The 114,760-nt window shown below is 43.0% G+C and overlaps 5 protein-coding genes across 9 annotated transcripts; 2 read left to right on the forward strand and 3 right to left on the reverse strand.

Annotated features, from left to right (window-relative positions):
* Positions 1-15,505: 15,505 nt before the first annotated feature.
* On the reverse strand, positions 15,506-24,767 carry LOC103278142 (gastrula zinc finger protein XlCGF57.1). Its single transcript, XM_008105944.3, has 3 exons — positions 24,590-24,767; positions 18,977-19,103; positions 15,506-17,100 (listed from the first exon to the last, which is right to left on the reverse strand). Exons 1-3 carry the CDS (start codon positions 24,686-24,688, stop codon positions 15,599-15,601), a joined length of 1,728 nt encoding a protein of 575 aa, XP_008104151.2. The 5' UTR covers positions 24,689-24,767; the 3' UTR covers positions 15,506-15,598.
* A 2,585-nt stretch (positions 24,768-27,352) lies between these two features.
* On the forward strand, positions 27,353-38,853 carry LOC103278150 (zinc finger protein 501). Of its 3 annotated transcripts, none has more exons than XM_016991882.2 (6): positions 27,353-27,480; positions 30,800-31,427; positions 32,707-32,827; positions 33,645-33,724; positions 33,877-34,003; positions 37,356-38,853. In XM_016991882.2, exons 2-6 carry the CDS (start codon positions 30,981-30,983, stop codon positions 38,708-38,710), a joined length of 2,130 nt encoding a protein of 709 aa, XP_016847371.2. In that variant the 5' UTR covers positions 27,353-27,480; positions 30,800-30,980; the 3' UTR covers positions 38,711-38,853. The 3 variants fall into 3 exon arrangements, with proteins under 3 accessions (XP_016847371.2, XP_062829058.1, XP_062829059.1); XM_062972988.1 differs by having other exon boundaries at positions 27,391-27,484; XM_062972989.1 differs by lacking the exons at positions 27,353-27,480; positions 30,800-31,427; positions 32,707-32,827 and having other exon boundaries at positions 33,668-33,750.
* Positions 38,854-43,090: 4,237 nt separating this feature from the next.
* LOC107982516 (uncharacterized) lies at positions 43,091-65,101 on the forward strand. Of its 2 annotated transcripts, XM_016991911.2 has the most exons (8): positions 43,093-43,411; positions 48,627-48,713; positions 53,818-53,898; positions 57,328-57,405; positions 59,881-59,955; positions 60,234-60,314; positions 61,969-62,050; positions 63,168-65,101. In XM_016991911.2, the coding sequence occupies exons 1-8, from the start codon at positions 43,330-43,332 to the stop codon at positions 63,241-63,243; spliced, it is 642 nt and encodes a 213-aa protein (XP_016847400.1). In that variant the 5' UTR covers positions 43,093-43,329; the 3' UTR covers positions 63,244-65,101. The 2 variants fall into 2 exon arrangements, with proteins under 2 accessions (XP_016847401.1, XP_016847400.1); XM_016991912.2 differs by lacking the exon at positions 57,328-57,405 and having other exon boundaries at positions 43,091-43,411.
* Positions 65,102-66,958: 1,857 nt separating this feature from the next.
* Positions 66,959-97,714, reverse strand: LOC100558400 (zinc finger protein 646). Its single transcript, XM_062974309.1, has 6 exons — positions 96,954-97,714; positions 93,214-93,337; positions 89,538-90,601; positions 79,276-80,073; positions 77,298-77,424; positions 66,959-74,738 (listed from the first exon to the last, which is right to left on the reverse strand). Exons 1-6 carry the CDS (start codon positions 97,707-97,709, stop codon positions 73,687-73,689), a joined length of 3,921 nt encoding a protein of 1,306 aa, XP_062830379.1. The 5' UTR covers positions 97,710-97,714; the 3' UTR covers positions 66,959-73,686.
* Positions 97,715-97,757: 43 nt separating this feature from the next.
* LOC134296900 (zinc finger protein 271-like) lies at positions 97,758-114,088 on the reverse strand. 2 transcript variants are annotated; one of them, XM_062973014.1, is made up of 3 exons: positions 113,947-114,088; positions 107,024-108,709; positions 97,758-97,890 (listed from the first exon to the last, which is right to left on the reverse strand). In XM_062973014.1, the coding sequence occupies exons 2-3, from the start codon at positions 108,540-108,542 to the stop codon at positions 97,856-97,858; spliced, it is 1,554 nt and encodes a 517-aa protein (XP_062829084.1). In that variant the 5' UTR covers positions 108,543-108,709; positions 113,947-114,088; the 3' UTR covers positions 97,758-97,855. The 2 variants fall into 2 exon arrangements, with proteins under 2 accessions (XP_062829084.1, XP_062829083.1); XM_062973013.1 differs by lacking the exon at positions 97,758-97,890 and having other exon boundaries at positions 102,680-108,709.
* Between the last annotated feature and the right edge of the window lie 672 nt (positions 114,089-114,760).

Genomic DNA, 114,760 nt, shown 5'->3' on the forward strand with positions numbered 1-114,760 from the left:
GGTTTTAGCCTGCCACTTTTGGGCTCTCGCTTGCTGAGGTTTCCTGCAAGTATCCCTGTAGATCTTAGAAAACTATTTCTCAATTTAAAGAGTTGGCATGCTGGCTGATTACCTGAACAGGGGATGGGCTGGAGATGTCACTACTTCGGTCCTTTCATTGTTGGCTGCTACTTCTTGGTGGATGTCAGGTGGTGCAATGCCGGCTAAACAGTGTAATTTCTCCAGCGGTGTAGGGCGTAGACATCCTGTGGTATTGCAGCATGTCTCATTAAGAGCAACGTCAACTGTTTTAACGTGGTGAGATGTGTTCCACACTGGGCATGTGTATTCAGCAGCAGAGTAACCAAGCGCAAGGGCAGGTGTCTTCACTGTGTCTGGTTGTGATCCCAGGTTGTGCCAGTCAACTTTCGAATGATGTTATTTCTAACAACCACTATATGCTTGACCCAAGATTATGGATGCTTAGCATAAGAGGTTTTGATAGTCTTTTGGATTCATGTTCATATTTTGATTCTTATTTTATGGATTTACTCTTATGTTGGATTTTGGAATTCCTGTTCTTAGTCCCTGAAACAGCTTTGAACTGTTGAGATTATTACCTTTGGATTGTTTTCCTATTACCAGTTTGGTCTGGCTTATTGCTTGTATGACTCCTTTTCCTTATTATCTCTTGGATTTTACCGTTCCAATTTCTTATAGTGATTTTCCCCTTTTATATGTGTTTTTATCAATAAACCTTTACTATTTGGATTCTTGGTTGGTGCTGAAGACAAGGTGAACTCCTGTTGGGGTGCAACACTGATAATGAAACTGAAAATAGATGTGATATAATAAGTAAGCCAGCGTGTTGTGCTGGTTTCTCAATCACTTCTTTGTCTCAGTTTACCTCCTCCTCCAACGATCTGGCAATCTGCTCAGTCGCACGGAAATAAATCCAGACTACCCAACTGTCAGCTGAAACCAGTGACTTTTACTTTTATTGCGGTTCTATACAATATTTACATAGTTTTGCCGGAGCTTAGCATTTGTGCATCCGACTCCTTCATAACATCACATGGGAAGCACTGTCACCTCCCACATTCCACAGTATGACATACGTTCTGTTGCGTGCTGGAAATCTTTCACTGTTTCCTTCTAGCCATAAATCTCTATGCAATTAACTCTTTCACTACTGGATTATATGCTGCATTACAGACACATACTGTCAGCTTTAAACTATAAGTACAAATTTCAAACTACACAAAAACAAATACATTCACAGTTTCAGCATTAGTCTGTGACTATGGAAACCAGGACACAACATCAAGAAGGATCTAATACAGGCATGGGCAAACTTTGGCCCTCCCGTGTTTTGGACTTTAACTCCCACAATCCCTAACAGGCTTAGGAATTTTGGGAGTTGAAGCCCTAAACACCTGGGTGACTGAAATTTGCTCATGCCTGATCCAGTAGTTCACCAAGGGTGCATCTACCTTATAGTATTAATGCAGTATGACACCACTTTAGCTGCCATGGCTCAGTGCTATGGAATCCTGGGAGTTATAGTTTGGTGTGGTTGTTCTATCACGCGCTGGGCCTGCAACTATTGTCTTTGTATAGGACGTATACTTTATGCCCAGCGGGAAGCCAGGGCCCCTCAAAGAGAGGTTCTTGAGGATTTTCCTGAAAAGGATAGTCCTTTGAGTCTTTAATGAGATAACAAAGTCTTTATTATTGAACAAATAATAAATCATCAAGGAGTCAAATAACACTTCAAGGTTTCCTTAATAAACTGTTGGCTCTTTCAGTCGTGTTCCCAGGGGACAGGCAGTTGGCTTTGGATAACTGTGCTTTCTCTATAAGAAGGAAATCCTCTTATAACCTCTCCCAGGCTGTCTATTATATGGGCCTAGCTGATGTGGGACCCACTACCGATTCCAAATGTCTGGGTATCGAGTGGACCTACCAACCAAGGCTTGCAGATGTTTCAGCTGGGGTTCCGTGGATCGATAATGCTGTTCCCTCTCGGAGGTTTCTTTGGAAACTTTAGGGCTGTTTCCCTCAGGAGCTGTGAGGCTGAGGGGCTGTGAGCTCTTAGCCGGAACCTTTGGGACCTTTGCCCTGGAATTTCTGTTTCTGATTCCTCGGATGTTCTATATCCTCGGATGTTCTTGAGATGTGAAGCTTTTCTACGGGACGAGCTGGTCTACGTCCTATAGCTTAGCTCCCTTAAGTGAGACTGACTTAAAAATGGCTCCTTCCCTCACAGAGCCCTGAACAAGGGGCGGAACCAAACTTAATGATGATGGACAGGCGGCCTGCCTTATGACTGCAAACATTAGCAGAAAGAAAATAAAGTTGGAGCTTCTGGTACAGCCATACCAGCACAGTGGTTCTTTGGCAGTTTTTTTGGAGGTTCTTGTAACACTACAACTCCCAAGATTCCACAGCATCGAGCCATGGCAGTTGAATCCTGGGAGTTTAGTTTGGCACGGCAAAATCACACTTTGGCAGGTCTTTGGAGGTTCTTGTAACACTACAAGAACCTCCAAAGCAGTTGAAGTTGTGTCAAAGAGCAGTACTTCTGCAGGTTTTTGGGAAAGGGGCTGAAGCCAGAGGCAGAGATGTAACCTTTCACTATTGATATATTCCTTTTTCTTTATGTTCCAGGCAAAGATGGGTGCCTTCATAAGCATAAAAGAACCCACAAAGGAGAGAAACGGTATAAATGTATGGACTGTGGAAAGACCTTCACTGAGAATTCAAGCCTTAAAGTGCACAGAAGAATCCACACAGGAGAGAAACCATATCAATGCTTGGAGTGTGGAAAGAGCTTCAATGAGAGAGGACACCTCACTGTGCATACACGAATCCACACGGGAGAGAAACCATTTAAATGTGTGGAGTGTGGAAAGGGCTGTGCTACGAAATGGAAACTTAATGTGCACAAAAGAACCCACACGGGAGAAAAACCGTATGAATGCGTTGAGTGTGGACAGACCTTCACGGTGAGTGCAAGCCTTAAAGTGCACAGAAGAATCCACACGGGAGAGAAACCGTGTACATGTGTGGAGTGTGGAAAGAACTTCAGTACGAAATGGAAACTTAATGTGCACAGAAGAAACCACATGGGTCAAAAACAGTATAAGTGTTTGGAGTGTGGAAAGAGCTTCCGTGAGAAAGATTACCTTATTAAGCACAACAGAACTCACACAGGAGAGAAACCATACAAATGTGTGGAGTGTGGAATCTGCTTCAGCAGGAGAGGAAACCTTAATGTGCATGCAAGAATCCACACGGGAGAGAAACTATATAAATGTGTGGAATGTGGAAAGAGCTTCCTTGGGAGGGGGAGACTTACTATGCATGAAAGGATCCACATGAAAGAGAAACCACATAAATGCCTGGAGTGTGGAAAGAGCTTCAGTGCGAGAGGGGAACTTACTAGGCATAATAGAACCCACACAGGAGAGAAACCGTACAAATGTCTGGAGTGTGGAAGGTGCTTCAGTGTGAGAGAAAGCCTTAATGTGCATACAAGGACCCACACGGGAGAGAAACCATACAAATGTGCGGAATGTGGAAAGAGCTTCCGTGTGAGGGGGAACCTTAATAAGCATACAAAAATCCACACAGGAGAGAAACCACATAAATGCCTGGAGTGTGGAAAGAGCTTCAGTGTGAGAGGGAAACTGACTGTGCATGAAAGGACCCACATGAAAAAGAAACCATACAAATGCCTGGAGTGTGGAAAGGGCTTTTCCCGGAAATCGGGCCTTGGCTCCCACCAAAAAATCCACATGGGGAAGCAAACCTAAATACTTAGTTTTGGAATAAAGAAAATACCCTCTGTATGCAGAAATGTTAGTTAAAAACTCAACCCTGAATCCCTGAGTAGAGTTATTCATTGAGCAATGTGAGTCCTTAACTCTGATAAAAACAGAATTATTTCCCTTTGAAGAGATGGGTGAACGGCATGAGACTTGTCCCTCTTGGAACATCTTGTGAATGTATTATGTCTTATTTATTTAAGCTGTTTTTTGACTTGTTATTTGTACCTTCGGCATTGAATTTTTACTTTGCTGTAAGACACCCTGAGTCCCTTCAGGGAGATAAGGCGGGCTATAAATAAAGCATCATCATTGTCATTATTATTATTTTATTATGACACAGCAAACAAGATAGATATGCTGGATTCCGTATCACAAAATCACAAGTCGAACACTCACCAAGTGTCTAGGACTGTGTGATGTATTTTCAGATGATGCGTGCAGATCCCAGCAGGGTGGCCTTTTGCAGCTGGCAGATCGTAATTTTGTCAATGTCTATTGTTTCCAAATGCCGGCTGAGATCTTTTGGCACGGCACCCAGTGTGCCCATCACCACTGGGACCACCTACACTGGTTTCTGCCAGAGTCTTTGAAGTTCAGTCTTGAGGTCCTGATAGCTGCTGAGTTTTTCCTGTTGTTTTTCGTCAATGCGACTGTCACCTGGGATGGCAACATCAATGATCCAAACCTTTTTCTTTTCCTCAACTGTGATGTCTGGTGTGTTGTGTCCCAGAACTTTGTCAGTCTGGATTCAGAAGTCCCACAGTATCTTTGCGTGTTCATTTTCCAATATTTTTGCAGGTTTGTGATCCCACCAGTTCTTTGCTGCTGTCAGGTGGTACTTGAGGCATACGTTCGAATGAATCATTTGGGCCACATAGTTGTGCCTCTGTTTGTAGTCTGTCTGTGCGATTTTCTTACAGCGGCTGAGGATATGAACAATGGTTTCGCCGGTTTCCTTGCAGAGTCTGCATTTTGGGTTGTTATTATTATTATTATTATTATTATTATTATTATTATTATTAAGGTAAAGGTTTTCCGCTGACATTAAGTCTAGTCGTGATCGACTCTGGGGGTTGGTGCTCATCTCCATTTGTAAGCTGAAGAACCAGTGTTGTCCGTAAACACCTCCAAGGTCATATGGCCACTGGCATGACTGCATGGAGTTTCATTACCTTCCCACCGGAGCAGTACCTATTGATCTACTCATGTTTGCATGTTTTTGAACTGCTAAATTGGCAGAAGCTGGGGCTAACAGAGGGCGCTCATTCCGCTCCCTGGATTCGAACCTGCGACCTTTTGTTCCACAAGTTCAGCAGCTCAGCGCTTTTCCACACTTCGCCACTGGCGGCCCCAACATGACCTAAGAGACACATTAATAATTTGTTGTATTTGAAATCTAATTGCACCTCCTCCTTGGTTGACCAGCCAAGAGGAGTAAGGATCAAGCTTAGAAATCTTTATTATTTGATTATTTTGAATCCCACCTTTCTCCCCATGGAGGGACTCGAGCGCCTGACACAAAGCAAACTAAAAATAGAGCCAATACGTTAAAAAATGAATAAAAATTTTATATCGTGTATCATGAAATACAAGAAATACAAGAACTAAAATACAATTAAAACTACTACTGATTTGCCTTTGTGTTTATGTTCTGTTATTACATAGGTAGATAGATAGATAGATAGATAGATAGATAGATAGATAGATAGATAGGCAGCTGTATAAAATCTACACTGAACTGGACTCAGATAACTCAGTTTATAGCAGATATTGTGGATTCTCTGTCTTGATATTCTGGGTTATGTGGCTGTGTGGAAGGGCCCTGAGAGGTCTAGAAGCACCAACAGGGACATACACCCCTTGTCAGTATTAAGACGGAAATCATCCACTTAGGGGACCATGTGATAAATATGAGTGTCTGAGCTGAAAAGCTAAAGCAATAGGTTCCATATATAAGAAAAAGACTCGTATTGCAAATGGAGAACTGCAGTGCATGATAACATGGAGACTTTTGGCAATCGAAGCTAGGAATAGTCTATCTTTGAAATTAACTTTTGCAACCTGATGAACTGGGAGAGAGCAAGAATGTCTCCCTACTGGTACAAACAGGGTGTCAGGATCACCATATCAGCCTGGAACTGGCTGCTTCGGTTCATGGGGGTGAGGGGAAGAGAGGCTGGATACAGGGAAGGTAGTGTAGATAAGACATCTTTTTTGTGATGGAAATAGAAATTGCAGTTAACACATTGTGGGCACAGTGTTAGGTCACTAGGGGACAGATGAGAGTTGTGCTGTTAGATTACAGGTGTTTGAGCGGGAAATCTTTAGAACTATTATTTAGTGATTGTGGAAAGATGGAATAAATCATTTGCCTCCAGCGTGGTGTTGTTGTGAGCTTGATTTCAACTCCAACAACTTCTTACACAGTGTCGAACCTCAGGTTAACTTCACCTTGGTAAATACACCAGGCTGCACACAGGATATAGTCTTTTATTAGAAGATAGAAAAAAAGTAGTTCTTAAAAGCCAAAGTAAACTTCCAAAAGATTGATGCAAAAACAAAGCTATATAGAATAATCCAAGAAAACACAAGGCATTAAACAAGTTTCCATGAATGCTTGACAAAGTCCCATAACTTGAATACACAAGGCTGCAAGGTAGTCCAGGAAAGCAAGAGCTAAGCTTCTATACTCCAAAACAAGACGTTGCTTTTGACAAATGTTTATCTCTCAGCAAACCCTTTAATATTCCCTGCATAGCATGAACGCATTTCTTTGCCCTCTGACCTCTTTTTTGTTTGCTATTCTAACACTTCCGCGGACCTGGAATTCCAAACGGCCAGCCCGATCCAGAGATGTTGTTTGGTCAAGGCCAGACAGCTCGTTAACAGCAGCCTCTGTCTGCCTGTTATCTAGCTGGCAGCTATCCTCCTTTTGCGCCTGGCTAGCTTCAGTATCAACAACCCCATTCCCTGCTGTGGGAATGTCTCCCTGCTCCTCGTCTCTCAGAGCAGGGACACTCTGAACCTGAATCCCATAATTCCCATCAGTCATCTTGAACCTGAATCCCATAATTCCCATCAGAGTCATTGTCACGACCCAGGCTACAGAGCACCAATAACCATACGCAGAGGCCAGATTCTATCTAATATCTTTATTAAGGAAATATATAAAGTTAGTAAAAGCAGATGTAAAAGTTAGTCCAGAAGCAGACCTTTCAGGAAAGGTCAAATTTAGTCTAAAGAAACAATGTCCAATATGAAATATTAAGGTCCAAAGTTGTAATCCAATAACCGAAACACTCACTTTGCCAGGCAAGGTGAGGGGAGATGACAAGGTCCTTTAGTCCATGAACTTGAGCAAGGCTAGGAAATAACTTGATACTTGAAACAAGGCTTGAACGTGGAACAAGGTAACGAGGAACAAGAACAAGGTCCGTGGAATAACTTGGTAAAATCCGTGAAACAAGGCAAGGTTTAGTCCTGGGAAACAAGGCAAGGTCCGTAGGTAAACAAAGGCTGGGAAACAGGAGCGAAGGCTGGAAACAAGGCAAGGCTTGAGCAGGAACGAGGCTTGAATCGGAGCGCGCTGTCCAAACACAACTCGCTCCGGAGGCTGACGAATTGACTCCGCGAAGTTACTACGCGGGTAAAACACCTATATAGAGTCTAACTTTCCCGCCGAAGCAGTTCTCTGGGAACCAGAAACGAAAGCTAAACTCTGAGACCAGATGTTTGACTCCTTAAAGATTCTCACGAAAAGCAGACTTAATTGGGTACATTCTTAGCTGCTATCCTCGCACTCCTGCGCGAAGCTGCTTCCAAACCCCTCTGTTGTTTACAAAACTCATGGCGAGAGAACACGGGAGATGTAGGCTCAGGGTTTGTTTGACATACTTCTGGGACACAACTTTCTTGCAGGTGCAAGGTTCCCAGATCTGCCTGGGAAAGATCTGGCTGAGAAGATTCCAGTTCTGACTGGGAAGGTAAAAAACCCAAGTTTTCTTCTTCATCAGGCATTACAATGTCATGAGCAGGACTACAAGGCCCATGAGTCATCACACTATCCCCCTCCTCAAGGCCCCTCCCAAACTGGGACTCTCTCCCCGAGGCGCGAGGTCGTGGTTTGGCGGGATAGGTCTGATGAAAGCGACGGGTTAGATCAGGAGCATGGACTGTGGAGGCGTCTTCCCAAGAGCGTTCCTCAGGGCCAAAACCCACCCAGTCAATGAGATATTGCAGGCGGCGGCGGTGAAAGCGAGAATCCAAAATGTCTTGAACCTCGAACTCGTCCTCCCCATCCACCAAAATAGGGACAGGGGCCGGCCGGTCTACATCTGGCCGCACACCATCCGCCGGAAGGAGCAGGGAGCGGTGAAACACTGGGTGAATGCGCATTGAACGCGGAAGTTGGAGTTTGAAAGTCACGGGGTTTAATTGCGCCACCACTGGATAGGGGCCAATGAAACGGGCATCTAACTTCCGGCAAGGGCGATGGGAGGGCAAAAAGCGAGTGGATAGAAAAACCCGATCTCCTACCTTGATTTCGGGGCCCGGCTGGCGATGTTTGTCCGCGTGACGTTTATAGTCCTCCTTGGCTTGTTCCAGTTGCTGGAGCAAAAGTTGTTGCACCGCTGTGAGTTCCTGCAGCCAATCTTCTGCTGCGGGAACTTCTGAAGTTTCAATGACAGGGGGAAAGAAACGTGGATGGAAGCCGTAGTTTGCAAAGAACGGCGTTTCTTTTGTAGAAGCCTGGACTCCATTGTTGTAGGCAAATTCCGACAGTGGTAACAGAGAAGCCCAATTGTCCTGTTGGTAGTTTACATAACAGCGAAGGTACTGTTCCAAAGTGGCGTTGGTGCGCTCCGTTTGCCCATCCGTTTGGGGATGATGAGCTGAAGATAAACGAGAGTCTATGCCCAATAGTTTTTGTAGTGCCTTCCAGAAACGAGAGGTGAATTGGGATCCACGGTCTGTGACCAAACTCTTGGGCAATCCATGTAGTCTGAAAACATGTTGGAGGAATAAATCTGCAGTCTCTTGGGCCGTGGGAAGACCTTCACAGGGAATGAAATGGGCTAACTTGGTGAAAAGGTCCACCACCACTAGGATCGTGGTGAATCCACATGAAGGTGGTAAGTCAGTGATAAAATCCGCAGAAATTATTTCCCATGGGCGAGATGGGTTAGGAAGGGGGTGTAGAAGCCCTGAGGGCTTCTCCCTTCTTATCTTGGAGCGCTGGCATACTGGGCAGGTGTTAACATATTTTTCCACATCCTTGCGGATCTTGGGCCACCAGAAATCTCTTAGGATCAAATGCATGGTTTTAAATAGTCCGAAATGCCCTGCTGGTTTGCAGTCATGACACAGACGAAGTGCTTTTTCCCTGCCCGGTCCGGGTGGGATATAAACATGATTTCTATAGCAAAGCAGTCCATCTTTAAGCGAAAAGGGAAAATGCAGACCTTGACGAAGTTGGTCCTGCGCCCAGGCATCTGCTTGCTGACTAGCCCTGATTTCTTGAGCACAGATGGGCCCTGGAGTAGAGGGAGTTGAATCAATGGGAGTGGATTTGGTGTTCCCCACTGTGAGCGTGGCAAAGTTCTCGGGTTGTAGTAGTTGGGATTCAAAGGTCTCCTTGCGTCCTGCAGCGTATTCCGGTTTACGTGACAGGGCGTCTGCTTGCTTGGTTTGGGCTGGGGTCACATAATGAATCTGGAAGTTGAAACGTTCAAAGAATAAAGCCCAACGTTGCTGCCTTTGATTTAGCTTGCGGGCAGTTCTTAGATGTTCTAGATTCCGATGATCAGTGTGGACTTCAATGGGAAATTTGGCCCCTTCTAGCCAATGTCTCCAAGTTTCAAAAGCTGCCTTTATGGCTAATAGTTCTTTTTCCCAAATGGTATAGTTCCTCTCTGGTGCGGTTAGTTGACGAGAATAATAGGCACAAGGATGAAGGTGATCTCCCACCGGTTGTAGGAGCACAGCCCCAATTGCCACATCAGAGGCGTCCGCTTGCACCACAAAAAGGGTTTCAGGATCTGGATGCTGAAGGATTGGCTGGGATGTGAATAATTTCTTTAGTTGCTGGAACCCTTTCTCTGCTTGATCAGTCCAGCGGAAGGGCTGTTTTCCACGGATGCAGCTAGTGATTGGGTCAGACCAACGGGCAAAATCTGGAATGAACTTGCGGTAATAGTTCGCGAACCCCAAGAATCGCTGCACCTCCTTCTTGTTAGTTGGCGCCCACCATTCCAATACTGCTGAAACCTTGGCTGGATCCATGGAGAGCCCTAGAGGCGAGATACGGTATCCAAGGAAATCTACCTCTTGTAGATCAAAAGCGCATTTTTCCAGCTTGGCATAAAGTCCATGATCCCGCAATCGTTGTAACACCATTTTGACGTGGTTCTCATGTTCTGATTGTGATCTAGAAAACACCAAAAAATCGTCCAGGTAGATTATCAAGAACCTATCTAGATAGTCCTGGAAAATGTCATTGACAAAATGCTGGAACGTTGCGGGAGCTCCGCATAATCCATAATTCATAACTCGGGACTCGAATAATCCGAATTTGGTCTGGAAGGCGGTCTTCCACTCGTCCCCTTCTCTGATGCGAACTAAGTTGTAAGCTCCCCGAAGATCCAGCTTGGTGTAAACCTTGGCTCCTCGAAGTCGGTCTAGTAGATCCGAGATTAAGGGCAGGGGATAGCTGTTCCGCTTGGTGATATTATTCAATGCTCTGTAGTCCACCACCAGGCGTAATTCCCCTGACTTCTTCTTCACAAACATCACTGGGGAGGCGGCTGGGGATTGAGAGGGTCTGATGAATCCCTTGCGAAGGTTTGTCTCTATGAATTCCCTGAGAGCTTCTTGCTCTGGTTCAGTCAGGGAGTAGAGATGCCCTCGCGGGATCGGGGCCCCCTCCACCAAGTCAATGGCACAGTCATAAGGTCTATGTGGGGGTAACTTTTCGGCTTCTTTTTCATTGAATACATCCCAATACTCGGAGTACTTCTTTGGCAAGGTGATAATGGGCTCGGTGTCTGTGGCATGGCAGACCTTGGCTACGAGGCAATGGTTTTGGCAGTACTTTGAAGCAAACTGCAGTTCTCTGTTGGACCAGGAGATGCTTGGGTCGTGAAGCGTCAGCCATGGAATCCCCAAAATCACAGGGAAATGGGGAACCTCAGTAACAAAGAAGGAAATCTCTTCCATATGTTCCCTTATCCACATCCTGGTGGGTTCCGACCACTGGCTTACGGGGCCCGTCTTGAGAGGGCGGCCATCGATGGCTTGCACCACACGGGCATTCTTGAAGTCATGATATTGTAATCCCAGAGAGTCGGCATACTCTCTATCAATGAAATTGTTGGTAGCTCCTGAGTCTATCATGGCGTGGATCATGACGGGTCCCTTTTTTGCTGACCATAAGGTGACCACTAGAAGGAACAGGACCCCGGTTGGCGGCTCTTGAACGGGTTTCTTGACCGGGTTGGCGAGCCTCTCTACGCCCGGTCGTTGGCTTCCCCCGCCGGCTGTGTGCCAGCCGCCTCAGACGCCTTCGTCTCCGTGGAGGACGCCGCCGCAAGACGGGCGGCGGGCTTCCCTTTGGCTGGGCACTCTCTGGCGAAGTGGCCCCCATTCCCGCAATACCAGCAGAGATTTAGGCGTTGGCGGCGGGCCTTCTCGGCGGCATCTAATCTGGGACGCACATTGCCCAACTGCATCGGCACCTCCTCGCTCCCTCTGGGGTATGGGGATGGTGGTGGGGGTCTCCACACTGGACGCGGCTGAACGCTGGCGGGAGCGGGGGGTTTTGCCCCAGCTCTACCGCTCTGGCCTCGTACCCACTGTTTCCTGTTGGCAATCATGACTTCAGCCCGTAAACATTGATCGATGAGTGCTTCCAGCGTTTGGGGAGGATCCACCTTGGAGATTTCCTCCAGCATTTCAATGTTGAGACCCTCCCGAAATTGTCCTCTGAGGGCAACATCGTTCCAGCCGGTGTTGTGGGCCAGCACTCGGAACTCGGCTATGTACTGAGACATGGGTCTGTCTCCTTGGAAGAGGCGGCGGAGTTTGTGCCCGGCGGCCTCCAAATTGTCCTCGATTCCCCAGGTCGCCTTAAGGTGGTCCAAGAAGTGTTGCGCTGACCTTAGATGTGGGGAGGCTTGGTCGAACAGAGCCGTCGCCCAGTTAGCCGCTGGCCCGTCTAGGAGACTGTAAATCCACGCCACCTTGATGTCTTCCTGGGGAAACTCGGCATCACGGGCCTCTAGATAAGCTTGGCATTGGCGACGGAAAACATGAACCTTAGAAGCTTCTCCAGTAAACTTGGTTGGCAACGCCATGGCCGGAAGACGGATTCCGCGTTCCTTCAAACCCTTTATTTCCCCATCCTGTGCATTGAGCTTATCACGGATTCGGTCCACCTCATCCTTGTCGATGGTGTAGGTAATCGGCTGGCCGCTCGGCCCAGGTACGGTTCCGGTAGACATTCTGGCCGAGGTTAATTGGTGCTTAGGGTGGCGGAGTCAAACTGTCACGACCCAGGCTACAGAGCACCAATAACCATACGCAGAGGCCAGATTCTATCTAATATCTTTATTAAGGAAATATATAAAGTTAGTAAAAGCAGATGTAAAAGTTAGTCCAGAAGCAGACCTTTCAGGAAAGGTCAAATTTAGTCTAAAGAAACAATGTCCAATATGAAATATTAAGGTCCAAAGTTGTAATCCAATAACCGAAACACTCACTTTGCCAGGCAAGGTGAGGGGAGATGACAAGGTCCTTTAGTCCATGAACTTGAGCAAGGCTAGGAAATAACTTGATACTTGAAACAAGGCTTGAACGTGGAACAAGGTAACGAGGAACAAGAACAAGGTCCGTGGAATAACTTGGTAAAATCCGTGAAACAAGGCAAGGTTTAGTCCTGGGAAACAAGGCAAGGTCCGTAGGTAAACAAAGGCTGGGAAACAGGAGCGAAGGCTGGAAACAAGGCAAGGCTTGAGCAGGAACGAGGCTTGAATCGGAGCGCGCTGTCCAAACACAACTCGCTCCGGAGGCTGACGAATTGACTCCGCGAAGTTACTACGCGGGTAAAACACCTATATAGAGTCTAACTTTCCCGCCGAAGCAGTTCTCTGGGAACCAGAAACGAAAGCTAAACTCTGAGACCAGATGTTTGACTCCTTAAAGATTCTCACGAAAAGCAGACTTAATTGGGTACATTCTTAGCTGCTATCCTCGCACTCCTGCGCGAAGCTGCTTCCAAACCCCTCTGTTGTTTACAAAACTCATGGCGAGAGAACACGGGAGATGTAGGCTCAGGGTTTGTTTGACATACTTCTGGGACACAACTTTCTTGCAGGTGCAAGGTTCCCAGATCTGCCTGGGAAAGATCTGGCTGAGAAGATTCCAGTTCTGACTGGGAAGGTAAAAAACCCAAGTTTTCTTCTTCATCAGGCATTACAATGTCATGAGCAGGACTACAAGGCCCATGAGTCATCACAGTCATCTTGAACCTGAATCCCATAATTCCCATCAGAGTCATCTTGCACCTGAATCCCATCACCTTGAACATCAAGAACCTGAATCTCACAATCCCCATCAGAGTCACTCGGTGACTCCAGCTGAGTCACAACACACAGGGAATAACAGTACCTGGGAGATTATCTCTTCAAAATGATGAATTCAATTGGAAATAACAAAGGATACCCCCTGACTTGTACAATAGGGTGTATTGGGTACCAAGACCTGGGAAGAACCGTCTGTTACCATTACAGACCAAGAACCGAACAGACTGCGGAAAACAACTGACGTAAAACATGGATTGCGATAAATCTGAAAATGATATAAAAGGGGGGTGGCTTTCCAGATATTGGTGTGTGCCAGAGACAGTGCTACATCTGCCACCCATCATGACTTTGAAAGAACTGATCATCCTTTTGGGAAAAGTATATTGTGAGTATGAAAGGATGCTTGAGAGAATGAATGTGCTACTAGGTAACAAGTCAATGTAGGATTTCTAAATCTATCTAAACAAGTGGAAATCTGTGTGTGTGTATGTGGCGGAGGTGCCCACTTACACAGACAGCCTCCCATCTCCAAAACAGCTACAACCCACAATGCTGAGGAGTCACCAAAAGCAATCCCTCCAATGAAATTGCAGGTTATAGCGAGCACCATGAACATGTCACCTAAACCCTGCCAACGTCCTCCCCAAACACTACGGCTCACCACCCAAGGAATGCTTTCATTTGGGAACAACTGGATCCTAGATTTTACATGTTTCCTCCACCACAGGCAGGCATCCAGAAGGTGATTTTCAGCCAAGGAAGATTTTATTATCTGCAGATAAGATGCTAGCTAGCAATACATTCACAAAGTAGATAGCATCCAGAATACAGTTTAAAAGCTCTTTTTATACACAAGCTGGCATAGGCTGCAGCCAAGCAGTGGGCTGACCAGTCAAAGCTGGCATAGGCTGCAGCCAAGCCAAGCAATTCTGACCAGTCAAAGAGAGGGGCTTGGCTCACTGGCCAGCGTGGGCTGGGACAAGGGATAATTAAGTGTCGATAAATGGGGTTCCTTTTACTGAACAGGAAAAATAACAAAGTGATTGAGGGCATCTCTGGCCCTACCAGGAAGGCTATTGTCTTTATGGGATGGACATGATCTGGCCCATTGTGAGGGCTGATCTGGCAGTCCCAGATCCCAGAGAAACAAAACATCATGTTCTGACATTATCATGCAAAATGACAGAGGTTGGGGTTTGGTTGTAAACATTCAGATTCCTTCCAATGCGAGCGGTCCCGTTCATCAAAGGCGCAGGGTGGTGAAATTGGTTCTTCCCCAAGGGGCAGGGAGAGGTGATTTCCCCCACCTGAATTGTGTTGCAATGTTCAGGTAAAGTCCCAAAATATAGGTGAAACTGGGAACTTAATGAGAAAGTTCCTAGTTTAGTTTCTTTTCCCCAGGCTATACAGCTGTGTGGGATGCAAGACATCTTTGGGTTCAGGAACACGGTTTCCCCCAAAGGGAAGGAATGGGGATCTCAGGAGCATAAAACATTAGGTTATTTATTTATTTGTTTATTTATTTACAGCATTTATATTCCGCCCTTCTCACCCCGAAGGGGACTCAGGGCGGATCACATTACACATATAGGCAAACATTCAATGCCTTTTAACATAGAACAAAGACAAGACAAACATAGGCTCCGAGCGGGCCTCGAACTCATGACCTCCTGGTCAGAGTGATTCATTGCAGCTGGTTGCAGCTGGCTTGCTCTCCAGCCTGCGCCACAGCCCGAGCCCAACATATAGGCAAAATAGGAACACATAGGAAAAAACATGGAGTGTTTAGGGCAAATTATATACATGAGAGACATAGTTTTCCAAAGTACTTTTAACAAGCCAGGCTTCCCAGTAAGTCATGGCCAGGGGTAATCTACCCCTGGTTGTCATGGCACATCATATAAACCTTTAGAGGAAGATGATGGCAAGGCATCTAAGGAGTGCTCTTTGCCTTTCATTGGGTTATGCTCCGGCAGGCGCCAGAGAGAGAGAAAAAGAGGAAAAAAAGAGACTTCAGTGAGCGGTGACCTGGCCCAGGTAAAGTAGACATCCCAAGGACCCGGGGCTGGTTTTCCCATGCAACATAATTGGCTGACCAGATAAGAGGAGCAGGGATCAAGCTTAGAAATCTTTATTATTTGATTACAGACATGTATGCACACTATTAAAAGCCAACATAGACTGTACAGATATAGGATCATTTTCACCTCATTGACTTATGCGATGTAAAGGAAGGTCTGTGCTATTCCCACATGTCCTGTCACTTTCCAAGTATTTAAGCCGCTTCCCCTCTGCATGGACTCTCATATGAGAAGTCAGTCCAGTGCCTCGGCGGAAGCTCTTCCCACACTCCACACACGGAAAGGGCTTCTCTCCGGTGTGGATCCCCATGTGGGAACTAAGGTTTGTGTTCCGGCTGAAGCTCTTCCCACACTCCAAGCATTTAAAGGGTTTCTCCCCAGTGTGTATCCTCATGTGGGAATCGAGATGCGAGCCGCGGCCGAAACACTTGCCACAGTCCAAGCATCTGAACGGCTTCTGGCCCGTGTGGATTCTCTGATGGCAACTGAAGGCGCTTCGATCGCTGAAGCGCTTTCCACACTCCGGGCAATGATACGGCTTCTCCCCAGTGTGGATCCTCAGGTGGGAAGCCAGGTCTGTGTTCTGTCGGAAGCTCTTCCCACACTCCAAGCACTGAAATGGCTTCTCTCCAGTGTGGATCCTCATATGGCGAGAGAGCTGGGCGCTCTGCCTGAAGCATTGGCAACACTCCAAGCATTTGTAGGGCTTCTCTCCCGTGTGGCGTCTCATATGGGAAGCCAGGGTTGTGCTCCGGCTGAAGCCCTTCCCGCACTCGGAGCATCTGTAGGGTTTCTCGCCGGAATGGCTCCTCATATGTGAAGCCAGTGGCGCACTCTGAGTGAAGCTCTTCCCACATTGCAAGCACTTGTACGGTTTCTCCCCGGTGTGGGTTCTCCTATGAGAAGCGAGGTCGGTGCTCCACCTGAAGTCCTTTCCGCACTCCAAACATTTGAAGGGCTTCTCCCCGGTGTGGATCCTCATGTGGCGCGCAAGCTGCGTGGTCTGGTTGAAGCTCTTCCCGCACTCCAGGCACGGAAAGGGTTTCTCTCCTGTATGGATTCTCCAGTGGAAAGAAAGGCTGCTCCTGTCGCTGAACCTCTTCCCACACTCCAGGCACTGAAAGGGTTTCTCCCCGGTGTGGATTCTCATGTGAGAAGTCAGGCTTGTGCTGTGACGGAAGCTCTTCCCGCACGCTGAACACGTGAACGGCTTCTCTCCGGTGTGGATCCTCATATGGCGACCCAGCTGGGTGCTCTGCCCAAAGCTCTTCCCACAGTGGAAACACTTATGCGGCTTCTCCCCTGTGTGGGTTCTTGGGTTGACTTCCATTGTGGAATTCTCTGAAATGGATTCTGAACCTTTTCCCCTGAAAATATCACAATCAGAATTTAGTTTGGCTTTACTAACAGAGTCCTTACTGCACATAGATGACTTATTTCTTTCCTTGCTTTTGCCTCTTTGGTCTGGGATTTGGTGAACGTTTCCATTAGAAGAAGCAAAGGAACCCTCTTTCCTTTCCTGTGTTATTTCATTTTGTCTTGTCTGTCGCCTTCCTTCTTTTCCAACGAGTCCTTCCAAAAATCTCCTTTGGAGTTCTTCCTCATTCTTACTCCCACTTACAGAAGGAACTGAAATTTAAGAAAAATCTGTCAAGAGAAATGGTCTATACAGTGTGTGAAAGGTTCACTCATTGTTAAGTGTGTGGTGCTTCGGTTAGCATTCCAGCAGAGGAATGGTTAAGTGCATAGAATTAGATTTACTGCCTAGAGCAGGGGTCCTCAAACTTTTTAAGTGGAGGGCCGGTTCATAGTCCCTCAGACTGTTGAGGGGCCGAATTATCATTTAAAAAAACAAAAAAACCAAACAAATTCCTATGCACACTGCACATGTCTTATTTGTAGTGCAAAAAAACCCCAATAACAATTATTTGTTTGTTTGTTTGTTTACTACATTTATACCCCACCCACTCTCATCCCAAAGGGGACTCAGAGCAGTTTACAAATTGTGTGTACATACAATATATTATATTATTAGCACAGCACAATATTAGCATTATATATTACTATATTGTACTATACCACTATATTGTAATATTATTAATAATATTACATTTAATATATAATATATAATTAATATTATTATATTGTATTACTATTAGTATTATATTGTATTACATTATAATATTATTATCAATATTATATGTATATAGGTACACAATATATGATATTATTACCATAGCACAATATTAGTAAATGAAAGAACAATACAATACAATATTTAAAAATAAAAACCATTTTAACCTACATAATCCTACCAGGATTTCAATGGGAAGTGTGGGCCTGCTTCTGGCCAATGAGATAGTCAAGTTAATTAGGATTGTTGTTGTTGTTGTGTGCCTTCAAGTCATTTCAGACTTTGGGCGAGCCTAAGTCTAAAACTATGGGCGGGGGCCAGGTAAATGACTTTGGAGGGCCGAATCCGGCCCCCGGGCCTTAGTTTGGGAACCCCTGGCCTAGAGTGACATTAATTCAGCCACTGGGAATGGAATGTGGGAGGTGACAAGTTTTACTGATAAGCTTCTTCACAGGTCGCCATGAATTCTGCCGGACACGAGAATGTGTGTTAGATGCGCTTATGTAAATAGCTGTAAATAACTTCAATAAAAGCTCAGAACGGCTGGGATTGGCTGACAACTGACTGATGAGAGTTTATTTTCCGTGAGACTGGACAGATTGCCAGGTCTTCGGAAGGAGAGGAATTGAGATGGAAAAGGTGAATAAGTCTGAATTAGCCTCTCACACATCAATAAAATCATCATTTGAGACAAAATAGACAATAACATTTTGAATCAGGCTCCATCTAAGGCAAGTCTAAGAAAATTGTGAAAGTGAGACCCACCTGTATCATGTGTGTGAGTGTGCCTTTGAATTCGTGTGTCAATTTATGGGAACCCTGTGGACTTCATAGGAGATTTTTGGGCAAAGAATACACAGAGGTGGTTTGACCAATTCCTTCCCCTGAAATAAGGCCTACACCACCTGGCCTTTATTAGTGATCTTCCATACAAGTACCAACTAGGGGTGACCCTGCTTAGCTTCTAAGATCAGACAGCATCTTGTGTCTTTAGTAGAGGTGTGCAAATTATAAAAAATTGGAAATCAGAAGAATTCTGAAGTTCTGTAAGTCTTTTTGAAGTCAAAAAACTTAAAAATTGAAGCTGATCCCCAAAACATTTTCATTAATGTTTTGAAAAGCTCGGAAGGCTCTCAATCAGTTTTATTTAATGCAAGGCAACAAAGCAATCTGCCTGCTACTAGCAAAAGGAAGCATAAACTAAAGCCATGATACTTAGCTGCCTCCTTTGCCATTCCTCTCCCTAATGGTTTCTCTGCTTTCATGATGGCTTGCTTCTCGTGTTAAGACAGGGAGAATTACATTTTGGGAATGCACAGAACTTGGGAAATGTAGTTTGGCTTTAACAACCAAAGATAGAACAAAGCTTACTCAAAGACATCAGATTGGTTAAATTCTCCTCCATGACTTCCCAGTACAAAGTCCTTTGGCCTGGGTCCAGCAAAGCCCATTCCTCCTTCGTGAAATACACAGCAATGGCCTCAAAGGTCACCGGGCCCTGAAAGAAAAGGAAACCATTTCAACCCTATACAAGATTTAATGGTTCTACTCCCATGAAAATAAATCAAAGAACAAAGAAAACCAGCAGTGTGGATGTGAAGTGGAATGGGGAGGTTCAACCCTTATTAACCGTATCCTCAGGCTTTCTCATTGTTGACAAAACTAAGAGGAACGTGATAAATTATTTTAAAGCAGTGGTTCTCAACCTGTGGGTCCCCAGATGTTTTGGCCCTCAACTCCCAGAAATCCTAACAGCTGGCAAAATGGCTGAGATTTCTTGGAGTTGTAGGCCAACACCTAGGGACCTACGGGCTGAAAACCACTGTTTTAGAGCAACTGAAGTTAAGTGTCTCTGAGCATATTATTGTTTTATAATAAATCTTTTGTTGGATTTAATAGTGTGTGTGGCTGTTTGCTGGAAATGAAAGCTATGGACTTGTCAACATCAGGAGAGGAATTTTCCAGGGAGGCTCATTGTCCGCTCTGCTTTTCATTATTGCCATGATCCCTCTGTCAACAATCTTACAAAAAACACATCTCGGCTATCAAACATCTAAGAATTCTCACAAAATTTCGCATCTGTTGTACATGGATGACCCGAAGCTATATGGGAAAACGGAAACTGAAATCCAGTCTCTGACCAACACTGTCCGAATTTTTAGCACTGATATCAGCATGGAGTTTGGCTTGGACAAATGTTCGACAGTGGCATTGAAGAAGGGAAAAATCATTGAAAGTGAGGGCATAAATATGCCCAATGGCCAAACAATAAAGTGTCACCAGCCAGAGGCCTATAAATATCTGGGCATATTACAGTTGGACAACATCAAGCATGAACATGTGAAGACTGTGGTCAGTAAAGGATACACACAAAGGGTCAGAAAAATTCTCAAAAGCAAGCTCAATGGAGGCAACAGCATAAAGGCCATAAACACCTGGGCCATACCTGTCATAAGATATACTGCTGGCATCATAAACTGGACACAGATGGAACTGGACAATTTGGACAGAAAAACAAGAAAACTCATGACCATTCATCATTCACTGAACCCTCGCAGTGATGTTGACCGGCTGTATCTGCCTAGAAGATCAGGGGGCAGAGGACTCTTACAAGTAAAACAAACAGTCAAAGAAGAAGAACATGCCCTGGCAGAATATGTAAAGCAAAGTGAAGAACCTGCTTTGATTGAAGTCAAAAATCAGAAACTCCTCAAAGCACAGCAGACAAAAACCAGTACAAGAAAACCGCACTACAAACTAGAGCTGACAGCTGGCACAACAAAACATTGCATGGAAAGTTCCTTGACAAAATTGAAGGAAAAACTGATAAGGAGAAGACCTGGCTATGGCTCACGAATGGGACCCTGAAGAAGGAGACAGAAGGCCTGATCCTTGCAGCCCAGGAGCAAGACATCAGAACAAAGGCAATTCAGGCCAAGATCGAAAAATCAGCTGTTGACCCAAAATGCAGACTGTGCAAGGAAACCAACGAAACCATTGATCATATCCTCAGCTGCTGTAAGAAAATTGCACAGACAGACTACAAACAGAGGCACAACTATGTGGCCCAAATGATCCATTGGAACTTATGCCTCAAGTACCACCTCCCAGCAGCAAAGAACTGGTGGGATCACAAACCTGCAAAAGTATTGGAAAATGAGCACGCAAAGATACTGTGGGACTTCCGAATCCAGACTGACAAAGTTCTGGAACACAACACACCAGACATCACAGTTGTGGAAAAGAAAAAGGTTTGGATAATTGATGTTGCCATCCCAGGTGACAGTCGCATTGACGAAAAACAACAGGAAAAACTCAGCCGCTATCAGGACCTCAAGATTGAACTTCAAAGACTCTGGCAGAAACCAGTACAGGTGGTCCCGGTGGTGATGGGCACATTGGGTGCCGTGCCAAAAGATCTCAGTCGGCATTTGGAAACAATAAACATTGACAAAATTACGATCTGCCAACTGCAAAAGGCCACCCTGCTGGGATCTGCACGCATCATCCGAAAATACATCACACAGTCCTAGACACTTGGGAAGTGTTCGACTTGTGATTTTGTGATATGAAACACACACATACCCTGTTTCCCCTAAAATAAGACATCCCCAGAAAATAAGACCTAGTAGAGGTTTTGCTGAATTGCTAAATATAAGGCCTCCCCCGAAAGTAAGACCTAGCAAAGTTTTTGTTTGGAAACATGTCCATCGAACAGAACACCAGAGCATGCAGGATCGGTAAATGTACGTACTAGGCTTGATCGATCCACGAAAAATTTGATTCTAAACTCGTTTCAAAACTAGAGGGGGGCAGCTTTTCGTTTCTGATGGTATTTCCGAATTTGGCCCCCCAAAAAATTCGAAATTAACGAAAATTCGTTATTTTCTAAATTAATTCGTTAATGGCGGACGCGCATACGCAATTCCCAAAAACAGCACAGAGGGAGAGGACTTTACAGGACTCTCCCACCCTCATTTTTTGAGTGATCTTCTTCCAACTTGGTACAGTGGTAGAACACATTTAACACTGATAGCTCACCAAAATTTGGAACGTTTCCCTTATCCTCTGATTTTTGGCGAATTTTCATAGCTTTTATAATAAACCATTTTTTAATAATTGCAGAAATCTGTTCCTGGTTTGAAAGTCTTATTTCCTGTTAAATTGGGTTGTCTTTACTGTGAAAGTCATTGTTCTACTTCAGAAACTTTGTTTTTGTGGCTGAAACTTTGTTAAATTGGTGTGTGTGTGATATATACTGTGTATATAGTCCCTGCATAATGTGTGTGTGTGTGTGTGTGTGTGTGTGTGTGTGTGTATAGGTAAAGGTAAAGGTATCCCTTGACGTTAAGTTCAGTCATGTCTGACTCTGGGGGTTGGTGCTCATCTCCATTTCTAAGCCCAAGAGCCAGTGTTGTCCATAGACACCTCCAAGGTCATGTGGCCGGCATGACTACATGGAGTGCCATTACCTTCCCGCCAGACCTATTGATCTACTCACATTGGCATGTTTTCAAGCTGCTAGGTTGGCAGAAGCTGGAGCTAACTCACTCTGCTCCCGGGATTTGAACCTGGGACCTTTCGGTCTGCAAGTTCAGCAGCTCAGTGCTTTAACACACTTCGCCATCGGGGCTCATGTATATATAATATACATACACATACACACAATGTGGAGAATATGTGGAAAGGTAGATAGATAAGTTGGGAGCCACAGCGAAGGCACCTTCCTGGGAGCAAGGTCTAATAATAATAATAATAATAATAATAATAATAATAATAATAATAATAAATCCCTTACAATATCCAAGATGGCTCACTGCTACAGAATCTTGGGAGGTTTAGTTTGATATGGTACCATTATTGGCAGAGAAAGCTAAGCTGTAGGAGTTGAAATCCAATCATTTATCCTCCCTATAGAATCAATTTTATATGCATTTTTAGCTACAGAAAAGCTAAAATCAGGACAGTAAAAGAACAACACCCAGAAAATGGGAATTCCAGACAGGAAACAATCAGGGCCAGCTAATACCTCCCAACAAAGGATTCCCCCAGGTAGGAAGCAGCCAGGCTTTGAAGCTGCAAGGCTATTCAATGCTAATCAAGGTGACCAATTGCAACATTCACACTTGCCTCCCACAGACAAGAGTTCTTTCTCCCACCCTGGACCTTCCACAGATATATAAACCCCACTTGCCTAGCTTCGCACAGACGTCAAAACCTCACCGCCGGGCCCCTCTCTGTCTCTCTGGGTCTCTCCATTCCCGGCTCCATCCGCCGCCTTCCCGCCTCACAGAGAGACACCAGGCCTGAGCTGAGGCGAGGCGGCGGCGGCGGCGGCCATTTCCCCCCCTCCGTCTTCCTCCTCCTCCTCGGCCTCCTTCACCCTCGCCCCCTCCCATTGGCTGAGCCCGTGATGCCCCTTTTGCTGAGGGGCAAAAGGAAAGGGCCTGAATGGTGGGAGTTTGGGTGATTTGCAAAAGCTTTTTTTTCCTAACGAAAAAAACGACGACATAACGAAAAACGGCCTCTCGCGATTCGAAACCGCGATATCCAGACGTGTGGACAACCAATGCTTCAAAACAAACGAAAATAACGAATTAATAACGGTTAACGGGGAAAACGAATTATTTGAGCAAGCCTAGTACGTACCATAGAGTGTTGTACATGGAAATATTGGTAGTAACAAGAAATTCTAGATAGGATTCACAGTTTGTCTGGTTATGCTGGTTTGTGATGACAACTACTGTACAGTATAAAATAAATGTTCATTTTTTGGTTCAACAATAAATGTGAATTTTTCTTCATGGAAAAATAAGACATCCCCTGAAAATAAGACCTAGTGCATCTTTGGGAGCAAAATTAATATAAGACACTGTCTTATTTTCGGGGAAACACGGTATCTATCTTGTTTGCTGTGTCATAATAAAATAATAATAATAATTTGGTGCCATGCCAAAAGATCTCAGCCGGCATTTGGAAACAATACATATTGACAAAATTACGATCTGCCAACTGCAAAAGGCCACCCTACTAGGATCTGCACGCATCATGCGAAAATACATCACACAGTCCTAGACACTTGGGAAGTGTTCGACTTGTGATTTTGATATATGAAATCCAGCATGTCTATCTTGTTTGCTGTGTCATACAATAAAATAATAATAATAATAATAATAATAATAATAATAATAATAATAATAAATTTATTTATATACCACCCTATCTCCTCAAGGGACTCAGGGCGGTTGCCAATACAACAGAGAATATACGGCACATTAAAAACCATACAGCAATTAGGACATAATACCCTATGAACATAAATGTGGTGCAGGCTGTTGAGCAGCTGCAATAAATCACTCTGACCATGAGGTCATGAGTTCGAGGCCAGCCCGTGGCGGGGTGAGCACCCGTCAATTAAAAATTAAAAATAGCCCCTGCTCGTTGCTGACCTAGCAACCCGAAAGATAGTTGCATCTATCAAGTAGGAAATAAGGTACCACTTATAAAAGTGGGGAGGCAAGTTTAACTAATTTACAACGTTGGAATGAGGAAGTGAATAAGTGCCGTCAGAGTGGATGATGAAGCAGCTGCTCCCCCCTGTGGCCAGAATCGAACATCCCCTCAGGAGAAGGTTAAATTGCCTCTGCGTCTGTCTGTCTCTGTCTCGGTTCGATGTGTTTATGGGCATTGAATGTTTGCCTTATATGTGTATAATGTGATCCGCCCTGAGTCCCCTTCGGGGTGAGAAGGGCGGAATATAAATACTGCAAATAAATAAATAAATAAATATTTATTTAGATGCACCACTGGAGAGTTGTTCTCTTGGGGAGAAAAATAACTACATTTCTATTCACTGTTATTTTTTACTTTAGCTGAGGTTCTGTGCTCCTAATCCCACGAATGACATACTTTGCTTGGATAAAGTACAGAAAACATTGGGCATCCAGTCAACCTCTTGGAACAACTAGGATCATAAGCTCTTACCGTTTCCTTGTCTGCTGCCTGGGTCAGGAGAAAATCCTCAGCCAGGGCCACGGCCTGGGACGTGGACTGTGGCTTACTTTCTCTGACCCAACTCTCCATCTCCGGTGGAAGGACAGTCAGGAACTGTTCACGGACCACCAGGTCCAGGATCTCCACCTGGGTGTCCTTTCCTGACTTCAGCCAGCAAAGCTTGTCGAGTTGGCGACAAACTGGTTTAGGCGCCTCCTTCTTCCGGGGATCGAAATCCCTGAAATGTTGGCTCTGTACATTTGAACTGAGAGTGTCTCCAATGGCGGGTGTCTTGGTTCTGCCCTTCCATAATACCTCGTTTCTCCCAAGCTCCATGTGATCGTGTTCTTCTCTGTCTTCAGAAACAGCCGAGTCTTTCACTTATATCTCCAACTGGCTCTGCCTCAAAAAGCGCCAAAAGAATGACAGTGATGGGATCTTCTTCTTCCTACGGAAATGGGAGACAAACACCAAGACCTTGAATAAGTTACAGCAGGCATGGGCAAACTTCAGCCCTCCAGGTGTTTTGGATTTCAACTCTCACAATTTTTAACAGCCTACCAACATTTCAGATAAGTGAAGGCTAACGTCTATCAATGTCGAGGATTTTGTATTTTCTTGTATTTTGGAATCTGTGTGTCTTTGCTACAGATGGCCCAGCAGCTCACTTGAAATAATAATAAAGCTAAAGGGATCCCAAAATCTTGGGAAAAATTACTTATAGCCTAACCCTCAGCATTTTATTTCTTTCTTTATTTAAAGTATTTATATTCCGCCCTTCTCATCCCGAAGGGGACTCAGGGCGGATCACATTGCACACATATAAGGAAAACATTCAATGCCTCAAGATAGAACAAAGACAGAGATAGACGCAGGCACGGGCGGGCCTCGAACTCTTGACCTCTTGGTCAGAGTGATTTGTTGCAGCTGGCTGCAAACCAGCCTGCGCCACAGCCCAGACTTTACCCTATTCCTGAATCTCATTGCCTTGCTTTTTTGCACATGCCTGCCTTCCCTGTAATTTCTTAATAGCCTGGTGCTCACTGATGTATTTTATTAATGTAATTTTACTATTATTGTTTAAATTTATTGTTATTGTTTTAGTTTATCAGTATGTACAACGTGGCATTACATTTTGTCATAATCTGTAAGCCGCTCTGAGTCCCCTTTGGGGTGAGAAGAGAGGGGTATAAACAAAGTAAGTAAATAAATAAATACATTATACATGCTGTCGTTATATTGTTTTATCTGTTGATTGGTCCCCATGTGAACCACTACGAATCCCCTCAGGGAGATGGATGCGGGTTATAAATAATAATAATAATAATAATAATAATAATTATTATTATTATTATTATTATTATTATTATTATGGTGCATATGAAGCATAAATGAACTTTATGTTGTCAAAGGCTTTCATGGCTGGGATCACAAGGTTGTTGTGTGTTTTCTGGGCTGTATGGCCATGTTCCAGAAGCATTCTCTCCTGATGTTTTGCCCACATCTATGGCAGGCATCCTCAGAGGTTGTGAGGTCTATTGGAAACTAGGCAAGTGGGTTTATATACTTGTGGAATAATGCCGAGGGTGGGAGTAACAACTCTTGTCTGTTGGAGCCAAGTGTGAATGTTGCCATTGGCCAAATTGATTGGCATCGATTGGCATCGATTGAAGCTTGCGATTGAATTGATTGGCATCGATTGAAGCTTGTAGCTTCAAAGCCTGGCTGCTTCCTGCCTGGAAGCATTATTATTATTATTATTATTATTATTATTATTATTAGCTTGAGTAATTAGTGAGTCCTGTCTGCTGAAGGCAAGTGTGAATGTTGCCATTGGCCACCTTGATTAGCATCGAATAGCCTTGCAGCTTCAAAGCCTGGCTGCTTCCTGCCTGGAAGCATTATTATTATTATTATTATTATTAGCTTGAGTAATTAGTGAGTCCTGTCTGCTGGAGGCAAGTGTGAATGTTGCCATTGGCCACCTTGATTAGCATCGAATAGCCTTGCAGCTTCAAAGCCTGGCTGCTTCCTGCCTGGAAGCATTATTATTATTATTATTATTATTATTATTATTATTAGCTTGAGTAATTAGTGAGTCTTGTCTGCTGGAGGCAAGTGTGAATGTTGCCATTGGCTTCCTTCCTTAGCATCGAATAGCCTTGCAGCTTCAAAGCCTGGCTGCTTCCTGCCTGGAAGAATCATTATTATTATTATCTTGTGAAATTAATGAGAATGCAGATATCCTCGGGACTGTCAAAACTGCATGTCATAAGTTTTGCTTGCTACTTTATTGTTATTATGAAAACCTGTCAACAAGTATGGAATAGAGTCCCTATTTCCCATTCCTTCTATTCTCCAAAAAATAAATTAAACCCTCACCTGCTCATCTGGAACTTACCTGAGCCTTTTCCCCCAGCAAAACTGGAGAGACACTGGGAATAATATGGCTCAGACTGGAAGGAATGGGAGTTTGGAGGAATCCATGCTCTATGCTTTTAACTCTATATTGGGGAGGCTGAAACAAAGAGGAGAGTTAAAAGGCTTGGGGCAAACTTGGGCCCTCCAGGTGTTTTGGACCCCAACTCCCACAATTCCTAACAGCCTACCGGCTGTTAGGAATTGTGGGAGTTGGAGTCCAAAACACCTGGAGGGCCCAAGTTTGCTGCATCATCAGTGCTGTTCCTCCAGGGAGGTGAGCACAGGGTTAAAACCAGCGAGTTGGAGGCGCTAGAGCGGCCCAGATGAAGCTGGTCCCGTTCCTATTCCACTCCGACTACCCATTTCCGGTTCCCTTCTTATTCCATTCCCACCCATTCCAAAGGAAAGCGGGTCGCTTTGTCTTTCATTCCCTTTTGCCTCAAACGAGGAGCCTGGAGCTGGTGAGTAAGTCTTCCTTTATATATCAGTGGGAGAGAAAAAAAAAAACCCATCTTGTCTGCTTGAGACAAGTGTCTATGTTGCCATTGATTAGCATTGAATGGCCTTGCAGCTTCAAAGCCTGGCTACTTCCTGCCTGGGGGAATCCTTTGTTGGGAGGTGTTAGCTGGCCCTGATTGAATCTTGTCCGTGGTGGATTCTCCATTGGCCCGGAGAGTCAAGTTCAAGTGGTTTAGTTCACTTTGGAGGAGATGAGGTTTGCAGAGTTTTTGTGCACGGTCTGTCAGGGCTTTGATTGTGCTTCTTTTCTTTTCTTTTACTTGGGTGATGGTTGGATTTTTTATGAAGGTATCCAGAGGAGGGAGACTAAAATGATCAAGGGTCTAGAGAACAAACCCTATGAGGAGCGGCTGAAAGAGCTGAGCATGTTTAGCCTGCAGAAGGGAAGGCTGAGAGGAGACATGATGAAGTCCATGTATAAATATGTGAGGGGAAGTCCAAGGGAGGAGGGAGCAAGCTTGTTTTCTGCTGCCCTGCAGACTAGGACGCGGAACAATGGCTTCAAACTACAGGAAAGGAGATTCCACCTGAACATCAGGAAGAACTTCCTCACTGTGAGAGCTGTTCGGCAGTGGAACTCTCTCCCCCGGGCTGTGGTGGAGGCTCCTTCTTTGGAGGCTTTATTTATTTATTTTATTTACAGTATTTATATTCCGCCCTTCTCACCCCGAAGGGGACTCAGGGCGGATTACAATGAACACATATATGGCAAACATTCAATGCCAACAGACAAACAACATACATTAGACAGACTCAGAGGCATTTTTAACATTTTTCCAGCTTCATGATTCCGGCCACAGGGGGAGCTTCACCGTCCAGTAGTGGCTGTACTTCCGCATTCCTTTCCTTGTGTTTTGCTGGCAGTTTTATGGTGTTGTAAATTAGCCTCCCCGCATAAAGCGTCCCTAAATTTCCCTAATTGACAGATGCAACTGTCTTTCGGGGCTGCATAGGTCAACAGAAAACCGGTGCTATTAATGGTCGGAGGCTTAACCCGACCCGGGCTTCGAACTCATGACCTCTCCGTCAGTAGTGATTTATAGCAGCTGGTTACTAGCCAGCTGTGCCACAGGCCGGCCTTAAGCAGAGGCTGGATGGCCATCTGTCGAGGGTGCTTTGAATGCGATTTCCTGCTTCTTGGCAGAATGGGGTTGGACTGGATGGCCAATAAGGTCTCTTCCAACTCTATGATTCCATCTATCTATCCGTGTGTGTAGATTTTCTGCAGAAATCTCCATTCTACAGAAGGAGGAAGAGAACCCCCAAACAGAGACGTGCCTAGGATGAGGGATCATGCCATAGAACTCAGGGATAGATTTCCGAGAACATCAGTAACAGGGCATTCGAGACACAAAATCATAGTTTCAAACTAAACTAGATTCATGGACTGTTATAAAGTCCATCAGGCTGAATGAGCAAGTTGTAAGGCATAGCAGACTGAACGGGTTTCTTATCACACATCTTAACCCAGCATTTTCAAATATAGTTGGCCAGATTGAAGAATGTCCCATTCTGTCCCAATCCCACAGCTTTAGAAATGGTAAAGGTAAAAGTTTCCCCTTGACATATATGAGAGCCATGCGTGAGTTAGGGCCTTTTACCCTAGCACTCAAGACCTGGCTCTTTACTAGAGCTTTTAATCTATGTTAATTTTATCAATATTTGTATATATGTATTTTTACCCTTTACAATTTTATAAATCGCCTAGAGCATCTTGGATGGAGGGTGATTAATAAGTAATTAAATGATGATGATGATGATGATGATGATATTAAGTCCAGTCGTGTCCGACTCTAGGGGTTGGTGCTCATCTCCATTTCTAAGCCGAAGAGCCGGCGTTGTCCATAGATGCCTCCAAGGTCATTGGCCATTGGCATGACTGCATGGAATGCCGTTACCTTCCCGCCAGAGCGGTACCTATTGATCTACTCACATTTGTATGTTTTCGAACTGCTAGGTTGGCAGAAGCTGGAGCTAACAGCGGGAGCTCACTCCACTCCCCAGATTCGAACTGCTGACCTTTTGGTCAGCAAGTACAGCAGCTGAGCAGTTTAACTCACTGTGCCACTACAGCAGGTTCACGTATGCTTTATGCATGTAGCAGCAATACCATTTGATTCTTTGTCTGAATAAATTGTTTTGTTTACTCAAATATGCAAAACCAAGAACTAGTTCGTCAGGAAAGTGCTCCTGACGGAACTGCTCCTTTCTCCCCGCTCTTCCTTCCTCCCTTTTAGACATGAGATAAGATATTGATCAAATCAGATCTATAAAAGTTAAATCTGCAAAGTGGAGGGCCACTTATTTCAGAAGTGGTTTAGTATGGCACTGTCACTCTTTGGTAGAGAAAACTCAAGACGTTGTGGAACTACAACTCCCATGATTCTATAGCACTGAGCCATGGCAGCTAAAGTGATACCAAACTGCATTCATTCTATGGTGTAGATCAGGGGTCCTCAAACTTTTTAAGCCGAGGGCGGGTCCACAATCCTTCAGACTGTTGAGGGGCTGGATTATCATTTGAAAAAAAAAAAAAACAAATTCTGATGCACACTGCACATGTCTTATTTGTAGTGCAAAAACGACAACAACAACAAGAACAATGAAAGAACAATACAATATTTAAAAATAAAAACAATTTTAACTAACATACATTTATCAGGATTTCAATGGGAAGTGTGGTCCTGCTTCTGGCCAATGAGACAGTCAAGTTAATTAGGATTGTTGTTGTTGTGTGCCTTCAAGTCATTTCAGACTTTGGGCAAGCCTAAGTCTAAAATTTATGTATTTATTATTTATTTATTTACTGCATTTATTTACTACATTTGTATCACACCCTTCTCACCCCAAAGGGGACTCAGAGTGGCTTACAAATTATATGTACATACAATATATTACATTATTAGTATAGCACAATATGAGCATTATGTATTACTATATTGAATTATACCACTATACTGTAATATTATTAGTAATATTATATGTAATATAGAATATATAATTAATATTATTATATGGTATTATTATTAGTATTATATTGTATTACATTATAATGTTATTATCAATATTATATGTATATACAATATATTATATTATAAAACTGAGAGTGGGGGCCAGGTAAATGACCTCGGAGGGCCGCATCCGGCCCCCGGGCCTTAGTTTGGGGACCCCTGGTGTAGATGAACCCTTGGTCTCTGAGGGAACATTCTTGAAATCTCCAGTTCTTCCCTAAAGCCTAATATTTATCTGTTTTTCCTTCAGGAAGAAGATCCAAACCTTAACTGGAATCCTACTTTCTCCCTTGGAAACCACCGAGTGGTTTGATGGTACAATGTCTTACATCAAGAACTTCTGGGTTTCCTAAACCATTGAAAGTTCATAGATTTGATTGTTGGCCTTCTGAAAGGAAGCAGGAAACTGTGGGAGTGATCTTTGAGCCCAGATGAGGGCTGCCTCAGAACACCGATGGAAAATGGCCCAAACAGAAATAGCTGGAGTGGAAGTAGGGCAGGACCCAGATGCCATCGTAGATGAGAGCAGAGGAGGGTTTGGGGAAAAAATCACAAAAAAGAGCCAAGAAGAGATGCTCTGTTGGGAAGTCCAATGCCAGTGCTTCCGGCAGTTCCGCTACCAGGAAGACAGAGGACCCCGAGAGGCTTTCAACCAACTCCGTCATCTGTGCCATCAGTGGCTGAAGCCCGAGCGACACTCCAAGGCGGAGATGCTGGACCTGGTGCTCCTGGAGCAGTTCCTGGCCGTCCTTCCTGCGGAGATGGAGCGCTGGGTGAGGGAATGTGGGGCAGAGACCAGTTCCCAGGCCGTGGCTTTGGCTGAAGGATTCCTCCTGAGTCGGGAACAAGAGGAGAAGGCGCTGCAGGAAGAAGAACAGGTGATACCATTCATTCAGCGGTTTTGTGCCCCTAATCCAAAAGGAAAATGTAGGGTTGGTTTGCTGTGAGTTTTTCATGCTGTATTGCCATGTTCCAGAAGTATTATCTCCTAACCTTTCACCTGCATCTGTGGCTGGCCTCTTCAGAGGTTCTGTTGGCAGTGAAGCAAGTGGAGTTTATATATACCTGTGGAATGTTCAGAGCAGGAGAAAGAACCCTTGTCCATTTACAGCAAGTGTGAATGTTGCAATTAGCATTTGAGTAGCCCTGAAGTTTGCAAAGTTAATCTTTTATTGGTATCTGCATAAAGGTGGCCTGGTTTCTGTTGCCTGGAAGCATCCTCTGGGAGGTGTTAACTGGCACTTGATTGCTTGATTTAAAGTCTTAATTCTGGTACTTTTTTAAAAATATTGATAGCCAATTGGTATTGAAACAATTGGTATTGTTTATTTTCATGGTGTCCTCATTTCTGTTGAAATTGTCCATATGCTTATGGATTTCAATGGCTTCTCTGTGTAGTCTGGTATAATGGTTGTCAGAATGATCCATAAACATAATTGCAACATCACACTTGCTTTAAACGAACAAGGGTTCTTTCTCCCACCCTGGACATTTCATAGATATCGATACACTCCACTTGCCTCACTTCCAACAAACCTCTGAAGATGTCATTAATCACAGGTGCAGGCAAAATGTTAGGAGCAAATGCAACTGGATATGGCCATACAGTCCAGAAAACTCACTGCAACCCAGTGATTCCAGCCATGAAAGCCTTCAACAATATGAAGGGCTGATTATAGACATTTTATACTGTTCAAGTCATTAAATGTATTGAAATGTATGAAAACTTACTATTATATGAACCTTAAAATCTTAATCACGTCACCTATAAAAGCCCAACCTTCATTGGTTTTTGAATGCCTGAGTGTTTTCCTCCTTGTTCCTGTCTAGCTAGGAAGACTTTAAGTAGAATCAACAGTGAGAGGTTGGAAAGGAAGGGCTGGAGAATTTTTTTTCAAATCGCATTTCTGGGTTGCAGTAGACAAGAACCTAAAACCCGGGGTGGAGAAGAATTGGGATTCTGTTGTAGTTCGCCCTACTGTAGAAGTGTGTGCCTGCCAATAACAGGCAAAGAAAACAGCAGCTGCCCCCAGAATCCCTCACTGAACATGTGCAACTAGCAAAACAGAAGCAAAAAAGTCCAAAGTTGTTTAAATGTACACTTTTCCTTCACTTGGTCTTTTCCCCACTCTGGATCTTTTCTCATTTCTTTTCCAGGAACCATTAGTGGAAGAGACTGTCGGTTTCTCTCCAGTGACGGCAGCTTCGAGAGGCATTAGACAGAAACCCTTTTTCCAGTGGATTGTGGAGAAGTCAGTCCAAGCAGATACATTACTGTGTAAGGTTTTCAAGGGCTCAGTTAACCATCCCTCACTTTGTTTTTGTAGTTATCAACCTTCAAGTTGTTTCTGACTTTATGGCAACACCAAGGCAAACCTATGTGTCCCCCTGGGGAAATAGGGTGGCCTATAAATAATAATAATAATAATAATAATAATAATAATAATAATAATAATAATAACAACAACAACTTTAATTTTATATCCCGCCTCCATCTCCCTGAAGGGACTCGGGGCTGCTAACATAAGAAAACATATATAGATATATGTGATATATCTATATTATAGATATGGATAGATATATGATATATCTAGATTATAGATATAAAGATAGATATATATGATGTATCTAGAATATCCAAATCTATATTTATAATCTATATATATATATATATATGATATATCTAGATTATAGATAGATATGATATATCTAGAATATATAGATATAAATACATATGATATATCTAAATTACAGATATAGGTATAGCTATAGATATATATATGATATAGATAGATATAGATAGATATACAGTTTAGTCTCGCTTATCCAGTGTTCTGTATTATCCAACGCAGTCTGCCTTTTAGTAGTCAATGTTTTTGTAGTCAATAAATAAAGTATTGTTACTAATATTTTTATTATGACGCCCATGTCTCGGCAAGAATTTATTCAGAGGGGATTGCCTTTTTCTTCCTTTCAGGCCAGGAGTGATTTGCCTAAGGTCACCTATCCCCTTCCCCTACAAATTGCTGCAGATATAGCAGCCCATAGTGTTATGGCCAGTGTATTTCCTTACAACCTCTGTTGTTTTTTGCCAGATGACAGAATGAGACCATTGATCCATTCCCAGCTGTCTCTTCGTGACGGAGCAGAATTGGCATTGGCTCAGTCTGATGAGGTATGGCATGATAATTTCACCTTAAGGTAAGCATGGGCCAACTTCAGCCCTCCCTCCAGGTGTTTTCGACTTCAACAAAGCATCAATTTGAAACCATAAGAGTTGACGGAAATTCTACATGCAGTTTCTTTTCTTTTCTCCCCTTCTTTCAGGGCCCAGTCACCTTTGAGGACATCGCTTTGTATTTCACTGATGAGGAGTGGGCTCTGCTTAACCCAGACCAAAGGGCCCTGCACGTGGAAGTAATGGAGGAGAACTGCGCAAACCTGGCCTCTCTGGGTAGGTGAAGTCTCCTTCTGTAGAGGTTTTTAAACAGGCTGAATGGCCATCTGCCAGGAGTGCTTTGACTGTCTTCCTGCCTGGCGGAAGGGAGCCGGACTAGATGGCCTTTGAAGGGTCTCTTCAGACTATGACTGCAGGAAAAGCTGAAGAAACTTTGCTCAGAGTTTTGGTCCAAATGTCCAAAATGTTTGTAATGATTACAGGGACTAGATCTATTCAGTTCCCAGTTCAACTAAGGCTTAGTGGGTCTATCAAAATGAAGCAGAATCAGAAGTGCCCCAGCGTCATGCTTTTATGAATTACATCAAAGCATTAAGAAGAGATGCTAAGTTAGCTCACATCCCTGTCCTCCATCATTGCTGCAATTTTTCAGAGTCTCTAGGATGGCTGAACTAGATACAGCTAAAGCTGGTTGGTCGCAGTTTGAGGATATCTGTGTTAGAATCACTGCAGTTACTGGAACTGAGATTATGATATTAGTTTACTTGCTGTTTGCTTGATTTATTGCTAAATGGCCAGTTGGTATGTGCCCAATAAAGCAGAACTGCAGCAGGTTAAGTGCACTTTTGGTTGCTGTCCTAGGCAGCCTTTACTCCTTGGGGGAGTCTGGGGGAAGGTTGGTGTTATGGCATTATAATTCTACAATGTTGTGACGCCCTGGTGTCTTATATTTGAGCAGAGGGAAAGATCTATGCCAAACTATGAAAAGGATATGAATAATGTCTTAGGGCAGTGGTTCTCAGCCTGTGGGTCCCCAGATGTTTTGGCCTTCAGCTCCCAGAGATCCTAACAGCTGGTAAACTGGCTGGGATTTTTGGGAGTTGTGGGCCAAAACACCTGGGGACCCACAGGTTGAGAAACACCATCTTAGGGGATGCCGTAGGTGGCCAGTCCAATATGCTATCGGCAATATACAAACACTGCAATCCAACTACGGTTCTGATAATATCATAGGAGTTAATGCAATCCCCTTGAATTATAGGCAGTGCAGTTGTAGTGGAGCAGGATGTTCATGTGATAACGATTATTATGTTATGCATCCCTTAGGCATATTAAATGTGTATAGGATGAATGTGAGAGCTGATTATCACTCCTAACACATTATTCTGAAAATTCGAAATCCCCAACAGAACTAAGCAGAGTTCTTCTGCAGCAAATGGTTGCGAAAGTTGTACAGTGAAGAAATGTGGTGCTTTAAAGAGAGTTCTATGGATACTTTGAACTGTCAAAAAGACAAATTAATGGGTCCTAGAGGAAATCAGGTCGAGAAATCAAGATGATTAAACTGTGAAGTTTCATAATCAGGATGCAACTGACATTGGAAAATATAACAGACATTGGGAAAATGGTAGTAAAAAAAGGAAGACCACATCACAATTGGATTTATTTTATTGAAGCAGCTATTGACCTGAGTTTGTAAGACCTTAACTGTCAGAGTCTAGAAAATCTTGGAGTTAAAATCAAGCTCACAACAATAAATTGCTGAAGACAAGTTGTTTTATTCCTTCTTTCCACAATCCTAAAAATACAGTTCTAAAGTTTCCCGCTCAAACCTCCCATATATATCAGCCCCAACTCCCATCCACCCTTACTGGCCAAACAATGTGTTCAGAGTCTGTTGACTGCAGTTTCAATTTCTCTCACAAAACAGATGTTTTATTTACACTACCTTTCCCAACTGTTCCCAGGTTCCCTCCCCCACCTCTCTTCTTTATGCCAGAGAACCAAAGCAGCCAGTCCCAGGCTGATACGGTGATCCTGAATTAACTTTGCTGATAACAACAACAACAACTTTATTTTTATATCCTGCCACCATCGCCCCTCGGGGACCCGGGGCGGCTTACATGGGGCCAAGCCCAACAATACAGTTAAAATAGAATAAACAAAAAACATAATATACAGTATAAAAGTATATAAAAACAGCATACAGTATAAAACGGGAATAGTAAGCAATGCTTAATAATATCAACCGACAACCAGACAGAGTTACTATCTTCTTCATGGGTGGGAGGCGTAAAGTAGTAAAATAAAATAAAATTATGGCTAAAATACGTAAAAAGAAAAGGACCTAATAAAGTGCAGGATAGATTATTAATACCCTCTGGATCCGATGGTGACACTGGGCTTATATTTATTTATTTATTTACATCACTTTTACCCCGCCTTTCTCTCCGAGGAGACTCAAAGCGGCTTACAGTAAATAGGCAAAAATTCAATGCCTAAAAACAATGTAAAAACAACAATTCATATAAAACAATCTACAAAACAACAGTTCATATAAAACAGGTACCATTACAAAATAAAATCACATTATATAAATTTTTAAGAATGTCCAAGATTAAAATCCATTCATCCAGAATCCTCAAGTCTTCGTACAGGTCATGTAAAATACATGTTCTCATTCATTAAAAGCTTGCGTGCACAACCATGCCTTTAAGGCTTTCCTGAAGCCTAGGAGAGTTGGTATCTGCCTTATGTTGCTGGGGAGGGTGTTCCATAGCCGAGGAGCCACCACCGAGAAGGCCCTGTCCCTCGTTCCCACCAGCCTTACCTGCGAGGCTGGTGGGACCGAGAGCAGGGCCTCCCCCGATGATCTAAGAGTTCTAGAGGGCTCATAGGGGGAAATACGTTCGGACAGGTAAGATGGGCCAGAACCATTATAGAATATTTCCATTCAAAAGTGTGTGACTAGCATAGACTGTTGAGCATAGATTTTAAAAATCGAAAACCAAATCTGTGTGAATGATTTGGATGAACTGAAAGGCATTATTATTGTTATTATCATTGTTATAATATTCCACTTTTATCTTAATTGAGATGCAAAGCAGTTCAAATGTAACATGACAGGATATCCAATGGGCCTTCCCAGATTAATAGGAAATCTCCAATACCAAGTCCCATAAGCACTTTATTAGATTTAAGATCGCATATCGCACTCTGCACTTGCCCTATAAGCCTTATATATCACCTGTCACATCAGCACTTTTAATCTTGTACCCATTACTCTGGCCCGGCCCAGTTCTATTGTGTTTTAGCGTATTGTTATTGCTTGTGGTTTATACTGTGTTAATTCTTTTAATTTGCCTTTGTTTTGTATTGTTATATTGTGTGTTGAGGCCTTGGCCTTTGTAAGCCGCATCGAGTCCTTCGGGAGATGCTAGCGGGGTACAAATAAAGTTTAATAATAATAATAATAATAATAATAATAATAATAATAATAATAATATGCCTTCTTCCCTCTAGGCTTTATTCTGTCAGGTACTATGGGAGTAAATTGATTTTGTTCCCTATCTTAATATTCTCTTTTCTCTGTCGGGCTTTTACTTGTTTTCTCTCATTACGTTTACAGACGATGGCTGGGATGGCAAGGATGAGGAAGAACATGGAGTCATGCTGGAAAGAACCGTATGTGTAGAAGAACAACAGAAGAGCAAGGAGACGGAGAAGGAAGAGAAAAGGGATGCTAGATGGCTTCTTTCTCAGGGTGGCGACGATATCTGTGAGATCCCAGTCCCAGAAAAACCAGAGACAGGGAAGGGTGGCTGTGAGTGCCTGTTGTGTGGTGAACGTTTTGACAGCAAGTCAGGCCTGAAGGCTCATGCGAAGCTGCACAAGGAGGAGAGGCCCTTTCCGTGCCCAGACTGCGGGAAGAGCTTCTCTCAGAGGAAAGGCCTCATTAGGCACCAGCGCATCCACACGGGCGAGAAACCCTACGCCTGCTTGGCGTGTGGGAAGAGCTTCCGCCAGAGCGCGGCCCTCATCACGCACCAGCGCATCCACACCGGGGAGAGGCCGTACACATGCCGGGAGTGTGGGAAGAGCTTCTGCCAGAAAACCACGCTGGTTCGCCACCAGAGGATTCACACGGGGGAGAAACCCTACGCTTGTGCCGACTGCGGCAAGAGCTTTAGCCACAGGTCTCAGCTGACGTCCCACATCCGAGTCCACACCGGGGAGAAGCCGTACACGTGTTTGGAGTGCGGGAAGAGCTTCAGCCAGAACACCAACCTTACTCTGCACCAGAGGACCCACACGGGAGAGAAACCCTTCCGGTGCCTGGACTGCGGGAGGAGCTTCAGCCACAGTTCGACCCTCATGGCGCACCAGAGGACCCACACGGGAGAGAAGCCCTTCACGTGCGTGGCGTGCGGGCAGAGCTTCGCCCAGAACGCGAGCCTCATTTTCCACCAAAGGACCCACACCGGGGAAAAGCCGTACGCTTGCTCCGAATGCGGGAAGAGCTTCAGCACCAGTACCAGCCTCACCTCGCACCGGAGGACTCACACGGGGGAGAAGCCATACATTTGCCCCGAATGTGGAAAGAGCTTCTGCACGAGCACCAACCTTGTGACGCATCAGAGGATCCACACAGGGGAGAAACCGTTCAAGTGCTCCGAGTGCGGAGAAAACTTCCGCAAGAAGGCGCATCTGCTGCGGCATCACATGACGCACACCGGCGAGAAGCCATACAACTGCTTGGACTGCGGGAAGAGCTTCAGTGAGAAGAGGAACCTCATTTCCCACCAGAGGAGCCACTCGGCATATTGGAACGAGGATCCTCAGAGCAGTTATTGGGTTCCCACATCTCTAAACTTCGAGGGTGTCGCTCTTCCCCAGGAATCTGGGTGTTTCCAGAACTCCCTGATTAACCACCCTGACCAAGTAGAAAGTTTGGAGTGTTTTACTCTGTTTCTAAACAATTAGAGGATAATTGGTCAAACCTTCCTTGGTTACTCTTGAAATCAGCAAATACCAGAGAAGTGGGGGGGGAACAATATTAAACTTTATGAATGAAACAAAGCCTGGAGTAATCTATACACAATAAAAGTGAAAAATGTGTGTGTGTATGTGATGGAGGTGTCCACTTACATAGACAGACTCCCACTTACGCAAAGATCTATAACTTCTACCACACAGGAGCCACCGATGGCAGGTTACAGTGAACACCACATCCCAGGGTTCCTTTCTCCATTAGTGTGGAATTTGCATGACCCTGCCTACTGCCTCTCTCTTAACTCTTTCCTACCATTTGCATGACCTCGCCAACTACCTCTCCCTTAACCCTTTCCTACCCTTTCCTATGGCACACAGCAAACAGAGGAATTGATCAGCAACTGAACAGAGGTTGGGGGACTGACTCAACAGGATGGCAGTTGTAGTTCACCCTTCATCAAGACACAGCACTGTGACGCCCACTGACAATGGGACTGGGCCACTTTTGGCACACAGAACCCCCATGGCCAGGTTTACGGGGAATAATAATAATAATACTTTATTTTTGTATTGGGGCAGCTAACACAGGGCCAAGCCCAAAGGACATAATGTAAACAAGATAAAATATATAACAAGACAATAAAAACAAGTTGACCTTGATTTATAGGAGTTGTAGTTCATCTGCATCCAGATAACACTGAACCCAGTCCACATCGGATCTGGACCAAATTTGGCACACAGACCCAACATGGCCAGCTGTGCCGTATTTGGGTATGACTGACCCACGATTTTGAGAATTGTAGTTTACCCACATCGTTATTTATTTTGTTTTTGGGAGCATTCATAAAAATCAAAGACTTGCACTTTTTTCTAATAAATAGTGTCACTAATTAACTAAATGATATTACCTAACACCCCAAATCAAACAGTGCCTTTTTCATATAACCAGGGCATCGCCAGGTAACCAAGCTAGTAATAAATAAAAAAAGAGTATTGACAAGAAGTATTGACTTAAATATAAGGGCTTGCAGTCCTCTGGGGCATCGCATGGGTTACTTTCACACCATAAAGCTGTAGCCTTGGGATCTCTGGTTATGGCTAAATGCAGCAGGATCCTGAAACTAGCGGTTTGCCGGGAGAATTTGAATGCCATGCACAACCACAATTCCAAGCATTGTATAGAATAGAGCCATTGCAGTTAAAGTGTTATAATTGTGTAGTGTGGTGGAGACTTTCAAAACAAATTTATAGGTACCTAATGGCTTCTAGGATTTGGTTTTTTCCCTTTCTAGGGTGGCACCTAGACTGTAGAATTAATGTGGTTTGACACCACTTTGCCATGGCTCAATGCTATGGGATCATCGGAATAATCAGGTCCACAAAAAGCTAAAGTCGCAAATATACAATTGAACATACAATTGTCAATTTGTTCTAAGACAAGCCTGGGCAAACTTTGGCCCTCCAGGTGTTTTGGACTCCCACAATTCCTAACTGCCTCTCCCTTAACCCTTTCCTATCCTTTCCTATGGCACACAGCAACTGAACATACTAGAGAGGTTTCGGAAGAAGTCACCATGATTTAGAGGAGTTGTAGGGACTGGGATGTATAATTCACCTGCAATCTAAGAGCACTCTTAACCCCACACTTTCCACACAGACTCAACACGGCCAACCTTGAATCCTGCCAGGTGTTTCAGGCAGATTGCCCTGGGAATCTGGGAGTTGTAGTTCACCCTTATCCAGAGAACACGAAACCCAACCGACGACAGATCTGGACCAAACTTGCCACACAGATCCAACACAGCCAACTTTGTATACTGGCGGGGTTTGGGGGTGATTGAATTTGGCATCCGGGGGTTACAGTTCACCCATATTCAGACCACTGAATCCTGCCATCATCCGATCCAGACCAAACTTAGCACACATACCCACCATGGCCAATTGTCAATACTGGGACTGTTTCAGGGTGATTGCCCTGGGAATCTGGGAGTTGTAGTTCAGCTTTATCCAGAGAACAGTGAACCCACCAGATGATGGATCTGGACCAAACTTGGCACACAGACCCAACATGGCCAACTGTGAATACTGGCACTGTTTTGGGGTGATTGCCCTGGGAATCTGGGAGTTGTAGGTCAGCTTTATCCAGAGAACACTGAACCCAGCAGATGACGGATCTGGACCAAACTTGGCACACAGACCCAACATGGTCAAATGAGAATACTGGGGGAGTTTTGAGAGGGTTGACCCAAGATTTTTGGAAACCGTAGTTCACCCACATCCTTATGCATTTCTAATGGGAGCATTCATAAAAAAACAAAAACAAAGAATGAGTCCTTTTCATAGCGTAACATATGACCAGACTAATATTACCTATCATCCAAAAACAAACAAAGCCCCTTTCAATTAACCCAGGTATCGCCGGGTACTCAAGCTAGAAATAATAATAATAATAATAATAATAATAATAATAATAATACATCACACAGTCCTAGACACTTGGGAAGTGTTCGACTTGTGATTTTGTGATATGAAATCCAGCATATCTATCTTGTTTGCTGTGTCATAATAAAATAATAATAATAATACATCACAGTTGTGGAAAGGAAAAAGGTTTGGATCATTGATGTTGCCATTCCAGGTGACAGTCGCATTGACGAAAAACAACAGGAAAAACTCAGCGGCTATCAGGACCTCAAGATTGAACTTCCAAAAAAAAAGCTGATAAGGAGAAGACCTGGCTGTGGCTCACGAATGGGACCCTGAAGAAGGAGACAGAAGGCCTGATCCTTGCAGCCCAGGAGCAAGACATCAGGACAAAGGCAATTCAGGCCAAGATCGAAAAATCAGCTGATGACCCAAAATGCAGACTGTGCAAGGAAACCGACGAAACCATTGATCATATCCTCAGCTGCTGTAAGAAAATTGCACAGACAGACTACAAACAGAGGAACAACTATGTGGCCCAAATGATTCATTGGAACTTATGCCTCAAGTACCACCTGCCAGCAGCAAAGAACTGGTGGGATCACAAACCTGCAAAGGTTGTGGAAAATGAACACGCAAAGATACTGTGGGACTTCCGAATCCAGACTGACAAAGTTCTGGAACACAACACACCAGACATCACAGTTGTGGAAAAGAAAAAGGTTTGGATCATTGATGTCGCCATCCCAGGTGACAGTCGCATAGACGAAAAACAACAGGAAAAACTCAGCCGCTATCAGGACCTCAAGATTGAACTTCAAAGACTCTGGCAGAAACCAGTGCAGGTGGTCCCGGTGGTGATGGGCACATTGGGTGCCGTGCCAAAAGATCTCAGCCGGCATTTGGAAACAATAGACATTGACAAAATTACGATCTGCCAACTGCAAAAGGCCACCCTGCTGGGATCTGCACGCATCATCCGAAAATACATCACACAGTCCTAGACACTTGGGAAGTGTTCGACTTGTGGTTTTGTGATACGAAATCCAGCATATCTATCTTGTTTGCTGTGTCATAATAAAATAATAATAATAATAATAATAATAATAATAATAATAATAATAATAATAATAATACATCACACAGTCCTAGACACTTGGGAAGTGTTCGACTTGGGATTTTGTGATACGAAATCCAGCATATCTATCTTGTTTGCTGTGTCATATAATAATAATAATAATAATAATAATAATAATAATAATAATAATAATAATACATCACACCGTCCTAGACACTTGGGAAGTGTTCGACTTGGGATTTTGTGATACGAAATCCAGCATATCTATCTTGTTTGCTGTGTCATAATAAAATAATAATAATAACAATAACAATAACAATAACAATAATAATAATAATAATAATAATAATACATCACACAGTCCTAGACACTTGGGAAGTGTTCGACTTGTGGTTTTGTGAAACGAAATCCAGCATATCTATCTTGTTTGCTGTGTCATAATAAAATAATAATAATAATAATAATAATAATAATAATAATAATAATAGAGATCCTATAGAGAACACTGGTCTAGGCATTTATACGTCCTCCAGCATGGTCAAATTCCAACAGCATTGTGGTGAAGGACCTGGAAATTCCCTAATGCTCTCTCATGTTTGTTTGCTTTTTAAGTGCTTTATTATTAGTGATTTTTCCCACTTTTGTGGGCATCCCTTTGCCCCGGCAAATCTGGAGAGTGGACTGTATTTGGAAGGAACACAGCTAAGAAATATCAAATCCTGCAGGCTAACGTTCAGATAAAGGCTATAGCAGGTCACTCCTGAGAGCATTTCTTCCCTTTGACATCCTTTGGCACGTATCCAAACACATGCCCTAGTGTTGTGCTCTTGCTTCCCAGTTTCCAAGAAATCGTGGAGACACATTCCAACTTCCCCACCGGCTGTTTGGTTTCCTGACTCAGCCCACTTTTTTTGGAGAAAGAAGAAGTACACATGGAAACTCATTTTCACTTTCATTCGTTGTCCCTGGCAAAAGCAAAAGTGCACAGAATCTGCCTGCAGAGAAGCTGAGGCTGGGTGTATCCGTGGTGCGGGTTCGAGATAACCAACCGTGGACACCCTCTTCCTATTTATAGGACTGGGCATTGAGTTCCTGGCCGGGAGGAAAGATGGAGAATTCGCTCAGAGATCAGCTGAAATGCTATGGCCTCCTTTTCCTGAGTATCGCCGGTGTTTACGGACTTGCTTTGGGTGAGTTTGATGCACGACCCCAACTAAACAACACAGATCACGTCTTGCATCCAGTGTTGCTCTATTTTTGCCAATGTTTTGTGTGTCACCTGTGGACTGATGGGGAGTCAATTAATTTCATAAAGTTTTCTTAGGAAAGGAAGACTCAGAAGTAATTCGGTGAGTTCATCTGAAATGCTGTCTACACCCACTGGGATTCATTTGTGGTCTCCCGTCCAAGTACTAACCAATGCCGACCCTGCTTAGCTTCCAAGATCCGATTTCGTACTCTGTGTCTGTATCCTTGCCCAACAATTGCAGCACCATGAATTTCACCTGGTTTTACTCAGAGATGATTTTGTCAGTTCCTTCCTCTGAAAAAAAAAATATATTGTATATGCATATACAGTAGAGTCTCACTTATCCAACATTCACTTATCCAACGTTCTGGATTATCCAACACATTTTTGTAGTCAATGTTTTTAATACAGCGTGATATTTTGATGCTAAATCCGTAAATACAGCAATTACTACATAGCTTTGCTGTGTATTGAACTACTTTTTCTGTCAAATTTGTTGTTTAACATGATGTTTTGGTGCTTAATTTGTAAAATCATAACCTAATTTGATGTTTAATAGACTTTTCCTTAATGCCTCCTTATTATCCAACATATTCGCTTATCCAACATTCTGCCAGCCCGTTTATGTTGGATAAGTGAGACTCTACTGTAATATTAATAATATTATTTTGTGATACAATATACAGTAGAGTCTCACTTATCCAACAGAAACGGGCCGGCAGAATGTTGGATAAGCGAATATGATGGATAATAAGGAGGGATTAAAGAAAAGCCTATTAAACATCAAATTAGGTTATGATTTTACAAATTAAGCACCAAAACATTTGTTTAACAACAAATTTGATAGAAAAAGTAGTTCAATATGCAGTAATGCTATGTAGTAATTACTGTATTTACGAATTTAGCACCAAAATATCACGATGTATTGAAAACATTGACTACAAAAATGCGTTGGATAATCCAGAACGTTGGATAAGTGAGACTCTACTGTAATACTAATAATACAATATAATAAAATTAATTATATATTATATATTACATGTAATAATAATATTACAATATATAGATATAGTACAATATGGTAATTTATTGCCAGTATTGTGCTATACTAATAATATAATATTGTATGTAAATTTAATTTGTAAGCCGCTCTGAGTCCCCTTCGGGGTGAGAAGGGCGGGATATAAATGTATTAAATAAATAAAGAGCCCACAACACCTTGAATGTTGGGTTTGTGTGTTTTTCAGGCTGTATGGCCATGTTCCAGAAGCATTCTCTCCTGATGTTTTGCCCACATCTATTGCACGCATCCTCAGAAGTTGTGAGGTCCTAGTATCCGAGATCAGATGGGGTGGACTAGATGGCCCTTGGGAACCCTTCCAGCTCCATGATTGTTATATCTGGTGCCTTCATCCCTCTTCCTTTTATTCCTTTACTTTCCTATGATTTTCAAATATTTCATTTTTGGAAAGCAAAAGTTAAAACTTTTCCATTTATATAATGTTTGACTCTACTCTATGTGAGTTTCAATAGGGTTTTCCTTTTCCAGCAATGGCAATTTAAGCCCTTTTCAGGCTGAAGTTACCTGCCTCATGCAAAGATGCTGTGGTCCAAATCAAAAGTAACTTTCCCCAAACTGTGGGATACACTAGCACTGGGTTGTTGTATGTCTTTCGGGCTGTGTGGCCATGTTCCAGAAGTATTCTCTCCTGACGTTTCGCCCACATCTATGGCAGGCATCCTCAGAGGTTGTGAGGTATGGACTCTTTGGCAGAGAGGGTTAAAGACCTTGTAAAATGACAACTCCCGTATTTCCATAGTATTGAGCCATGGCAATTGAAAGTGGTATCGGACTGCACTAATTCTACAGTGTCGCTAAAGCATCATTCCCAGGCCCTTAAGAGCTGGTAATGATAATCAGTATGGGATCAAAGTTGAGTAACTCTGCAATATAAATAGAAAGGGAAACAGAGAGGGCTGGAAGGAAAGTAATACGGGTGAATCACCCGGCCATGATGGTGCCTTTTGCCTTGTGGAGGAAATCCCCAAGGATGTTTTCCTTCCAATGCAAGGAACAGAAGGGATTCCCCTAGAGCTGACAAGACTGGGGATTCTGGAACCTGCAGTCCATATAAAGCATTTCCTTGAGTCTTGGTTTTGTCCTTTGGATTGCTTTGAGGGAGAAAATAGTCAGATGATGGGCTTTTGCATTCCTCCACTGATGAGGAACTGAAAAATATGGATTTTTAAGACATATATTGTATGCACATTAGAAGCAGTGAAATGTAGAAAAATCAGACTCTCTCTGTGTTAGATTTTAGGGATGCACAAGCTGACAGGACAAGCTGGGAGAAGGGGGGCAGTTTTCTATACATTCCAGTGTGAATTGGTTCCTAGTACAGCTTGACAGGTCAAGAGTGGCCTCTTGATGGATCTCTCTTTTGGTGTCTGTGACTTACTACACGCTTTTAAGAGTGCTTAGATAGGAAAATGCTGATTGTGCATATTTATGTCCATGTATGTAAGCATGTGAAGTGACGTACTAATGACGAGATGTATGTAGAAGCATGTTCTTTGTCTGAAAATGTATAAAAGGCAAGTCAACGCCTTGATCGTCTCTCTGGTTTGCTTTTTGGAAGAGATTCCACTTCCAGGGACTCAGCTGAAATAATAAACCGGACGTTTTGGCCTCTCAAAAGGATCTCTCTTTGCGTTATCTCTCCCTTCATCTACAACACCACTTGAGCACAGATTGTACACCTTGCTGCTCTCTGCTGATTCTGTTTATAGAAACCATTATTTCTATGATGATTATTGTTGTGTTGTCAAAGGCTTTCATACCTCACAACCTCTGAGGATGCCTGCCATAGATGTGGGCGAAACGTCAGGAGAGAATACTTCTGGAACATGGCCATACAGCCCGAAAAACATACAACAACCCTATGATTATTATTCTCGTCTTTGCATTTATATTGTGTATAGTCATCTCTCCACATTCATGGAGATTGGGGGTCACAGGACCCCTTTGGAATTGAAAAACTGCAAATAATAAAAATTTAAAGGTTTTTTTTTTAACCTGAGAGAATACCTTTCCTGGAATAGGGGCCGGGCTGTGGCGCCGGCTGGTGAGCAGCTGCTGCAATAAATCACTCTGACCATGAGGTCATGACTTTGAGGCCAGCCCGTGGCGGGGTGAGCACCTGTCAATTAAAAATAAAAAATAGCCCCTGCTCGTTGCTGACCTAAGCAACCCGAAAGATAGTTGCATCTATCAAGTAGGAAATAAGGTACCACTTATAAAAGTGGGGAGGCAAGTTTAACTAATTTACGACGTTGGAATGAGGAAGTGCCGTACAGTGGATGATGAAGCAGCTGCTCCCCCCTGTGGCCAGAATCGAACATCCCCTCAGGAGAAGGTTAAATTGCCTCTGCGTCTGTCTGTCTCAGTCTCTGTTTGATGTGTATATGGGCACTGAATGTTTGCCCTATGTGTGTATAATGTGATTCGCCCTGAGTCCCCTTCGGGGTGAGAAAGAAGGGCGGGATATAAATACTGTAAATAAAATAAATAAATATCCAGTCTCTCCAATCACTCCATGGTCAATGTCCGCCAGATCATACTGGAGAACCTGGGATAATGTGTTGTCGAAGGCTTTCATGGCCGGGATCACAGGGTTGTTGTATGTTTTCTGGGCTGTATGGCTGTGTTCCAGAAGTATTCTCTCCTGACGTTTCGCCCACATCTATGGCAGGCATCCTCAGAGGGTGTGAGGTATCTGAGGACGTTGCCCAGGGGATGCCTGGGTGTTTTTACCATCCTTGTGGGAGGCTTCTCTCATGTCCCCGCATGGAGCTGGAGCTGATAGAGGGAGCTCATCCTCACTCTCCCCGGGTTGGATTCGAATCTGGCAGCCTTCGGGTCAGTAACCCAACCTTCAAGTCGCAAGGCTTTAACCCACTATGCCAGGGGTCCCCAAATTTTTAAAACAGGGGGCTAGTTCATGATCCTTCGGACCATTGGAGGGCTGGACTATAGTTGGCCGCCAAGCAATAATAATAATAATAATCATCATCATCATCATCATCATCGACTTGTGATTTTGTGATACGAAATCCAGCATATCTATCTTGTTTGCTGTATTATACAATGTTGTTGTGTCAATAATAATAAAGAGGGTTGGAAGAGACCCTTTGAGTAATTGAGTCCAACGCCCTTCTCCCTTTGTGCACCAAAAGCACAAGCAAAGCACCCCTGACAGATGGCCTCCCCGCCTCAATATTAATAAATAATAATAATAATAATAATAATAATAATAATAATAAAGGGGGTTGGAAGAGACCCTTTGAGTAATTGAGTCCAACCCCCTTCTCCCTTTGTGCACCAAAAGCACAAGCAAAGCATCCCTGACAGATGGCCTCCCCGCCTCAATATTAATAAATAATAATAATAAAGAGGGTTGGAAGAGACCTTTTGAGTAATTGAGTCCAACCCCCTTCTGCCTTTGTGCACCAAAATCACAAGCAAAGCATCCCTGACAGATGGCCTCCCCGCCTCAATATTAATAAATAATAATAATAATAATAATAATAATAATAAAGAGGGTTGGAAGAGACCCTTTGAGTAATTGAGTCCAACCCCCTTCTCCCTTTGTGCACCAAAAGCACAAGCAAAGCACCCCTGACAGATGGCCTCCCCGCCTCAATATTAATAAATAATAATAATAATAATAATAAAGAGGGTTGGAAGAGACCCTTTGGGTAATTGAGTCCAACCCCCTTCTCCCTTTGTGCACCAAAAGCACAAGCAAAGCACCCCTGACAGATGGCCTCCCCGCCTCAATATTAATAAATAATAATAATAATAATAATAATAATAATAATAATAATAATAATAATAAAGAGGTTTGGAAGAGACCCTTTGGGTCATTGAGTCCAACCCCCTTCTGCCCTTGTGCTATGGGGGCCGGATAAATGGCTTGGATGGGCCGCATGTGGCCCCCGGGCCTTAGTTTGGGGACCCCTGCACTATGCCATCGGGGGCTCCTACTTTAATGTGGTAGGATCCAGGGAAATGTCCATCTTTAGCTCAAGCAGAAGGATATCTCAGGTCAGCAGCCCTTCTCTTGGTGCTGATTTCTTTTTCCTCCTCATTTCAGCCTTGGTGCCTCTGGCAGTGCTTATCTACATGGTGATCATGGAAGTTCAATTCCTCCTCTTCCCAGGAATATTCTTCTCATACGTCAGTAAGTACATCCGTGGCTTTCCTGACTGAGTCTTTCTCCCTGGATTTTTCATTTCTTGCACTCCCTTTTACCCATTATGGCTTTTTTTTCTAGTCCTATCTTCTAATGATATGTCCAAAATATGACAGCTTCAGATTAGTCGTCTTGGCTTCTAGGGAAAGTGCTCTGGGGCTCATTCATTTGTCTTTCTAGCAGTCCAAAAATCTTCCTCCAGCACTACATTTCAATTGTGGTTTCTTCCCATCACTGTTTTTTTTTTATCATAACAGTATGTAGAAATTAGAAATCCGATTTGGAATTCTTAACTTGGTTGAAAATCTTAATTTTAGTACAGTAGAGTCTCACTTATCCAACACTCGCTTATCCAACGTTCTGGATTATCCAAGCCATTTTTGTAGTCAATGTTTTCAATACATCGTGATATTTTGGTGCTAAATTTGTAAATACAGTATTTACTACATAGCATTACTGCATATTGAACTACCTTTTCTGTCAAATTGGTTGTATAACATGATGTTTTGGTACTTAATTTGTAAAATCATCACCTAATTTGATGTTTAATAGGCTTCTCTTTAATCTCTCCTTATTATCCAACATATTCGCTTATCCAACGTTCTGCCGGCCCGTTTATGTTGGATAAGTGAGACTCTACTGTACATTAAAGTTGACTTCCTTCTATTGTGCGGTGCTTTGAAAATTAATCTTTTTATATCCATTTTACCCTTGTTTACCTTATTGCTTATTTTCTCCTTATTTACATGTTCTGGGGTGGTCCATTATTCAATCATTCTTCTCTAAACTATTTTCATATTATTATCTTGCATTTTTCTTTTTTTAAAAAATAGTTTTTGATTGATTCCCAATTTGTTTGTTTTCTTGGTTTTCCGTGGGTGTTTGATAATAGATATGTTAATTTATCCATGTTCATTATCAGTGGCTTTCCTGACTGAGTCTTTCTCCCTGGAGTTTGATTTTTCATTTCTTCCACTCCCTTTTACCCATTATGGCTTTTTTTTCTAGTCCTATCTTCTAATGATATGTCCAAAATATGACAGCTTCAGATTAGTCGTCTTGGCTTCTAGGGAAAGTGCTCTGGGGCTCATTCATTTGTCTTTCTAGCAGTCCAAAAATCTTCCTCCAGCACTACATTTCAATTGTGGTTTCTTCCCATCACTGTTTTTTTTTTATCATAACAGTATGTAGAAATTAGAAATCCGATTTGGAATTCTTAACTTGGTTGAAAATCTTAATTTTAGTACAGTAGAGTCTCACTTATCCAACACTCGCTTATCCAACGTTCTGGATTATCCAAGCCATTTTTGTAGTCAATGTTTTCAATACATCGTGATATTTTGGTGCTAAATTTGTAAATACAGTATTTACTACATAGCATTACTGCATATTGAACTACCTTTTCTGTCAAATTGGTTGTATAACATGATGTTTTGGTACTTAATTTGTAAAATCATCACCTAATTTGATGTTTAATAGGCTTCTCTTTAATCTCTCCTTATTATCCAACATATTCGCTTATCCAACGTTCTGCCGGCCCGTTTATGTTGGATAAGTGAGACTCTACTGTACATTAAAGTTGACTTCCTTCTATTGTGCGGTGCTTTGAAAATTAATCTTTTTATATCCATTTTACCCTTGTTTACCTTATTGCTTATTTTCTCCTTATTTACATGTTCTGGGGTGGTCCATTATTCAATCATTCTTCTCTAAACTATTTTCATATTATTATCTTGCATTTTTCTTTTTTTAAAAAATAGTTTTTGATTGATTCCCAATTTGTTTGTTTTCTTGGTTTTCCGTGGGTGTTTGATAATAGATATGTTAATTTATCCATGTTCATTATCAGTGGCTTTCCTGACTGAGTCTTTCTCCCTGGAGTTTGATTTTTCATTTCTTCCACTCCCTTTTACCCATTATGGCTTTTTTTTCTAGTCCTATCTTCTAATGATATGTCCAAAATATGACAGCTTCAGATTAGTCGTCCTGGCTTCTAGGGAAAGTGCTCTGGGGCTCATTCATTTGTCTTTCTAGCAGTCCAAAAATCTTCCTCCAGCACTACATTTCAATTGTGGTTTCTTCCCATCACTGTTTTTTTTTTTTTTTATCATAACAGAATGTAGAAATTAGAAATCCGATTTGGAATTCTTAACTTGGTTGAAAATCTTAATTTTAGTACAGTAGAGTCTCACTTATCCAACACTCGCTTATCCAACGTTCTGGATTATCCAACGCATTTTTGTAGTCAATGTTTTCAATACATCGTGATATTTTGGTGCTAAATTTGTAAATACAGTATTTACTACATAGCATTACTGCGTATTGAACTACTTTTTCTGTCAAATTTGTTGTCAACATGATGTTTTGGTGCTTAATTTGTAAAATCATAATGTAATTTGATTTTAATAGACTTTTCCTTAATCTCTCCTTATTATCCAACATATTTGCTTATCGAACATTCTGCCAGCCAGTTTATGTTGGATAAGTGAGACTCTACTGTACTTAATGATATGCTGCCCTACCATATCTTGAGGTGCATCTACATTGTAGAATGAATGCGGTTTGACTCACTTTAACTGCCGTGCTATGGAGTTCTGGGAGTTATAATTTGGCAAGGTACCAATTAGGCAGCGAAGACTAAAGGTCATGTAAAACTATAACTTTCAATAGCATTGAACCTTGAACCATGGCAATTAAAGTGTATCAGACTGTATTTCTTTTACAATGTAGATGGACTCGTACGAGGGTTGAATGAAAAGTAATGCCTCCACCTTCATTATTTGGGAATATTTTAATAAATCAAATGCAGAAATAATCCTTAGAAAGTGCTCTTTAACTACCACTATTCACTTTTCCACACAATCACCAGACAATTGGATACATTTCTGCCAACGATGAACAACGATGAAACCGTCACAGAAGAAGTCGACACTCTGTTTCTGCAACCGGCGTCTCACAGGACCCATTGTGCACAGATCTTCCGTTAGCCAAGCAAAGCAATCATGTGACCCACATGTTCTTGTGAAATGCCGATGATGCTTGACATTTCTCTCTGAGTGATACGACGATCGTCCTGAATCAATCTGTCAACCTTTTGCTTGTGAAACTCAGTGGTTGCTGTCACAGGACGTCCAACTCTTTGTTGGTCACGCAAGTCAGATCTTCCCACTCAACATCTTTAAACTTACTCACCCAATGACACACAGGACTCACATCAGCACAATCCCCATAAACAGCTTGCATTCTCTGATGAATCTCCTTTGGGGTGACACCTTCTGCTGTCAAGAATTCAGTGACTTCACATTGCTTAAGTCGCATTGACCAACCGTCTGCGCAGGGTTCCATACTTCGCACTTTAACAACACAACCGTTCAATGCTAAGGCTTCCCGCCAAATGGAACTGTAGAGGAGAGTCTACTGAACAAGCCAGCACCTGCTGCAGACCAGGACTGCCATCTGTTGAGGAGTTACGAAGGTGGAGGCATTACTTTTCATTCAACCCTCGTCATATTCCTTTGATTTGACTACAGTCTCCATTCTGATTTATGGCAACCATATGCGTGTCTGTCTATATACACTCACCCCTTGGCTCTCCACCTATTGTGGATTTGATTATGCTTGGATCTGATGAAAATGATCTTTCTAAGGATCTCCAGAGCCTCCATTACAACTCTGTGGTCAACTTCCAGCCAATGTTGACCATAGAGTGATCCTGGAGAACCGATATATTCAGAGGAAACTTTGCAGGTGCCGTCTTCTGTGGCTGAGAGAGTTTGATTTGCCCAAAGGGTTTTCTGTGACTGAGTGAAGATTTGAACCCCGATGTCGCCATCCCAGGTGACAGTCGCATTGACGAAAAACAACAGGAAAAACTCAGCCGCTATCAGGACCTCAAGATTGAACTTCAAGGACTCTGGCAGAAACCAGTGCAGGTGGTCCCGGTGGTGATGGGCACACTGGGTGCCGTGCCAAAAGATCTCAGCCAGCATTTGGAAACAATAGACATTGACAAAATTACGATCTGCCAACTGCAAAAGGCCACCCTGCTGGGATCTGCACGCATCATCCGAAAATACATCACACAGTCCTAGACACTTGGGAAGTGTTGGACTTGTGATTTTGTGATATGAAATCCAGCATGTCTATCTTGTTTGCTGTGTCATACAATGTCGTTGTGTCAATAATATAATAATAATGTTTGTTTTCCTTTCTTAAATGAGACTCAAAGTATTTAACACCCCGGTAATGACAAGATTTGTATGCGTACACAAACACATGACAAAAGCCAGCATGGTGTAAGTGGTTCGAGATCTTTTGGCACAGCACCCAGTGTGCCCATCACCACCGGGACCACCTGCACTGGTTTCTGCCAGAGTCTTTGAAGTTCAATCTTGAGGTCCTGATAGCGGCTGCGTTGTTCCTGTTGTTTTTCGTCAATGTGACTGTCAGCTGGGATGGCAACATCAATGATCCAAACCTTTTTCTTTTCCACAACTGTGATGTCTGGTGTGTTGTGTCCCAGAACTTTGTCTGTCTGGATTCGGAAGTCCCACAGTATCTTTGCGTGTTCATTTTCCAATACTTTTGCAGGTTTGTGATCCCACCAGTTCTTTACTGCTGGGAGGTGGTACTTGAGGCATAAGTTCCAATGAATCATTTGGGCCACATAGTTGTGCCTCTGTTTGTAGTCTGTCTGTGCGATTTTCTTACAGCAGCTGAGGAGATGATCCATGGTTTCGTCGGTTTCCTTGCACAGTCTGCATTTTGGGTCATCGGCTGATTTTTCGATCTTGGCCTGAATGGCCTTTGTCCTGATGGCTTGCTCCTGGGCTGCAAGGATCAGGCCTTCTGTCTCCTTCTTCAGGGTCCCATTCGTGAGCCAGAGCCAGGTCTTCTCCTTATCAGCTTTTCCTTCAATTTTGTCAAGGAACTTTCCATGCAATGTTTTGTTGTGCCAGCTGTCAGCTCTAGTTTGTAGTGTGGTTTTCTTGTACTGATTTTTTGTCTGTTGTGCTGTGAGGAGTTTCTGATTTTTATTATTGTTGTTGTTGTTATTTTCCTTCTATCACCTGCTTTTTCCCACTCCTTTCAGCCTCGTGGTATAACGAAAGGTCCATCCATATCAAAGACCTCTTGGGAAGCATTGTTCTTCTTCTGCTTGCAGCTGGACTAAGTAAGTAAACTTAGACCAAAGAATCAAACAGTTGGAAAGGACACCCAGGGGCCATCCAGGCCAATCCAGGACTATTAGGGGTGTATTTGCACTGTAGAAACAATGCAGTTTTGTGGTGAATTTAAGCTAGGACCGTGGATAAAAAGATCTGTACCTGGTGAGTGTATGCTAAACTGAAAGGGTCAAGACAGAGAAATAACTCACCAGGTTGAAAACAAGCCACAGAGATTTATTAAAATTCAGCCAAAAAGGATGCAAGTACAGCAATTTGCTTCAAAATATTCAAGCATAAACAAACAGAGAAAGCAAGACGTTTGACAGCTATTCAAACCTCCCGCTCCCTCCGGATTGGCCAAAAAGGGGGCCGGTCTGGATCCACACCCTGATTGGCTGGAAACTGTGATGATATCAATGAGTTATCGAAGGCTTTCATGGCCGGGATCACAGGGTTGTTGTATGTTTTCCGGGCTGTATGGCCATATTCCAAAAGTAGTCTTTCCTGACGTTTCGCCCACATCTATGGCAGGCATCATCACAACCTCTGAGGATGCCTGCCATAGATGTGGGCAAAACGTCAGGAGAGAATGCTTCTGGAACATGGCCATACAGCCCGGAAAACATACAACAACCCTGTGCTGATATCACCTTTGCTGGGGAAATAACAACTGGAGATTGGCTGGTGAGAGAACAATCAGCTGTTGTGATGCCTCCCTGGGAGAAGGCATAATCCAGAGAGACAATGTGAGTGAGATCTCAATAAGCTTTTGGTTAATTCAACTGTCTAGTTCTGTGTTGGCCAAAGATAAGAGCTTCAGAAAACCAAGGTGAGAGGCTCCTAGAACAAAGAGCTTGACTGTCAATAAAGGAGTTTCACAAATGCACACACCCCAAGTTTCTGTTTTCTCGGGAAGCAATCTCTCAGCCTTGGGTGAATCATGTTGTACAAGCAGTCTTTGCTTATCTGGGCTGGCATGGGAAATCACCTGTCTTGGAACAATTGATTCAGTGATGATCTGTTTTGGGAAACAGCCAGAGGGGTTTGTCCAGCCTTCCTGTTACCAAGTGATTATCTCAGCGGGGTTATGGAGAGGTGACTATCACTGGGCTATATCTTGATACATCTATATATATAAAAGGGTAATGAAATTTCGGCCTAGGACAAAACAACAAAACTACACATGCCAGAAACACTAAAATTGGCAGCACAACCCCTCATCCATGCCTCTACGTTCATACAACAAACAGCTCCAGCTACTCCAGAAAACGGCCAGGCTTTGAGACTGCAAGGCTATTCACTGCTATTCCACCTGGCCAACAAAGGATTCCCATAAGCCACAGCAACGCGTGGCCGGGCAAAGCTAGTTTTATATATAAGAAATAGATACAGTACACGGAAAAATACAAGTTACAAAGAAAGTCAAGAAAAATAGATACAATTTATTGAAGGCTTAGAAACCATAAAATCTTTGTGGAGTGAACCTCCCACTGGTGCACTCCCAATCTGATGCTTCAAACTCGCGAAAGTCCAAAAAAGATTTTTTAAAAAATAGGAATAAAATCATATATTTATTACAGAGCCCTTGGTGAACTATAAGTCTTCCAGGAGAGAGGGTATAGTAGCCCAACAACAGGTTTGACTCCACTTGAATTGCCCTGGCTATGGAAGCATGGGAGCTGTAGTTTGGTGAGGCACCAGCAGAGAAGGCCAAAGACTATAAAACTAAAGCTCCCATAACTTCCATACAATTGAATCATGACAGTTAAAATGGGGTCAAACTATTAATTCTACAATAGAAATACAGTCTTGGAGGTGGCCATCTAAACACTGTTTAAAGAATTTGCAAGGCACTGCTATCTATGGAGTGGTATTATTCCTAATTTGGCATTGAATCCTCATCCAGGTAGCCATATTAAATTTTTTAGATTTCATATCGTTTTAGATCAAAGCTCAGCAAACTTCCATTTCATTTTTGACTACAGCTCCTAGATTCCTCCACTAGCCAGCACAAACAGGTGCGGGGCTGAGGGGCAGATACATAACCTTAGCAGCGCAGCAGTAGTTGGATGGAATCAGTGGAGCTCAGAACGAAGAGACACTCAGAGACGTTGGTAAAACTATTTACAAAGTTTTACTGTATCAACACAAACAGACTAACAGACTGAAATGGCAGACAAGGGCATGAGGCAATGAGACAAAGAGAGTTCCGGAGGTTGTAGAGAAAATGACTTTTATTCTCAGTGGCCAGTGAGAATACAGCAATAAAGAAAAAGACCTTCCCCTGTCATCAGGAAAGCGAAGGTACGGGAACAGAGAATCACAGGTTCTTATATACCCTTTTCCCTCCATTTACTGCGTCACACAGGTATTATCAATCACCAATTAGTGTCAAAAAAAAAGTCTTACTGGGCACTTAACTAAAAGCTATCTTTGCATTTTCCTAAAATATAGACTACTTTCAAGACCTCTGACCCTCCATTAGCCTTATCTTTGGAATTCTCGTCTCATCCATTAGGGGTTCTCATCAGTTAAGGAGAATCCCAGTTATCTCAGCTGTCAGAGACCTATTAGCACTCCCCTCATGGCGCTAGATCTTAACTTGACATCCCAAAAAGCCTTAATTTGTCTTTTGTCCATTAGCTTATCCATTCTTGTTGACACTTAACATATGTCTCTAGCACTCGAGTGAACTTTGGTCTGCTAGGGGTAGACAGTTATTTTGCTGAGCAGAGTGTATTTTTAAGGCTAGCACACAATCTGCTGGTGATTACATATTTTCTTATATCTATTTCTTTAGCATGATTACATTCAATATATGGTTTCCAATACAAGTATTATATTTTCCCAATACACCTTCATCAAGACGACAGATGAACACAGGACTTGACTCAAACTCTATGCAGACAGAACTCAACTGAACTGACACAATCAATATGCACATACACTTGTGTCTGGATACTCCCTAGTTCCAGCCACACAACAAGGTCATCATAGCTTCTTGGCAATTAACTCTTTCCACACTATGGTGCATTCTGGATGATGCAATCAATTGCAATACAAGCATGGCACAAATTGCATTTAAACACTATCAATACACAAATCCCACATTAACATAACCACACTTAAAGTCAGAGCATTTCAGAATGGTTAGAGGTATACAATAGCCTGAGAGCACATCCAGTCCAACCCACTTCTTCCATGAAGAAAATACACAATCCAATCCCTCCCGACAGATGGTCACCCAGTCTCTGCTTAAACCCTCCAGAGACTCCCATTCCACTATGATACATTTCTTTTCATCATGAAGTTCTTCCTAATATTAAGCAGAATCTCGTTTCCTGGAGCTAGAATCCATTTCGAATCCAGTAATCAGAAGAATGTCCAAGGTTTGTCATTTCCTTGTGGTCATATTTTTCTTCTCTCCATTTCAGTTTTGGAGTCTAGTGAAGAGCTCACTGTTGCTCATAAAATATTTGTTATTGGCTCCCTTGTCATCAAATTGTATATCGGTAAGTAAAATATGAATGTATCTGGCATCTTGGAAGGATTGGATATTACTTGTGAGGGCATTGGGGCAAGAACAATTTGCATGATTGGAGCAGACTTCCCAAAAATATTCTTCCCCCTTTCTCTCCAGACACAGTGTTAGTCACTTTAGGTCTCCTTTTAGAGAGATAAAGCAGGGTAGAAATTAATAATAATAAGATGACGAATATAGGATTAAATGTGTTCCTTTACATGCCTTTCCTAACCTTGGTATGTGGTTTGATGCACTATGGTGAGCCGCTTTATATACATTGGTCTGCATCCAATTTCAGGGATCCCATCAGGTCCGCTGGCTTTGTTTTTTGTTTTTGTAGTTGACTGATGGCTTTGCTGACTTCAAACTAGGGTAGATTTAATATTTTAAAAATCAGTTAAATGTTAATTTTAAAAAGGATGTTAACAGCCACTGAAAATAATCCAAAACATGTACCTCCAGAAATTGTGCAGACCCAAGTGTAAACACACAATTTTTTTTTATTTTGTTGGAAATGGCAACCTTCTTCAAGCCTCCTATACTACTTATTTGTTACGTATGTAATTGAGATTGCTAACTATATTGTATGTATATATTGCTATGCAGTTTTCTCTTAACTCTATGTTGTTTGAGGTTGTGGGAGGGACTACAGATCTGAGACTTCAGGCTGAGACTCCATTTTGGAAGCCATTTTTAACCTCAGAATCTGTGTGTGATAGAGTTTACCTCAGAAGCAGTACAGTTTAGAAGTTGGTTAGTGTCAGTGTGTTGCAGTGTATAGTTAGTCTTTATTGAGTTAATGTTCTGTAATATATTAGACTGAAGAGAATGTTAGTCAGTATGCAACAAAGAAGAGAGCATGAGTATATATTTATGGGAAAGTAATGTTTTTGGGGCAACTGAAATAACACTTCTGAAGATCTGCTATATATTTTGTGCATTGGCATATCTTTGTTCCTAACAGTTCAAAGAAATAACTAGGGACATCAGTCTAACAACTGAGAAACCTAAATTGCCTTGCATGAATACTAGTGGATATTTGCCACCAAGGAGAAGATTAACTCAAGAGAGTTTTAACTCTTCTCAAGAAGATCATCCTTTACAAAAGGTTATGATTATTCCAAATAGTGTGAATGCCAATTGATCTCCAAAAAGCGTCATGCTTCCAAATGGCTATGGAGAATCATGGTTTTATAAAAGGTTATGATCTCTAAAAGTTATGCCTTTCCAAAATATTTCATATATACCTTATACACGTAGCCTGCTGGTAACCTTATATAACATTTTGAATAGTTTTGTGCATGACATAAAGTCTGCAACAGAAAGATGTCACTATCTCAACCACCCAGATGAACAGTTTCAGTTTTTGGAATTTTGGATAAGGAAAGCTCAACATTTAATATATGTCAATAAGTACATCTAAAGTGGGTAAATTTGCAGCCCTTCAAGACTGGATTCTGGAAATGTTTCTCTCTCATTTTTTTGGACAACAAACAATTCCAAGCACCTATCAAACAGCATGACTGGGAGGTTTCTGGAGTTGTGATCCCAAAATGCTACTTTGTCGCACCTCAGAATAGTTCACCTTGCTATAGATACCAATCACACACGGGAGATTGTCTTTTGTAGTTTTATTGAGCAAAAGCAGATATAAATCAAAGCAGGCAGTAAAAAATCAATAGAAATCCAATAGTTCATAAGCCATAATAATCCGTAAGTCCATTAGCCAAAACAGCAAACGATAGATCCCAAAGAACAAAGGCACAAGGTTTCCAAGATCCAGGAACAGAAATCTTCTCTAGGCATGAAGCAGAAACATCCACACAGATGAAGCGAGAATTTGCTTTGACAAAAATCTATTCCCCAACACACACTTTTAAAAGCACCCTAGAAAGGCATTTCTCTTTCCTGTGGAGGCCTCTCGCTTACTCGCCAATCTCACACTCCTACGAGGGTGAACTCCTTTCCATAACAGCCAGTCCGCCCTAGATAATTCAAGGTCTTCATTATCTAGCACCTGAACCGGAGCTTGGGCTTGAGACATCTCCTGCTCATTAATTCCCATGGGAATGTCATGCTGGCTGTTATCTATGGTCTGTGGGGTCAACAGTTCATTCTGCTCAAGCTGCAGTTCTCGAGCCTCTGAATCAGCCTGTATGATTCCCACGCCATCCTCCTGAAATTCATCCTGCATCCCCTCATCTAGCTCTTATCTCTGAAACCCAGAAATCCCTTCTTAATCCTCACTCTGGCTATGCTGTGGCTGAGTCACAACACACTTTGAGACTCGTTTTAAGAGAGAAAAATGGGCTAATAGCAACAACAATAAACAACAATTAAGATTTGGCTTCAGTCTTTTCTTGGATTTATTTGTCCCACTATTAGAATATTTTCCATACACATACATTAGACTTAGGATTCGTTTCATGATCTCATTTCTTTTTGCTTTCCTTGTGACTTGTAGCACCCCTCGTATGTCATTTGTTGGAGGCAGAGGTTTTCAGCAGTTTCAGGGACAGAGTTTTCTGCTTTCCGATCTGTAAGTAAACTGTGATTGCTTTTTATTGGGGGGAGATATGAGGTGGATGACGATGAAATGGTCAAGGGTTATGGGCCCAGCACGCTTCCGCTGCGCAGTGGAGATAAGAGCTGATCATCTGTTTCTTAAGGAGGCTGTGTTATCCTTTGGCTAAACTAATCCTGATCTGAAAGGACTGCAAATGCACTATCAAGAATATTTCCTCTTCCCCCCCTAACACAGGGAAGCTGTTTAGAAAAAGACTCACTTTCATCATTTCTTTCCCCTCCCCATTTCAGACTTAATCTCCAGTGACCGTCTCGTTCTTGAAGTTGTGATTTTCGTCTTGCTTCTGATAGGAACGTGCACCTTGTACTGCAGTAAGTGAGCTATAAATGTGTTTCCTGGGTCCGGTTTACTGCAAAGGTGGGTCTTGGAGAAGGTGTAGCATCTATGGGCAAGGCATCCTTGAAACAGAGGTGTTCAATGGGATTTTCCTGGTAGCAACTAAATTTAATGTCCATTCAGAGAGAAAGGGCTCCATAGCTGGTGTCGGGAGGGCAGAGCAAAACTTGGCCATTAGGGATGTGTACCTAAGTGTTTAAAAGAATTGCACAATGTATTGAACTGCTTTTTCTGTCGATTTGTTGTAAAGCATGATGTTTGGTGCTTAATCTGCAAAATCATAATGTCATTTGATGTTTAATAGGCTTTTCCTTAATCCCTCCTTATTATCCAACATTTTCGCTTATCCAACGTTCTGCCGGCCCATTTATGTTGGATAAGTGAGACTCTACTGTATTTAATCATGCTAGAAGCAACTTGTTCCCTTCGTAGAATCACAGAATAGAGTAATAGAATCACAGAGTTGAAAGAGATTGGAGCATTTTTGGGGATCCATCTCTCATATTCTTTGTTTGAATTATCATCTGGCAGACAGTACAGGTGACAAAGATAAGGACAAACAGACTGAGAGATACTTTTATCCGAGAGCTGTCACTATATTGCACTCTGTGGTTTCACATTGATGTGGCATTGGGGGCTGTGTGGTGGTGGTGGGAGTGTGTTGTTTTGTGATGCGTGCTGGGGAAGGCATTTAATTTCATTGTTCAATAGCATAATGATAAAAAAAGTTATTCAATTCAATCACAAGAGCCTGCCTGGCCTCTTCAGCTCAATTGATAGCTCTTTTAAGGTCTAGACCAAAAACCAGTAAGGTCTAGACCAAAACCTGTAAATCCACACACCGAAACAAGGAGTACACCCGGGATACCTTGTTGTACCTTGGTCACCGTGTAGAATACCGACATTTATTCAGGTTGGGGATAAGTTGTACCTTTATATTGTGTATATAAGCAATAAATCTATCGTATGATAACACATTTGATGTTTCAAAAGTAACAACATAATGCTTTGTGTATCTTAGTTATATATATCTGTGTTCCAAATATATTGCAGCTGGTTAGTAGCCAGCTGTAATAAATCACTAGTGACCAAGCTGTCATGAGTTCGAAGCCAGCCCGCGTTGGATTGAGCACCCGACCATTAAAAATAGCCCAGCCCATTGTTGACCTAAGCAACCCAAAAGACAGTGCATCTGTCAAGTAGGAAATTGGTACCGCTTATGCGGGGAGGCTAATTTAACTAATTTACAATACCATAAAAATTGTCCAGCAGTGTGTGGAAAAGAATGAGGAAGTAATCCATCAAGGACTCAGTGTCACAGTGGATGACAAAGCAGCAGCTCCCCCTGTGGCCGACATCGAGCACATCCTCATGAAGCCTTGAAGCTGGAAAAAGTTAAATTGTGTCTTCGTCTCTGTCTCTGTCTGTATGTCATATGGCATTGAATGTTTGCCATGTATATGTACATTGTGATCCGCCCTGAGTCCCCTTCAGGGTGAGAAGGGTGGAATATAAATACTGTAAATGAATAAAATAAATAAGATTATTAGGGTGTTTTTTGGGTGGCGGGTGCTGATCTTTCTTCCCATTTAATTGTATTGCTTATCTTCTTTTCCATTTAATTTTTAGCATCCTCTCCAGGACATAACAGTGGGAGTCTTTTCTTATGGGCAATGGCTTCCATCCTGCTGATGGCTCGGATTGCGTGCCTGTAAGTTATGTTTTAATGTATTTGCAAGGGCTGCAGCCTAAAAAATAATATGGGATTCATAACATTATTCTCTCCATTCCAAAAATGATGTGTGTGTTGCACCCCAGCAAAGGTCCACCTTGCTCTCAACACACACCACGGAGACAGATTTGGTATAAACAGTTTATTGGTAAAAAGGTGGCAAAAAGTAAGGCGAAAATGCAATAAGAAAATGCAATAATCAAAATATGATCCAATGTCTCAGGAAACAGTAAGTAAATCCCTAGAGGGCAAGGCTTAAAACAGGAACATGATCTTCAAAGCAGAATCCAAATTACATGATACAAACGGGAACATGAAGGCAAGAATACTTTCCCAAAAAACATAGGCAAAACCTGAACTAGGACTTGAGGCTTGAAACAGGAACAAAGCAGGAGATCTTGCTCTAAAAAAAAGCAAAGTTGCTTGATCTGAAAGGCTGTCCTCACATCTGCTCTATTTACCCATTTTTGCAAGACATGAACACATTTCTTTGACCTTGGGTTCCCAGCCTTTTGGCAGCAATCCTTGGAGAATGCCTGAGGAGTCCAGTTCTTAGAAGCAACCTCGCATTTCTGTCTAATTGCACTCCCTCATTATCACTATCTGAAAGTGAAACTCCTGGCTGTTGTTGACTCTCCTGACTGCCCTCCTCCAGTTCTGAAAGCTGTGAAGGGTCATGCTGATCTGAAGCGTCTCCTATCTCATCTTGGCCTGCTTGTTGATCTTGGCTCCCTGCCTGAGTCTCCTGCTGCTCAGACTGTACATTTTCAGACTGTGAAACCCCAAATCCTCCTCCATCATCAGGCTGAGCCACAACAGTGTGTGCTTCTCTGTCTCATTTTCTGTTCCCTTCTAATGAGAATAACTTATAAGCAGCTACACATTTGGAAGTCTAACTTTTGCAGATTTTATTGATATGGTCTCTTGAGGTTCTCCAACAGAGTCACAGGAGGAATTTCCTGGAGACATGTTCTCTCAGGTTAAAAAATAAAAACAATGCATTTTCTCTTGCACTCTTAACCCATTGCCCCTAATCCCTGAGAGACTACTGCGATTCACAATGCCAAATGTTATTCCTTTTTTCATCCCTATGCAGGGAAAACCATGTGAATGTCAGGAGTGTTGACAGAACTTCAAGCACAGCCTCATTTCAGACGGAGCCTGAACACTGATGAAGAACATTTTATTAAACAACTGTTGATCAGAAGCCGCCCTTTGCATCTTACCTTGCAAAGCACTGCTTCTGTTCCTCTCCACAAGAAGACCCTTACAACTACTACGCGTTACCTTGGAGTGTTAGCAAGGGCCATGTTTTGTTCTGACTCTTCCAAGGGCCCCTGTGCCTATTTACTTATGTCAAGGACTGTTGCACTTCTTGCTGGGCTAGCACAGCGTGTTAAACTGCCTGCTATAGAAGGTTGGCAGTTCAAGCCTGGGTTGGGGTGAGCTCCCACCTCATCTAGCAATTCAAAAATAACAATGTAAGTAGATAAATAGGTACTGCTTTGGCGGGGAGGTAAAAAGGTGCCCTGAAAAAACATGCCGGCAAAAATCTGATCAGGAAAGGCATCCATGGATGTCAGGCTCCTTGGCATGGAAAATGAAACAACAGCGCCTTCCCATGGCCAAGTCAAGCACAGCCGGATACTGGAGATGAAAAGAGGGAAGCCTTGCCTCTGTTTATGTTTTGTCTGTCTTTGTCAATTGTATAACAGCACTGAATGTTTGCCATATATATACCTGTAAGTCGCTCTGAGTCCCCTTGGGAGATAGAGCAGAATATATGTGCTGGTACGGCTGTACCAGAAGCTCCAGCTTTATTTTCTTTCTGCTAATGCTTGCAGTCATAGGGCAGGCCGTCTGTCCATCATCATTAAGTTTGGTTCCGCCCCTTGTTCAGGGCTCTGGGAGGGAAGGAGCCATTTTTAAGTCTGTCTTACTTAAGGAAGCTAAGCTATAGGACGTAGACCAGCTCGTCCTGTAGAAAAGCTTCATATCTCAAGAACATCCGGGGATATAGAACATCCGAGGAATCAGAAACAGAAATTCCAGGGGAAAGATCCCAAAGGTTCTGGCTAAGAGCTCACAGCCTCTCAACCTCACAGCTCCTGAGGGATACAGCCCTAAAGTTTCCAAATAAACCTCGGAGAGGGAACAGCACCAGAGATCCATGGAACCCCAGCTGAAACATTTGCAAGCCTTGGTTGGTAGGTCCACTCGATACCCAGACACATTTGGAATCGGTAGTGGGTCCCACATCAGCTAGGCCCATATGATAGACAGCCTGGAAGAGGTTATAAGAGGATTTTCTGCTTATAGAGAAAGCACAGTTATCCAAAGCCAATTGTCTGTCCCCTGGGGACAAGACAGAAAAGACCAACAGTTTATTAAGGAAACCTTGAAGTGCTATTTACAATAATAAAGACTTTGTTATCTCATTAAAGACTCAAAGGACTATCCCTTTCAGGAAAATCCTCAAGAACCTCTCTTTGAGGCACCCTGGCTTCCCGCTGGGCATAAAGTATACGTCCTATACCAAGACAATAGTTACAGGCCCAGCGCGTGACAGAACATGCACTTCTTGCTGGGCTAGCACAGCGGGTTAAACTGCCTGCTATAGAAGAACCTGCCGACCGGAAGGTTGGCAGTTCAAGCCTGGGTTGGGGTGAGCTCCCACCTCACCTAGCAGTTCAAAAATAACTATGTAAGTAGATAAATAGGTACTGCTTTGGCGGGGAGGTAAAAAGGCGCCCTGAAAAAACATGCCAGCAAAAATACAACCAGGAAATGTGTCCATGGATGACAGACTCCTCGGCATGGGAAATGAAACAACAGCACCTTCCCATGACCGAGTCAAGCACAGCCGGATACTGGAGATGAAAAGAGGGAAGCCTTGCCTCTGTTTATGTTTTGTCTGTCTTTGTCAATTGTATAACAGCACTGAATGTTTGCCATATATGTACCTGTAATTCGCTCTGAGTCCCCTCGGGGAGATAGAACAGAATATACATAAAGTATATTATTATTGTTGTTGTTTTTGTTGTTGTTTTTGTTCCTGTTCTGCATCTCCACTGATGCCGGAGAAAACTTTGGACTGATTTCATTGCACCCAACATACAGAACAGTTACTCTCACTTTCCCCTAAATATCTGCCTCTTATGTTTGGGAACTGACCTTCTCTTTAGAGATGTTTTCTGTATGTTTGTCATCCCAGATCCAAGAAAAGTAATATGTTTAAGAGTAGATATGTGGCTATCAAGTTGCTAGATCTTCTCTTCCAAGAGAGCCACTAACTTGCACATGTTGCAGCTGCATACCATCTACCCATATCCTGTGTCAAGAACACAAACAGACATTATTTGTGTTAAGGTTTCCATAACTCATATAAAGTTCTTTATACTTCCTTCCTTGCTTCCATGCTGGGCTTCTTTCTCATGCAGATAAACAGCTTCACTCCCACACAGCCTCCTCTCACACTGAACTTACACAGGAGCTTCACATAGCAGCTTTTTACACACAGCAGCCTTCACACTGGAGCGTCACATACAAGGCTTTCAACCAGGGGCTTCTCTCACTGAAGCTTCTCACACCAGGCTCACACTGAGGCCTACTCATACTGAGGCTTACCTCACACTGAGGCCTTCTTATACTGAGGCCTACTCACACTGAGGCCTCCCTCACACAGAGGCTGACTAAGCTACAAGCACAACTTCTTACACTGTCAGGACCCAGGCTACGGAGCACCAATAACCATGCGCAGAGGCCGGATTCTATCTAATATCTTTATTAAAGGAATATATAAAGTCAATAAAAACAAGTGAAGAATAAAGTTCAGAAATAGACCTTTCAGGAAAGGTCAAATATAGTCCAGGAAAATAATGTCCAATATGTGATATTAAGGTCCAAAGTTATAATCCAATAACCGAAAGACACACTTTGCCGAGCAATAGTGCGGGGAAATGACAAGGTCTTTTAGTCCATTGGAGCTTGACAACAAGGCTGGAAAACAACCTAGATTCTTGGCAAACAAGACTTGATACGAGGCAACAAGAAGCAAGAACAAGGTCCGTGGCGAGGTCCGGGGAACAAGGCAGGCTTGGAACTTGGTCCTGGAAACAAGGAACTGGAGTTGCGTAGTCCACACACGATCTCACTCCTCAAGCTGACGAGTTGACTCCGCAAGGTTTCCTTCGCGGCAAAACACCTAAATAGGGTCTCATTTCCCGCCAGAAGAACACTTTCCCTGGAGAACTAGAAGTGAAACCCAACTCTGTCCAGATGCATGACTCCTTAGAATTTCCCAAGGGAAGCAAACCTAATCAGCTAATTGTTTGGCTGCGATTCTGGCGCTCCGGCGATTCGCCTCCCTAGTTCCTCTATCTCTATTATAATTGTCCCTTCGAGAAAACGGGGGAGAATTCTGCCCAAGGCTTGTTTGGCTGACTTCTTGAGGGCAAACATCCTCCAGGTGCAGGGGCTCCGATTCTGGCTGAACCGGTGGAAATCCCATGTTTTCCTCCTCATCTGCCACAATAGTACTAGGAACGGGACTACAAGGCCCATGAGACATCACATACACTGAACTGCAGCGTTTGCTGAGTAATTGCATCCATTTAACCCTTTCATTTGCCTGACTCACATTTTTGTAATTAAAAATACCTAATTAATTTTTAATATTTCTGACATGTTTGTCTGTCTGTTGCTAGGTGAAGTGGCCCTCTGTGATATCACTGGGAAAGAAAGGGGACAGGTGTATGAGTTGAAGGGAAGAAAGAACCACAGAGAAAGCGAGAACATTGCCATGGGTCTATGTTCATGTTGCCACCCCAAAGAAATTGGGGTAGAATAATTTGAGTAGGGGGTAGGGAAGGGAAGCATCAACACATCTACAATTCAAGTCCTTTATTCAGTGGAGATCCCAAAGACACAACAAGAAGGCATTTAGAAATACAAGGAAAGTACCTAAAAACCGAACCCTAATCCCAAATCTTCATTATAACCATAAGACCGAAGATTCAGTACAGCATTTTCCTCTTAAGTGCTCAATGAGCTTTGTGTACAATAGTTCAAAGTTCCTCTTGAAACAATCCTGTGCGGCAGGACAGTGCTATTGACCCCTTGATAAACATGGGGTTTGTGCGCATGATGCGGCTGGTGGGAAATACCCGATGGCCGAGACGAGATTTGATCAGGGTCTTTTCAGACCTGTCAGTCTAGGTATAATTCAAGCAAAGTTTTTGTCCATGTCAAAAAAATATGACCCAACTCCATAAGTCATGGTGATAATTGGAAATGGTTTTGGTTCTTTTTTCCAGTGCATTTCCAGTTTGCAATAAGTTTTTGCAAATTTCTGCATAGGATGGCAAGTTTATTGACAGCACAACTGAGAGACCCACCACTGTGGTCTGAAAAGTTGTCTCTAATGCTAATGCTGCCTCATCATTTGAACCAATCACAATACAGGTTGAAAGACACTTATCATTGCCTGTGGGTAGATCTTTGAAGGAACTGAAAATGCAGAAATCACGTTGCTTATCGACTTAACATTGACCCATGAATTTCAAGGGCTAAAAGCAATTTTGCCAGTTCTTTTCTTTGAAATACAACCTATAACACCTGGGATTTGTTGGTGGTCTCCCATCCAGGTCTTAACCAGGGCTGACCCTGCTTAGGTACCAAGAACAGATGGGATCTGTTGCCTTTAAGGTATGTAGGCCACTGCCATGAGATTATTACGGGACATTTCCAGAATTCCATAGGATGAAGCAATGGCAGAATATCTACACCTACTTCCTCAGATACAAGGTTTAAGTACAGAACAATCTCATATCCATACTTTCAATTATCTGCATCCAAAAAATTTTGTTATTTCTAGATAGTCTTCATTTCAATAGGGCTGATTATTACCTGCAGTTTTGTGTATCCATGTGAATTCTGGAAAAGTATCCTCTACAAATACAGAAGTCATACTGTACATCCACCATGGGCAAACTTGGGCCCTTCAGATGTTTTGGACTACAACTCCCACAATTCCTAACACCCTCAGGCCCTTTCCTTTTCCCTCTCAGCCGCTTAAGCGGCTGAGAGGGAAAAGGAAGGGGCCTGAGGCTGTTAGGAATTGTGGGAGTTGTAGTCCAAAACACCTGGAGGGCCCAAGTTTGCTCATGGCAGATGTACATACATAAAGACTAACAGTCTACTATAATGGAAAATGGAGCAGAGGAAACGCAGCATGGACGACAAAGCTCCTTGTCATGGAAGATGGAGTGACAGCACCCCCTGGTGACCAGAGTCAAGAACGGCCTCCAGATGCCAGAAATGGAAAAGATGGGGAAAGCCTTTACCTGTGTTTATGTATTGTCTGTCCTTGTTAATTGTATCATGGCATTGAATGTTTGCCATATATGTGTCCTGTAATCCCTCGGGGAGATAGAGTGGAATATAATTAAAATATATTTATTATTATCGAATGACAAGAACAGGCAAGTTGGAGAAATAATAATTCTGTGAAATACGTAAGACGAGTCTTGGGACGAAAATGCGACAAATTGTCTAATAGAAGATAGTGGCTTTGAAGAGGAAAATAATTAAAAGGGGGGCAAAAAGAGAAGACAGGGAAAGGTGACATGTAAATATGCAGTGGAGCAAAATTAAGACAGAATTGTATTTAAGAATATGTCTTTCCAAGAGTACTTTGTATATTCACTTCGTTGGCCTAAATTCCTATTACCAGCCACAACGTTGATGCAAATTGAATGCGTTCAATGGGGTCACTCTAGTTGAGATTTACAACACGATTTGTGCCATCTAAACTATAGAATGAATGCAGTTTGGCACCACTTTGACTGCTATGAACTCCTGTAAATTGAAGTTATACAAGGTCCTTAGTCTCTCTGCCATAGAGTCCTGATGCCTCAACAAACTACAGATCACAGGATTCCATAGCAACGAGCCATGGAAGTTAAATTGGGGTTCAAACTGCATCAGTTCTACAGTGTGGATGGACCTTATGTTTTCTTTTTAGTTAGGGCATTTGACTGATTATATGCTTATCCTGCATTTCCACGACATTGCATCTTCGCTCCTCACTCCCCAATGAAAAGGAACAGAAGAAGAAATTTGAGGTCACCCAAAAAATAAAAGAAAAGCACTCTCGACAGCCAGATATAGCCCCGATATTGTACAACTATATCAGGGAAAACAACAACCTCACAACCCACCACCCCAATGGATCGTGGCAACCCATACTATTAGTTTAACCTCTACTGGAGCAAACACTAATCGAGCCGTTGTGCTCATTTCATGCATAACATGAATCCCAAACAACCACTCATTTTAAACTCATCTGAGGAAGCTCTATCTCTCACCCCAAATTCCATACATCTAAGAGCACTATAGTAGTGTTGTGCTTTTGTATGGAATTGCTGTTCATTTTGTGTAGTTTCATTCATGTAGACCCTTAGGGTCCCAGAAAAATGATTGCTATTTATATTAATACTAGCTGTGCCCGGCCACGCGTTGCTGTGGCAAAGTATGGTGGTATGGGAAATAAAGTATTGAGGAATTGGTGGTAGTTAAGGTAAAGGGTAAAGGTTCCCCCCTGACATTAAGTCCAGTCATGCCTGATTCTGGGGGTTGGTGCTCATCTTCATTTCTAAGCCGAAGAGCCGGCGTTGTCTGTAGACTCCTCCAAGGTCATGTGGCTGGCATGACTGCATGGAGCGCCATTACCTTCCCGCCGGAGCAGTAACTATTCATCTACTCTCATTTGCATGTTTTCGAACTTCTGGGTTGGCAGAAGCTGGGGCTAACAGTGGGGGCTCTCTCCACTCCCCCAATTCAAACCAGAAGTTCAGCAGCTCAGCGTTTTAACACGCTGCGCCATCAGGAGATATTATTTCCTAAAGGTTGTGAATATACAATATTTCTGATTTTTTTTGTCTGTTGGAGGCAAGTATGAATGCTGCAATTAGGAAAAATGATTAGCTTTGAAGCCTGGCTGTTTCCTCCCTGAGTGGGAGGCTTAGCCTTGTAACTGGCAGCAATTGGATAAAAACAATTATTCTTCTCCCTCTAATTAGGACTTTATTTTTCTTTTCTTTTTGTTGTATCAACCTAGAGCCGTGGATGATGGGTTGTGTTGTCAAATTCGAGGTTGGGGGGCCTGTAGTTTTGTTGTTTTGTCCGCTGCCCTGATGCCATCAGTCTTTTATATATATAGATTATTAACACCCATTGGCACACATCAGATGTTATGGGGAAGCAGACCTCTCTCAGACTCTGCTTAGGGTCCCAGAAAAATGATTGCTATTAATATTAATATTAATAATACCCATTGGCACACATCAGATGTCATGGGGAAGCAACCCTCTCCCAGACTCAGCTTAGGGTCCCAGAGTAACTATCATTATTTATATTAATATTATTAAAACCCATTGGCACACATCAGATGTCATGGGGAAGCAGACCTCTCTCAGGCTCAGCTTAGGGTCCCAGAGTAACTATTGTTATTTATATTAATATTATTATTAACACCCATTGGTACACATCAGTTGTAATGGGAAAGCAGGCCTCTGTCAGTACCTGCTTATTATTACAGGGCCAAAACTAAAGGAAAACAAAAGCAAGCACGATGACTGTGCAGCTTTCATTTTTGTGTTACTTCTTGTTTCCTACGAAAATGTCGTCATTTGTTTTGGGTAGACAAACGGTCGAAATGAAACGATAGCACGAAGGAAACGAAGGAAAAAATTCCGTGCACATCCCTACATTATAGACCTTTTCTTGCTCTCGATATCACTCTTCTATGTGTACATGAGTGGATTTCCAGAGGCCACAAAAGTAGAGCTTCAGTGTCCGTGCTGTTCTTTCACCTCTTACAAAAACAGCCCCGCAGTATTTAAAGTGAAGTGCACACACATAAAACCAAACTATGCAGAACCCTGCCATGATAACCAAACAAGTGCTTTTGTCAACCTTTCTATTACTACTAAGAGTTCAATCCGCATGCATTAAATCAAAAAGCTGACATCCCGGCTCTCTTGGCCACCAACCCCAGCTGATCACACGTCATTCATCCACATCTAGTGCATAGCTTAAAAATTCAGAAATAAATTTCGAATTTGTTGGTTTCACACCGACACGTCCACTCTTTGCTTACAAACTGGTTGAACAGCCATCCATCCACATCTACAGGTTTGATTACTCGCAGGTTTGAGTTAATTTTTTTCTAGAAATCTCTAGGTCCTCCAATGGTCACTTTGCAGCAGAAAGTTGATAGGAAAGTTGTGGTGAACAATCTAGAGTCCTAGAAAGGTCTTCTTGCAGGTAAAATAGTAGAAATTATTTGTGGTTTTCCCACTTTCACGGGGCTCCTATGCTTCTAAACCCAGGACGTGTGGAAGGTTGACTGTATATCAAGATGTTATTGCTTTAATGTATTATATGTTTTATGATTTTATATTTGTTTTAAATGTATTTATGTGATCGTATTTTATTGTGTAGGAGCCCCGGTGGCGAAGTGTGTTAAAGCACTGAGCTGCTGAACTTGCAGACCGAAAGGTCCCAGGTTCGAATCCAGGGAGTGGAGTGAGCACCCGCTGTTAGCCCCAGCTTCTGCCAACCTAGCAGTTTGAAAACATGCCAATGTGAGTAGATCAATAGGTACCACTCCGGTGGGAAGGTAACAGCGCTCCATGCAGTCATGCCAGCCACATGACCTTGGAGGTGTCTACGGACAACGCCGGCTCTTCGGCTTAGAAATGGAGATGAGCACCAACTCCCAGAGTCAGACATGACTGGACTTAACATCAGGGGAAACCTTTACCTTTTATTTTATTGTGTATTGCTGGGCTTAGTCCTCATTTGAGCTGCCCAAATCCCTTCGAGGAGATGGGGCAGGATATAAGAATAAAGTTATTATTATATTATTATGTTGTCGAAGGCTTTCATGGCCGGAATCACTGAGTTGCTGTGAGTTTTTCGGACTGTATGGCCAGGTTCCAGTAGCAGTCTTCTCTGAGGTTTCACCTGTGGTTGGCATCTTCAGAGGTTCTGTTGGCAGTGAAGCAAATGGAGTGTATATATGGACATTCCACAGATATACATACACTCTACTTGCCTCACTGCCAACAGAACCTCTGAAGATGCCAGCCACAGATGCAGGTGAAAGGTTAGGAGATAATGTTGTTGGAACATAACCATACAGCCCGAAAAACACACAGCAACCCACTGTATATCAAGAGTTGTGCCTCCCCAAGTATGAATCCCAAGATATTCCACCAGAAGATGAGCACAGAATAGCTTTGAAACACCTAGAGAGTCCTAGAAGAGTGTCCTCTTTAGGAATCCCGAGGACCTCTAGCATGGAGTTATGACTAACATCTGGCAGAAGTGGAGTTGTGGAGTTGCATGGAGAACCTAGAACTATGGAGTTGCATGGAGAACCTAAAACTGTGGAGTTGCATGGAGAACCTAGAACTGTGGAGTTGCATGGAGAACCTAGAACTGTGGAGTTGCATGGAGAACCTAGAACTGTGGAGTTGCATGGAGAACATAGAACTGTGGAGTTGCATGGAGAACCTAGAACTGTGGAGTTGCATGGAGAACCTAGAACTGTGGAGTTGCATGGAGAATCTAGAACTGTGGAGTTGAATGGAGAACCTAGAACTGTGGAGTTGCATGGAGAATCTAGAACTGTGGAGTTGAATGGAGAACCTAGAACTGTGGAGTTGCATGGAGAATCTAGAACTGTGGAGTTGAATGGAGAACCTAAAACTGTGGAGTTGCATGGAGAACCTAGAACTGTGGAGTTGAATGGAGAACCTAAAACTGTGGAGTTGCATGGAGAACCTAGAACTGTGGAGTTGCATGGAGAACCTAGAACTGTGGAGTTGCATGGAGAACCTAGAACAAGGGATGTCCAACCATTCATCCTCCAGGTATTTAGGACTCCAACTCTCAGAAGTCCTGGTCAACTTGTCCAATGGCCACGAATTCTGGCAGATGAAGTCCAAAATACCTGGAGGACCAAAGGTTGGACACCACTGACCTAGACACTCCTTCAGAAAACCTCTTTACCAAATATGTGAATAATCAAAACCACAAATGTGGATGTCTCACTGTATAGTTTATCATGAAACTGCTTCAGGTCATCTGCAGTCCACAGAGTCATACTGAGGGACATAGAGATTAGTAGAGATGATATTATAATCAAATCCATGAATAACATGGACCAATAACTTTTTGGTACCTCAAATGTTAGCCCTGTTTCTGGATATATTTGACCTGCTGATTCCAAAAATGGCACTGGTTTCCCCCATATCAACCCTAGTTTTTAAGATACAGAACATACGGCATCTACCAGTTGCCACCTGGTTGCCCACAGAAAGTCAACATAGACATATCAAAGAAACTACAGCTGATGCAGTCTATCCAATGCAATTTTCTTAATAACCCCAGGAATGTTCTGAAAAACGGAGATAACAAGGTTTTGTTGTTGTCGTTGGGCTATGTAATCAAACCCACAAATATGGAGGGCCAACTACACTGGTTCATCATGGGAGTTGCCACAGGTCAATTGCAGTCCACGCTGAAGGTACGGAAATGCTGTGCTTTCATGAGGCTTCATCTGGGTCCTCCTCCATGACCAACATATTGAGAGAGTCCCTGGTGTGGATTTTCTGATGCCTCACAAGGACCGCGCGGTGAGAGAAGCTCTTCCCGCAGGTTGTGCACTGATGTGGCCTCTCGCCCGTGTGGACCTTCTGGTGCCTGATGAGGACGGCCCGGTCGCAGAAGCATTTCCCGCACGTGGCACACTTGAAGGGCTTTTCCCCGGTGTGGATCCTCTGGTGGACCATCAGGATCTGCCTTTGGCTGAAGCTCTTTCCACACTCGGAGCAGGTGTAGGGCCTCTCCCCGGTGTGCACCCGGTGGTGCTTGACCAGCTGGGAGGAGGTGTTGAAGGATTTGTCGCAGTCCGGGCACTTGAAGGGCTTCTCCCCCGTGTGGGAGCCCTCGTGGATCATGAGGCTGGAGCTCCGGTTGAAGGTCTCCCCACACTGGGCGCACTTGTACGGCTTCTCCCGCGTGTGGACCTTGTGGTGGTTGAGCAGCTGCGTCTTCCGGCTGAAGCTCTTGTTGCACTGCAAGCAGCTGAAGGGCTTCTCTCCGACGTGGATCCGATAATGCCGGGTGAGGTCCGAGCTGACGGTGAAGCTCTTCCCACACTGGGAGCAAGTGTAAGGCCGCTCTCCCGTGTGGGTCCGCTCGTGCGCCACCAAAGTGGACTTCAGGCTGAAGCACTTCCCGCAGTCTTGGCACATGAACGGCTTCTCCCCGGTGTGGGTCCTCTGGTGCGCCACGAGCACCGTGGTCCGGCTGAAGCTCCTCCCGCACACGTTGCACACCCTTTCTCCTCTGCTCCGGCGCCTTCTCTTTATGACAACCTTTTGCGTCACTTCAGTACTTTCCCCTAAATAAGGAAAGAATACATTCACGCTGGGCTCGAGGTAGTTTTTCCTCCCTTTCTCTGCCTCCTTGTGACTCTGAGATGTTTCTCCACCCGCCTGGGGCCACGGGGGGATTTCCCGGGAGGGTCCGTGGCGCTTCAGTGGCCCAAGCTGAAGTTTCTCCTCTTTGTTCTCTCTTCTCCATTCATCACCTGCTGCAAAAGACAAGGAAACCCAACACATTAATCCTCAAGAAAGACAAGGTAAAGGTAAAGGTTACCCCTGATGTTAAGTCCAGTCATGGATAGGTAGTTACTTATATTTTATGTACCGTGTTTCCCCGAAAATAAGACAGTGTCTTATATTAATTTTTGCTCCCAAAGATGCGCTAGGTCTTATTTTCAGGGGATGTCTTATTTTTCAATGAAGAAGAATTCACATTTATTGTTGAACAAAAAAAATGAACTTTTATTATATACTGTACAGTAGTTGTCATCACAAACCAGCATAACCAGACAAACTGTGAATCCTATCAAGAATTTCTTGTTACTACCATTATTTCCATGAACAACACTCTATGGTATGTACATTTACTGATCCTGCATGCTCTGGTGTTCTGTTCGGCGGGCATGCTTCCAAACCAAAACTTTGCTAGGTCTTACTTTCGGGGGAGGCCTTATATTTAGCAATTCAGCAAAACCTCTACTAGGTCTTATTTTCTGGGGATGTCTTAGTTTAGGGGAAACAGGGTATGTAACTATTGGTTTCTTTGATATATATTTCACAATGTAAATGACATGTATCTCTAAAGAGAACAAGTGTTAAGTTTGGAACCATGTTAGTATTAGGCAATGGATGATGTTCTATGGATATATTTTCTTACTTATATTAGTGTACGTAACTATTTTCAGACCACCAGAGGAAGGCCTGATGCAGGGCCGAAACCGGTCGTGGCGGACTTATTCTTCTCGGTATTAGAATACACAACGCCGATTGCATTTCAATGTATATTGGACAATCCATTTGAGGTTGTTTGTTATTACTGTGAAATTAACGCCGACTGCATTTCAATGTATATTGGACAATCCATTTGAGGTTGTTTGTTATTACTGTGAATTTAAACAGTATTACTAATTTGCCAGACATATTGTTTACTGAACTGGTTTCTTTTCAATTGTATATATAGTAGGTCATTTGTGTTTGAGTTAAGTCCAGTCATGTCTGACTCTGGGGGTTGGTGCTCATCTCCATTTCTAAGCCGAAGAACCGGCGTTGTCTGTAGACACCTCCAAGGTCATGTGGCCATTGGCATGACTGCATGGAGCGCCATTACCTTCCCGCCGGAGCGGTACCTATTGATCTACTCACATTGGCATGTTTTCGAACTGCTAGGTTGGCAGGAGCTTGAGCTAACAGCGGGTTTGAACCTGGGACCTTTCGGCCGCCAGCTCAGTGCTTTAACGCACTTCGCCACACATAATAAAAGTGAAAAACGTGTAAGTGTGTACATGGAGGTGGTGTCCACTTATACAGACAGTCTCCCACCTACACAAACGGACTATAATTCCTCCTCAGCAGGAGACACCCATAGTCCTTCTACTGACATGCAGTTTATAGTGAGCGCCATAAACATGGAGCCCAAACCCTGCCAGTGTCGTCCACAAACACCATTGTAAACCCCAGCCAAGTGAAGGCTTTCATGATGGGACAATTTCCTCCTAGATGTTCTGTTTCTCCTCCAGAATGGACATCCCAGGGTGCCTTAATTTGCATAACCCCGCCCATTGCCTCTCCCTTAACCCTTTCCTACCTTTTCCTATGGCACACAGTTAACAGAGGAATTGATCAGCAACTGAACAAGAGGTTTGGGGAGAATTCACCATGATTTACAGGAGTTGTATTTGACTGACGTCCAGAGAGCACTGTTAACCCAACCAATGATGGATCTGGATAATGGGACTTGCAGTACCTTCACTGATATTGTGACTCCCACCAACAATGAACTGGGACCAACTTGGCACAGAGAAGCCCAATGATCAATTGAACATACTGCAGGGGTCAGTGGGAATGGACTTTGATTTTGGGAGTTGTAGTTCACCTGCATCCAGACAGCACTGAACCCAGCTGACGTCAGATCTGGACCAAACTTGCCACACAGACCCAACATGGCCAACTCCACATACAGTCCTGGTTTGGGGGTGATTGACCTCAGATCAGGGAGTTATAGTTCACCCTTAGCCAGACAGCACTGAACCCAGCTGACGTCAGATCTGGACCAAACTTGGCACACAGACCCAACGTGGCCAACTGCGCATACAGGCCTGGTTTGGTGGTGATTGACCTCAGATCTGGGAGTTATAGTTCACTTTTATCCAGACAGCATTGAATCCAACTGACGTCAGATCTGGACCAAACTTGGCACACAGACCCAACGTGGCCAACTGCGCATACAGGCCTGGTTTGGTGGTGATTGACCTCAGATCTGGGAGTTATAGTTCACTTTTATCCAGACAGCATTGAATCCAGCTGACATCAGATCTGGACCAAACTTGGCACACAGACCCAACGTGGCCAACTGCGCACACAGGCCTGGTTTGGTGGTGATTGACCTCAGATCTGGGAGTTATAGTTCACCCTTATCCAGATAGCGCTGAACCCAGCTGACGTCAGATCTGGACCAAACTTGGCACACAGACTCAACATGGCCAACTGCGCACACAGGCCTGGTTTGGTGGTGATTGACCTCAGATCTGGTAGTTATAGTTCACCCTTACTGGTTCTGCTGGTCTTGCCACCATTCCCCTGCTTGCTCTTGGCGACAGGCTGCTTCTCTTTGGGACTCGGAGGAAGTTGCTCAACCATGCAGAGGTTTGAAGCTGCGTCCTGGATCAGGGCTGAGCCCTGGAACAAAACAGGAAGGAAACTTGTTCAGATAACAGGACAATGTGTGAGAGGAAGAAGAATTTCAAGGGCCTTTTCTCCCTCTCATCAAGTGCCTCCAGATGTGGGGTGGGAAATGCCAATGCTATATTTTTCCATGAAAAACTTTCTATGTTTATCCATCGTTGTCTGGACTGTCATAGATAAATTAGTATGCAAGACTGTCTAAGTTATGTGTTTCAAACTCAAAGTCTGTGAGCAAAATTTGGCCCTCCATATCATTCTTTGTGACCCTCCAGATACTGGACTGCAATTCCTGTGTTCCTTACCATTAGACAACATGATTAGAATGGATGGGATACAATAACAATACACCCTATGGTTTATTCTGTTCAGTCAGGAGAGTGAAGTTTTAATTTAGTTACAAGGCTGGCGGATACGATGGCTGACATTAAAGTATCTTTTAGCCTCAGAGACACAAGTGCTATGGGTTTGTAATTCCCATTATACTCATCCCACATGGCAGATAATCAAAAGTTTTGGTAATTGTTGTTTAACCTCCAGTTTGCTAGTGATACTAAATTACTGTGTTGTTAATGGCTTTTGTGTATTGATAGTGTTTAAATGCAATTTGTGCCATGCTTGTATTGCAACTGATTGCATCATCCAGAATGTACCATAGTGTGGAAAGAGTTAATTGCCAAGAAGCTATGATGGCCTTGGTGTGTGGCTGGAACTAGGGAGTATCCAGACACAAGTGTTTGTGCATAACGATTGCGTCAGTTCAGTCGAGTTCTGTCTGCCTAGAGTTCGAGTCAAGTTCTGTTGGAGAACAGAGCAGTCCTGTGTTTGTCTGTCGTCTGCAAGTCTGTTTGTGTTGATTACTGCTGCATACAGTAAAACTTTGTAAATAGTTTTACCAACGTCTCCGAGTGTCTCTTCGTTCTGCGCTCTACTGCTTCCACCCAACTACTGCTGCGCTGTAAATACTCTGACATGTTGTGGAATGATGCAACTGAAACAGGCATGGGCCAAGTTCAGACATCCAGGTGTTTTGAATTTCAAGTCCCAGAAATCTCAGCCAGCTTGTGGGCTGTTAGGAACTGTGGGAGTTGAAGTCCAAAACACCTGGAGGGCTGTAGTTTGCCCATGCCTGATCTATGAAAATGGTGTGTCAGGAACAAGAAATGTTTGGAAAGCTCTGATCTAGAAAGCCAGGTTCAAAGTGCATTGTATGATCAGTGTAGATGAGTCCTTTATTGATCTATTAAATGGCTGGGAGTCTTGCCTGGATCATTTTTGATATCAAAGAGCCAACTTCATGCCAATTTTTTGTCAGGGTATTGTGAATTGTGTGAAATGTTAAAATCAATCTAGGCTTTTAGAAATGCCTTCTGTGTGAGTTTTCGGCAAGGCATTTCAGTAACTATGGAGTTAATAAGAACCTGCTTTGATTGACGTATCACAGGACCAATGGGGTCAAGTTTGTTTGACTGGGACTTCCTTCTTGGTCTGTGGAATGCAGGGGAGTGTCGTTTCTGTGTGTGTGTTTGGCGTTGAGCATTCGCTGGAGACGGACTATGAATGCTATGCTCTGAAGCCGAGAAATGCAACTGTAAATAGATTTGTAAATAAAGTTTAACAACAGTTGGACTTCGCCTTGCTGGAGTCTTTCTTGACCAGTGCTGATTCTCCGCATGGGAATACAGTCTGGAGAAGGAGGTGAGACGGGGATGATGAATTTTGGAATCCACTCTGCACCCCATCATCCCCTGACATTTTAAGCATCTCAAAGGGGCACTGGGAATCACCATTAAATGGGCAGCCCTAGCACATCTTCTGTGGGATCAACCTGTGCAAACCTCTGCCCACCTGTGGTTCCAGTTGTCCAGATGCCTGCCGTCTCAGGAGGAAGTCCTCGGCCAGGGCCACCGCCCGGTCGCAGGTCCGAGGGCAGCCCCTCTTGACCCAGCTCTGGATCTCGGAGGGCAGGATTGCCAGGAACTGCTCCAGGATCACCAGCTCCAGGATCTGCTCCTTGGTGTGCCTCTCGGGCTTCAGCCACCGGTGGCACAGGTACCAGAGACGGCTGCAGGCCTCACGCGGACCCTCCGCCTCCTGGTAGCGGTATTCCCGGAAGAGGGCTCGCTGGACGTCCATGGTGACCAAGTCCTCCTTGAGGAGATCTTCCCTTCCTTTCCAACAGTCCTCCCTCTTCGTGTCCTCTATTTTTATGAAGTCTCCTAAGCTTCCTCCACCAAGGCCTCTGGACTTTCGGTAAGCATTTGGTGGCCCTTCAACAGACGTCAAGAGAACCGTTGCCTTCTCCCACGGTGATTGCTGGGAATTCCCCCATCCCAAGTGAGAAGATGGTGCTTCCTTGAGGTCCTCTGATGAGTTCAACTTGCCTGCTCCACCCATAACTTCTTCCTGTTTGAGAAAGCTCTTCACAGCCTTGGATTCATGACCAGCTCCTCTTTCCAAGGCCACCTCTGGTTTCAGATCTACTTGGTCTCCTTCCTTCATCCCCTGTTTCAACAGATAGTTGAATTGGAGGCTATCATCTGAGGTTCTTCTCTTCTTGGCTGCCATTTCACCTTCCAGATCATGGATTTTGTAATGGAGACCTATATTTGTCAGAGATTTCCCCCAAAATGGTGCAGCCACCGACTATCTGTCCGTGTGTAAGCCAGTTTCATAAGATCCACAAATCATCTTCAGTGTTCCTGGAGAACAGAGATCTTGGGACAGAGGTGGATTTCATACACTGCTGAGAAAAGCTTGTCCTGTTTTGAAAAAAGAAGAACATATTCAAGAAGATAAAATGACATAGAAATATACCTCGTATATACTCAAGTATAAGCCGAACTGAATATAAGCCAAGGCACCTAATTTTACCACAAGAAACCTGGGAAAACATTAACTCCAGTATAAGCAGAGAGCGGTAAATTTCAGAAATTAAAAAATGGATACCAATAAAATTACACTAAGTGAGGCATCAGAAGGTGAAATGTTTTTGAATATTTACATAAAACTGTCATTTAACTTTCCAACTCTGATTAAATCATCATTCTCATCTTCTTCAATGTAAAGGTGCTTATGTATCCTTTTAATAGTAATAGAGTAAAATAATAAATGTAATAAGACTAACAAATACAGTCAAATAATAAATGTAATAATAATAATAATAATAATAATAATAATAATAATAATAATAATAATAATAATAATAAAACTCTATTTATACCCCGCCACCATCTCCCCACGGGGAATCGGGGCGGCTTACATGGGGCAGAGGCCCAAACAACATAGGACAAAATATAGGCAACATTATACAAATCACACTATAAAAAGATAAAACAGTAATACAATATATCAATTAAAACAAAAATACAGGATAAAAAATTGCATTTAAAACACATAAATGGTAAAATCGTAATAAATACAGGATAGATTATTAAAGACAATAATAATAATATCAGAGTGAAATAATAAATGTATTAATAGTAATAAAAATAGAGTAAAATAAATGTAGTAGTCACAATAAAAATAGAGTAAAATAGTAAATGTAATACAGTAGAGTCTCACTCATTCAAGCCTTGCTTATCCAAGTTTCTGGATTATCCAAGCCATTTTTGTAGTCAATGTTTTCAATATATTGTGATATTTTGGTGCTAAATTCATAAATACAGTAATTGCAACATAACATTACTGCGTATTGAACTACTTTTTCTGTCCAATTTGTTGTATAACATGATGTTTTGGTGCTTAATTTGTAAAATCATAACCTAATTTGATGTTTAATAGGCTTTACCTTAATCCTCCTTATTATCCAAGATATTCGCTTATCCAACGTTCTGCCGGCCCGTTTAGCTTGGATAAGTGACACTCTACGGTATATTGGTTAGTTCTATTGATATTATATTGCATTTCTTTTGCAGCTGTATACAGTAGGTTCTCACTTATCCAACATAAATGGGCCGGCAGAATGTTGGATAAGTGAAAATGTTGGATAATATGGAGGGGTTAAGGAAATGCCTATTAAATGTCAAATTATATCATGATTTTACAAATTAAGCACCAAAAGTCATGTTTTACAACAAATCAACAGAAAAAGCAGTTCAATGCACGGGAAGGTTATGTAGTAATTACTGTATTTACAAATTTAGTACCAAAACATTGCAAAGTATTGAAAACATTGACTACAAAAACATTGACTACTAAAACCCAGATTGCGTTGGATAATACAGAACGTTGGATGAACAAAGGTTGGATAAGTGAGACTCTACTGTATATTGCTTTTCTTTTGCAGATTGTACCCACCAATTTGAGTTGTTTTACTTGTGAAGTGCAATGCACACTGGTGGAAACAATGTAAACAAAAACATGAAGACAATAATAAATAACAACAACAATACCTCCTTTTTATCCTGTGTTTTTTGGGCAAGAAGGGGGTTTTCTCTCTTCCTAGTTCACCTTCTCAGTCCCATTTTATTATTCCAAAAGTTGCATCTACACTGCTGAACTGATGCGGTTTGACGCCACTTTAACTGCCATGTCAAATGGCAATAACTAGGTAGGTTATCATTCCTCTTCCACCTTCCCTCCTCCCCATTTCAAGATGTTTCCAAAAATGTATAGTAAAATGCACTAAAAGCCATTCTGGTCCCATGCATTTCGGATCAATAATAATATCAATAATAATAACAATAACAATAATAATAATAATAATAATAATAATAATGTTCTCAGCACTCTAAGGTGGTTCCAAAAATGTATAGTAAAATGCACTAAAAGCCATTCAGGTCCCATGCCTTTTGGATTAATAATAACATCAATAATAATAATAATAATAATAATAATAATAATAATAATAATAATAATGTTCTCAGCACTCTAAGGTGGTTCCAAAAATGTATTGTGAAATGCTCTAAAAGCCATTCTGGTCCCATGCCTTTCGGATCAATAATCATATCAATAATAATAATAATAATAATAATAATAATAATAATGTTTTCAGCACTCCAAGGTGGTTCCAAAAATGTATAGTAAAATGCACTAAAAGCCATTCTGGTCCCATGCATTTTGGATCAATAATAATATCAATAATCATAATAATGTTCTCAGCACTCCAAGGTGATTCCAAAAATGTATAGTAAAATGCACTAAAAGCCATTTTGGTCCCATGCATTTTGGAATAATAATATCAATAATAATAATAATAATAATAATAATAATAATAATAATAATAATAATGTTCTCAGCACTCCAAGGTGGTTCCAAAAATGTATAGTAAAATGCACTAAAAGCCATTCTAGTCCCATGCCTTTCGGATTAATAATAATATCAATAGTAATAATAATCATCTCTAGTTTGTAGTGCGGCTTTCTTGTACTGATTTTTTGTCTGCTGTGCTTTGAGGAGTAAAAAAAAAATTACATTGACAAAAATTAATAATAATAATAATAATAATAATAATAATAATAATAATAATAATAATGTTCTCAGCACTCCAAGGTGGTTCCAAAAATGTATAGTAAAATGCACTAAAAGCCATTCGGGTCCCATGCCTTTCGGATCAATAATAATATCAATAACAATAATAATAATAATAATAATAATAATCTCTAGTTTGTAGTGCGGCTTTCTTGTACTGATTTTTTGTCTGCTGTGCTTTGAGGAGTAAAAAAAAATTACATTGACAAAAACTAATAATAATAATAATAATAATAATAATAATAATAATAATAATGTTCTCAGCACTCCAAGGTGGTTCCAAAAATGTATAGTAAAATGCACTAAAAGCCATTCTGATCCCATGCATTTTGGAATAATAATATCAATAATAATAATAATGCAATACTGATGATAATGGTGATGATTAGGATGAAATGCCTTGTAACCAGGTAGACTTAGACCTCTCCTCCCCCTCCAGGTGGTCTTACCTGCAAGGCTTCTTACCTTCTTGCTTTGCAAATTGATCAGAAGCTAATCGATCAATCAACTGATCAATCAATCGATGGATCCTGTTCCCTCTGGGGCGCTGCACAGGGAGTCTTGCAAAGCAAGAGACAATGCAAGATACAGACACATCTCCTCCTTCCTTCTCCTTGGAAAAGCAGAAAGGGGGAACTAGATATCTCAGGGCCAAAGCTTCCCAAAAGAAAGGGACAGGAAGGGAACGGACCCAGACAGACAGACAGGCAGACAGACAGATCTCTCCCCCCCCCCCTCTTCTCTTTCCAAGCCACTCTGGGAAGCCAGGCTCGGTTGGGTTAACCCTTCAGAGCCTGAACTGCAAGAAGAAAGAAATATCTGCCAGGTGGGACCTTGGAGAGGGCTCCTGGACTCTTCATAGGAACAGAAAGAAGGATTTTCTGCAGGTGCAAATGGGAGGCAACAAGCACCTTTGGGTTGAAATGCCCCTCCTGGAATCAAGGGGGTTGGGAGGGACCCCCAGAGGCCATCCAGCCCAACCCCATATTGCACCACCCAAAAATGCAGCCACTGGATTCCCAGGCAGCTGCATATTCCACTGTCTCAAAAATACTAATTGTCAGCAAGTCCTGACTTTAGTGTTTAGGTGGAATCTTGACACTAGACCAGGCAAGGGCCAACTTGGGCCCTCCAGGTGTTTTGGACTGCAACTCCCACAATTCCTAACAGCCGGTAGGCTGTTAGGAATTGTGGGAGTTGCAGTCCAAAACACCTGGAGGGCTCAAGTTGGCCCATGGCCAAGGTGGGTGAGTTCCATCAAAGCCCTCCAGTATGTCCAGTTGGTCATGGGGATTCTGTATGCCAAGTTTGGTCCCGGTCTATTGTTGGTGAGGGTCAGTGTCTCTGGATGCAGGTGAACTACAACTCCCAAAATCAAGGTCAGTTTCCCCAAACCCCTCTAGTATGTTCAGTTGATCATGGGGGTTCTGTGTGGAAAGTGTGGTCCAGGTCCATTGTCAGTTGGGGTCACAGTGTCTATGAACATAGGTGAACTACAGTTCCCAGAAACTAAGGTGGTTCTTCGCAAACTTCTCCAGTAGGTTCAGTTGGTCATGGAGGTTCTGTGTGCCAAGTTTGGTCCAGGTCTGTTGTTGGTGGGGGTCACAGTGTCTCTGGATGTGGGTGAACTACAACTCCCAAAATCAAGGTCAGTTTCCCCAAACCCCTCCAGTATGTTCAGTTGGTCTTGGGGGTTCTGTGTGCCAAGTGTGGATCGGGTCCATTCTCAGTGGGGGTCACTGAGATGTAGGTGAACTACAACTCCCAAAATCAAGGTCAGTTTCCCCAAACCCCTCCAGTATGTTCAGTTGATCGTGAGAATTTCATGTGCCAAGTGTGGTCCAGGTCCATTCTCAGTGGGGGTCACAGTGTCTCTGGATGTAGGTGAACTACAACTCCCAAAATCAAGATCAGTTTTCCCAAATCTCTCCAGTATGTTCAGTTGATCATGGGAGTTTTATGTGCCAAGTGTGGTCTATGTCCATCATATTCTATTATTATGTTTACCTTGTATGCCTTTTGACAGAGCTCTTTGCTGTTGCTGTAAAGCACCTTGTACACTTATGACACAGGTAAGAAATAAAATTATATAATAATAATAATAATAATAATAATAATAATAATAATTGTGCGGTTTTCTGGCATTGTATATTTTTGCCGCTTCTGTGACTGTTCATTTGGGTTTTGATGATTCCGTAGCCCACTTGTCGATGGATGTCCAGAATCAGCAGCATCCACCGCGGTCCTTTTTATCCTGGGCGACGACCGAGCCAGTATAGACTTCGTTTAGGTTTGATTCTCCATAATGCTAATGGGTTAGTTGCTCTTGGTTGTGCTCCTCAGCTGAGGCCTCTCTGGCTTGGTTGGACCTGCCGGTAGTTACACTACCGCCAGCACAGCCCTCAGTCATCATTGGAGCAGCTAAGCCCCCCCACCACGTCAAGGTGGCACCTGCGGGGGGCAAGCATGAACATGTGAAAACTGTGGTCAGCAAAGAATACACACAAAGGGTCAGAAAAATTCTCAAAAGCAAACTCAATGGAGGCAACACCGTCAAGGCCATAAACACCTGGGCCATACCTGTCTTAAGATATACTGCTGGCATTATAAATTGGACACAGGTGGAACTGGACAATTTGGACAGAAAAACAAGAAAACTCATGACCATTCATCATTCACTGCACCCTCGCAGTGATGTTGACCGGCTATATCTGCCTAGAAGATCAGGGGGCAGAGGACTCTTACAAGTAAAACAAGCAGTCAAAGGAGAAGAACATGCCCTGGCAGAATATGTCAAGCAAAGTGAAGAACCTGCTTTGATTGAAGTCAAAAATCAGAAACTCCTCAAAACACAGCAGACAAAAAACCAGTACAAGAAAACCGCACTACAAACTAGAGCTGACAGCTGGCACAACAAAACATTGCATGGAAAGTTCCTTGACAAAATTGAAGGAAAAGCTGATAAGGAGAAGACCTGGCTCTGGCTCACGAATGGGACCCTGAAGAAGGAGACAGAAGGCCTGATCCTTGCAGCCCAGGAGCAAGACATCAGAACAAATGCAATTAAGGCCAAGATTGAAAAATCAGCTGATGACCCAAAATGCAGACTGTGCAAGGAAGCCGACGAAACCATTGATCATACCCTCAGCTGCTGTAAGAAAATCGCACAGACAGACTACAAACAGAGGCACAACTATGTGGCCCAAATGATTCATTGGAACTTATGCCTCAAGTACCACCTCCCAGCAGGAAAGAACTGGTGGGATCACAAACCTGCAAAAGTATTGGAGAATGAGCACGCAAAGATACTGTGGGACTTCCGAATCCAGACTGACAAAGTTCTGGAACACAACACACCAGACATCACAGTTGTGGAAAAGAACAAGGTTTGGATCATTGATGTTGCCATCCCAGGTGACAGTCGCATTGACGAAAAACAATAGGAAAAACTCAGCCGCTATCAGGACCTCAAGATTGAACTGCAAAGACTCTGGCAGAAACCAGTGCAGGTGGTCCCGGTGGTGATGGGCACACTGGGTGCCGTGCCAAAAGATCTCAGCCGGCATTTGGAAACAATAGACATTGACAAAATCACCATCTGCCAACTGCAAAAGGCCACCCTACTGGGATCTGCACACATCATCAGAAAATACATCACACAGTCCTAGACACTTGGGAAGTGTTCGACTTGTGATTTTGCGAAACGAAATCCAGCATGTCTATCTTGTTCGCTGTGCCATACAACGTCGTTGTGTTGATAATAATAATAATTGTTGTGTTTCAAATACTGTAATAATAATAATAATAACTGTATATACTTGAGTATAAGCCGACCCGAATATATGCCGAGGCACCTAATTTTACCACAAAAAACTGGGATAACTTATTGACTCGAGTATAAGCCGAGGGTGGGAAATGGAGCAGCTATGGGTAAATTTCAAAATAAAAATAGATACCAATAAAATTTCATTAATCGAGGCATCAGTAGGTTAAATGTTTTTGAATATTTACCATATTTCAAAGAAAAACAATAAACTAGCTCTATAAGTGGAAAAGTAGGGGCAACAAAAACAATATGGTATCAACAATAACATAATAGGTAAGTAAAAATATATTCATATCTATCCAGACATCTCTCTTTATATAGATATTTGCAGAGACTTGCAAACATACGAGGGGAAATTTATATATAAAAAATAATGTATATGTATGGTTATAGATACACAGGTACATGGATCTATGTCAAGGACAGAACGCCACAAGATCAAAGATAACAGAGTTTATTGGATTTACAGAACTCAAAATGCCCGTAAAAGACAAGGGCAAGGCAACTTAGCCTTTAAAAACAAAAAGGGGCAAGAAAAAACGTTCAAAAGATAAACCGGATTAAACCGGAGTTTAATCCGGGTAAAATCAAAACAGCTTGCTTCAGCCTGGGGAAAAACAAACAGAAGCTGGGAAACAAAGAGTTCAAAAGAATGCAACTAATTGGCAGCAGATAATTCTCTGCTGCCAGCACTATGTTTTGAGTAACTAGGAGTCACTCCTTCACACAGCAAGGCAAATTTCCAATACAAACTCAACAGCCAAGGATTGAAGCAGTAGCGTAGTCCCAATTCGTTCCGAAGGTCGAGAGGCAGAATCAGACGTTTGCAGTTTTCCAAGTCCAATAGGAGAAAGCGAGCCCGTAGTCAGTTTTCAGTCCGTAAATCCAGAGTAGCAGATGGCGTCCGTCAAGAAGACGACGGAAGGTCAAAGCTATTGAGATTAAGCAGAGGTTTTGCACAAACAAAAGCCCACACAATTCCTCCCGCCGTCTGAACCCAAATTCCAAAACAACTTACGTATCAGCACACGAAAACACACCAGTCTTCAGGAAAGCGTCCCACACAGATCCCAAGCGTTCGTCCAGATTACCTTGCCCAACGCAATTTGCAATTGCTCCCAAGCCTCATTTTATGCCAGTTACAAATCCTCATCACTATCAGCTGCCCTCCTTAACCCGGGCGTTTCCTCATCACTTTCCTCATCAGAGCTGGAACACCTCTGACTACGCCCCACAGCATCCCCAGCTGTGGATCCCGTCCCATCCCTCCAGCTTGTCCATGGGTCTAATCCTGAAGGTCCCCATTCATCTTCCATCCCATTATTGCCAGTGGCACCCAACTCCTCCCTTACCCGAGTCCAATCCATCTCATCCTCTTCCGAGCTAACCAGCTCTTCCTCCATTCTCTCCGTGAACCCCTTAAAAGACTCTTCGTCAGACGGTTCTGCAAAGATATCTCGCAGCCTCTTTCTTTCTCGCTCCTCGAGAGTATCTGACTCTCGAGGAGTCTTACGTCCACGTCTGCCAGAAGCAGAGCCATGAGGCTCAATCATAACAATCTATATGTATAAAGGATTTGCAAAGACCTGCAAACATGAGGGGAAATTCATATATAAAATTAATGTATATAGATAGATACACATATAAAGGTACATAGAGATGGCAAAAGCTTACAAGGGGTTAATGCCTTTATATCTGTAGGAGAGTTTAATAAATATTTCAGGGGGAAATGCTTTCATAAGATTAATGAATATATATTTTTCTTCTTCCTGACTTGTAAGGGTGTCTTTCTCTTTCCAAAACATTCCCTTGACTAAAAGGGAGGGAGGCTTTGCAAAAGAAAACACACTGATAAGGAAGAAGAAATAGATCATATAAGCTGAGGGAGGCTTTTTCAGCTCATAAATAAGGGCTGAAAAACTCAGCTTATCTTCAAGTATATACGGTATTACAGTATTTGAAACACAAGTTGAGTCCGCAGCAGACACTCTGCTGGCTGTTGTATTGGATCACACATTGTTGTTGTTGTTATATTATTATTATTATTATTATTATTATTATTATTATTATTATTATTATTATTATTACAGAGAAGGAGAAAAGAAAGAAGAGGAGGAGAAAATAATGGAGGGAGGCATAGCTGGCTACAAAGGGTGGACTCGTAGATCTCTAAGGCCCCTTTCTACAATAAAATACTGATTCCACAACAACATAGGGAGACTTTTGAAATAGAACAGTGTTTATTCACATCATCTTACAAGTCATACAATAACAAGGTAAGGGAATTGCTCATGGCCAGGGTCATGATTAGGCACTTCTAATAGTTTTTAATCCATTTCTGATATACACAATTATATAATATTTAAATTGGGATGAGACAAGCCAATGCCAGCCATCGGACTCTGAAATCGAAAGGAAACATCCAATGTCAACCAACCAAGGCAGGACGGCCAAGAGTATATTTGGTGTAGGAGGAGCTATAGACATGTGATTGTACTGAGCATGTTCAGACTCAGGACTCCATTGTGTAGTTTCTATGTGATGCTACGGTAGGTATGGGCAAACTTGGGCTCTCCAGGTGTTTTGGACTTCAACTTCCACAATTCCTAACAGCCTACCGGCTGTTAGGAATTGTGGGAGTTGAAGTCCAAAACACCAGGAGGGCCCAAGTTTGCCCATTTACCATAAGCGGACTTTCCCTCCCAATCTAAGCCATTTTCCAAATGCATTGGACTACAATCCCCATCATCCTTAGCCTGATATCATGGGAATCTTATCCCCACTTGTCACCACTCTGAGAGTCAAGCTATTATGAGGTCCCTTGCGCCGGGTGCTGTCCTTCTTCGAGCCGGAGCATGTTCAGAGCTTCCCTGGCATGGATCTTCTGATGTTTCACCAAGACCGTGCGATGGGTGAACCTCTTCCCGCAGGTTGTGCATTGATGGGGCCTCTCGCCCGTGTGGACCTTCTGGTGTCGGATGTGGACGGCCCGGTCGGAGAAGCACTTCCCACACGTGGCACATTTGAAGGGCTTCTCCCCCGTGTGGGTCCGCTGGTGCACCATCAGGATCTGCCACTGGCTGAAGCTCTTCCCACACTCGGCACAGGTGTAGGGTCTCTCTCCAGTGTGGACCCGGTGGTGCTTGACAAGTTGGGATGACGTGTTGAAGGATTTGTCACAGTCGGGGCACTTGAAGGGCTTCTCCCCTGTGTGACCACCCTCGTGCTTCCGGAGGCTGGAGTTGTGGCTGAAGCTCTCCCCACACCGTCCACACTTGAAGGGTTTCTCCTTCAGGTGGACCTTCTGGTGGTTGAGGAGCTGGGACTTCTGGGTGAAGCTCTTCTCGCACTCCGGGCAGCGGAAGAGCTCCTTCTCGAGGTGGACCCGGTAGTGCCGCGTGAGGACGGAGCTGACGGTGAAGCTCTTCCCGCATTGGTCGCAGGTGTACGGCCGCTCCCCCGTGTGTGTCCTCTCGTGGGCCACCAAGGTGGACTTGAAACTGAAGCATTTGCCGCAGTTCTGGCACATGAAGGGCTTCTCCCCCGTGTGGGTCCGCTGGTGCGCGGCGAGGACGGTGCACCGGCTAAAGGTCTTCCCGCACACGCCGCAGGTCTTCTTTCCCCGGCTTCGGCGACACCGCTTGGCAACAATGGGTTGACCGTGGTCGCCTGCTACAGAAGTTCGGGCATCCACCACCTTCTGATTTGGGCAGTTTTCGCCCTTCTGTGCCACCACATCGCTACGACTTGCGAAAGGTTCTTCATCTCCTCGTGGCCAAGGGAGTCGTGTCCAGGAAGTGCCTTGCAGCTTCTCCAATTCTGGTCCTTCCAATGGAGGATCTTCCCGCTTGGCCTCAATCACCCAGTCGTCACCTGCTGGGAAACAAAGATAATCCAGTGATGAAGGAGAATGATAATAATCCCAGTGAATGAAATTTAAAATCTGTTGGAAATAGCAACCTCCTAAGCCTTTCACTATTTGTTTATTAATCTATATATTTGCTAACCTGTATTCTATGTATTTGTTGATTTGCCAATTTGACTGACCTCTTTGGTGTGGGAGGAGCTATAGACATGTGATTGTACTGAGCATGTTCAGACACAGGACTCCATTTTCTATTCAGTTTGCATCAGACCTCATTGGAGGTGGATACACATATGTGTTTAATCTGCATCAGACCTCAGTGGAGGTGGATGCACATATGTATTTGGTCTTCAATGAAAGCAGGTTGCTGTTAAGTCTTCAATAGAGAAGTATGCTTATGGACTTCAGTGAGTACAATTATACTTAAAGACCATGGACTATTGATTAAGAATGATACCCTGTGTACTCAACACAGAGAGAAGCTACATCCTATCAATAACTTTTTTTTCATGTCAGGAGCGACTTGAGAAACTGCAAGTCGCTTCTGGTGTGAGAAAATTGGCTGTCTGCAAGGACGTTGCCCAGGGGACGCCCAGATTGTTTTGATGTTTTACCATCCTTGTGGGAGGTTTCTCTCATGTCCCCGTATGGAGCTGGAGCTGATTGAGGGAGCTCATCCACGCTCTCCCCAGGTTGGATTCGAACCTGGCAGCCTTCAGGTCAGCAACCCAACCTTCAGGTCACAAGGCGTTAACCCACTGCGCCACCGGGGGTTCCATATCTATCCATAACTGAACTTTGATAAAAAATGTGCCTGTATTGTGAATTAATACAAGATATTTGTGAATAAACAAGATATGTCATTTTTCAAAGAAGACTGTTATTTTATCTTTGAATGCATATTTTAAACTAAAAGGTTTCAAGGGAGTGTATATCTTTTTGGCAACTGCAATTACAACTACAACTGCAACTTCAGCTTCAAAGTAACAATAATCCTCTACTAACTGAATATATTTTTGTAGTGGCATGTCTTTGTTTTTGGCAGTCCAAAGGCATGGTTCTTCAGTTTAACAACTGAGTTACCTGTGTGCCTTTACATTAATGCTGTGAATATCACTTGTTCAAAGAGCTGACTTCCAACAAGGTCATGCTTTTCTTGACTTGTGGTTTTCAAAAGGTGGTCTCCACATGTTCATGGGGATTCACATTTGCCAAACAGATGTGACATAATTTCAATAAGGTTATGATTGCCATTTATTTCCAAAAAGTTATTGCCCCAGAGAGTGGGTGCAGTAATTCCCAATAAAACCTACTGGGTCCAACAGAGAATCATAGCACCATAGACCACAATGGGCACCCAGTGCAACCCACTGCCATGCAGGAACACTAAATCAAAGCACCCAAGACAGAGGGCCATACATAGAACACAGAAGTCGAATATAGTGTTTGCTTTTTCCTACAGTTCCTGGAATCTTGGACATGCAAGTGGGGAGATTCCAGGAAATTGTGGTTCCAAAAAAATAACTTTTTCAGGTTCTTTCACTGACTGTCTAGTTAACAAGAACAAGAACAATTCCTATTCAGGAATTCCCAAATACTCCAAAATCCCAAATTCTCCGCATAGTGATATAGGCCCCTTCTACGGTGCCATTTAAAATCCAGATTATATACCTTGAACTGGATTATATGGCAGTGAATCCAGTTCAAAACAGATAATATGGATTATCTTCTTTGATGATCTGGATTATATGGCAGTGTAGAAGGGGCCATAGTGATACCTCTGCTTTCCGAAGGCTCCACATGCACAAACTTTGTTTCACGCATAAAATTATTACCTTCTGTCTATGTGTATATATGAAACAGAAGTGAATTCCATGTTTAGACTTGGGTCCCATCTCCAGGATATCCCATTAGGTAAGTCTATGAAAGTGAAGGTATTTCGAAATCTGGGAAAACTTCAAATCCACAGAGAAGGGATACTCCAAGTGCTATCTCTATCTTCTGCTGTGGATTAGTCTGAGATGCAAAAGAGCTATCTAAATGCTAAACCTATTTTGAGGTTCAGATTCAGTGCTTTTGAGAATTAACTCCTTTAAAGTTCAGACTACAACACAGAGCAGAGTCAATGCCCTCTGTGGACAGAGTAGCCACCACAGGGTTTTTTTCGTGTTAGGAGAAAATATATAACAATTCACTATTGCAGTAGCCAGTTCTGTAACTGAATGCTGCCTTGCATGAAAAAAAATAGAGGATATTCAGCAATTTGGTTTCTGGACTACAAGTCCCATCGTTTTTTTACCACTGTTCCTACTGGCTGGGGCTGAATGGACTTGGGATCTAGTGGCACCAAACCCCCAACTTAACAAGATCACCAGGGAAACAACTTTCAAAAGGAACTGGGTTATTGTGAGTTTTTCAGGCTGTCCTACCCTGGACATTCCATAGTTATATATACACTTCACTTGCTTCGCTGCCAACAGAACCTCTGAAGATGCCAGCCACAGATGCAGGTGAAACATCAGGAGAGAATGCTACTGGAACATAGCTATACAGCCTGAAAAACTCACAGCAACCCAGTGATTCCGGCCATGAAAGCCTTCGTCATTCCAAAAGGAATGCTTACCATCTGAATCAACTTCGTCCTCACTTCTGACCTCCGGACAAAACGGTTTCTCTCCCAGGCTGTGATCCGGAGGCTGTTCTGCCACAGAGAAGCTCAAATCCGCCTCCTGGATCAGCCCTGGTCCCTGAAAAAACAGAAGCCAGGCTTAACTGTGGGTGAAAAAGAGGAGAGGTTTTCATGTAGAGACATAAAGAGCCTCTGGGGTCCCCTAAGAAGCCATCAAGTGCAAACAAAGAACCAGATGATAGGTTCCTTCAAAATATTTGAAGCTAGACAGCGAGATAGGTAAGGTGTGCAGTCCCCAAAGTTTGGCTCTCTAAATGTTTCAGACTTCAAATCCCAGAATATCTACCTCTTGGTCAAGCTGGTTGGGGCTTCTGAGAGCTGCAACCCAATGCATATGAAGAACAAATTTTGAGAATCACTGTTTGTTAAAATCTGTCTCCAAGGCTGTTGGGAGCTGCAATTCATCACTGGGCAATATCTTGAGAGGTCAGATGTTCCTCCATAGTCCCCAAATTATGGGTGCAGAATCGGTCTCCCTCCAGATATTTTGGATTTACTCCAACCTGAATGGTCACTGGTAAGGGACAGTGGGAATTGTGGTCCCAAATATTTTCACAGCCACAACTTTGGTCCATGGTAGTACCTAAGGGGGTGTGGTAATGGCTGCATCATAACCATGTGAGGGGTTAATGCAAAGAGGTTGCATCAGCCAGTTTCCCTGACTGATGTCCTATCAACAGGTGGCTATATAAGGAAGATGAAAGAATCCATCTTTCTCTCTCCTGTGTGACTCAGTGTGGGTATCTGCCTATGTTGTATGTGACTATCTGAGGACTCTGATAGTTTGCAATCAGAGTCGCATTGTTCGCAATCAGATTAGCACAGCTAGCTAATCACCAGCAACAATAGATCTCTACCGACTAAAAGATTGGCAGTTCGAAGCCTGGGTCGGGGTGAGCACTCGATCTTCAGCCCAGCTCGCTGTCCACCTAAGCAGTTCGAAAACAGCTATGAGTAGAGAAATTAGGTACGCTTAAGCGAGGAGGTATTTTATGGCACCATAAAAGGAAATACCAGAAATGCCGGTGATCATAGAAATAGGAGGAAAGTTTGTGATCAAGGGCTCATCATGGTCATAGCGGTTGGAGTGACAGCACCCTCCTGTGGCTGGAATCGGGCACAACCTCCAGGACGCCAAAGTTGAAAAAATGCTAACCTAAAACCTCTATCTGTTGTCTGTCCTGTATGTCTAAACAGCATTAAATGTTTGTCATGTATATGTTCTGTGATCTGCCCCGAGTTCCCTTCATGATGAAAAAGGCAGAATATAAATGCCGCAAATAAATAAATAAATAGTTCAAGGAATGAGGATCTGCAAATCCTGATTGTATATTTGTATATACAGTAGAGTCTCACTTATCCAACACTCGCTTATCCAATGTTCTGGATTATCCAACGCATTTTTGTAGTCAATGTTTTCAATACATTATGATATTTTGGTGCTAAATTCATAAATACAGTAATTACTACATAGCATTACTGCATGCTGAATTACTTTTTCTGTCAAATTTGTTATATAACATGATGTTTTGGTGCTTAATTTGTAAAAACCATAACCTAATTTGATGTTTAATAGGCTTTTCCTTAATGCCTCCTTATTATCCAACATATTCGCTTATCCAACATTCTGCTGGCCCGTTTATGTTGGATAAGTGAGACTCTACTGTATTGCAACTGTGAAGATTAAAGCCACCGGATATTGTGAATGAAAACCTGAATCCATTAGTGTGTGTGTGTGTGTTTTTTTTTTTTCGTTTCAGGAGCAACTTGAGAAACTGCAAGTCGCTTCTGGAGTGAGTTTACTAAATAGTTGCTGGCAGTTAGGCTCTGCTGATAGATGGGTTGAAGTGTGTTTTGTGGTGAAAGGAGACTGCTGTATTTTGTTTGATCTGGGACACTTGCTATCCAGCTTGCAGCAATTCAGGGAAGTCGAGATTTGAAAACTATAAAATGTTTCACATACCAGCGTCCCTTGACATTCCTTGGGGGCAGGAGTGACATTAAGGAAGAACTATACAAAATCCCAGAATACTTGTAAAGTATCTACACAAACACAAGATGGTCTATGTACAAAGAAAATATGTCCAGATCTATATAAAAGGTTGATGGAATCGCGGCACCGAGCAAAACAACAAAAGTAAAGGCCCCCCAACCTCGACATTTGACAACACAACCCATCATCCACGCCTTAAGGTTGAAACAACACAAAATCACTTCACGCACCTCCACATGGACAGAACCCACAACGCACCATCGGGAGCCATGCCGGGAGGGAGGGAAAGAGAAAGCATAATGGCTGCCGGCAAGAGGGAAGGCAGGCAATGGGAAAAAGCTGTCCCCTGGGTCCTAGCGCCCGCTCATCATCCGTGGCCAGCCAATATCTCCACAATCTCCACAATAAAAATAATAATAGAATCCTACAGTCACAGAGATAGGAGAGACCCCTAAAGGCCATCCAGTCCAACCCCTTCCTGCCATGGAGAACACAATCCAAACATTCCCAACAGATGGCCATACAGCCTCTTGATAATAATAATACTAATAACAATATCATGGAATCCTAATGTTTGCAGACACCCCTAAGAATCATCCAGTACAACCTCCTTCTACCATGCAAGACCACACAATGCAAACACTCCTGACAGATGGCCATCCAATATCTCCACAATCTCCACCATAAAAATTATAATAAAATCCTACAGTCACATAGATAGGAGAGACCCCTAAAGCCCATCCAGTCCAACCCCTTCCTGCCATGGAGAACACAATCCAAACATTCCCAACAGATGGCCATACAGCCTCTTGATAATAATAATACTAATAACAATATCATGGAATCCTAATGTTTGCAGACACCCCTAAGAATCATCCAGTACAACCTCCTTCTATCATGCAAGACCACACAATCCAAACACTCCTGACAGATGGCCATCCACCCAATATATAATAATAATGATGATAATAAAGATAATAATCATGATGATAACAGCAATAATCATCATCATCATCATAGAACTATACCATCCAATAATTTGGAGACACCCCTAATGGCCATCCACCCCAACCCTTTCTACTATGCACCAAGACACAATCTAACCATTCACAACACTTGGACAACGTATGCATACTATACAATACTACACAGCGACAAAAAACCCCTCTACTCTCACCACTTTCACATTACACAAACAACCAAATACATACTAAACATAAAGACAACCATACATTCAATACCACCACTAACTCAACAATTTCTCACCAACACCACCAGACAATGCCACAGCAACATATAGTATTATTAAAGTTCCCTGTACAAAGATCAATTTGGCAGTAGCAGACAAAATGAAAAGGAGCAACAGCTTTAACACAAAAGTTATCCAAGTCTGATATTGGTTCCAATGTATATAGGCTTCAGGGATACATAGTCAATGAGAATATGTTCCAAACAAAGTAAACAGACGGTTGGTCCTGTTGCTGTATGCTGGAATGAAGAAAGTAATGATGGAGCACCGCTTCGCAAGGAAAGTCCAAATAAAGTCCCAAGTCTACAGGGGTTCCCAGGTATTTTTGTACCCTGTTTCGGGGTAAGAACTCCCAAACACCATTGCCTTGTAAAATTAGAAATGACAGAAGGAATCTTTCTAACGTCATGCTCTAAGGATGGCTTTGCTTACCTCCGGTGCCCGCTGTCTCGCCCTCTCTTGCTTCCTTGGAGAGAAGCCCTCCGCCAGGGCCACCGCCTGGTCGCAGGATTGAGGGCAACCCCTCTTGACCCACTTCTGGATCTCGGAGGGAAGGATGGCCAGGAACTGCTCCAGGATCACCAGCTCCAGGATCTGCTCCTTGGTGTGCCTCTCGGGCTTCAGCCACCGGTGGCACAGGTACCAGAGGCGGCTGCAGGCCTCACGTGGCCCCTCCGCCTCCTGGTAGCGGTATTCCCGGAAGAGGCTCCTCTGGACGTCCGCGGTGGCCGAGTCCTCCTTGAGGAGATCCTCCACCTTCGTGGTCTCCACCGTCCCACAGTTCCCTCCAACTTGACTGAGATTCGCCAGTCCCTTGAATCGCCGGTATGCTTCCGCCGCTCCTTCCAACGAGGCCAAGCAAGCCTTGGCGTTCTCCCACGGCTCGGACTCCGTCTGTTCCGGCTCTCCCCACCCCGAGTTTCCGGACTGGGATGCCTTCATTGCTGCTCGAGGATCCAAATATTTCAATCTCCGGTCAACTAGTTCACTCTTTGGTTGCCTCTGGTCTTCCCTTTTCTCAGGGCTATGATCATCCCTAGCTTTGGGTTCAAGAGGCGTACGCCCTGCTCTTTCTGAAGTCAAGCCTGCTTGGTTGGAATCCCCCGATGGCATCCGTTCTTGGCCCGCTTGCTCCTGGAAAGCCGAATCTGGGCTTTTCCCCTTCTCCGGTGTCATTTTATGTCTCATGGCCACGTCCTCTCAGCTCCTGATTGGGAGTTTTATTGTCTTTTTGTTGAAAATACCGAAAACACTGACTGAATTAAGTCCATGCAGCAAAAGCAATGGGATATTTTTGGTACTTGCATTGTGAGTTCCTTGGAAAGGAAATTATTTTATGCAAGGAGATTGCAGAGAGGAGATCCTTTCCCTAAAGACATGAAGATAAGAAAAGAGAAAAATTTCAAATATAGCAAAACTTCACAACCACCAAACTACTGATGTTAGCCCCTGCCAGATGCTCACCAAACTATAACTAGGAATTCATAGCATTAGGACATGGAAGTTGAACTGATGTCAAACTGCAATCATTTTACTGTGTGTAGATGCAGCATCAGCCACAAAGCTCCAGTACCTCCCTAAACTACAAAACCTTGAATTCCCCACATAGTTCAAGCACACATTTCATTAGTATGTGAATTGTAATTTCCAGCCAGCGTTTTTCCCAACTTGGATGCTTCAGAAGCTCCTAAAATCCTTCCCTTTTGGTCAGGCATATGCAGAGTTCCCTGATCACACTACAAGACTGCGCCAAAGGCAGGCTTGAAATGCAAAATAAGAGGTTGCACAATGCAAAGCTGTGGGCTGGTTCTACTTCCAGGCCCCTTGGTCCTAAACCAAAAGCTATGTGCCCACCATTTTACCTGTTTTGACGCACAATTGCAATACCCCCAGGACAAAATCCATGAATACTCGTCAAAGATATGGGGTAGCCCCACATCTAGATGCCCTGATCTCCATCCAGTGCCTCCATTCCGTAATGCAATGGAGGAACAAGGACGTCAATGCTCACTTATGAAAATATGATGTGCAGATTTGATAAATGTGGATTTAATGTGTGTAGGTATGAATGAATTTTATTAAAGGTGAATAGATGAGGCCTAATTTAGCTGAAGACACAAATCTAAGATTAAGGCCTGCAATGACTAACTGCCTGCTTGCTGAGCTGTAATTAGAAGTTGCTAATAAGAACTGTGACAAATGATTAACTGTTGACATTGCTGGCTTGATGAACGAATGGAGGAAAACAGAGTACAAGCATTATCCAGAAAGTAGATTGTGTTTTGGAATTCAAAATGTACAAAGCATAGGAGAAAACATTTACCATATGCAGTTGAAAGCCACACCCAAATACCACTTCTCAACATAGTCACCATTCAAATCTAGGCACTTAGCATAGCGATGAATGAGCTTGGCAACTCCTTCCCCACAAAACTCTGCCGCTTGCGTCCTCAACCAGCCGGTCACCCTTTTCCGCAGCTGCGCATCATCTACATATGGTAAATGTTTTCTCCTATACTTTGTTCATTTTTAATTCCAAAACGTAATCTACTTTCTGGATAACCCTCGTATTTACATTAATCAGAGATAATCTCTCTTTTAAGTTAAAGGAATGTTTACAAGATTCTTTATGTTAAGAAGGAAGACAACAGGTCAACACAAATCAAGAAGAGTCAACATCTGGTGAGAAACTGAGATGGAATCAATGTTTCAGGCTAGCCAAACAACCTGACAGTAATTAACAACTTTGGGACAACATCAGCAAAATATTGCTAAATTAGGGACCTTATGACAATCCCAGAGCCCCTGGTGATGCAACAGGTTAAACCGCTGAGCTGCTGAACTTGCTGATCAAAAGGTCAGTGGTTCGAATTTGGGGAGCGGAGTGAGCTCTCACTGTTAGCCCCAGCTCCTGTCAACCTATCAGCTTGAAAACATGCAAATGTGAGTAGATCAATAGGTACCACTCTGGTGGAAAGGTAACAGTGCTCCATGCAGTCATGCCAGCCACATGACCTTGGAGGTGTCTACGGACAATGCTAGCTCTTCAGCTTAGAAATGGAGACGAACACCAACCCCCAGAGTCAGGGGAAAACCTTTACCTTATCTTAAGTCGTACCTCCAGCCCTCTCGGTCCTAAGCAAAGGCTATGTGTCCCTCTTTTTAACTGTTTTGATACAATATTGCAAGACCCCCAGGACAAAATCAATTCTACCTCCTTGCTCCTCACCAAAGGAATAGGCAATCCATCATCCAGCATTCCCATGCAATACAGGACGAGGATGGCAACACTCACCTGCCCCTTTTTTACCTGCTTCGGGGCACTATTGCAACACCCCATGTTCAAATCAACACTTTCCTGCTTGTTCCCCCACCAAAGATGTGGGTCATCTCCACATCCAGTGCCCATGATCCCCAACTAATGCAAAAAGAGGGTGCCAAAGCCCATGTGCTTTCCCCGACCTACTTTGAGACAATACTGGAACCTCCTCAAGACAAAATCCCAACCAAACCTATGGGTCTGCCCCACATCCAGTTCTCCATAACGCAGGAAAAGGATGCCAAAACCCATGCGTCCCTCTCTTTCTTGCTTTGGAGCACTACTTCACCTCCTTTTGGAACCAAACTCCACACTTCCCACCTTGCAACCCTGCACCAAGTTATGGGTCAGCCCCACATCCACATGCACCCCTTATTCCCATGCAAAGTAGGAAAAGGATGCCAAATCCCATGCGCCCTCCTCTTAGCTGTTTTGGAGCACTACTGCAAACCTCCCAGGACAAAATACGCCTTTTTCTTCTTGCTCTCCTAGCAAAGCTATGGCCCAGCCCCACACCCAGCAAAGGGGCTCCAAAGCCCATGCACCACCACCTTTTTTATCTACTTTGGAACATTACTGCAAAACCTACAGTCCCTTCTTGCTCTGCTGCCAAAGATATGGGTCTGACCCACAATGCAGGAAAGGGACAGCAAAGCTCATGCATGCATGCACCACTCTCTTACCTGTTTTTGCAACAACAACAACAAAAACACACATTGAAAGCTCTCCCCTTTTGCAACAGGAGGGCAGGAAGAGGAAGTGGGGAACTCTTTCCCCCTCCTGCCCCAATGACTTCCCTGTCTTACTCTGGGAGGAACAACTCTGTGGCTTTAACCCTTCAGAGCCACAAACACACACACACACACACTCCCAAAGCAGCCAGGAGCTGAGCTGAAAGGCTGCTGCTGCTGCTGCATCAACTGCACAAGGATTTGCTTTAGTATTTTCAATCCGGTTTTGAAAGACATCCAGAGGAGGAGACCCACTTCTAGAACATTGTGAATTTTAAGTGCTAATTGCAGTGTATAAATAAAGTAAATAAATAAATATATTAGTTCCATACTTCCTATTCTTATTGCCCTTCTCTGGACCTGAGGGTTGAATGAAAAGTAATGCCTCCACCTTCGTAACTCCTCAAGGGATGCCAGTCCTGGTCTGCGGCAGGTACCGGCTTGTTCAGTAGACTCTCCTCTACAGTTCCATTTGGCAGGAAGCCTTAGCATTGATCGGTTGTGTTGTTAAAAGTGTGAAGTATGGAACCCTGTGCAGACAGTTCCATTTGGCGGGAAGCCTTAGCATTGAACAGTTGTGTTGTTAAAAGTGTGAAGTATGGAACCCTGTGCAGACAGTTCCATTTGGCGGGAAGCCTTAGCATTGAACGGTTGTGTTGTTAAAAGTGTGAAGTATGGAACCCTGTGCAGACAGTTCCATTTGGCGGGAAGCCTTAGCATTGAACGGTTGTGTTGTTAAAAGTGTGAAGTATGGAACCCTGTGCAGACAGTTCCATTTGGCGGGAAGCCTTAGCATTGAACGGTTGTGTTGTTAAAAGTGTGAAGTATGGAACCCTGTGCAGACAGTTCCATTTGGCGGGAAGCCTTAGCATTGATCGGTTGTGTTGTTAAAAGTGGGAAGTATGGAACCCTGTGCAGACAGTTCCATTTGGCAGGAAGCCTTAGCATTGAACGGTTGTGTTGTTATGGAACCCTGCGCAGATGGTCAGTCAATGTGCAGTCTTGAATTCTTGACAGCAGAAGGTGTCACCCCAAAGGAGATTCATCAGAGAACGCAAGCTGTTTATGGTGATTGTGTTGATGTGAGTCCTGTGCGTCATTGAGCAAGTAAGTTTAAAGATGTCGAGGTGGGACATCTGACTTGCGTGGCAAACAAAGAGTTGGATGTCCTGTGACAGCAACCACTGAGTTTCACAAGCAAAAGGTTGACAGATTGATTCAGGACGATCCTTGTATCACTCAAAGAGAGATTTCAAGCATCTTCGGCATTTCACAAGAACATGTGGGTCACATGATTGCTTTGCTTGGCTAACGGAAGATCTGTGCACAATGGGTCCTGTGAGACGCCGGTTGCAGAAACAGAGTGTCGACTTCTTCTGTGACGGTTTCATCGTTGTTCATCGTTGGCAGAAATGTATCCAATTGTCTGGTGATTATGTGGAAAAGTGAATAGTGGTAGTTAAAGAGCACTTTCTAAGGATTATTTCTGCATTTGATTTATTAAAATATTCCCAAATAATGAAGGTGGAGGCATTACTTTTCATTCAACCCTCGTACGAGTCCATCTACATTGTAAAAGAAATACAGTCTGATACACTTTAATTGCCATGGTTCAAGGTTCAATGCTATTGAAAGTTATAGTTTTACATGACCTTTAGTCTTCGCTGCCTAATTGGTACCTTGCCAAATTATAACTCCCATAACGGCAGTTAAAGTGAGTCAAACCGCATTCATTCTACAATGTAGATGCACCTCAAGATATGGTAGGGCAGCATATCATTAAGTACAGTAGAGTCTCACTTATCCAACATAAACTGGCTGGCAGAATGTTCGATAAGCGAATATGTTGGATAATAAGGAGGCATTAAGGAAAAGTCTATTAAAATCAAATTACATTATGATTTTACAAATTAAGCACCAAAACATCATGTTGACAACAAATTTGACAGAAAAAGTAGTTCAATACGCAGTAATGGGTCACATTATTGCTTTGCTTGGCTATCGGAAGATCTGTGCACGATGGGTACCCAGGATGCTGACGCCTGAAATGAAAGAGTGAAATGGCAGACAAAGGTTTGAGGTAATGAGACAAAAAGAGTTCCGGTGGCTGTAGAAAAAAAAAGACGTTTATTCTCAGTGGCCAGAAAGATTAAGCAATAAGAAAAGTACCTTCTCCTGTAATCAGGAAAGCGAAGGTACAGAACAAAGAAACACAGGTCCTTATATACTATTTTTGCATTCATCTATTTACGTCATAGAGGCATTATCCATCACCAATTAGTGTCAAAAAAGTCTTACTTGGCACTTTACTAAAAGCTACTTTTGCATTTTCCTAAAATATAGACTACTTTCAAGACCTCTGACCCTCCATTAGGCCTTATCTAAGGAATTCCTATCTAAGCTCTCAGGGGTTCTCATTAATTGAGGAATTTCCCCTTATCCTAGCTTTTAGGGAGCCATTAGCACTCCTACATGGCGCCAGGTCTTATCTTGACATCCCAAAAGCCTTCATTTGTCTTTTGTCCATTAGCTTATCTATTCTTGTTGACACTTAACATATGTCTCTGGCACTTAGGGTGAACTTTGGTCTTTGCTGGGTCTTGCTAGGCAAAGTGTATTTTGGAGCTATATGCACATATTCTACTTGTGATTACATTTTTCCTGTTCCTATTTCTAATATGATTACATTCAATATATAGTTTCCAATACAAGTATTATATTTTCCCAATACACCTTCATCAAGAGAACAGACTTGAAATTTGCCAGGAACTCCTCTCACGTTACGAGAATGAAGGTGACACCTTTCTCCTTAGGGGTAACACCTTCTGCTGTCAAGAATTCAATGACTGGACATTGCTAAAGTCACATTGTCCGACCATCTGCGCAGGGTTCCATACTTTGCACTTTAACAACACAACTGTTCAATGCTAAGGCTTCCTGCCAAATGGAACTAACTGTAGAGGAGAGTCTACTGAACAAGCCAGTACCTGCTGCAGACCAGGACTGACATCTGTTGAGAGGTTACGAAGATGGAGGCATTACTTTTCATTCAACCCTCGTAGAATCCTGGAGTTGGAAGAGACCCCAAGGCCCCATCCACATTGCCCTATAATGTAGTTTAAGGACAGTGTAGGTAGGACCCAAGTGGCATCTGGTTCAATCCCCTTCTACTACCATGTTTCCCTGAAAATAAGAGTGTCTTATATTAATTTTTGCTCCCAAAGACATGCTAGGTCTTATTTTCAGGGGATGTCTTGTTTTGCTCCCTCCACCACCACCGAGGAAGGCACATGTGGCACAAAGGAGGAGGGAAAGGCGTGTGTCTTACTTTTGGGGGATGTCTTATATTTGGCAGTTCCCCCAAACTTCTACTAGGTCTTATTTTCAGGGGATGTCTTATTTTCAGGGAAGCGCGGCATATAAGAAGACACACTCAAAGCACTCCTGACAGAAAGCCATCCAGCCTCTACTGAAGGTTTGATTATTTTAATGTCAAATATGGTTTATTTATTTATTTAAAAAACAAATTATATTTTATTGTGTTTATATTATTTTAATGAGTGTTGTTTTATAACCGCGCGGAGAGCCGGGTAAGAAATATAATATTTATTTATTTATTTCCAGTACAGTAGAGTCTCACTTATCCAAAATAAACAGGCCGGCAGAATGTTGGATAAGCGAATATGTTGGATAATAAGGAGGGATTAAGGAAAAGCCTATTGAACATCAAATTAGGTTATGATTTTACAAATTAAGCACCCAAACATCATGTTATACAACAAATTTGACAGAAAAAGTAGTTCAATACGCAGTAATGCTACGTAGTAATTACTGTATTTACGAATTTAGCACCAAAATATCACGATATATTGAAAACATTGACTACAAAAATGCCTTGGATAATCCAGAACGTTGGATAAGCGAGTGTTGGATAAGTGAGATTCTACTGTATTTATATTCCGCCCTTCTCACCCCGAAGGGGACTCAGGGCGGATCACATTGCACACATATAAGGCAAACATTCAATGCCATAACATAGAACAGAGGCAGAGACAGACACAGGCTCGGGCTGGCCTCGAACTCATGACGTTTTGGTCAGAGTGATTTGTTGCAGCTGGCTGCTAACCAGCATGCGCCACAGCCCAGCCTGATAATAATAATAATAATAATAATAATAATAATAATAATAATAATAATAAGTGTTATATGATCATTGGTGGCGCAGCAGATTAAACCACTAAGCTGCTGAACTTGCTGACCAAAAGGTCAGTGGTTTGAATCTGGGGAGCAGAGTGAGCTCTTGCTGTTAGCCCCAGCTTCTGCCAACCTAGCAGTTTGAAACATGCAAATGTGAGTAGATCAATAGGTACCGCTCCAGCAGGAAGGTAATAATATTCCATGAAGTCATGCCGGCCAAATGACCTTTGAGGTGTCTATGGACAACGCCGGCTCTTCGGCTTAGAAACAGAGATGAGCACCAACCCCCAGAGTCAGACATGACTGGACTTAATGTCAGGGGAATACCTTTACCCTTTACTTTGCATTTGTTAGACCTATCACTATGATAAATTTCATAAATTCTGTATATTGACGTTTTTTAAAAGCTGCAAAATAATTTTCTGTTTTTGACTGCAGTCTAGGACCTAACCCACTCTATTATCAAGGCATGCCAGGACAGTCGGCGCCCTGTATCCATTAATTTGGAAGAATTATACTGAGAATGATTTTGAAAAACACATTTTATATATTATTTGGAATTCAATAAAAATATTTTCAAGTCACACTTCCCAGCATGACATGGAGTATTCTCCTAACTGAATGTTCCCCTCATCAAAGAAAAACAGACGTAGTTTTCATGCATGAGACACCCAACGATGTCTAATTTCAGAGACTGGAGACAAGCTATCTATATCAGGCATGGGCCAACTTGGGCCCTCCAGGTGTTTTGAACTCCAACTCCCACAATTCCTAACAGCCTACCGGCTGTTAGGAATTGTGGGAGTTGGAGTCCAAAACACCTGGAGGGCCCAAGTTGGCACATGCCTGATCCATATACTCACATATAACTTGATCTCTAATATACATTGAGGGCAGGTTTTGGAGCCACTATTATTTCTTGGGGCTCCTGACTAAAATTGCTAAACTTACACATGAGTATATAGGGTACTTTTGTAGGTTTTCGCAACTGCTTCAACTGGTTCCATTTGTTGGAGTTACGGTTTTTGTGGTATGAAAATTTCACTCATAGTTTAAAGCTAGTGTGTGCAATGCTTTGTATAGCATTCCAGTAGAGTAGTGGTTAAATGCATAGAGGAAGATTAATTGCTAGAGTGACATTGTGTAGTTTCCGCCAGAAATAAGTTGAGGAATGTGGGCGTTGACAGTTTTGTAGATAACGTTCTTCGTTAGTCGCCATCAATTGAGTCGGACATGTAGATGGGCTTCTCCGGCTGTGCTTTGTATTGTTGTGACTCAGCAACAGCATCGCCTGCAGAGCCAGAGTGAGGATGAAGAAGGGGATTATGGGTTTCAGATACAAGAGACAGATGATGGGATGCAGGATGAATTTCAGGATGATGGCATGGGGATGGGAATTATACAGGCTGATTCAGAGGCTCGAGAAATGCAGCTTGAGGATGAACTTTTGAACCAGCTGGTCATAGATAACAGCCAGGATGACATTCCCATGGGAAATAATGAGCCAGAGATGTCTCAGGCCCCAGTTCAGGTGCGAGATAATGAGGTGGAAGGCCTTGAATGAGCGCCATCACTATCTAGAGCAGATCACTTGCAATGGAAAGGAATGTCTCAGCCTCGTCGTAGTTTAAGATTGGCTGGAAAGCGAGAGGCCTCTGAAGGAAAAAGAAATGCATTTTTGGGTTGCTTTTAAAACTGTGTGTTTTGAGACAGATCTTTGTCAAAGCAAATTCTCGCTTCATCTGAGTGGATGTCCATGCTTCCCTGCCTTAGAGTTTCTCCTGTTCCTAGATCTTTGTAACCTTTGGGCCTTTGTTCTTGTGGATTTACTGACTCTTGTTTTGCCTATGGATTATTCGATTTACTGACTCTTGTTTTGCTTATGAACTATTGGATTTTACTGACTCTTTTACAACAACTTTGAGAACTTTATATTTGCTTGCTTTGATTTATATATTTGCTTTTGTTCAATAAAATTACAAAAGACTACCTTCTGTGTCTGACTTGGTGTCAATGGCAAGGTGAACTATTCTGAGGTGCGACATGTATATAGCTGTAATTACTGCAATAAAAGATAAGAACCGCCAGGTTCGGCTGACAGCTGCGTGTGTATGTAAGCAGATCTCTAGATCGCCGACGGAGGGGGAAATTGAGATGGAAAGGTGAATAAATCTCAATTTAACCCTCACATCGACACCATTGCCCCCTCCCACTATTTTAGGATTCCCATTCTATGTAATTTATTAAGTAGTTACTAGACTTTGAGTCACGCTTGACATGTTGCTCATCCATCTCCATATTTAAACCAGCCACATGGGTGGTTTTATAATGCTCCACAAAGGACGGCCTGGTGTAAAAGCTTTCTCCGCAGTGGACGCACTTATATGGCTTCTCTCCGGTGTGGGTCCTCTGGTGTGCAATAAGGTTGGAGCTCAAGTTGAACTTTTTCCTGCACTCAGAGCAACTATAGGGTTTCTCCTCTGTGTGCGTCCTCTGGTGTCTAATAAGTCCTGAGCTACATGTAAAACTCTTGTCGCAGTCTGAGCATTTGTAGGGTTTCTCTCCTGTGTGGATTCTCTGGTGGACATTAAGCTGGGAGCTGACGCTGAAGAATTTGCCACAGTCCGGGCACTGGTACGGTTTCTCTCCCATATGGGTTCTCTGGTGGACCACGAGGTTTGAACTCAAGATGAAGCTTTTGCCACATTCGCCGCAACTATAGGGTTTTTCTCCCGTGTGGATTCTCTGGTGTCGGATAAGACCAGCGCTGCAAGCGAACATCTTTCCGCAGTCGGCACAGTCGTATGGCTTGTCTCCTCCGTGCGTTCTCTTGTGAGCATTGAGGCTGGACCTTAAATACACACTTTTGGGGCAGACCTTACATTTGTACGGTTTCTTTCCCGTGTGGATCGTCTCATGAGCACTGAGGCTGGATCTTATGCTGAAGCTTTTCCCACAGTTTGAGCATTTGTAGGGTTTCTCTCCGGTGTGGGTTCTCTGATGGATGCTAAGCTGAGAGCTCACACCGAAGGTCTTCCCACAAGTGGCACACTGGTACGGCTTCTCACCGGTGTGAGTCCGCTGGTGTCGCACAAGGCTCGAGCTGCAACCAAAGCCTTTCCCACAATCCGGACATTTGTATGGTTTGTCCTTGGTGTGAATCCTTTGGTGTCTAATAAGACTGGAGCTGCAACTGAAGCTCCTCCCACAGTCGGCACAACGATACGGCTTCTCACCCGTGTGACGTCTTTCGTGGGCAATGACGTTCGAGCTCTGGCTGAAGCTCTTCCCGCACACGGAGCAGGCGTAGGGCTTTTCCCCTTTGTGGGTTCTCATGTGGGCGATGAGGGAAGACTTCTGGCTGAAGCGTCTCCCACAGTCGGAGCATCGGAAGGGTTTCTCTCCGGTGTGGATTCTCTCGTGAGCTACCACGCTGGATTTCAAACCAAAGCGTCTCCCGCAGTCCGGACACTCGTAGGGTTTCTCTTCCGTGTGGATTCTCTCGTGAGCAATAAGGCTTGATGCCTGGCTGAAACCTCTCCCGCAGACGGAGCATTTGTAGGGTTTCTCCTCCGTGTGGATTCGCTCGTGGGCGACCAGAGTCGACTTCCTCCCAAAGCTCTTCCCACATTTCAGGCAACGGTAGGGTTTCTCCCCGGTGTGGATTCTCCCATGAGCAATAAGGTTTGAGCTGTTGCTGAAGCTTTTCCCACACTTGCCACATTTCAGTCGTCTTTTGCATTTCTCAGATCTCCAAAGGACTGACTTCTCCATATCCTTTCTCTCTTGCCTTCGTCTTTCAAACCCTTTTCCTGCCTAGGAATATGGATTGTTTTTCCCTTCTATTTTTGTTTGCAATTCACTATGGCCGTCTAATTCCTCATTGTCCACATTGGAATCATTGCATCCTCTTCTTCCTTCTCACTCAGACATCCTTTGAACTGTTGAAAGAAGTAAAGAATTAAAATAAGTCAGACCAAGGTAAAATGGAAAGGGGTGTGTGAATAATCCGATCTTCTCCTAGTGCAGAATTGAGGCTATTTATAAAGAATTATACAGTACAGTCTCACTTATCCAACATTCTGGATTATCCAATGCTGCTTGCCTCCCATCCCGATCCACAGCTGTTTCTCTAGGCAGCAAGGATTGAAATTTTTATGGATTTAATTTCCGACAATGTTGCTACTGTAAATTCATTTTATACAATTCTATCTTTATTTGTAGTCCATTGGTTAGTAGCCAATGTTTTTATAGTCAATGTTTTCAATACATTGTGATGTTTTGGTGCTAAATTCATAAATACAGTAATTACTACATAAAGTTACCATGTTTTGGACTGCCTTTTCTGTCAATTTGTTGTAAAACATGATGTTTTTGGTGCATAATTTGTAAAATCATAATGTAATTTGATGTTTAATAGGCTTTTCCTTAATCCCTCCATATTATCCAACATTTCCGCTTATCCAACGTTCAGTGGTTCCCTTGATGTATGGTAAGAACACCTTTCCTCTGGGTAGATCTGACCGCATAGGCAAACTGATGAAGAAGCACAACCTATAAACTATCTACAGACCCACAAAGAAAATCCAACAAATGCTACGGTCAGCGAAGGACAAGAGGGATCCTCTTCCCTCTGCAGGAGTCTACCAGATACCATGAAGCTGTGGACAAGTCTACATAGGGACCACCAAACACAGCATTGCCCAAACAAGAGTCAAAGAACATGAAAGGCACTGCAGACTAATTCAACCAGAGAAATCAGCCATAGCAGAGCATTTGATGAACCAGCCTGGACACAGGATATTATTTGAGAACATAGAAATGCTGGACCATTCCAACAACTATCATGTCAGACTACACAGAGAAGCCATTTAAATCCACAAGCATGTGGACAACTTCAACAGAAAGGAAGAAACCATGAAAATGAACAAAATCTGGCTACCAGTATTAAAAAACTCTAAAATCAAAACAGTGGATGGGAACCAACACTCTAAGGGCAGAGCACAGCTAATGACTAACAAAGGATGCCCCCAGGCAAGAGACAAAAACCTTTCCAATGCTAATTAGGGTGATTAACTGAAACATTAATGCTGGCTTCCCAGTGACAAAGGACTCTTGCCACACCCTGGACACTACACAGATATATATTCTTTCCTTTTCTTACTTAGTTTATTCATACCTCACAACCTCTGAGGATGCCTGCCATAGATGTGGGCGAAACGTCAGGAGAGAATGCTTCTGGAACATGGCCACACAGCCTGAAAGACATACAACAACCGTGTGATCCCGGCCATGAAAGCCTTTGACAACAGCCAGTAGACTGTTAGAAATTGTGGGAGTTGCAGTCCAAAACACCTGGAGGGCCCAAGTTTTCCCAGGCCTTAGAGGGGTCTATGGACAACGACGGTTCTTCAGCTTAGAAATGGAGATGAACATCAACCCCCAGAGTTGGACACTACTAGACTTAAGGTCAGGGAAAAGCTTTACCTTTACCTATTATTATTATTATTATTATTATTATTATTATTATTATTATTATTATTATATTTGATACACAACTAGATGAGTATACTACAAACAAGATCACTCTGCTGGTTGTTGTATTGGATCACATGTTGGACACCTCCCAAGTGTCTAGGACTATGTGATGTATCGGCAAATAATGTGTGCACATCTGAGTAGGGTGGCCTTTTGGAGCTGACAGATGGTAATTTTGTCAGTGCTGATTGTGTTAAAATGCAGGCCATGGTCTTTAGGCACTGCACCCAGTGTGCCAATCACCACTGGGACCACCTTTCTTGGCTTGTGCCAGAGTCTTTGCAGTTCGATCTTTAAATCCTCATATTGTGTCGGCTTTTCCAGTTGCTTCTCTTCAATCCTGCTGTCACCTGGAATTGTTGTTGTTGTTGTTATTATTGTATGACACAGCAAACAAGATAGATATGCTGGATTTCGTATCACAAAATCACAAGTCGAACACTTCCCAAGTGTCTAGGACTGTGTGATGTATTTTCGGATGATGCGCGCAGATCCCAGCAGGGTGGCCTTTTGCAGTTGGCAGATGGTGTGTTGTGTTCCAGAACTTTGTCAGTCTGGATTTGGAAGTCCCACAGTATCTTTGCGTGCTCATTTTCTTCTCTTCTTCTTCTTCTTCTTCTTCTTCTTCTTCTTCTTCTTCTTCTTCTTCTTCTTCTTCTTTTCTTCTTCTTCTTCTTCTCCTTCTCTTCTTCTTCTTCTCTTCTTCTTCTTCTCTTTTTCTTTTTCTCTTTTTCTTCTCTTCTTCTTCTCTTCTTCTTCTCTTCTTCTTTTTCTCTTCTTCTTCTTTTTCTCTTCTTCTTCTTTTTCTCTTCTTCTTCTTCTTCTCTTCTTCTTCTTCTTCTTCTTCTCTTCTTCTTCTTCTCTTCTTCTTCTTCTCTTCTTCTTCTTCTCCTCCTCCTCCTCCTTCTCCTCCTCTTTCTTCTCTTTCTTCTCTTTCTTCTTCTCCTTCTTCTCCTTCTTCTCCTTCTCCTTCTTCTTCTTCTTCCTTCCTCCATTTCTCTCATACATTTTCTCCCTCCCTCTTTTCTTCCTTTCTTCCACTCTTCCCTTGCTTTCCCTCATACACCTTTCTCCTCTTCATTCTTTCCTTTCTCTTCCACTCTTTTTCTTCCTTCCCTCCCTCCCTTCATCCCTTTCTTGTCTTCCTTTTCCTTCCATTCTTTCTCTTTATCGCTGCCCTCAGACCTTTTCCTTTTCTTTCTCTTCCTTCCCTTCTTTTTCTTTCCTCATCCTCCCTCCTTTCCTTTCTTACTTTTTTCCTTCTTACTTTTCCCTCATGCACATGTCACCTAGCAAGATCCAACCCGCTTCACTCCCTTTGTTCCCCAGTCAAATGACAAGAGGGCCACTTCACCCAGCCACAACCAATGCACTTTGTTCCTTTGCTCTCCCTCTGCTTGGGGCACGAAAGAGGTAGGGTTTTTTCCAGCTCAAACCCCTCAATTATTTTAAGATGGATAATGAAGGATCTGGTGGCCAAAATCCATTGAGCCACATAGGAACCTTTGTGGTACAAACCAACAGAAAAACAGACAGACTTTGAGTTTATATAGATAATCAGCTATAGCAGTTGGAGACCACATTGTCATTGTGTCATTGTAGGGAATACTGGGATTTATAGTTTTGAGGCACTTAGAGGGGTCTTTCTAGCTCCTGATATAGTGTGGAATTCCTAGTTACTGGTGGATTTGAGGCAAATTGCTAAATTCACAGCTGGACAAAATGCCTATGAAGCTCACCTTGATGCCATCCAATTTGATAGATCTGTCCTTAATTTAATTCTGGCAGCACCCACTGCAATGAACTCACATATCAGAGGTAACGAGTTTCCTTGTGCAGAGAAAAAGCAGAATAATAATAATAATAGTAATAATAACTGCTGGCATCATAAATTGGATACAGGCAGAACTGGACAATTTGGACAGAAAAACAAGAAAACTCATGACCATTCATCACTCACTGCACCCTCACAGTGATATTGACCGACTGTATCTGCCTAAAAGATCAGGGGGCAGAGGACTCTTACAAGTAAAACAAGCAGTCAAAGAAGAAGAACATGCCCTGGCAGAATATGTCAAGCAAAGTGAAGAACCTGCTTTGATTGAAGTCAAAAATCAGAAACTCCTCAAAGCACAGCAGACAAAAAATCAGTACAAGAAAACTGCACTACAAACTAGAGCTGACAGCTGGCACAACAAAACACTGCATGGAAAGTTCCTTGACAAAATTGAAGGAAAAGCTGATAAGGAGAAGACCTGGCTCTGGCTCACGAATGGGACCCTGAAGAAGGAGACAGAAGGCCTGATCCTTGCAGCCCAGGAGCAAGACATCAGGACAAATGCAATTCAGGCCAAGATCGAAAAATCAGCTGATGACCCAAAACGCAGACTATGCAAGGAAACTGACAAATCCATGGATCATATCCTCAGCTGCTGTAAAGAAAATCACACAGACAGACTACAAACAGAGGCACAACTATGTGGCCCAAATGATTCATTGGAACTTATGCCTCAAGTACCACCTTCCAGCAGTAAAGAACTGGTGGGATCACAAACCTGCAAAAGTATTGGAAAATGAGCACGCAAAGATACTGTGGGACTTTCAAATTCAGACTGACAAAGTTCTGGAACACAACACACCAGACATCACAGTTGTGGAAAAGAAAAAGGTTTGGATCATTGATGTTGCCATCCCAGGTGACAGTCGCATTGACGAAAAACAACAGGAAAAACTCAGCCGCTGTCCGGACCTCAAGGTCGAACTTCAAAGCCTCTGGCAGAAACCAGTACAGGTGGTCCCGGTGGTGGTGGGCACACTGGGTGCTGTGCCAAAAGATCTCAGCCGGCATTTGGAAACAATAGACATTGACAAAATTATGATCTGCCAGCTGCAAAAGGCCATCCTGCTGGGATCTGCACGCATCATCTGAAAATACATCACACAGTCCTAGACACTTGGGAAGTGTTCGACTTGTGATTTTGTGATATGAAATCCAGCATATCTATCTTGTTTGCTGTGTCATAATAATAATAATAATAATAATAATGTAAGGCATGCAAAGGCTTTGAGGGGTGGGATGGAGACCGTAAATACATTAGTGATCTATCTATTTTAAATGGTACAAAATTCAATTTTGTATTCTTGCAAAATTGTGCAGAACATTCTTGCAATTTTGCAGAAAAGAGTGACCTGTTTCCTCCGAAACCTGATTCAGTTTGGGGAACTAAGATGATTTCTCTACGGGGAAAACAAACAAACAAACATGGATATAGACAAATAGATGCCGACATACAAATCATCTTGTCGCACCTTTCAGGCGAACTTGGGAAAAGGCTTTCGTAGCGTAACTTTGGTAGAGTCACATCTACAATGCTGTATTAATGCAGTTTGACACCACTTTTGACTGCCCTGGCTCAATGCTATGGAATCATAGGAGCTCTAGTTTTGCAAGATTTTCATCCTTCTCTGGCAAAGAAAGATGTTGCCTCGCCAAAACCCGTAATTCCATTGCATTGAGTCATGGCAAATAATGTGGAATCAAACTGCATTAATTCTGCAATGTGGATGCACCTTAGGGCTCCAACCCATTTTAGGAGAGAAGGTCCCTTTCAACATATACTTTCTCCCTTCACTTTCTTACCTGTCCCAGGTGTTTTCTTCCCAGCCAGGACTGCATTGATTTATTGTCCTTTTCTCCTTTGCAGCTGCTCCTCTCTCTCCAATTCTGTTATTATTCTCTATTTGGAAACACCAAGAGAAAAAGCTGTCCTCCAGCTCCACCTGCTGGTCACAATCTCATGCTCTGTGTTTTTGCAGCAACCTTTGGTCCTCCAGGCCTTTGGACTTCAACTCCCAGAATTCCTAGCATTGGCAAAACTGGCTGGGACTTCTGGGAGTTGGAGTCCCCAAAAGCTAGAGATTGGGATCCACATTAAGAAACTCATGCTGGCTAGATTGAGGGACTGAAAGGGCTTTTCCTGAGCTTTTGTTAGTCTTGGTTGGCTTATCTATTCTTTCTGGAGGTGGGAAAGAATTTAGAAGCATCTGAACTGCAGAAATGATGCAGTTTGACACCACTATTAACTCCCATGGAAGTTGTTAGCATCAGTGTAGGTTTGCTTGTTTGGCAGCAGAAACTATACTTTGTGTTAATGTGGGGCTGTGGCGCAGACGGGAGAGCAAAGCCAGTGCAATTAACTGCAATGGATCACTGACCAGGAGGTCATAAGTTTGAGGCCCACTCGGAGCTATGTTGTTGTTTGTCTTTGTCCTATGTTAAAAGGCATTGAATGTTTGCCTAATATGTGTAATGTGATCCGCCCTGAGTCCCCTTTGGGGTGAGAAGGGCGGAATATAAATACTGTAAATAAAAAGAAAATAAATAAATATTTGTGTCTTGATAGTGTTTAAATGCAATTTGTGCCATGCTTGATTTGCAACTGATTGTATCACCC

This window comes from Anolis carolinensis, chromosome 2 (assembly GCF_035594765.1).
Source record: "Anolis carolinensis isolate JA03-04 chromosome 2, rAnoCar3.1.pri, whole genome shotgun sequence".
NCBI classification, from domain to species: Eukaryota; Metazoa; Chordata; class Lepidosauria; order Squamata; family Dactyloidae; genus Anolis; species Anolis carolinensis.

Bases quoted from the DNA above. Each gene is read 5' to 3' on its own strand.
- LOC103278142 (XM_008105944.3), bottom strand. From the start codon at position 24,688: ATGGAGAGTTGGGTCAGAGAAAGTAAGCCACAGTCCACGTCCCAGGCC. The intron at 19,104-24,589 runs GTAAGAGCTTAT...CTTTTCTTTCAG, and splicing joins AGGCAGCAGACAAGGAAACG to GGCCCGGTGACCTTTGAGGC. The intron at 17,101-18,976 runs GTAAGCTTTGTT...CTTAAATTTCAG, and splicing joins AACCAATCTGATGTCTTTGA to TTCCTTCTGTAAGTGGGAGT.
- LOC103278150 (XM_016991882.2), top strand. From the start codon at position 30,981: ATGAGGGCTGCCTCAGAACACCGATGGAAAATGGCCCAAACAGAAATA. The intron at 32,828-33,644 runs GTAAGGTTTTCA...GTTTTTTGCCAG, and splicing joins CCAAGCAGATACATTACTGT to ATGACAGAATGAGACCATTG. The intron at 33,725-33,876 runs GTATGGCATGAT...CCCTTCTTTCAG, and splicing joins CATTGGCTCAGTCTGATGAG to GGCCCAGTCACCTTTGAGGA.
- LOC107982516 (XM_016991911.2), top strand. From the start codon at position 43,330: ATGGAGAATTCGCTCAGAGATCAGCTGAAATGCTATGGCCTCCTTTTC. The intron at 48,714-53,817 runs GTAAGTACATCC...CACTCCTTTCAG, and splicing joins AATATTCTTCTCATACGTCA to CCTCGTGGTATAACGAAAGG. The intron at 53,899-57,327 runs GTAAGTAAACTT...TCTCCATTTCAG, and splicing joins TCTGCTTGCAGCTGGACTAA to TTTTGGAGTCTAGTGAAGAG.
- LOC100558400 (XM_062974309.1), bottom strand. From the start codon at position 97,709: ATGAGACATAAAATGACACCGGAGAAGGGGAAAAGCCCAGATTCGGCT. The intron at 93,338-96,953 runs GTAAGCAAAGCC...CTGTTTTTTCAG, and splicing joins CGAGACAGCGGGCACCGGAG to GGACCAGGGCTGATCCAGGA. The intron at 80,074-89,537 runs TAATAGCTTGAC...ACGGACAGATAG, and splicing joins ACCCGGCGCAAGGGACCTCA to TCGGTGGCTGCACCATTTTG.
- LOC134296900 (XM_062973013.1), bottom strand. From the start codon at position 108,542: ATGGAGAAGTCAGTCCTTTGGAGATCTGAGAAATGCAAAAGACGACTG.